General features: G+C 40.4%; 1 protein-coding gene across 2 annotated transcripts; it reads right to left on the reverse strand.

Moving 5' to 3' along the window:
• Positions 1-11008: 11008 nt before the first annotated feature.
• On the reverse strand, positions 11009-83038 carry LOC133414894 (protein shisa-8). 2 transcript variants are annotated; one of them, XM_061700599.1, is made up of 5 exons: positions 81302-83038; positions 79536-80165; positions 51109-51224; positions 16554-16670; positions 11009-13799 (listed from the first exon to the last, which is right to left on the reverse strand). In XM_061700599.1, the coding sequence occupies exons 2-5, from the start codon at positions 80099-80101 to the stop codon at positions 13297-13299; spliced, it is 1302 nt and encodes a 433-aa protein (XP_061556583.1). In that variant the 5' UTR covers positions 80102-80165; positions 81302-83038; the 3' UTR covers positions 11009-13296. The 2 variants fall into 2 exon arrangements, with proteins under 2 accessions (XP_061556583.1, XP_061556584.1); XM_061700600.1 differs by lacking the exon at positions 16554-16670.
• Between the last annotated feature and the right edge of the window lie 39129 nt (positions 83039-122167).

A 122167-nucleotide genomic window follows, 5' to 3' on the forward strand; every position in this document is an offset into this window, starting at 1 on the left:
TGTTATTGGTGCATTTGACATTGGTGGTATTTGACTCAGTTTCCTTATGTATTCTTATGAATGAGGTTATTTTATTACATTATTTTCCGCCTGAAAAATTGAGAAGGTCGTGCTACTGATGAGAAGGCGGGATGGTGATTTTTTTTGGTTTTTTTTTCCCGTAAGAGGGGGCGGATGCAGACTGAGGTTTAGATAGATTGGGACGTGCTCCTCTTCAGGAGAATTGCACTTTAATTGAGTTTATGAAGCGATGAATGGTGCAGATTGACAGGAGGCATCCATCCATCAGTACCATAAGCTCTCACCTCATCATCTTCTCACCCTTTCTCCTCTAACTCACTTACTGTCCAACCTTTTCCACTACATTTCTACCACTTCTTCTCAAACAATTTAATATCTTGATGTTCCCGCTTCCCCAGCATTGTCCCCAATCTGTTTTTGTCTGTGTCTCTTGCTCCCCTCTGATATCTTTGGGAGAATGTAGGGTTGCCTTTTACCCATACTCGCATGGCTTGAAAGAAGCACGACAGGATACTGCCTCTCAACTGTCGCTAGCAGAACCTGCAGAGCTGCGCATTTGCATGTGTGTGCTTTGTCAGTATGCTCGTGTCCTTGTGTGTTCTCTGAGGCGTGAGAGAGAGTATAGATTGAAGCCCAAAAGGAAAAATTAAAGATGGCTTTTCGTTTCTTATGTGGAAAATACTAATGAGTGCACGTGAGAATAAAACCGCAGAATGTGATTATGTGTGCAAATACTGTAAAAGGAAGCAGTTAGTGACATCTCTTTTCATGTTGCCACAAATTGACCGACTCCTCCTGTGCTAGTTGTCGCACAGTTGTCACGGTGATTAAAATTCCCAGCCCCCAAGACAGTGCCTCATTAGTTGTTTATGTTTTTATTTGTTGCTCCAAGTCCCACCCTACAGTTATGGATTGTAATATTCTTTTCAGTCACTGTGATGAAAACAAATTCACCTAACAAGACGTGGTCACATGAGATCATGTCATATACATGATTATAACATCTACTAAACCTTGAATGATAATTTGAGTGTGCATCAAAGTGCGGCATACATGAAGGACCTTTAACTATACCCATAGGTGTTTCTATCAGATTTTTTTGGGGGGTGCTGGAGCACCACTAAAATTTGAGAGATACAAACTTTTTTTTTTAACCGTATGTTGTTTTTAAACAACCTAGAAAAGCGGAAAACCATAGAGTACTTGGTTGAAACATAACCATCCATCCATCCATCCATTTTCTGAGCCGCTTCTCCTCACTAGGGTCGCGGGCGTGCTGGAGCCTATCCCAGCTGTCATCGGGCAGGAGGCGGGGTACACCCTGAACTGGTTGCCAGCCAATCGCAGGGCACATAGAAACAAACAACCATTCGCACTCACAGTCATGCCTACGGGCAATTTAGAGTCTCCAATTAATGCATGTTTTTGGGATGTGGGAGGAAACCAGAGTGCCCGGAGAAAACTCACGCAGGCACGGGGAGAACATGCAAACTCCACACAGGTGGGGCCGGGGATTGAACCCGGGTCCTCAGAACTGTGAGGCTGACGCTCTAACCAGTCGTCCACCGTGCCGCTGAAACATAACCTTTTAACAAAAAAAATAAAAAAATACAGCACCTCCCCTATTGCCTCAAAAATGATTGGCTCCGCCCAGTCCCTCCCACCTCTCCTCGACTGGGCTCTGAGCGCTCTTCCTGCACAAAGCATAACTTTCCAGTGATATACAGTCGTGGTTTAAGTACCTGGCTTAAACCAGAACATGTGGAGCATTATATAACACAATATATTAAATAATCAATTATTTAACTCTGTAAATGAATTAAAATCATTAGAAAAAAATATTTATTTTAATTGACCAATTTTAGACCAGCTCTAAATTAATGCAAGAGCAGAGTGGGCCATGCTTTTGCCACCCTTGTTATAGAGAACAGAATTATTATTATTATTATTATTTTTTAATTGGAGGGTAAACTCGAGCTATGGTATAACTTTTACGAACTATACAGGTTAGCATTTAATGTCATTCAAGTGCAAAAAAAAAAAAAAAATATCTGCTTCCAGTACAAGCTGGACTGCTACTTTTCGTTCCGTTTTCTTTCGAAACAATTATTAATATTGCTGAATTGTATCCATATTGTAGTGAACCCAGAACAGAGAAGTGTAGACTGCGTTCCCACTCTGTATAAGTTAGGTTGATGTACAGATGTCTGTATTCTAGATTTGTATTCAAATTCCAATTGGTTTGACCAGAAAAACCATTCAGTTGTGCCAGAAGTATATGGAGAGCTAATTATGGTCTGGTGGTAGCTTGACATTGGACAGTTGAGTGGGCAGTGGCCATGTTTGCTGCTGTCAACTCTTCATCAACAAGACAAACTGGATTAACCTTCACACCGGTTGTGTCTCACTGAGCAACACACTTGCGGATGCCCTTTGCTTCTTCCTGCCTCCTTGGCTTTTGGTGCCTTATGTTCGTGGTGCACGTCTCTCGTCTCCCCCCCTTCGTCCCTATGCAGCTGGAAATGTCATCTCCCTTTTCTCTCACGTCTTTTGTCTTGCCTTTATTCTTTCTGTATTATCTGGGACACTCTCATTCATGCCATCATTCTCCTTTTGACAATGTTTCTTCAGAGGATTGATGCACCCCCTTAACTTCCTCTCTTTCCTCTCCTCCTCCTTACTTTGTGTGTGTATTTTTTTCCTTTCTGTCTGTAGTGAATGGCTTTTTGTGGTAGCTCCTGTCTTATCTGGCTCTGTCAGGTGCCAGTTAAAATCCATTCATTAGAAGGATGCATAAAGGTGAGCTGGTAAAATGCCATTCCTCCCTTTTTGTTGCATTGGGAGGAATATGTTTTGGCAGGACACACTGGCCTACTTGGCAAGAATTTGCTTGTTTATCTAACTTTCTGTCAGCGTAGAGTGGGAATTAGGTATCTGGTGACAATGGAGTCAGAGCATCAATTTTCTATATACACCGGGGCCTTTTCCAGCTGATTTTTACAAGAGATGGGCTGCACTCCGGACTGGTTACTAGCCAATCGCATACTGTATGAACAAACTTGAACCAGTCAAACTCACTCACAATGTTTTTGGAATGTGGGAGGAAGCTAGAGTACCTGGAGAAAACCCAAGCAAGCATAAGGAGGCAAACTCCAAGACGCTGAGATTCAAGCCCCGAAACTAAGATCTTTGTGGCAGCACATTCAATTAATTGGAATTTTACGAAAGACAATAGTCTTTTCTCGCTATTTTCAGGTCAGGTGTGCATCTTTGTTCCCTTTTTTTTTTTTTAATTCACACTCACAAGTAGATAGTGAGAAAGTGAACTAGGAAAAGACCAATGGTTTTAATTTATTTCCATTAGGTATTTTACAGGTAAATGGCATGCAGAGCTGTGAATTTAAAGTGTTGTTGTTTTTGAATAATTTTCTTTGTCAGTTTCTGGTCATTGTTGTGTCGATTGAAACAGCCGAGCAACAACTGAAACAACAAAAACAAGAACAACAAAAAGGATGTGAGCAATTCTGTTTCACGAGCCGTCACCTGCTAACTAGCTAAAACATTATTTTGCACATCGCAAATCAAACGTATGCTGTCAAACCCTATAGAGAATCATATTGTGTTTTGAATAATGAATTAATACATGCAGCAAGGATATTAATGGATTTTTTTTCTTTTTCAACTGCAGTTTTGCTGAGAGGAATTTCTTAGCTGATATGCTGCATTCCTCTAACTAAGAGGAAAGTTGAATAAGTAATGCCAATGTTATATTGCAGAATCCTCTGACCTAAATAAGAGCATTTTTACACTTGCTATTGGCCCGCAGGAGACTCACTATGGCCATGAGATACTTGAACTTAGGACAACTGCGAAGTATGGCACCCTTGCTATTTTTTTCAACTGTATACACACATGAACACAAACTGGGTCAAGGGGCGCAATAGTGATGACAGATGACTTTGGGCAAAAGGTGGACTGGTCCCCAGTCAATCACAGGCCATTCTAGAACACTGAAAAACAAATTGACATTCAGAGTGATAAACAATGTTTATTACCATGGTTGTAGTTTGCAGTGGCAGAGAACTGCATTGCGTCATTTGGCGTATTTAGTCATTTGGGGGGCCAAGGCAAACCCAGTCATGGATTTTAAATATGAATGTTTATCATCAACTAAAAAGTGGGAATTTGAGAAATGCTCCCATTTTCTGAGATAAAGGATTTTCTAGAGGATTATTATCTAACAAGTGAAGCATCCCAACACTTTTGGTGTAATTGATAAGAACACTAATCAATATTTAATATGGACTGCCCCTTTCAACCACTTTAATACTCACATCGTCGTGATGAAAAACTTCACTTGTGTCACTCTCCACTTCATATCTACCGCATAGTCCTCGGCTGACACTGACAGTAGTGCTACTGCAAGTGGAAAGAACATCCGGTTCTTGCATTTGCAAGGAGTTGCGGTCCTGGGGGGAGGGCAGTGGGCTTGGCCCCTCTGTGCCCCCACCCAAAAATTGACATTCATGAAATGAAATGAAATTGACTCAACATTTTGTTTTGATGGGTTTTTATATTATAATAATTGCTTAGAATCGAAGAAAACGTTATTCATTTGTTTTTTTGAGAGGTTCGGTGGGGCCCCTTGAAATCTTGGGCCCCCAGGAAATTGCCTGTGTTTCCCTAATAGTATGTCCTGCTCACTGGTGCACATGTCACAAGCACAAAGGTCAAACACTCCTCACCAAATAGTTTTCACAAGCTATGCCGTCAACACTATCGAGTATTTTGGAGATGAGACATGAGAGGGGTACCCATTACATTAACAGCGCTATTAAAAAATGAGCATTATCTGTGTTAATACAGCTCTGATTCTGATTCTGAAATCTCATTAGATTGTTGATCCTGTTGTACCAGTTGAATGGAGATGTACTGTGTGTGCTCACCCGGCTCATATTGCTAAATAACTGCTTATAACTGACTGCTTTGCTCTACTTCTCATAGCCATCTATTTAAATACCCAAATTAGTGATTATAATGTCTGTGTACAATATAGAGGAAACATAATAGAGGCTTAATGCGCTCTTTCCTAATGTATTCCTGTATTCCTCTCAATGAGGAATCTTTTTTAAATGATTATTGTGCTCCTCTCATGGAGCCAAATAAGTTAACCTAGATAATGGAAACAACTCAGCATAATGCAGTGCAGTTCTACGCCAATGCAAACTACTTACCACAGTAATAAACATATTGTTAAGCTAGCACATACCTCTGATATATCCAAACAATCATTATTTGAGTCAGTACCCAATTTTACACCTTCATAACATACTGCGGATGTCTGAGTTTTTTTTAAATTAGCATTGATGTGAATACATATTCAGATAATATGAAAAAAAAAATGCTAGCCATCTTTTGTAATCCTACACTATTAACAAAACTGTTGTCTCTGCACCTTTTATGATGTTTTCGATGTTGAAAACACACATTGCCAGCTCATATGCCACAGGAAACACATCCGGTTGAATCCCACAAGATGTCAGAACAAATCAAGAGGCAACATGCCTCTTTTGAAGCGCAATACCTAAGGCCACACATGACAAAGAGAGAGAGAACGACAAGGATGCAAAACAAACATGCGGAAGTGCGATGCTTCTTTGTGTTTTTATGGTTTTATTTGAGGACCGTTATCCACGAATTACATCACCTTGTCCATCTTTTCCTGTGCAGTACAATAGTGGTCCGCAATGTAAAATTAGCGTCAATGCCCACCGGTTGTCATCATGACGTTAGCTGAGATTTGCAAAGCGATTATCATATACATAAGATTTACTGTGCTGTACTGATGTTGGATACCACCAATTTCGTTTCCAGTCCAGTACAAGGTAAAATTCGAGCAGGGTATTGGTGATACCGATCCCATACCAACACTTCGTGCAAAATAAACCTCTGGTAAATCCAAAATAAGATAAAATAGTAGTGTATTTTAAATCACAGCTTCATAAATAATACAAGACAGTAGAGTAATCGATATATGTATTTATTTTAAACTCAAAAGTATATAGCTCATAGCTGTTAGGCACGTGCTGTTTTATAATACTGGGTGACCCTAATTGAAATTGCCAGTAAATATTTAATTAAATAAATACATTCACAATAATTGCACAAGTTAGTCAATACGGTACATGCATTTTAAAATAAGTATTTAACAGTGAAAGCAAATTAGATTGACTATAAATAATAATAGATATATTCTATAGATAATACGTTATTTTTAATCCACATTTTCTGGTATATGTTTTTCTAAGTTCACAATGGCGAGATAAATTCCTTGGGAAAACCTTACCTGAATGAATCTATCCTGTTCCACCTATATGATATTATCTCAATGATACAAATATTTTCATCCCACGATGAACTCATGCAGCTATTTGTTGAAGCATGCATGCATTTTTCTACTTCTTTCATAACCGTATTTATTAATTTGCACAACACCAACAGCACCTGTACTTAGCGCTGCTTTAAACTCCACAGTTTCTTCTTCCTCTGTAGCCTGTTCCTTTCTAAAAGTGGAAGAAAAAGTAGTTCCCAACAACCGTGTATCATTTTGCAACTTTTCTCTTAATGGTAGGTTAATTGATGTGTTTGTCATGGCAACTAGTCATCTGTTTTTACCATCTCAATTTGAGGTTTCTATTAAATGTATATACAAACAACAACAAGCGTGTTGTTTGTTGTTACATGAAAATGCAAACTTGTAGAACAGCATCATGAGAGCTGTTTCTAATACTTTGGGTAGCTCCATGACAGTGGGAGGCTCTCGTGTGAGCAGTACATTTCTACATCACTATGAACAAGCAGGCATTGCAATAAATCACAATAGAATTAAAGGGCAACACAAGATGACGGCTGTATTACACAAAGATTTATTCAAACAGGACACATACAGTAGGCCAATGCCATTTTTATATGTTTTAGTAGTTTTTATGCATGAAAATCTGTTTATTATCCCTTCTTCCCTAAAAAAAAACCTAAAAACTTCCAAATAAATTTGACTTCAGTTACAATGTGTGACATCAGATTACCCAGTCTGCTTTAATATCTATAAAAAGCCCTTATATACTGTAAGCTGAGTACCCAACACATTTCACAGCAGACAAGTGGAACAGCATACATACTGTATATACACAGTTAATACATAGCAATCAAAGGCAACCGACCTACTGCTGCCTGGTACAATTTATCATGAAATTATGCATGATTTTTATTTTTATTATTATTATTTTTTTGCAGATACAAATCTGAATCCTCCTCCCACATTGAGCTAATGTGTTGGCAAAGCACTTTGATACAATGTAATATGTTATCACATTAATTACATGAGGGCGTGTGTACCATACAATGTCGAAAGATCACAAGCTTCAAAAATATGACATCCTCCGGTAAGAAGGGAATGCGAGCCAGGTGTGGGAGAGGGGGGGGTGGGGTGGTGGTGGTTGGGGGGGGTGGGGGGGGGGGGGTAAAGGTCGTGCAGCCATGAGTCTAAAATCTGGAAGCACGTCTAACTTTCATTGGTCAGATGAACATATCTATATATCTATTTATCTTTATATATATATATATATATATATATATATATATATATATATATATATATATAGTAGTTGTTTCAATTCTTGTAAAAGCACAATACAAAACCAATAAAAACGACTAACAAAAAACAGACAGCAAACAAAAACCCATACACCGTAATCTATATATTGCTAGGGATCTTGGAGCCCAAGTATGTCTACCAGGTCGCATTCATGAAAACCTGTGGTAGAATACTTGCATTTGTTTCTTTTGGAGAGATTTACAAACAACAGTCAGTTAGCGCCGAGTTTAGCCAGCGTAGCCATAGTTTGTCATTTATGAGGAGAAATTACACACTAAACTGATGATCCAAAAACGTCTCGGCATTTACACACTTTTGGATGTCAAAGTATCAGTTTGGTGTACTCACGTTTCTCCCTTTCAAGGCTTTTGGTCCTGTTTTTGAGCCGCAAGGCTGTGGACAGTATATGGAAGATATCATTAGTATTGCACCTCTCTTGTGCAAGTATTTACATTGTCTTGTACATTACAGGCCTGTGTAGCGCTTTTCCAGCAGTGTTTTTCCAAAGTCCATCCAACACTGAAGAAGAAAAAAACATGCTGCATTGCTTCCTGGATCCAGGTTGGAAATAGAAAACCTTGTGTTCTCTTGTTCACCGGTTAATGCATCTCTGATGACGAGTTTCTCCAAAAGAGCGCAAAGATAAAAAGGTCTTAATCCACCATTCACGGTGTCTCCTTAAAATCTCACACCCAAAAATGTCCCGTAGCACTTGCTGCAGGTTCAAATCCATACCAGTAACCTGAGAGCCGTAGGTACTGATTCCAAGTTCCACTCTTTTAGCTCCGTTGTCATAACCTCAGAGGTCAGTGCTGCTTGAAATACATTGCTTACAAAAATTTATAGAAATGCAATAATGCTGAAACTGTGCAGCTTCAGCCAGAGAGTGTGTCCTTGGTGGGTGTTTGCGTAGCGAGAAAGAATCAAATCTGAATGTAAAATCACCAATTAATCCATGCAATGCCTTTTCTCTTTTCTGTCTCATCATTAACCAACTAAACTCTTACGACTCAATTTTTTCAGTTGGGCACTTATTGCTTCCCTGACACATAACTGTATTGCTTGTTTACTCACTGTCATTCCGTGTTTGTTCTAAACCTCTCATGCATTACGAGCGGTTCAGGACAGACCCCCACGGAATATTTTGGCGGAGGCTTTTTCCTATGAAGTGACCCACTAAAAGTGTGGCGCCCTGCGAGAATAAGTCAGTGAGAAGGGGAGGCCCCTGACAAAGGAACCTGCAGCATGGTGCATTACATAGTGTGCGTCGCTGGCAAGAGCATAAGCGCGAATGTGTTTGATGCACATCCCATTGATGCTTTTGTATTCATGATCCCCGTTCTCAGCTGATCCCTTATTACAAAAGCATGCCAGTAGCACTGAGCACCGCTCCAACAGCTTGCCTAACAGGTTTTTCACATCTTGAAGTGGTACAGTGGAGAAGCCATCGCTGCTGCACAAGTGGGGCATTATATTGCTAATTTATTCTCTCGCATTAAAGTTTAACTATGCTGCTTGCCTCACCCCCACTTGTGTACATTTGTGGCTCCTTAATACTGAGATGTAAATTGGAGAATCTGGATGACTGACTATGGCAATAAAGTATGTACACCAGAAATGCATTGTCTTTGATGACCACAAAGTATAACTGTGGGTATCAGAAAAATTGTTCCACAAAACAATCAGGTTCCAATAATTAGTTAATTCAAATTGAAATTATCAAGTGTCTTTATAATGACGTTGAATTTATTAGACAATGTAATAATTACAATTGAAGAAAGCTTTTTTTGCCCCATGCAGACGTCTCAAGTACTGTTACATACAAAATTCCACATGATGGCCATGATATGCTGAAAATGCTATATTTTACTGTCAAAATGCCATATTTTATAATTGTAGCATTATTTTCACTGAATGAATTGTATTGGAGGGGAAACATTGGATTCATAGTAGTTAGACTTGAGTTGGCTAAGATAATTATTATAATTTTTTTTTCCTACGTAGAACATAGGTCACAGTTTTATTTGGACGATGTTCATATGTGTGCATTAGTACCAGTATGGACCATCTCAAAATTTAAGAAGAAAAAATATATTTTTGAAGAAACTGGCATTTTATTGCTCATATATCCTAGTCACTAAACAGTTTAATTTGAACTGACTAATTATTGGTAACAGATTTTACATACCGTATTTTCACGACCATAAGGCGCACTTAAAAGTCTTACATTTTCTCCAAAATGGACGGGGCGCCTTATAATGCGGCGAGCCTTATGTGTGCACCGAGTTCCAAAATCTATAAATGTTGTTTTGTGATGAGCGCTCCGCTTGACTGACTGGGAGCATTTCCTGCCGACACGCTGCTTATATAGAGGAAAGGTGGACGTGACTGAGGACAGCATGCGGACATAAAGGGGGAATGGGTCCGCGTGACAGAGGACGCTAAAGACACGCCCCCAGTAGGTATATAGTTCCGGTATGTGCATCGGTTTGGCTAAGGACCCCCGAAAATGACTGCGGTCAACCCAGCCGCCACTCGTAAAGTAGCAGTCAAGCCAGCCGCCCCTAATTTTGTTCATAGTAGGCATTACTGTAATAAGTCGCCAACTCGCTGCGAAAGCCACCTTCGAAATAAAAGCCTCCCAATAATACGGACGTAACTCATAGATTTTTTTGAAACAGATGTTTTCAGTCAGGGGAAATGACAGCAAAAAATGCAGTTTTCAGAGACTTTTATTTTGAAATACAATATCAGATCTTCATCAAACCTCTTTTAGTGGAGTCCTTGGTGGTCTGTCGCACAGATTTGGACTTGTCTTGCGATACCAATGGGATTACGTTGGGGTGGCTTTGGCTCAGTAGGTAGAACAGGTTCGAATCCCTGCTACGACTGGCCTGCATGTTGAAGTGTCCTTGGGCAAGACACTGAACCCTAATTTGCTCCCAGTGGGCCTGGCAGCGTCTCGCATTGTAGCAGTCGCCCATTGGTTTATGAATGTGTGTGTCAATGCGAGGCTTTGTAAAGTGCTTTGGGCACTGTGATGGTGTAGATAAAGCGTAAGAAAGTGCAAGTAAGAAACGTAAGAAACTATATAAGTGCAGTTCATTTACCATTTATTTTCCCTAAGATATCAAATAAACTACATTTTTTAATGTATCTCAAGATTCAAATTAACTTTGCTGGTTGCATTCCTTAACCGAAGAGCACTGACGTCCGTATTATTGGGAAGCTTTTATTTTGAAGATGGCTTTCGCCTCAAGTTGGCGGCCTATTACCGCAATGCCTAGTATGAACAAAATTAGGGGCGGCTGCCTTGACTGCTACTTTACGAGTGGAGGCTGGCTTGACCGCAGTCGAGGCTGGCTTGACCGCAGTCGAAAATGGCACCTACAAAGAGACACGCTTACGAAGCACAGTTTAAACTGCAAGCTATCAGTTACGCGGAGGAACATGGGAATCGAGCAGCCACGAGAGAATTCAAGATCAACGAATTCATGGTTCGCAAGTGGAGGAAGCAGGAATACAAGCTTCGCCAAGTCAAGAAGACAAAGCTGAGTTTCCGCGGAAACAAGGCGAGGTGGCTCGAGTTGGAAGACCAACTCTTCATTTCAGGATACAGAAGATGAGGACTTTGATGGATTTGTGGATGAGGATTGATCAAACATAACGTGAGTACATTGTAAAATACTTCAATAAAGTACAACCGAACTCAGGTTTGCTCCCGCTGCCTTTTTAAAAACATTGTTTTAGCGTGCATGCATGCTACCGTATGTTTTACCATGCCTGCGCCCAATAATACGGTGCGCCTTATGTATGTGTTAAATACAGAAATAGACCCCGTAACTGAGACTGCACCTTTTAATACGGTGCGCATTATGGTCGTGAAAATACGGTACACATGCTTTATCACAAACATATGGAGGATACTTTAGTGGGACACATTGCGGTCTACTTTATTCATGCACTTCTGAAATGAAAGACTTTCCGAGTAATGCAGCAAACTGTATTAGTTTACTACTGATTGCAGTGATTCACTTCCCTTCATAACTCTTATGAGAGACTTACTCTGGAGGGAGATTAGCAAGGTTCAGGCAAATACTGCAAGAGGGTCAGGATGGTCTTCTAGAAGGCTGCAGAGTGAGACCAGGTGCTAAATTGTGTGTGACCCTGCTGGATGATCCTGTTCGATTAGGTTCCAAATGTGATAGGTTCCAATGTGATGTACTAGCATGTGCCAAGCACAGATGCTCTGCGGCATGTCCTGATGAAAACAAATGAAGGTTAATTCAATGAATAAATCAGACTGCTTGTTGGTCTGTTGTGTGCAGTTCAGACGGACTGTGTCACAAGGAGGCTTGGGACAACTTTGCTTAAAATAGTTGTACAGCACTAAAGTACTCTGCTGCATTTAGGAACTTCCATACTAGGAAAGTATGCATCACTGGACTCTGACACGGACTCGCTCATGATTTTATCATTAGTGTTGATGAAGAGACTTCTGCAAACGTGTGGCTGTTGCCCTCCAAACACTATTATGTTGCTCTTGAAAGATGCGCATGATTTGAAACTATGAAACTATCCTGTAGTATAGCTAGCATGGTTAAAGGTCTACCTTTGTAATTAAAAATCATTTTCATTTTGCATGCAGTGTAAGTGTAAATGTTTCAATTCAAGCTTGCTGGTTTTGCAGCAACCACGAAGGTCATCATGCTGATACATTAGAATTTTAAATTCTGTTGATGGGAAGGGGGAAATGACTTTAAAAAGACCTTGACAGTTGCAATCTTTTGCGCTTTTCAGCTATTGTGGTTCATTCTGAAGTATGTGTAGCCTTTGCGGGATCACAAGAGAGTCTGACTGGAATTACCTACAACAGAGCTTTCTTATTCATGTGCACAGTTTCTGAGGCTGTTGTGTGATGAGAGAGGAATATTATGTATTTTATTCCTGCTTTGGGGGTGGATGCGACTGTGGTTTCTGACGCTCCTGGGTACCCTCTGTAATCTTTGACAAGTGTGTACTCTGTACCACTCTTGTAGTTCACGTTCCTCTCATGCTCTTATTTGCCCCTGGAATAAGGCAAATAACCCTCACCCTTCTCTGGTATGAATTGCCAGGCTGATCTCTCACCCCTCTGCCGGCTGGAGGGCGGTGGGAACTGACAACATGATGGCATTGTCTCTGGTGATGGGAAGCTACAGTCTCGGGGGGGAAACACTGCCCTCGCAGACTCTGATAGGAAAAAAATGGGTAGATTGAGCTGGTGCATGCAGGGTAAATAGGGCCTTCATGTGGGATTTCTTGCCACACAGCAATGCCGAGTCGCTAGGGTGGGAACGTTTGGGATGGAACGGAGTTGAGCGCTATGCCAACACACTGAGAAGCCAATCAATTATTTACATCACAGCCACCACCTTCTCAGCTTGTCTGCTGTTTTGATCCAGTAATCTTCCAACGCACACCCATGTTATTACTGTCAAATATGATAAGGAAAAGGCAGTTAAAAAAAAGTCTTATCATACACGATATTTGCTCGCCACTCCTGCAGTTAGGCCGTGGATATAAAAGATATCAGAGCACATCTTTCAAAGTGTATTCTTTTGTTTCAGATCTATTCGCGTTCAAACAGTGACCTCTGTCTTGCTGTTGGTAGGCAGTCCCTTGTGCTTGGGATGTGTGTGCGGCGAGTGGCCGTAGCCCAGCGGTTGGGAGAAGAGCTCGGGCAGCGTTTCAATGCTGAACTGCCGTTTGTTGGAGTAGGCTTGGCGCCGGCTGTTGGGTTGATGGTGCAGTGGTTGGTGATGCTGCTGCTGGATGGTGTGGTGATGCTGCGGGCCCTGAAGGACCATGTGTGATGCAGCCGGGCGCTGGACGTGGCTCTTGCTGGGGTCCCAGGCTTTGAAGGCTGATCCCGACGTGAGCGGTTGCGTGTTGGTTTTGGATATTTTGGGTTTGGGGATCTGGGAGGCGTTGATGGTAATGGCCAGCGGTGCGTGGATGTCGGGTGGCGGGAGGAAGGACTTTTCCTTCGGGTGGAATTTGATTGGCTGGAAAGTAGGAGGAGACTGGCGATGGGTGTAATCTACCATTGGGTAGCTCTTGTAGTAGTCTCTGGGAGTTGTGTCTGGATTGATAAGAGAGAGAAAAAGTCACTCTGACTTACAAGATGATTTCTTCCATGACCAAGCTCATAACTTAATTTACTTGAATGTCAAATCAGTTTTCCCCATTGAAATGCCATTAATCCATTCTTGTACCCTGCAAACACCACTATTTTTTGTTACGCTTTTAATTAATAAAAATAGAGCTATATTGTCTTAAAACACAATAAAACATAATAACAGACAATGTAAAGAAATAAACAGGTTTTAAACGTGTAATTACTGTCCATACGGTAGTGTTTGTGTTTTGGATGTTTGCCTTTAATTGCTGTGGTCTAGTGTGTGACGTCAAGCACTAGAGTTGGTAGTTCAGCGGGAGCGTCTGGGTGTAAATTGTGGTATACAGCAGCTCCTTGTTCTCATTTTGTATGTGTGTTGGACCGTTTGTCAAATGAATGACTGAAAGTGCTCTCCTCTGCTTTTCTTTCACGTCACTCGTGCGGCAGCGTATCTGAAGCTTGCTCAACGCCACCTCAAATTTTGGCTCAAGACAAAAAACAAAAAAATCCACCAAGCAACGGCTAATATTAAAAGAAAACTTGTAACTCGGGGCACTCGTAAGTCAAGGTAACACTGTTCAATAGCTTCAACTTGTTACATGTACATAAACTGTCCAAAAGTATCAATTCCACAGGTCTTCTTTTAGCAATCCTACAATGACTATATTGTTACTAGAATACAGTAGATCGCAAACCTCCACCAAGGCCCCACTCTTCTCTTTATTTTCGGCCACGTCGTCTCTCTGTAGCAGCCCGCTTCTTCTCTAACTAACGCTCTATATTTTTATGGTTTAATAAATGTGATAAAGTACCAAGTACAATAGCCATAAAAGCCTATACAAGCTAGCCATTCAGGGCGTCTATATATGGAATCATTCACTGTACGGGTGTGAGCCTCCCACTGTCATTCTTTTGCAGGCCTTAGACAGAAAATGTATTAAGACTAAGTCAACAGCACCTCTGCTGGTTGCAGCCAAGTAATGCATCTCCATTTTGCCTCAAAATGCTTCAAAAATGAAACCTGCAGGCTGTTTGCATCACAGAGGATACGAGTGCTGCATATCATTCATTTACCCAAACATTGAATTGTCTGCATGCTATTATGAAAAATAAGGACAACAACTTCACAGAAAAACAGACAACAACAAAAAAAGAGGGAAAAGCAAGATGATGAGGGTGTGTTGCATAAAACCGTACAGAAAGAAAGTAGAAACGGGTTCAGCAAGTCATGACGGATTAAGCGCTAACTCCCTGAGAAGAACACAACTGTGCGGTCGTCGCCTTTGCAGTCCCCTCACTCCGCAACACACACAAGCACCCACACATGCACACACAGACACACACTGGCCTTAAGACACCATCAACCTTGTTTTCCTTTTTTATGAATAATTTCCTTCCTCAAGAAAAAACAGCTGTTTAGAAAAAAAGGTGGACTCTTTCAGTGTCCTGCATATGTACAATACATATGCAGTTTGTGTTTGCGTGGCCATCTGTTCTGTCACTAAGTGAGAAAAATATGTGATGTATATTTAGAGCTGTGTAGAAAAGTAAGTTTACATTTGTACATCTTACAAGGTGTAGCCGTGTCTAAGGTCTTCTGTGGTGTAAAATGTGTTCATAAAGACTGCAGAATGGCTCACACACATGCTGCATCACCTGGCAAGCCACCAGTGACTTGTATGTGTGTGTTATTATTATTTAGTTGAACCTATTCTTCCTATTCGAAGTATATCTTTTTTTAAAATATACTTTTTGCAGGAAATAATTCAAACTTGAGTACAAGACTGTTCAGGTATCTTGCCTGCACATTTTTAGTGAGTAGCATTTTCCTCGTTGCTCAATCTGTTCTTCTCATTTGTCAGAATCAAATGATGGTATATATGTGCACGTGTACGTCTATGCAAATGATTTCACGTTTGTGTTATGTGAACCTACTGTATATGAAAATGTTGCATTAGGGCATTAGGGTCTGTCAGAGAACCCATAGGGCGAGTTGCAGGATTGAACATAGTCGCCTCACCCTGCCTCTGTCCAGACTGTTGTTACTCACCATTAACACCTCGCTTGGGCATGCATGTGTACTTGTGTTGCATTGACACAAACAATATGTCATCTTTTTTTGTGATTTTATTATTGGAGTCGTACTGTACATCATGCAACTTTATCCCATCTCGATCCTTTTTCCTTTTTCGTAACAGCAAGTCTAGTTTGTCATTGCTGTTTACTTTCTTTCACAGGCTCACATTTCTATTTAGAGAAAGGTCAGCTGTCAATAAATGTCAGCATTCTAGTGGCTGAGCTTGAGACAGATGAGTAACACATCCATAAATATGTGCTGATCCCTGTTATAATCAATACTGGACTTCCCCGGTTTCATAATGCTAATGGACTATTAATGTGGTTCAATGTTATGCATAACTGAGTTCCAAATTCCAAAAAGGAAGACAACTACAGTGGATATAAAAAGTCTACACACCCTGTTAAAATCCCATGTTTTTGTGATATTAAAAAAAAAAAAAAAATGAAAACAATATCATTTCAAAACCTTTTACACCATTAACGTGACCTACAGCATAACCCATACTACGTGTAGCGAAGTGGTAGTGCTGGGGATTTAGATGGTGTTTGTAACTCTTTTGCTACTTATCTCATGTACAGTATACCATATGTCTATATTTATTATCTCAGCATATCTTAGCGAGTGAGTGATATACTTACCTACACCCTTCAGTGAGGAGTACTTATTGAAACCGATTCCCAGGTTGTTATGAGGGTGAGACAAGGTCATGGCTGGACCCAGAGGAGACAGGGCTGCATTATTCAAATGGTTATGATCTAAAAGTAAAAGAGAGCAAGAGAGGGAGAAAGTCTGCATTAAAATTTAGCCCCAAATGAAAAAATAATTACAAGAAGTTAATGTACCATTAGTTTTTAGTTATGATTCTGCAAACCATGGCCACTGTATTCTGATGCTACAAGAATCGGAGCACATGTAATGATTATCAGAGGCTCAATGGCCATTTGTGCTTTTGCGTCAGCCCCTTTACGTAATATTTCAGTTTGAAATGTAAAAAATCTCTTCATATCGCCTTTAGAGGTGCAAATTACCAAGGATGTAACAAGGACGCAACTCAACACACACTATGACAACAAAATGACAATTTGACCACAAACCTGAGAGCTCACACACACATTATCTCTCACACACATTTCATCAAATGCTACTATGTATAATACGTAGTATCACATCATTTAAAAATGCTGCCCCACATGTGCTGCCCGAAAAAGCAAAACAGACATACCTGTAGAGTTTTAATCCATTCGTTAAATTTGTTCCTCAGTTCTCACACAATATTCTGATCATGCATCCTTCATGGTGGCAGTTTTTGTAAAAACGTTAGAGTTACATTCTCCCTGAGCATTTTACTGGCAGTCAGAATTGTAGAACCTCAGGGTCAAACAACCTTGAAGCTCCCACTATATTCTCTGCCTTTACAGACTCATAAACCTAACACCTGTGTCCGCCATCCCTCCAATGCCTGAGAGTCCCATCAGTGGGAATCCAGAGGAGAGGAAATGGGACAGGGGGCGATGTAGGGTGACTACCATAGAGTGAGAGATGTGCCACAAACACTGACTGATTGAATTTGAAACACATCTTCAATTCCCCGTGTAATTGATATGCAGCGATGACACGCTGTGTGTGCCGCGCTGAGCTGAGAGACACAACTGTGTGATGTCATTTTATCTGTGCGTAGCTGCATGCGACCACCGCTTGTTGCCTGGCTGGGGCCACCTGCACTTCCAAAATAGACATCATTTATGACCTATAAATTAACTATGCCAAACAAACAAAAATGTGATGTGTGCCTGCAATTACAGATCTTTGAGTGTTTTTTAATAACAGTGATAAGGGGGAGAGCTTTTGCTCTTTAAGTATCCTACATTCTCAAGCATTCTTCGAGCAAACGCTAGTGGAAATAACGGGACAGACAGGGAGAGAGAAAGATGAACAGAATCAGCAAGGGAGTCAGCCAGCGATAGACTGCCGGAGGGGGGAAAAAAAAATCAACTAATTGATGGAAAGATCCTTGGCCAGTCTCCAGTTTGACCACAGGGCTGTTCCCAGTCACCAGAGAGCTCCCAGAGAGTGTAGCACAACCACGTACGGGTCCTTTTTGCTTTTCTGGCTTTAGTTCCTGCTCCTTTCTCTTTTATTTTTGATACATCTGTTGAATTATTTCACTACAACTAGTTTTACAGCAGTGCACTTTAGTAAAGTCAAACTAAAAGTCAGAAAAGACGAGCTAATTATTTGACTCCTCGACAAGCATCCAGAGTGAAGTCATTTGAAATATACTGTACATGTTGTGACATGATATGTTTCAAGTATATATTTTAAGGGGGAGATTTTAAGCATGAACCTGACACTAACCTAATCAAAATCCACCAAAATTTCACTTGGCATTTGCACAATGATTTATATGGAATTCATAATGAAGTGCTTTTATATTTAAGCGAAAATACAATTCAAATATAAGGTAAGTGACACTATTTTAAGCGGCACACCAGATTATCAGGAAGTATAACAATGTGATTTATCCAAGCCAACCATAAAAGAAAGGTTATGATGATAAAAAAAAAGTATATCATTACTTTTCTAACAACTATATTGATTGAAAAAGTAACTATAATCCTGTAATGTATGAGCAAAATTTAAGTTGGTTTCAAACAGTTTGCCACTTGACATCACTACATCTTTTAGGCTCAATTTTATATACAATTATGAGTTACTACTAAAGCTGGAAAGAAGAGGTTACCTCATCAATCAATATGGTATAGACAATGCATTTAGATAATGCATATATGATAACATAATACATATTTCTGCCCTTTGTTTATTTTATAATTTGAGACTGTGTAACTTTCATTCCTTGGAACATCAGCAGTGAGCAAAAGGGAATTTCAATATACAATCATTTACATTTTCATCAGCAACGTAATACACATCGATCTATTTTCAATTTAAAACAGCGTGTTTTTCTCAGTGTCACATCTTCAACCTATTTTACATTTTGTGTGCTTTCATGTGTCGTTCCGGATGCTTCCCGTCTGCTTTGTCAGTGTGGTACCATTGTAGAAATAATGTAGAAGTGAGCGTGAGAGAGAGGAAGAGCAGATCGAAAGGAAAATGTTTCCTGTGTTTTGTATTCTTGCATACATTTCCCCCAATGCCCCATTTTTACTGTGTGTGTTTGTGAGTGTGCACCGCGTTTTTGATGCGCTATATGGTACGGGGAGTGGGGGGGGCCCTCCGAGGAGAAACACTCATACGTATTCAAATTTATGTTCATTACTAAGAGGCAGAGAAGCAAATGAGGACTTAATCAGTATATGAGTGTGCTTCACAAAGTATGCAGGGACACAGAAATAGGGAGAAGAGACCATTTTGGGGAATGTTTGAGTGGAGAAGGAATTTATTTACATAAAGCACCGTGAAGGTCCACATGGCCTCCGAACTACTTCAGTTGGAGTTGAAGCATGTTGCAAGTGCATGCGCTTCAATCAGCATGTGTGCACATGTGTGTGTAGGCCAGCAGGGCTCAGCATGAACGTAGAGGATTGCTGGAAGGGCTTCTGCCAGCCTCACTCTGACATGAGAACCAACACACACACACACACACACACACACACATACACATACACACAGAGGGGTGAATGGCATGGGTGGCATCGAGATGGAAGGAGCGACCTGCGCTGTTTAATGCATTAGGAATGAAGAGATCAGCCTTGCTCCCCTCACACACAAGGCCGCTAATGATAAAAAGCCAAGCGACTTTTATCGTATACAGTTGAACCTCCGGGGTTGAACACAATCCTTTCCAGATTAGATTTTGGTGATTTTGTGATAATATTTTCCCCCATAGAAACAAAGGAAACAGTTTGCATTACTAAACCTCACTATAAAGTCAATGTTTCAAGTCAGTGATTCCAACCAGTGTGCTGTAAGAGATCCTCAAGTGTGCCACAGGAGGTTATCCAATTTCACTTGATTGGTCCCAAAATGATTATCTATTACAAATAATATATAATCTCTCTGTGTAATAACCGTTATAAAAATCAAATGCTCTTCCAATAGATTTGTCATGAACGGAACAGAGGATAGGACCCAAAAATGCACGACTCCACTACAAATGGACAGTTTCAAAAAAAGAGAGGTTTAATATACGAGCAGAGGTCGGTACACAGGCAGGCAATCCGAAAGGCAACAGTTTCCAAAAACGTGAGGCAAAAAGGCAAGGTCGATAATCGGAACAGGGTCTAGTCTTACTGTGAGTCAGTGACGTGGAAACAAGGAATGCTGGAACGCGACGACAAGGTACAACGAACTGGCGACTAGAAAGAATGAGACACGAGGTTAAATGCAAGGTGTAATTAGGGTGAATGAGGCACAGGTGGTGAAGATGCTCTCAAGAGCAGCTGTGTACGAGACGGGGAAGATAACAAGCAGAACACACACCCATGTCGGTACCCCCCCTCGCCCCCTTTAATGGACGGCCCCAGACGGCCCCGGAGCCCCAGGATGCCCAATGTGGAAGTCCCGAATGAGTGAGTCATTCACAATAAACACAGACAGCACCCATTAACGTTCCTCAGGCCCGTAGCCCTCCCAGTCCACCAGATATTGAACCCCACCCCCCCTCCGACGAGACGACAACAGCCGCCTCACAGTGAAGACAGGGCCCCGATCCACGAACCGGGGGGGAGGCGGTGGCCTGGAAGCAGGACCAGAGGGGACTCCCGGGCGGGCTTGAGCAGGGTGGACCCGCATTGACCTTGGGAGCCTAAGCTTCATGGTGACCAGGTTGATGATCTTTGTGATGGAGAAGGGCTCCACGAACCTGGGAGCGAGCTTCCTGGACTCCACGCGGAGTGGAATATGTTTGGTAGAGAGCCAAATTCGCTGACCCACTTTGTAGTTCGGGGCCAGTGTCCTCCTACACAAAGTCTACGGAGATGTCGGACCAAGGACGTTGTAGTATTGGCAGGGGTCGCAATGCCCCAGAAGGACGTTTATGAGAGGGCTTGTTAGCAGCACATACCTGGCAAGCATTGACATAGTTGATAACATCCCTTCTAACATTGGGCCACCAAAAGCGCTGTTCGACAACAGATTGAGTTTTGGCAATGCCTGGACGACATACAGCCGGTTAGTGTGAGCCAAGTGGATGACTCTTCCCCTTAAGGTTGGAACCACATAAAGCCTGTTTTCAGGGCAACTTTCAGGGCTAAGAGTGTTCTTCAGAGCCTCTTTTACTGCAGTCTCAATGTCCCAAATAAAAGCAGAAATGAAACATGACTCGGGCAAAATGGTTTTAGGGTCGGATAAAGAATTCTCTACGCTGAAAATACGCGATAAAGCATCTGGCTTACCATTTTTAGAACCAGGTTGGTAGGATAACGTGAAATTGAATCTTGTGAAGAACAGAGCCCATCTAGCCTGCCTCGCATTTGATCTCATAGCAGACTTAAGATATTCCAGGTTCTTGTGATCTGTCCATACTAAAAACAGGAGTATGTGCCCCCTCTAGCCAGTGCCTCCACTCCACCAAAGCCACCTTGACTGCCGGCAGTTCACGGTCACCTATATCATAATTTCTCTTGGTTGGAGTCAGTTTTTTAGAGAGATAAGCACAAGGATGTAATTTACCATCCTTGAGGCATTTCTGGGAGAGCACTGCTCCTATACCGGCATCAGACGCATCAACTTCTACCACAAACTGCTGTTTGAGATCTGGCAAAGTGAGGATGGGACCGGAGGTAAAGCTCGATTTTAGTTTCTGAAAAGCTGACTGACAAAGCGGGTTCCATATGAAAGGTCTGTGTGGCGAGGTAAGATCATGCAAAGGCGAGGCTATAGAACTTAAATTTCTAATGAACTTTCTGTAGAAATTAGCGAACACTAAGAACCTTTGTATGTCCTTGCGTGACATGGCAGTGGGCCAATTAGTCACGGCATCAACTTTGCAAGGGTTCATTTTGATTTCACCTGGAGCCAGCACGGACCCCAGAAAAGAAACGGACCCCTTGTGGAACTCACATTTCTTACATAAAGTTGACATATTGACATAAATTTAATTCTGCAGTAACTGCTGCAACACAGAGCAGACATGAATGATGTGAGTCTCCTTATCCGGGGAGAATATCAACCAGAACACATACCCATGACAAGATTGGCAATTGTATATGTATACACATTTTTTGTTTAGTGGTGTGCAGTGAGATTTTTTTTTCTTATGTAAAATATATTAACCTTGTCTCAGTATAGGTTGGGAAATACTGTTTTAACAAGTTTGACATCTTTAATGGAATACCAGTACAAAAATGAGTGAAACACTAGTGAGAGTAATATGATATAACAATAAAATAGCAAGTCTTGAGTTTAACAATGAATGACAAACATGCGTCTCAATTTTATTCTATGTGCCACACAGTTTTTATGATGCTGGTGAACTGAGGTGAACTGCGTGATATGCCGACATCATGCATGACAATGATTTGAATTAACCTTATGTGAGACACAGGCGTATACAGGAAGTCCTCGAGTTACGACGCACTCCACCTACGACGCCCGTGCCTCGTTCGCCATTTTGTCCCCAGCAACATAGTGTTTCTGCTCAGCTAGTGCATAGTGCTTGTCTGTGTTTGTGCGGTGGGAGTATCTTTGCCTTTTTCGCCCTCCTTTTTTTCCCACACTCTCAGCAGTAATGGCAAGTATAGCATCTTATTTTAAAAAAAAATGTATTTTAGTTTCTTTATACGAAGTGTTAACCTTTCCTGCTACGGTCACCTGAGGTGTTAACTCCCTTCTCTCTTGTTGCACAGCTGAGCTGTGTGGCGGCAACAATAAAGGCACGCAGCACCGATTTGCTGCTTTAATGGCTTTATTAGCTCCTCTGTACATTCAACGTCAACGGGTCCTCCACTAATCGCTACTCTTCCCCGGTCGCCGTCACTACACTTGCCACTGTACACGCACCGGCGCGCAATCCTTCCTCCTTCGCAGTCCCGTCTCACTCACACATCGACGCACACGCCCACACACACTGAGCTTGCTGTCACAATCACCTGGGACAATACCCGTAACAGAAGTATTTCCCCGTAAATTTCGACTTTAACGGTGAAATCCAACTTACGCGGAAAATCGTGTTACGTCGCCAGCGTAGGAACGGAACTCGTTCGTAAATCGAAGACTTCCTGTACTGTATTCTTCTACCTCAAAGTCGAGAGGTTCTGGTCTCCAATGTCAGCTCAGGCTTCTCGCGTGCAGTTTGTGCTTGCTTGGGTTTTTTTCCATTACAACCTTCTCCCACATTTCAAAAATCCATCAATTTTCTGTACCACTTTTCCTCATTAAAGACTAAAATACACATACTGTAGGTGTGAATGTGAGTGTGAATGATCATTTGCCTATATGTGCCCTGGGATTGTTTGGACCCTGCCACCATTCCAAAATCAGGGGCAGGCTCCAGTTCACCTGCGACCTTAGCGAGGATAAGTGGTATAAAAAATGAATGGCTGGATGGATGTTCCTCTCAAATCCTTGTGGAAGAACTAATTGTACTTTCTGCAGAGTGTATGACCTTTGAGGTTCAACTGCAGTTTATACCGTCAGATCTGTTTAAATGAGAGTGAAAGAGAGGGCAGACGAATATACTACATTACACATACATGCTGGGAATGTACCAAAAACTAAAAGGGCTTAAAGTAAAACAAAATGTTTGTGAGTCAGGCTTCCCTTCTGGCAAATGTGCTCATTTAAATTAATAAAGCATAAACTTGAGTCCATTTTACCCCCAAAACTGAGTTTGCAAGGGCTGTAATTGTGCATAATTTGGTCAATTTATTTAACCCCCTTGGAGCAAAGACATTCCTACGGGAAGTTAGCAAACCCTTGTCCTTGCCTTCATCCTCCTTTCCTCTCTCCATATTTTTGCTAATGCATCACCTTGTATCACCTTCTTATTTTCTGTCAGTGTTCATGTCGCTGTGTGATGAGGCTTTTAGCCTCTTCTTCCTTTCTTCCTTTACTATAACTCTATGTACGAGGCAGGCCATCTGTTGTCCTTTATGAATGAAGCTGGGTGTAAGGACAGTCCTCATGCACTATTAAATCACTTTATCCTTGACCATCCGTCCCAGGACTATTTATACTATACTATTATATACTATTCCATATTTTAATGATATATTGGGTGTATATACCTTTCAGTTCAGATGCACAGTTTTAGGCATTTTTATGAGGTTTTATTAAGTCCATGCAGAAAAAAATGGTCATCAACCACCATCCTGGAATGGATTGTCATCTATCTTCAATATTGATTGGCAATGTACACGCATGTTTTAAGACATTGTTTCTCAAACTGGGGTACTAGCTGTAGCTTGGGGGTGCACAAAATAATTTGCAATAAAGTATAATGTAGTATTATTTTAAAAAGTGCATACCTGTATATGGGGAATGGCTTACTGATGAAACAACAAACAAACAACAAGCACACAACAACAAAAACAACAACAATTACTCCCTACCTTAGCTTTGGCCTCTGATGTGATTGTTATGTATCATTACATAAAGCTGGCATCCCTGTATTATTTAAATTGTTGTTCTTGTTGTAAAATAAAGGGTATTATTACAGGAATAAAGTCACTTTTTTTCGAGAACAAAAAAGACATATTTTGAGACAATAAAGGGCATCTTTCCTAAAATAAAATGTGTAGGACCATTACAAGAATGAAGTTGTGTTTTTCAAATGAACAAATTAAAACAAATCTATCCTCATCAAACTTTGACTTTAATATCATAATATTCAGATTTTCTCTTTGGAAACAAAAATATTTTATTCTTGTAAGATTACAACTTTCTATCCGGACAAAATATTTTATATTTTTATATTTTACTGATTTTTTGTCTTGAAAATATATGACTTTATTCTCATAACATTGACTCTCCCCCCCCCCCCCCTCAAAAATAGGCACATTTTAAATTCCTATGGCATTTAGGGTTTTTATGTTATATATAGGGTAGTTGGCATTAGGATTATAAGTAGTTGTTGGAAAAAATTCTCCCCTGTAAAGGGTGCCTGGACGCAAAACGTTGGAGAACCCTGGTATAAGATGTGTACTGATGTGACTGAGTTCATGAGTTGAACTCTTCGCTGTGTTGTGTGTTGTTTAGAAGGGTCACCTTGGAACAACAAGGCTCCGTGTTTGAACCTCCTGGCCAGTTTTTCATGTTCCGAGAACCCCACGCTTTTCTTGCGGGGTTCCCCACGAATGCTCTGGCTTCCTCCCACAGACATGCACGTTGGGTTAATTGGACATTGTTGCTTGCAGATGCTATTGAATGTGTGTGTGTGTGTGTGTGAGTGGTTGAATGAAATCACGTCTGTGATCGATGAACCTCGCCCCATCTTTGCTTGTCAATGACAATGTGCAATTCAGGGAAGCTTCTTTTATACCCAATCATGGCACCCACCTGTTCCCAATTAGCCTGTTCACCTGTAGGATGTTCCAAACAGGTGTTTGATGAGCATTCCTCAACTTTCTCAGTCTTTTTTGCCACCTGTCCCAGCTTTCTTGGAACGTGTTGCGGCCATAAAATTCTAAATGAATGATTACTTGCTAAAAACTATAAAGTTTATCAGTTTGACACATTTCTTCATTATTTTCTTCACCTTCTGGTTAAGACCATACTTGCATTATTCTTAATACCACTCCTATTCCCACATTGTGTTTATTTCTGTCATGTTGTGTACTGTTTGAATGTGTCAAATAGAGTTAATAGAGTCATTTTAGTCTCCCAATACCAACAGTCTTGCCTGATTCGCTCCATTCCTTCTCTACTCGCACACAATTTGCAGGGTAACTGAGGGTTTATAACCCCATTACAGACTGCAATAAATTTGGCTACTTGTCCAGTCAGCAATCTAAACAATCCAAAGGCCCACTATGAATCTACATACAGTGAAAATAGGGGAAATAAACACAAGGCACAGGTGGAACTTCATATAGACAAGACCTTTTAAAACTCTCTCTCTGTTTTAAACGTATTGTTTGGGACAGTGTGGATAACTTTGGCTGGGAGACAAACATGAAAGAGGGAACAGAATTAGGGTAACCAACTTGAAAAATCAAAAACACATGTTTCCCTGGTATTGTTTTGCTACCTATTACAATTGATATGTTCATTTTTTCAATTTAACATAATTGTTCAAAAATGGACTACATTGACCTTCAGTGAGCTACTCCATAAAATTTTGAATACTTCAGCCTCATACTATACTACAAACCCTGTGCTGATAATAATACTATCGTTGATATAATCTCAAAGTGGATAAGTGGCTGAAACATTTTCTAATAACTTCCATTATATTAGTCTTCGCATCATTTGTTAAAGTTGTATTCAGAAAGTAAGAACTGAGGTTATCATTTGCTTTAGAGGTTTTTTGCACTTAAGAAAAAGCAACAAATAAGACAATGAGGAGTCAATATACTTTGTGTTCATTACTCTTAAGATGCATTTCAATTAAATATAACCTTACATGTCCTACATTCTTGAGTGATGACTTCACATTCATTGAACTAGAAATGTGTTTATCCAAACATAAATAGTCGAGTCAGGCAACAGACAAGTGTGTGTTATTTTGGTCTATACACCGAAACAGGGTTGATGTGTTGTGGTCCAACTTCTGTACAGTATGCGTTTGCATGCTCTGTGTGTGAATTAATTTTTGACTCTTGTTATTTCCTTTTCATGACATACATTCAAAGAAGTACTTTGAGTTTGACAGGCATCGAAAGTCCCTCTTGACTCCTTCAAAGGCACTCGTCATAATTTCTCCCTCCTACTCTCCTTTATGCTCTAATTGTCCATAACGGAACAACAAAGTGATACTCTATTGCCCGATGTCTCTCTTCTCAAAATGCAAGTATTCCCAAGATGTAATTGTCCGGCAGCATCATTCGCAACCTGACAATACTTTTAAGCATGCACCTATTCCTGTAATCGTCTGTGAGCGTCAGATGTAATATGCGTCTTTGGCAGTGTTGTATAATCATCTCCAGCTCCCCATAACAGCTGCAGAAATTTGGAAGGAGGGGAAAGAAAAAAAACATGTTATGCAAGAGGACTCAATTTGGGTCCAAAATTCATAAGCCTCATTTGCCCCAATTAATTTGCCAGGAAGTACAATGGCTTCAGATTTCTGATTAGCAAGGCGTCACAGCTATCTGCAAAAAGATTATATAATCTAGCTGTCTAAAATTACATTTGCTTATAGCCTCAGCATAAGCATTTTCCACCTGAAAGTAAATACTTGCTGTACAAAATACTCCCAAATAAACGCTTCTTTATCCGACTGTCCCTCTACCTGTGGAACTAATGAATTGATAATAACCAATGGTGATGCGTCTGTGCATGTAAGTCACACTATAGCCGCGATTCCCTCAGCGCTGCAGAAGCGATGAATTATTGAGCTAATCTGAGTTTTGAACGTGTCCTTTCATCACAAGGGCCAAGCAGACCCTGGAGCTTTTATACTTTACGCTCACATATATCTTTCCAACTCAAAGGCTGCATCCCTTAAGATAGAAGTTCCCTCAAGTCCGGCTTGTCGAGCGTCTGCCCTCCTACTACAGACGCAGCATATTTTTACTGTGAAGAATTTTGGTGCAGATCCAAATACTGTATTTATAGCATATCATGATCTATTACATTTTACACTACACTGAACAGGTCGGAATGTTTGCCGTTGAGATGCATTATAAATGTGCTGACTCTGTGGGTCCGTGTAGATTTAAAATGTCTTTTTACAGGGAACTGATGGGCCTTGGAAGACGTATATACGCTTTCCTGTGTGTCATTCTACTCTTTATGTATTCAGGCAAAGACCGAAAAGGAATTCAATATTTACATGTTCTGTGCTCTTAACCGTTGAGTGTTTTTTTTTTTTTTAATTTCTAAATCACAATTTGAATAATGACCATTGTCAGACCTTCTGGCACAAGGGATTAAAAGCCTGTTTCTTTTTGTTCATAAACCCATCAAAGCTGTAACCAGAGACTTATGTTTTACCCATAAAAGATGTGAGCATAATCAAATAATTGATACATACGATATTATCTTTTTCTTGATTAGGGCCATAAATTATTTCGCAGTTCGCATCATTCCTCAACCGTCCTTATGAACACAGTTCTTAAAATTGTGTTAATGCTATCTTAGTATTGCTAGTGCTGCTGTTTTGTTGAAGCTGGATATGCATTCTCTATGAATTTGAGCATTACGCTTGTGCACGTTAGTGGGGGGCGTGGGTTTGGTCAGAGACTTGGGGGGGATTATTGAATGGAGGCTACATTAAAATCCTGATAGCAGTTTTAACACTGCAAACTGACACTTTGATTAATGATTTTAAAAAAATATTTCTTTTTAGTAAAGCAGATAACCGCTGCAGAAGTTAAGATGTTGTTTTGAGCAGAAGCTGATGGAACATACAAGTAAAATAAAATATTTGATGAGCCATTGAACTACGAATTATGCCGGTTTTAAAATATTGATGACATCATGAGCTTTGTGTCAGAAGGTTTTACCTTACTACTCATTGAGTTGACAGGATGTAGCTGTTTGTCATAGAAAGTCAATAATACATTTATGCATATGTCCTCATTCTGACACAGACATTCTGGACAATTGCGCTTAAACGTGTACAAACTATACGTAAAGGCTTGAGTTTAGTTTAGTTTAATCAGTTTATTTGAAAGGGGACAATGCAATTTCATAAAACACATGAAATGCACATGGTTAAAAAAGCCAGAATTAGCCAGAAGGCTACTTTTCATCTGTAGTCCCCTGGCCATGATGTAAAAAAGCCGTAAAATACATCTACAAGACAATATAATACAGGATACATAATCAAAGACTTACTATACTATTAAGAGAGAATAAAACCACAAATCATTTGATCATAACAAATAAAATAAAAAAACCATCATAACATACTTGTCTTTTAGTGTTGGCAGCTATAGGTGTTAACTAACCACATTTTCAGTTTTTTTGTGAAGGCCTTGTATGTTCTAAGCAGTTTAACCTCCTCAGGTACTGAGTTCCACTCACCAGCGCTCCTCACTGACCAGGCTGACTTACTGAAAGTGCTCCTGCGCAGAGGAATGAGACAGTCACCTCTGACAGAGCCTCGAGTGACACGCTCAGAGCTGTTTCTTTGGCTGATGAACTCAGCCAGAGGAGCTGGAGCCAAATCATGCAGTACCTTATAAATCAAATTTAAATCTGCAAATATGTGAAGACTGTCCCAGTTTAAAAGACTGTATTTTTTTTAAATTGCACAGTGATGATAGTGCCTTGGTTTTTTTATCCATCACTTTAATTACTTGTTTGTACAAAACGTCCAATGGTTTTTTTCGCATTCTGACCAGCCTGGGACCAACTGGTTATGCAATAGTTAAAGTGACTAAGAATCATTGAAAGCAAGTAAATTTTTGCGGCTTCCGTTGACATTTCATTTCGAATTGCACGAACATTTGCGAGGTTTAATTTGAGATTTCTACACAATTTGTCAATATGGGCTTTAAAGGAAAGCTGTGAATCTATTATTAACCCAAGATATTTGTATTGGCTGACAATTTGCATTTTTTCTCCATTAAGAAGTATGTCGGGGTCAGGTGATACTCTATTTGTTTTAGTGAAATACATGCCTACAGTTTTAGAAACGTTTAGCTGTAGACAGCACTCCTGCAACCACGTTGTGACACAGGACATTGTATTAGTGAGTTTAGCAGCAACAGTATCTTTGGAGCGACCATGAACAAAGAAAACCGTGTCGTCTGCATACATTACACACTCTGCTTCAGAACAAACAGTGGGCAAATCGTTGATATAAAGACCAAATAAAAGGGGGCCTAATATTGATCCCTGAGGGACTACAGAGGTTAGCCTAAGAGACTCTGATCTGCAGTTGTTAACTGATACAGATTGTGTTCGGTCATGCAGGTATGATTCAATCCAGCTCACAGCTTTGCGAGAGAAGTTAAATTTTGAGAGCTTGGGAAGAAGAACAGAGTGATTTACTGTATCGAAAGCTCTCCTGAGGTCCAAGAACACCGCCCCTACAAGTCCACCCTTGTCGAGAGAAGATTTTATTTTCTCAATGAAGAGGCATGTAGCCATTTCAGTGGAATGCTTGGATCTGAAACCAAACTGCATGGCGTGGAGAGAGGGGGAGCTGCTGATTAAATAATGGACAATCTGCTCTGACACCCATTTTTCTGCAACTTTGGAAATGGCCGGAAGAATGCTTATAGGTCGGTAGTTATTCAGAGAAGTTGAGTTACCAGATTTAAAGACAGGGGTAACAATAGCAGATTTCCAGGCCTTTGGGAAGTGACCAGATGAAATTGAAAGATTAATGATTGAGGCAATAGGAGTAGCAAGAGTTGAACCTAGATCTTTGAGCATGCTCGTGTCCATTCCAAAAACATCCTTTGCCTTAGATGGTTTGAGTGAATGAATTCAATCGATAACTTTGGTCTCAGTAATATTTGTAATAGTAAAAAACTGCGTTGCAGACAATGCAGGGTATTCCTTCCTTTGTTTTACTGCAAACTTTCTGACACTGAGATTTCTGACACAGATTCAATGAAGTATTTGTTAAAAGCATCAGCCATCACTTGCGGTTCCCTCAGGATGTTTCCATTTAATTTAATTTGCATTAGTTTTGTTTTGTTATTTTGTATATCACCCAATAGTTTTTGAATATAATTCCAGGTTATTTTTTAATTTCCCTACGCACTATTCAAAGCAGTAATGAAAAAGTCAGTTTAAGATTTTCTTATTTCTTTCACTACCCTATTTCTCAGTGAAATAAAGTGGTGTCTATTGTATCCTGATTTGACCGACAATCTTCAAGGAATGATCGCGTTCTTTCATCAGTTTCAGAATAAATGTGTTTAACCAAGGAAGACCATTCTTTCTAGCTTTTAGTTTAATTATCCGTGTAAATTGTATAATCATTTATTGTATTTTGTTGGTAAATTTAGAACAATCCTCATCTAAATTTTTACCATATTTTTTTTTTTTTACCAAATTTTTACTTATTTTTAAGTAAAGATTTTCTTACCAAATTTTTACTTATTTTTACCAGCAGTTTTCTTGGATAGAATCTTGGAAATTTTGTTGTTCATGTTTTGGTATCCTATTGGATTCAGTGGTGGCCAAGGGTTTGAAGCGGTTTTTATTTAATTTTCTTGTGACCATTATAAGATTGTGATCAGACAATCCTGTGAGCATATTATATGGCTTCAATATCCTTTCTGGCCTATTCGTAAAAGATAGATCAATCTGAGTTCGGGGGGAGTTTGTAATTCTCGTAGGGCCATTAATTACCTGAGTCATATCCATATCATCCATAACCCTTTTAAATTTTTTCCAAACTTTGTTAACTTCCCAATTAACATTTAGGTCACCCATCATTATCACCTCTTTTGCAAGATTGAGTTGTTTCAGTAAAATGTCCAGCTTTTCATAAAAAGCGGCATTTGATGAGGGAGGCCTATAAGGTCGGTTTCTCCTGTTTAGCGAAAGTTAGCGGCAAGTGGGGACTTAATGTATTCTTGCACACAAAAAAAAGGTCATGGGGCTATGCATATTATGTTTCCCATGAAAAGTTACAGAAAAGACCTTTGAGCCAGCCAATGGATTGCAATAAAGAAGCAAAAGAAAGGGCCATCAGGAGAAAAATAGAGCAATGCCTAAGGAGGAGCACAGAAAGACAAAATAGGATGTAAATCGATGTTGTACATGTTATAAGCTTTTAGTTACACAATTGCCTTCCTTCAGTGTCACTTTAATAGTTTTGAAGTGGAGGCAATCTGGTGTAATGTAATTTGACGTGCAATGCTCGATGACAGTGAAACAATATTGTGTGCGTGTGTGTGTGTTTATGTGTGTGTGTGAGAGAGAGAGCGAGCGAGTGAGAGAGATGTGGAATGGTCTACTATTAATGGAATAGGCCTGATACACTGGATGGCGATGAAGCAAGTAAGCTACCACACACATAAAGATACAAACTCACAGCTAGGCAGTCATTGTGTCATGCTTGAAATGTCCGCGATTGTAGAGACGAGGCACTCGCAAGTTCGCAACTTTCTCGAGCACCCATACTTCCTGAGTGTGTGTGTGCGTGTGTGTGAGTGTGTGTGCCCGCATGAGTAGGAATGATCTCATCCATATTCTTGGGATGAACCGCAGTGGCTCAGCTCGCTGACTTTACGTAGGCCCATAAACCCCTCCTGTGGCCATCCACCACGGTCTCCCATAACAACACTAGGCACCACTGATCGCGAATATTAAATGCATGCATCATAGGTGAAATACTCATTCACCCTCTAAAAATTTAACTTAAAAAGATATTGAATAACAAAGAATGTTTTTGTTTTGTTTTGTTTTTATTTTTGACAAAACTGTTACAGCTTTTTAAATACCAACATGTGCAGTGGAACCTCTGCGCTCAAACACAATCTGTTCCGGGATGGTGGTTGACCTTCAGTTTTCCCATAGAAATGGAATGTTAACATTCCATTCCAGAGTCTGACTCTAACCATCATAAACCATTTATTTTCCACACTGTTAATCTTTTAGTTAAAGTGGAATTTGACAATTTAGAGCTTCAATGCATGTTTTTAGAATACAGGAGGAAACCGGAGAAAACTCACGCAAGCACGGGAAGAAGATGCAAACTGCACATAGGAACGCCCGGACTCGAACGCCCGACCGACCTCAGAATTGCCACAAAATAATCAGTCATTCACAAAAAACACCCACTCATCAACAGCCAGCCTTTCCCTCTGCCCACCTTTTTGGATCAAGAGCTCTGCTATGTGTTTTAGAGCATAAATCTCCTGCCAGTGTGCCCACCCACCATGTCTAACAGAGATCTATGCCTCACACACACACAAACACACACACTGTGTGGGCGAGATACGTGTGTGTGCTAACACACGCCGGTGTTTGACCTTCAAATCATCTCCCAGCCCTTGCTACCACCTTCCAGCCCCCGTATTTGTGCTTTCATCTTGAGACTGATACCTGATGAACACGGTGGTCTGGGTTAGTGATGCAAAGGCCATCTGAGAATTGGACTGTAGCGTTTGGATGTGTTACTGTGATTTTTACGTGTAGCTTGAGGGAGCGGGGACAAAAGGGAGCGAGCTAAAGAAAAGAAACGATGGGACATTTTTAACAGTAATGGGACTGAAATAAAGACCACGTGAAAGGCAGCAGATGGCTTCGATAGAAGAATAATTGACAGGAGGGTGAGAGAAGTTGACAAAACATTGTGAACGTTTCAGCTGCCGTCTTGTCTCAGAACCACCTGCTCTCTTTGTCATGTTTGGTCCCATTACTTTTTCCTTCAACTCTTGTTAAAACAAATATCACATCATGTTTTTTAATCCTCTCCTTATAAATACATGTCCACATGCACATATAGCTATACGGTGTACATCAGTTTCTCAGCCCACTTCCTCCTCTCCTCATTTCTGTCGTTCTCTCTTTTTCCCTCCCACGAGGAAGTGATTTGTGAATTCTGTCATATGCTGTGCCCCTTAAAGCCAGGCAAAACATCGAGAGAAGTATAAAAATGAGATGACGTCTGGCAAGATAATTACATGTTCCCTGTCTCCCAAAATAATCCTGCTATCTAAAATATGTATTACTCTCATTTTGAAGAAGTCAGAAATCATGTTTCATATGCCTCACCTTGATAATAAAGGGCTTTACTTTATATTGACCTATTGCATTGAGGTTTGGGATCCAACACAAGGCCTTCTGTGTGTTAAGGATTGTGTTAAAGTGTGAAGTCTGCTGGAATGCATGTGCAGCTCTCTTTGCAAGTGTGTGAAAATGGGCATTTTGACTAATTTTCCTTCATCTAGCACAAGGACATTTAACAGTTCATCAATTGATGCGTTAAAAAAAAATATGCCATGGTGTGTCCTGCCTCTCTCCCAAAGTCAGCTGGGATAGGCTTAAACTCACCCGTGACACTAATGAGGATAAGCGTGATACAAAATGGATGGATGGATGATTATACACTATTTATATGAATTTGATATGGTGGGGAAACAAAATAAAGACTTCCCTAGCCAGCAGCCTAGTGGAGATTGAACAGCTGGTTATAATTAACAAAATACTTACAGCAATGATTTTTTATATCCATCCCTACAACTGAAGTCTAAAGACAAATAACTCAGTGAAACCATTCCATAAAATGAAGTGTTACCTCGGGAGTACAAATTGTGTGACAAGTAAGACGTAATCATCATAAAGATTACCCTCTTGTAATTATTCATATTTATGATGGCAGCTCTCTCTCTCGTGACTTTGTATATTAGGCACAATAAGGATTAGCACAGTTGCTAATAAATCACTGAATGACACTTGCAGCTTTGGGGGACACTTAAAGAGAGAGGAGAGCTATTGTTGAAGGGATCAGCTGCACCTGTGCCTTTCCTTATTTAACTTGTCAAAATATCCTGTAAAACACCAGGGTGACTTAGACATAGAAATGAAGGCGATATTGGAGGCCTGTAATTTGTCATCCTTTCAGCTTTGTGGCAAAATGTCTTTCTCCCAAGCAATTTGTAATTATTTTCCACCACATATCTTTTAGAAACTATTATTTGAGTCACACCTCAATTACAAAGTCGTGAACAGAATGTTCATGTAGCTGCAGACCCATGACCAATACGTACATATATTTTGCTGTATACAATCAAATGTTTAATAGCAAAGCAGATTCTTTTTGGATTGGTATGACACCCAAAGAACGCAAAAAGCCATTGAGTAACAGTCGTGATTTTATAGAGCAAGGTCACAACTTTGACGTTTGACTCGATTTGTTATTGATGGAGACGGAGTGGGTGAAGTGTACCACCTCAGGGTGCGGTTTAAACAAACTCATAGTGAGCCACATGACTTCACTATCCTCGACACACATGTTTGGATTTCATACTCAAATTGCACAACACCTAAGTCTTATTCATACTGAAATAAACATCACTGTTTTTGTTGCCATTGGTGTTTATATTGTAAAGCACTGTGGCTCACTGCTGTTTTTCCATTTGCACTCAGAGGTAACCTGAGTTGCTTGCGTCAGCTAGAGGAGAAGGTTTAGTGCAGCTTTTGATTGCAATTTTCAGTTCATAGACAACAAGGTTAGAAATGATTGTCTTGACAGTTTTGTAGGTGATCACAAGAGGTGAAAGCAATGAAAATGACTTGGGGACAAAAACAAATTCCAAAGGAGTGTGCTCTCGTTATTTTTCATCCAATGCATTCCGTCCACCACGGTTGGTAATGTGTTGAAAAATCCCGTGACCGCAAATTTTCTCTCTCAAGGACTTTGAATGCATTCTTGAAGCGCAACCCGTGCCTGTGAGTGCACGGCAAATGATTCTTAAAAATCTAATTAGATGTACAAGATGTTACCAGAGAGGGATACATTTGTTCACAGATCATTTTACTAATGTATTACTGGTAGGCTTATACTGATAATTTTAACAAATATGAAAAAAAGTGATTTGTTTTTAACCGCAAACTCCCCTTTAATGTCAAATGCATATTTACAATGTAAAACAGTACAATATTTCACTGAAACATGATGTAAGATTGGATTTCATACATATGCAGTACTACTGTATTTGTTATATTTGCGCATGCCTCGAGATTCAAAAGAAAATGACCCAGTGACATGCGCGCGAGCAACATATGCACCCACACACGGACGCACGCCTGCATGCTGTGTCAAAGACGTCAGCAGTTTCTCCATGCTTGACATTTGTGTTGCTCTGCAGCCAGCACATGGAAGCTGTCCAGTGACATTTCTCTCTCTCTCTCTCTCTCTCTCTCTCTCTCTCTGTCTCTCTCTCTCTTTCTCTTTTTCTCTTTCTCTGTCCGCCCATATTATCCTTCTCACTTCCTATTTCGACTTTCACTCCCTGATTCCCACAATGTTTCTCACCTCATTGTCACCCTGTTGCCGCCATCTGTCTCACAGATGCACATACATGCGCAAGCATATGCCTGTGCGTGGATACTCAGGCACACACACCTCTAGTCTCCATATTTTTAGCATCCTAATTCTCACCCATTGTCTTACTCCTGCCTTGACTTAATTTCTGTTCCTGTTTTCTCCCTTCACACATCCACCTGTATCTTCCCAGAGCTACGCTGCGAGATGGAGACTCCACAGCGAGTGACGGGCTGTGATTGAAAATGCTGTTAGCGCCTCTGTTAGTCCTTGTCCCATTATCTCTTCCCTTCATTCTTTCTCTATTCCCGCGGGCATCAAGTAACTGCGTGGTGGCCAATGCCGGCCTCTCTTTGATCCCCCATAATGCATTGTGATGGCCGTGTCAGCACTCGCCCTGATCTCACAGAAACGGGCTAAGATCAACAGAGCAGTGTTGCCAGGGAAAAGGGATCCCCTCTCTGCTCTGTCTATGGGATTATCTCTTTCTTTTAGTTTATCCTTTTCTTTTGTCATAATAAAAAAAATTTTACAGTTCACCCCCCTTTTCCCAACCTATTTCAACCCACTCCGTGCCTCATATCGCTTTCCTGTCGGTTTTCTTTCTGCAATTTATCCCGTCTCTACTGTATGCATCTACCAGTTGCTTCTCCAGAAGTCCCTGATGCACATGATACATGGTCTTGTTATTTAAAAGGAACACATTACAGAAAATTGACTTTTTAAATGTTTGTATACAAATAGTTGGGTGTCTGTTCTTGCCGTACCGTAAATATTTAGTGAGCTGCCTATTTCCAAAAATGTCTGATTGTCTTGGGCATAGAAAATGCAACTGGTAAGAAGACCAGTTGCATGCACAATTGCATGCAGTTGTTGAATTCAGCACAGAACACTAGCTTCATTCATTTGAGACAATCACAAACACTAGTCACGTCATGATTCTTGTCCTTGTAAGCGACAAAACGCAATGCTGTGTGGGATGTTGGCGACTGGGGTCTTCACACAAAAGGCAGTCATGTGTTTCAGAGCATCAATATGGGAGCAGAAGAAGCAGTGACAAACAACGTCCTTGTGTTCGCGACCCCACCTTAAAATATCCCAGTGCTAAGAATACTCTGAATATGAGGGTACTTCCAAGGTCATTTTTTTCCCCCCTAGAAGAAACCAGTCCAATGAGGACAGGTTGCAAAAGTGCTTGGATGACGATGAAGACTGTAAAAAGCAACATTATGTAGTTAGAAGGGCATTTAAATAACAACTAAGCCGGTTTAAGCAAAAATATATAACAATGTTCCTCTAAAATAAATGCAGTACTTAACAAATAATTTGGATTTAACACTGGCTTGTAATAATAACCCACCCAGGAACCCACACAAGCACAGGGAGAACATGCAAATTCCACACAGCTGATTTGCCAAAAAAATAAATAAAAAAATTGCAGTGGCCTGCAATTGGCTGGCTGCAGGGATAGGCTCCAGCTCTGTGACCCGAATTTGGATAAGCGGAATGCCAGATTCGATTTTCAACATTTAGATTCATCCATCGTCTCAAGCTCACGCGACACTCCTTTGTTAACTGTTTTCGCTTGCAATTTAACTGAACACAAAACATTCCCACAAGAGCTTTCAAAGCACACATTGCTGGGATCCAGGGGGCCTGCATCCCACAGTGCGTCTGCTTACGATTTACCGCTATGGAAATGAAACACACAATTAGTCACTCTGTCGGCCTCAAACTCTTTGCTTCCTGCTCCGACCCACATCCCTGTCTCCGTGGTCGTCGTGCTGCACAGGTCTTGTGTTTTGCTACAGTTCAACGCATGTGTATTAAAAAGCAGGCTGTCGGTGGGTGCTCTCGAAAGCCCGTGGCTGTCACACAGCACATCGGCTGTCATAACAGACCTGAGTCCCCCATCTGAGGTTCACGCATGGCTGAGTGTGATTAGGTTAAACACGCTTGCTGAGATGATTTGATGTGATGTCGCGTTGTGCGTGTGCCTGACAGATAGGGGAACGAGAGGGAGTGCGGGATGTGGGTTTGCGTCACATGCGTCCGTGGGGTGATCACGTGTGGGCAGTTTGTGGTTTCTTGTACGCTCCCCTGCCACAATATTAGGTACACCTGCATCAAAGGAAAGTTTCTGTCTGTCAAAAAAAAAAAAAAAAAAAAAGCTAATTGAATGACTATATAGGTATTACCAATAGCATTTCTCTTTGTAGGTCACTGATGTCGTAGTGGTTCATTTGCCTGACCTGGGATCAGTTCCCACTCAGTGAGTGTGAATGTTTGTCTATCTCTGTGCCCTGTGATTGATTGGAGAGTCCAAGGTGTCGTCACCTGGGAGAGGCTCTAGCTGCATGCGCCCCCGAAGAGGATGAGCGGTGATAGAAAATGATAGATGCATATCTGTTATGTTATTTTTATGTGTCACCCTCTTTGTAGCATGTTAAATTACACTTCAACCCTATTGATTTCTGCTGACAAAAAAGGATTTCAAAAACAATTTGGGGTTCCATTACCGCATGTTGGCATGTATTCTTCCAATTTCCTGTGGCTTGTGTTTGTTTATAAGTCCCGCCTCCCTGCACGTTCTGAATGTCCAGTCATTGGTTGGCTATTCAGTCACTGTTCAAGCAATCATTGTGTTGTCTCCATGTCAGTCATTATGTAACACCTTGATTGTCCATGATGTCACTTATCTGCACACTTTATGCGTTAATGGTAATTTAGTTGATGTTTCTCTTTAAGGCCAAACAATAAACTAGACTTAAGATCATTTTAATAATTGAAAAAAATCAAAAGCTCAATTTTAAGTAGGCTGGTTTGGATTTTTCATTTACTACATAAAATGTTCAGTTCTCTGTTTTGTTTTATTATTTTAAAAACTCTTTTTAAGTCATTTTTATTACAGCGTTTTTATTGGACAGCATTAGATGATGATGTAACAAAAAAAAAAGACAAAAAAAGAATGGCACAACTGGAATGTTATGTCTGCATCATTACGTTTGTAGTGACAAACCCAGAGCTGTCTTCCAAGAACACTGGCTTTCTATTGAGATTGGTTCCCGTCAGACACAGTATGTTTAAAGCATCAATTAGCTAGCAACAACATAGACGCTCACATGCGTTGGTGTCTCATTGAGGTCGCCTTTTTTAGCGATAACCATACCCTTTCAGATCGCCCTTCCGAAACACAAGACGACAAGGTTATTTAAGACATGTCCTCCCTTATTATCGCTTATTGGCATTACTAGTGAGCTCATTTAACCATGAGGCGTGAAAAGTTGACACTTTTATTATTCTTAATACCATTTATTCAACAGTAATTGGCAAATGCTTCACGGCAGCACAGCTAAGCCAAGCAATATATTATTGGAATCAAATTGAAATGTCACCTTACTGAAAAGAGGATCAAATTCAAGCGATTCGTTGTTCTAGTATTATCTTAAAACTCTTTTTTTTTTTTTTTTAACTTTTATTGGACACTAATTAAAGTGGACATGGTATCACACGTCTCTCTGTACTTCACGTCACATGGTACTGAAGAATCACTGATAGATAGATCGCTGATAGATTGTTGACCAAAGAAAAAAAATAAAAATAAAATAAGAAATACCCATCTCTAATTTCCATCAGATTATCATGATCAAAATGCTCATAAAGCGCACCAATATGGTTTTCACAGGTCAGAGACGATAGTGGTACTGGTGTATCAGTACTATACAGTAAGAAATAAAGATACAATATTTTGTCCCATCCCTGTAACAGACAGTAGTTAAACTCAAGGCCTGGGGGCCAAAACCGGCCCGCCACATCATTTTATGTGGCCCACGAAAACCAAATCAGGTGTGTCAATTTACATGATTCTTGGTAAAATCTGTGCCAAAATTTCTAATCATATGCAATGAATAATAATGTTTTTTAAAGTTTTTTTTTTGTTTCCAAACTCCTTTTTGCAGTAACTTGAACAATAGTCGAAAAACAATTATAATCCTTCTGATTTCAAAACTAGTTATCTGTCAATTTGCTGTGTTTATTTATGAATATGATGAGGCAATTAAACATTGTTATGGTTATAACAGCCCTCTGAGGGAAACTGTATTTACAATATGGCCTATGACAAAAATTAGTTTGACACCCCTCCACATACATATATTTTTGGAGTGTGGAAGGAAAAAAGTTAAATAGTGTAAATCACTTCCAGACAAATCCATAATTACATACAAGCTGGCTTTACCATTAGAGGTTTGTGTATTCATTTTAACCTTCATTTTAGCAGGTAGACTATGGGATTGTCGACATAAAGGTTTTTTATTCCTTATAAAAGCACTTTATTTGTTGGAATTCCCCTTAATGTGCTTGCGTTTCCCTCCTACTCTTCATCATCCCGCTTTCCTGCAAGTCAGCACTTGGGCCACCCTTGGCCTGATACATTAAGCAGGAAGACGTTGAGTCCTCAATGAGTGGGGTTATGGCTCATTATGGCCTGATAGCGATGCTGAAATGGAGTGCTATCCCGCCCTTTCCCTCCATAACATTAACACTATCAGTAGGCCTGCAGCAGTGGAGGATAATCCTGGCAGTTTAATGTATCGGCACATGCTGCACCGCTCAGCTGCTCATATCGGTGTCCACGGACGCACAGCCCTCTATACGCTGCCCCCCGACACGTCGCACGTCCAGCACGGCAGGAATATTTCAGGATTACCTCTAACATACACAACTGAAACGCTCATACACACTACAGATTTTTTTTTCTCACCCACACAGCCGAAACGCTCTCGCACACACTACTAAAACACTCTCACACAACAAACTGAAATGCTCCCTGAGTCACTGTTGAAATGCAGACACACATACAACTGAAATCCTTTCAGACATCACACTGAAATATATTCATATAATATACTGAAATGCGGTCATGTAATATACTGAAATGCACATTACAGTACTGTGTATGAGAGCCTTTCAGTAGGGAGTATGAGAGCTTTTTAGCAGTGTGTATGAGTGTTTCTGTAGTTTGCATGAGAGCATTTCAGTATTGTGCATGACAGCGTTTCGGCAGTGTGTATGACAGCGTTTCTGTACTGTGTATGAGTGTTACAGTAGTATATGTGAGTTTTATTAGTGTATGTGAGCGGGAAAAAAAAGTCAGCAGTATGTGTGAGAGCATTTCAAGAGAAATGTGAGTGCATTTCTGGGGCATGTAGGAGAGTGTTTCAGTAGTGCGTATGAAAGCATTTCAATGGCGTGTATGACAACGTTGCAGCAGGGTGTACAAAGCTTTTCAGTCGTGTGTATGAGAGCACATCAGTAGTGTCAATAAAAGTGTTTTCGTCGTGTGCGTGACAGCGTTTTAGTAGTGTACTTAAGCAAAAAAAAAAAAATCGGTAGTGTGCATGAGTGTGGGAAAGAAAAATCAGGAGTGTGTGTGTAAAAGCGTTTCAGAGGTGTGTGTGTGAGGTAATCTTAAATTATGTCCCTGATGGCCCCTCACACTGTAGCTAAGTGCCACTGCATGCATGCGCATTAGAACAACACTCACGCACGCATGCATGCACGCACACGCCATTCATCATTGTCAAATGTGGAGAAACCTGTCAATGTATGGTGGGGGACCCTCAGGATTGATGTTGGTGTAGAAGGTGAGATCAACGAAGCCCCTCACATATACACACGTGCGGTATAAGAACAGGCACACACACACCTGGTGTGGTAAGACAGCCGATTGGCCAAATGTATCCTCTATACTCTCAGTTGTCTCTATAGAGCAGTGGTCCCCAAACTACGGCGCGCCTCCACATTTGGCCCAGCCCCCTGAACAATACCAGAGACGCATTATGATTTTTTTTTTTCAGTCTGGCCACGCAATCGAGACTAATACATGAATAGAACGTGACATTCTATTCCACCCTTCTGCAGTCTGTGCCCCTATTTGAACCCCCCCACCAGAAAAAAAATCCTAGACTCGCCCCTATCAAATAGAACAGAATAATGGTGAAAAGGTTAGGAAAGACAAAATTTGATTCAGAATGTAGGGTATTTAACCTGCAGTGGACAAACAATTATTATTATTTGTTCAATGCAAAGAAAAGGCTGTTTGTCTCATCTGTCGCGAGGCGGTGGCGGTATTCCAAGAATACAATCTGCGCCGACACTATGAATCCAGTCACAAAGACAAGTATGATAGCTTGCAAGGCCAAATGCGAGCAGACAAACTCTCAAAGCTAAAAGGTGAACTGTTTGCTAAGCAGAATACATTTGTACGTATTTCCTGACTTTTTTTCTGTGAAGATCCCAGAAAGGGTTATTAATATTTGGTTATGTGTTGTTATCTGGAAAACAATAAATGTTTATGTTTATGTGCACCCCTGCGATCGTCACTCTTTTTCGGTTACAAACCCGGCCCCCCATCAGAGAAGGGAAAGGTTATGTGCCCCTCACAGGAAAAAGTTTGTTTGCGAACCCCTGCTATAGAGCTTCAATTGTCCAATTTCTATCATGGCTGTCACTGGGTGTGTGCAGGAGGCAGCCCTGTCTATATTGCTTTGATGCGTGTGGCCGTAGTGTCCTTGAGTGAGGAAAATTTATTGCTCTCATGTCAGACACACTAAGTCATGTATTTTCACTCCACATCTAACGTGTCAAAGGCTGTAGATCTTTAAACTGCAACGCTGCAGGTAAAATCCATTTTACTCCCATGTTTTTCTTTTCTTTATCATATTTCACATATTTACGTTAAACTTTGCTGTTGCCCATTTTGCTAAAATTTCTGATAACTGCTGCGCTGTGTTTAGCTTCAAACAGTCCGACTTCCAAGTGTGAGTCTTGAGTTTTGTGGATATATGTGCAATTTAAAATCCACAGATACTGACAGAACAAGAATGAATGAGCCATAACATGCAGACAAACTATTACTACAGTACTATTCTGGTTTGTTATCTTGTACATAGCAATATTGTTACAAGTTTCAGATGATCTACGGTTGATTGAATCAACGCAGGGCACACACAATGCAAATTAAGACATCCATTTATCCCTTTTCTATACCACTAATCTCCGGCTAACTTTAGGTGAGAGGCGGGGTACACCCTTGACTGGTTGCTCGCCAATCACTGGGCACAACAAAAAACATTCATAATCATATTCACACCTATGGACAGTTCAGAGTGTTTAATTAAGTTAACTTGCATGTTTTTGGAATGTGGGAGGAAGCTGAAAAAACAAACAAACAAAAACCCGACACAAGAAGGCCAGAGCCGAGATTCAAACTCTGAACCTCAGAACTGTAAGCCAGGCGTGCTAACCACTATATCACTCTGCTGCACTAAAGCATTTCCAAATACACAACTTAACTCAATGTCTTTTGGCTTTACTCCTGTACGCCACGAAGTCATGGCTTGGAGGTGCTGTCCCAAAAATTGTGTTTGAAGTCCCTTTTACAAGAAGAGAGTCATCATCAGATCTATTCATTGTAGCTCTGTGATCATTTCTGGGCGACCTTAGTGTTCGGTCAGAGTGAGAGATCAGACAGTTCGGTCTCTGTCAGACAATGAATGAAAGAAGAGAGGAGAGTTGGTAGCGGCGGGGACAGAGCGATGGCAGAAAAAGCGAAAAGGAGCGCAGCGAATGCCTGCGAGGGAGAGGAAGAGGCAGAGGAGGAGTGACGAAGGCCTGCCTGCTAATGAGCGGGAAGTGGAGAGAGCAAAATGAAACATGAAAGAGTAAGAGAATAGAGCCCAGAGAGGCAGTGGAGGATTGCGGATCCTGATTTACACCTTATTTAACCACACATCAGCATGGACCTTATATCCCTAGGGGACTACTGTATGTGCTGTATAGCTATAGCAAGTAGTGATCCCACATTCATATAGAGCAAGAAAAAGTCCAGAGAGGCCATTAAGTGAGCTGGGCTGTTGGTTTGTGAGCTTCTAAACAAGTGTTATGGCTCCAATTCTTGCTAAGTCATCTTTAATGCAGACAAATATGTAAATGAATGTGCATTTACACAGTGCAGTCTTCCAGTATGCCAAATAAAACTTCTTTGTAACCATGATCAGTGAAATTGGGCATAAATATGCGTCTTTATAACTCAAGTAAATTATTGCAACTTGTTGTTAAAAGAAAAGGTGATGTAACACAGTGATAAACATGACCCTGTCCCAGCTTTTTTGGAACGTGTTGCAGCCATAAAATTCTAAGTTCATGATTATTTGCTAAAAACAATAAGGTTTATCAGTTTGAACATTAAATAGCTTGTCTTTGTCGTGTATTCAATTAAACATAGGTCGAACATGATTTGCAAATCATTGTATTCTGATTTTATTTATGTTTAACACAATGTCCCAACTTCACCGGAATTGGGGTTGTACGTCTGTCGTTGTCTTCATATTACATCATCCATCTTCTGTAAACTTCGATTGGCTGACAGATGGTGTTAGGTTCTCCTGAAAAAGGGCTTGATAACTCGGGAATGAATTTTTCTGTCAATATTAGCAATGGGTTCAGGCTCTGAGGGAGAAAAGCAGTCTTAAAACTATGATGCTCCCTCCACCATACTACACAGTCATGCGAGGAGGTTTTGATAGTTGGGTGCTGTGCTGTTTTTCTTTGTGTTCCTTCCAAACAATTCAGAATCCTCTTTATCTTCTTTAATACCAAGTATGTCAAAAACACACATTCAATGTTGGTTGCACCTGTCAGTAGTTTGCCAGTAGTGATGTGGAGCATCCAGGCGCTCTTTTGTAAATTGCAAACCTGTAGCAACGTTTCTTTATTTTTTTCAGTGTTTTTTTCTGTGGTGTCCTCCAATGACATCCATTCTTGTTCAATGTTTCACTTCTCATAGATTTGTCAGCAGAGATGTTGCCTGTGTCAGAGAATTTTGCAAGTCCTGAGCACACACTTTTCTTCACTTCATTGAGCATTTCACACTGTGCTTTTGCAATCATATTCCCAGTGAGAGTGAGAAGCAACAGTGCTCCACTTTCCCTGTTTATAGACGATCTAGCTCACTATTGACTGATGAAAACCAAGACTTTGAAAGATACCTTTGAGACCTTTCCAGCTTCGTGAACGTTAACAATTCGGTATTCCGAGAGCTGAGGCATTGTTCACATCGTGCAATGTTGCTTGAGAATAGCAAACTTAAAACTGGTGTGTGTGTGTTTATTATTATTATTTTGTAATACCAACACTTCTAAGCTTGTCACATTGACTGGACTCTAAGTTGGCTGACTCCAGACTCTGATTAGCCCTTGGAGAAGTTATTAGAGGAGTCACATAGGAGTTTTTATTCCCTGCACTGTGAATGTTTACATGGTGTGTCCCATAAAAACATGGAAACATATAATTATTTGTGTGGGATTAGTCTCAGCAGACTGTGTTTGCCTATTTTGGGAACTTAGATATTTTGCCAAACAAATTAAATGAAAACTGAGCTTGTCAGGCAGAAAGAAGCCCCTATCTGGAACTTTCTCCATCAGTTTAATAGCTCTGCGTTGCAACTGTTTATCCACAGGATCCGCAGTGAGCTGCTTAAAAATGTATGCAAACTCATCGAAGTTGCAGATTTCTACATTTCTTTGTGCCATTAACATTTAAGAACCCTAAAGCTGTCAGCGTCAGCCTGAACGCACATCCATGGGGGCTTCTAGTTGTTTATATAAACAGCCCCTTATTTTCAGTTTCTATATAACAGTAGTGTAAGTAGCCGTCAGCGCACAAGAGTAAAAGATAAATTGGTGACCCAGTGTAGGCTCACGCATTGTTGTATGTGTTCATGCTTGAATGAACTTCACACTCATACACGTATAGAAATAATTCCCAAAATAATAATGCTCTGTTTGGCTGTCACCCCTCTGTGTCTCAAGCTTGTCTCTGCAGTGGGGTGTCATTGACAAGCTGACAGAGGATATAATTGGCACCGGCCCCATGTGGCCATCTGATGACACTCCATGGTATTCAAGGGCGCACAGATGTAAACAAACACACTAAAGCTTTACACACAACACCCCCCTACGTCTTTTCACTTAACAGCCGCTCTGCAGGATCCCGTGATACTCATTTCCTTAAAACTGCTGATTCCTAGCTCAGTCTTCCACCTTGTCCATTGACAGAAGCACATACTTATCCTCTTCTTTTGCTTTTTCAATTCCTGCTTCCAACCTTACCTCCCCTCCTCCCCTTCTAACTGGGATTGTATGCAAATTATGCCCCACACATGCAAATCTGTTTTAAAGGAGGCGTTCCAGTGGTGAACTGGAGCGCATCTTTTTGTGCCGTGAAATAGGTGGAATTTTTTTGTTTTGAAGGTTACCTGAGAGAAGTGCTGAATAGAGGATAAAATGTAATGACGGTTGAAACAACAACAACAATGGTACTGATTCAACTTCCCATAATATGATTATTCATTTCTGATCTTCTTATTTTATATCAAGTCAAACACAAATATTTGTACCCCTTGCCATACCTGCCTGATAACTGTTTCACATTTTGCAAAGAACCAACATACTTCACTCTCACTCATATGGGATGTTAAATCCCATGTAAAATGTAACAGCGCTTGTACCAACACAAACTCTTGTCTGATTTAAAAAGTATTTTAGTTGTTTTGCACTCGACTTTGCGTGCAATTGCTGTGCTCACACCTGTCCAAAAGCAGGACACCCAGGAGGTAAATCACCCAAATGTAAATCAGCTAAACTTCCCAGCAATGAGTAATCCTGTAACCTCAGCATTCTGCACAAATCACCACAGGAGTGTTCTATTCTGAGAAATAAATTAGGCAAAATTATGTTTATTCTGATTTTCGTTTTACATGGGTAGAAAGTTTTAAAAAATAATAATTACTTAAATTATGCATCATTGATTTTGACATAATCTAGCAGTGTTCATTCCATTTTACAGTGCAATCATCTGCCGCAGGTCTTGTAGACACTGTAGCTATAGAATACTGCATTTCATCGAATAGCGGGGGTTGTGCTATCCATGGAGCTGAAATCATTACAGCAGTAAGTTTAAGTTTGAATGCCCCAAAAGTTCAACCAAAAATTTCCTGAAAAATATTTATATGGTTTGGACCATCATCATACATAATGCCAGCTTGTTTATAAGGCAGTGAGATACCCCCTAGCTACTTCACCCCCTTCCACTTTCCCTCCCCCTCACCTGCTCACTTACTTACTTTTCTCTTTTCCCAGTACTTGCAATTTTTCCACATCTGCTCTGTTATAACACCCATTTCATTTCATTGTATGAGGTCAAAGCTACTTTTCGACCACACACAATCGTTGCTCTCCACTAGTCAAAAGAAGTGCGTGCACTTGTGTACCCCTGTGTGTGATATGTTCAGGTGACGCAAGCTTAGGTGCAGTTTGTTTGTTAGTATACATGCAACCATCTGCGAATGGATTGCGAGTATGAGGGTATGTGGAAATGTGAGAGCAGGTGTGTGTGTAGAAAAGGGTGGCTGTCCTCAGGGCAGCTCTCCCCACTAGAAGAGAGTGGGGCAGCAGCTGACCAGCTGTCCCCCTCGCAGCTAGCAGCATGTTGACTCTTCTATCTGCTCTCTCTTTGCTTGTCTCTCTTCACCTCTCCTGCTTGACCCCACTCTTCAAAACTCTTTATTAATTTGTATTTTTTTTGCTAGCTTCATCGTTTCTGTCCTGTTTCGCCAACTGTAACTTCACATGACCTATTTCTTTCACCAGCTTTCCTTTAGTAGTATTCCTCAAATTTTACATCCTGCAGGTTTCATCCCTCCCTTCATCTCTTAAGCAGTATCAAAAACATCTCAGCCTAAAAATGAGCTCAGGAGAGCAGGGGAGGGAGGGGCAGTGGATGCTTAGAGGATTTGGCTCCGGTCTTAAAAACTTGCGAAAAAAACATGCTCAGTCTGTGTTCATCAGATTCTTCCCGTGACTTGTGGCGCCCGTCCCTACCTGCTGCAGGCCGTGTCAGGATCAGAGCATTTCTAATCATCTAACAGTGCAGGTCATTACTTTGCACGACGTGGCTCAAAAGAACTATTCCGTTTTATCGCTAGCGATAGGGTCTCCATTCATTTTTACCTAAAATATGACAAATTCAGCTGACAATCAGATATTCTGGTGACATTCATGTCAAGTCGGCAACAAAACAACAAAAGCAGAATAAAAAAAATAAAACAGAGTTTGTTTGCAGGTTTATGCTGGACTAGCTACAACAGTTTATGGTATGCTGTTACGTGCGGTGGTTCCTCAGAGTGATCCGACGAGTTTTCGAAGATTTTTTTGCTTTGACTTGCGGGCGAACATTTGAGATACAAGCACTGTTTGGTGGCAGTCAACTCAACTCAGCTCACTTGACAACAAGCAGCACTTTGGCTTCAAGCTGTTTTTTGCTAGTCCCAATTGAAGTTCACCATCAAAGTAAATATAAAACAAAGATAACAACACTGTGCATTTAAAACAACCACACAGCTTCAGCTTTGGCTAACCAGTCTGTTTAGCCTAATGCTAGCAAACAATGCAACACAGCATAGACAGGCTAATGAATAGCATCGGTGTGGTGTTACAACTATTTAAGCAACAGCAATTTGAACACAAATGGTGAAGCAACACATACAGACAGATAATGTGCATTGAACTGATTTAAAAAACAAAACAAAAAAAAACGTTTTAATTATTTACATTTAACTTAATTGTTTTACTTCTGTATGCTTTTAGTAAGTAAAATAGTATAGAGTGCTATTTTGCCTCAAACAGACTGCAATAGATTAATGGCATTTTCATTCATTTCAATGGGAGGAAAGATGAAGTTACTCTTTTTCAGTATCCTAGTCCACGGCCATATCTGACCACAAGTCTATCATTTTGTGGATAATTTAAGTGTATGTCCGGATCAAAGATGTGTAAATAATGCAGCAAATGCAACGATGGGATCATTACTGTCAGTGAGCTTTAATCTAATTTATCTCGATTTATCTCAAACTCTGGCCTCCAACATCACATCACAATAGTGGACTGTGTGGGTCTCTCTCTCACCCCCTATCTCTTTGGCCTGAAGAAATTTAAATGAGTTTAATTAAGTGGTAATTATACAAAGACAGCTGACACGGCATGATAAACGAAAACCTCATCCTCCCGCCCTCAATGTCATCACTGTGTACCTGTACTACTGCTGCCAACAAGCTTCCATTCTTCCTCCTCGTTATAGTTGTATGACATGAGGAGTATAAAAAAAAAATATCATAGAGCTCTGAGCTAACCTACTTTGAAGGTAGTGGGGAAAATAGAACGAACGCTTACAATTTGGGAGAGGGAAGATGTTCATAAATCCTAAAATGATAAAAACAAATTGCGCAGTGTGAATGTTCCTTGTGGTATTATTATCCACATACTTCTTCTTGACCCATTAAAAGAACAAACAAAACAATATACAGGCTGTGTTGCCTTAATGGGAAAATGCACAGCGCTGAACATTTTTTTTCCTTCCAGATAATGATGTTATGGAAGTAAAGTACTACGACAAATTGGTGCGAGAAGGCAGGGGAAGTAAAGAGAGTAGGATTTAATAGCAGGGGAAGAAAGAAAAGAGGCGTAAGATAGAAGAGTGCTAATAAGCACAGTATGAGGTGAAAATGAGGCCAAAATGTGTTTACAGCCATGGTGGGAAGATAAAAGTAAAGTTCGGCTTTTTTCTATTGTCTGCATGCGCGAATAAACATTGCATGGGTGTTTTTGATCATGTGAAGGGGGAAAATAAGACTACAATAAATTATAGATGAATCAGCTTATACATGATCTGTATGAATCATGTTCAGTGCATTAATATTTGGTTACGTAACTACCTTTTGTGAGTGTTGTGACGCACTATAATTATAATTAATCAATAAATAACACCAATACATGCATGCCGGCCCAGCAACAAATAGTTCATATCATGACGTGTTTGATAATGAGGGCAGATGTAACGCAGCAGGGAACTTTTGTCCCCAGTCATCACAAATGAGTCGTCAGGAATGATATTTCATTTCTGTGTGTGGTGTCAAAAGAGTCGAAAGAAAGAGAAAAACAGATGGGTCACTCAGCATTCACTCTGAGGGTTGGGAGCTAGTGTAACGGGGCTAATTACCTCTTGATTAAATACAACCTGTCTCGTGGCTTTGTGTGTGTAATGACGGATCAGACAGAAACAATTCACGAGTGACACCTGTGGCTTCCTCTTTGTCCAAATACAGTGGAAAGTGTCTAACAATCAGCGGCTTGTTCATCGGACGTGTAGAAACAATCCACCTCAGTGTCATAAAATACGCGTTAACTGTAATTGTATGTACTATTTTAACATAATCAATCATCATACAAGTGTAAGTGTCATATATCAAAACCTAAAAGCAATAAATACACTCTTAACTTTAACAACAAGTGACCAAGGCGTAATGTTGGGGTTAGACGTGCTGCAGATTGACCTCACACATGAAATTTCTTAACATGAAATCACAGTAGCCGGGATGAACCGGTTTACAACTTGATGAGAAACTGTCAGAACATTTGAGATGGTGAGACCATAGGTTTGCTAAACAAAATCTGATTGATTGTTTGATATTGCTGTTTAATTTTAATATTTTAAAAAAACTTTTAAAATTCATTATCGTCACATCCTTTTTCAGTGGTGGGAAGTAATGAAGTATGAATACTATATTAGTGAGATTAAGTCGATTTATTGGGCATCTGTAGTTTTTATTAGTACAACCCCAATTTAGTCAATTAAATATAGGTCGAACATGATTTGCCAATCATTGTATTCTGTTTTTATTTATGTTTAACACAAAGTCCCAACTTCATTGGAATTGGAGTTGTATTTATTAGTATGTACTCGCTTTACAAATGTACTTTTAATCCCTACATTTGAACACAGATATCTGTAATTTCTACTCATTTTGTTTTCATAATCTGCGGATGACGACACAATGCACGAACTCATATGTCAGCAAATCTTGGTTAAATCCCACTTTGTAAGATTTTAGCAGTTTTCATCTTGTGTTTCAGACTACTATTGTGTGTGTGTGTCTGTGTGTTGTTGCACTGCTCTGTCCCTTTCTCCTCATATCTTACACCAAACTAATAGTCATGAACTAAAATGCCCAAGTCTGTCTTGTCAGTTTGCGGGTAAGCGTTTGTGTGAGGGCTGACCGTTGTTGGAGCGTAACGCCCTGGCCGAGATCCCATTGGTCCCTATAGGGTGGTGTATTCCGGTTCCATCCACAACTCCTGCCTCGCCTGGCTGCTTCAGCAGCTCTGTCAAAGTCCTGAGGAGAAGAAAAAGAACATTACATAAAGCAAAAAAAAAAGTGACCATGCATGCATTTCATTGTAAACTCCCAGCACAGAGAACCTGAGGCTAGAATTGTAAGGAACACACGTACAATGTAGACATTTGGAATATCCTCTACATAGCCAAACAGCCTTTATATAAGCGGCCCGGTGTTCATCTCCACAAACCTACAGACTTTAAAGAGAGCTTTTTTTGAGTTATCGTCAAAAAAGTGAAATCAAAGATAAAAAGGAATACTGCATGTCTGTGGATGTTCGCCAACGGCAATATGGAACAATGAGTTACCCCCTTTTGCCATTTTTTATTGTGTGATGCCCTTTGAACAAGTTCAGCTGCCTCAAAAGTAAAACATTCGGCGAGAAAAATCTCAAACCTGCACCAGCAGATAAAAGCTGTCTTGTAACAGACTGAGACCAGACGGCTTTATTTTAATAAACGTAAACGTTTCATTTGTTTAGTGTGACCTAACCTGGAGTAAAATTTTTAGAAATAAGCAGAACTTAATTTAGCAATGTGCTTACTGCTGAGAATTGTCTATTTAGTTGAGTGAATTAACTCCAGAGGATAGCTTCGTTCTGGCGGCACGGTGGACGACAGGTTAGAGCGTCAGTCTCACAGTTCTGAGGACCCGGTTTCAATCCCCGGTCCCGCCAGTGTGGAGTTTGCATGTTCTCCCCGTGCCTGCGTGGGTTTTCCCCGGGCACTCCGGTTTCCTCCCACATCCCAAAAACATGCATTAATTGGATACTCTAAATTGCCCGTAGGTGTGACTGTGAGTGCGAATGGTTGTTTGTTTCTATGTGCCCTCCGATTGGCTGGCAACCAGTTCAGGGTGTACCCCGCCTCCTGCCCGATGACAGCTGGGATAGGCTCCAGCACGCCCGCGACCCTAGTAAGGAGAAGCGGCTCAGAAAATGGATGGATGGATTGAAGCTACTGCACTTCGTATTTACAAAGTGTTAGCAGGAAACACAATGTGATGTAACACATGGGGACTGTTTTTCTAACAACAGCAAATCTCTAGAAAACCATTGCCAAATGTGCACCCTATTTCAATATTTTGTCATTACTTGGTAGTGGTAAGGGTTTGTAGATTGTGGTCAGTTCATATTATTTATTAGATTTATTATCCGACAAAAGGCTTTTTTAAGGAACCTTTCTCTCATCCTCCCAAAATGATTTATTTTATTTTATTTTTTATTTTTGTACTAATTACAGTGTATTGTTTGCCATCCATCCATCCTTGTCCCAGACAACTTCAGGCGAACCCGTGACTCAATTCTGATTTGATTTGCAAAACGTTACAGTATTTACATACATTGCAAAGCTAAACGTCTCAACCGGGGCGTGCAATCTTCAAAATCCCCTAACCTGACAATAAAAGGTTTAGCACAACCCGGTCAAAACCCAACTTGAAAATCAGCAACTGAAATGATGCCTGTGGTTACGAGAGCCCTAAACATCAAACGTGAGCAACAGCGGAAGCTAAATGCTGTCACAACAGTGCGACCTCGAATACTGTAGGTAGCCTTGCTCTCACGCCAGGACGCCATATCTGCACGCTTTGCCACACACGCACACCTGCGGCGTGTGATACCGCCATGCACGGAGTGCACAGTGCTGTGCAATCTAGGACAGTAGACAAGACTTTCACCTCTACAACATGCGGACATTTGGAGACCCACACCCTCATAAGTAACCCTAATCTTATATTCCTTAACACACACGAATCAAGTGCCGTCGCACCTACAGGCCAACATACACTAGTTATCATCCCTCATATCCAGTTCAGTTTTATATTAAATTGATTTATTTAATTGAAGTGCATCACTAATACACTTTTAATATGTCCCTAATTCTACTGAAACACATGAAGGCCTACAAAGATGTGTCATATATATATATTTTTTGTCAGTATGAATGTGTACAATTGAGCGTGAATGAAACACAAAGGCCATGCTTAAAAATACCTGAGCCAAAAAGTGTTTTGGGGAAGGAGTGGTGCTACAGTCCAACCTACGCACATCATCTGAGTTGAAAAGTGTTGCCAAAAATATTAAGGAATCAAAAATATATATAAAAAAGAAAAACTTATTTTGGTAATGCACATTTAAAAACATGTATTTTCTTCCACAATTTCCCTTTTGAAAAACATCTGTCCAGCATCACACAATCTGTAATATAATCAATATTTTTTTCACTTATTTTTTTGTTTCTGGTTGTATATTTAAGTTGCTGAAAATTGTGCAGTTGAACTATTACAATGCTTAAGTTTTTGTATGATACTAATTTCAGATAACAAAGTAATCCCGAAGAATGACAACTGTAGAGAATGGTTTGATTTACATATCTAAAAGGTAGAAGGCAAGAAGTACAAACCTATTTATTTCCCACACCTTCCCCAAAAACCAATATTTGTAAAATACTTTGCTATAAAAAATAAGTGTTATTCTAGTATTCTTTATTAATCACTGGTAATTGGTTTTATGATGCATTACAATGCACACGTATTGCAAAATATTGTTAGCCTAATAGCATAGTTGCCTAGGTCATAATTGAATGTTTTCGGAAAACAAGAAAAAAAACAAATTCAACAAACAAAGAGTCCAGTTGCCTTAATTCAACCTATGCGGATTACCATGACCTACAGTGGTTTACTAAGAATCGTCGTGTACACAAAGAAACAACAAAACCTTTGCCAGCACATTCGTATTTTGTACTCATATTGTAACAGTCGGTTAAAAATGACTCAGGCAATTACCATATGCTATTCGGCTTACAATATGTATCATAATTAAAATAAAAACAGCCCACAGCTACGCCGGGGTCAGTACAAAGAAACCAGCTGTCCTTTGTGACCCTCCTGACAGATTTAGGTTTGACATTTGTCAGTAAATAAGAGCAAACTACCATGTTTGTTATAGTTTTTTTCTTAGTTGTAAACGAGGACAGCAAGCGGCATCTCGTACAAGGACAAATGGCTAGATTGACGAGCGCAGCCATGAAGAACATCATGTGGCCATGCTCTCACTGTGATCTCACTTGCCCTTGCATTGGCTCGTCGCTCGCCAATTCCCTTTCATCTCGTTAATATCTGTCCATTTCCATTCCATTTCTTCATCTGTTTTCCACCCCCCATGCTCTCATTCTCCATGGTAATAAAGGGAGCTATATGCCACTTTCTCTCTCGCTCTCTTCAGGATGCTGAAAGGCGCTTGTTGTTCTCTATCTATGTCCCAGGAAAGATCTTCCCTTTCCTCCTCTGATCTTGTCTGTCTTATTGTCTGAGCATTCCACTTCCGACGACACCAAAACAGCACCCCCACCCCTTTCCTGTTGTGGTGGTGCTTCATTTCCATGCCTCCTGTATCACTCCCACAGCTGTCTGACTTTTTTTTCCCATCTTGTCATCTGATTCGGTCCATTCTGAACTGTCCCAGCAGTGTTTAGTTTGCCACTCAACTTTAGGCACAGATTTTAAGTCATGTTCCTTCTCTCTCTTCAGTACATTCTAACCTAATTCCGTTTGGTAATCCTAACTTACAAAGATAAATAACTGCAAAAGTCTTAGCCCATCACTGGCCATTGCAGTCATTTTGACTCCAAGTAAAACAATAAAACATAATGTACAGGCGTGCAGGAATTCGGGGAATGAGGGTTCCATTCCATTTGGTTGGAGGCAACTTCCTGCAACTTTACATTTTGTTTTTAAATTTAGTGTATTACTGTATTTTAACATTGCCATCCACATATTTTAGGAGTAGTGTAAATGATGTGTGATACATTTAACTGTAAGCTATACAACTATAACTCTCAAGACATCATCATTTATTCATTGAATAAAGGTGCAATATCTATGTTTTACTTTTCTTGTCATCGTGGCTGTTGTCATTTGTTTACAATAGGCCATTTACTCAATATTAATGACAATTGATAATTGTCTATAATGTGTATTTTTTCTTTTATGCTATTCTATGCAACCAGCTGCTATCCATGTATTCTTTTTTGTGACAACTCGGTAAAAATGTTATTTCAAGCATCTTTTAGTATATATTTTTTTGCGATATAGTCTGGACTGACATATATTTCTTTCACTTCAAACTTGCATGCAAATTTTCACCCATTGAATATAATGGCAGTTCAGAGGTCATTGTGACCTTGTCACATTGTGTATGTGATGGATGGATATCAGCACTTCAAATGACACGTCGTATTTTAAACACAAATGTTTTTTGACAATATGTCACAATTCATTTGATTGACTTTCTCCTGCTGCGACTATTGCGACTCAGTCTTTCTGTTGCTATGGCGCTTCATTAAACACTCCTCCGCGGCTGCTTTGATGGGTTTCTTTTTCCACAGCAGTTAAAAAGATGAAATTGTATCCATCTGCAGTAGTTCTCTAAACTTGAATTACCTCTTTTTCTGCAACAAATAAGTGTTATTCTAGTATTCTTTATTAATCCCTGGTAATTGGTTTTAGAATGCATTACAATGCACACTTATTGCAAAATATTGTTAGCCTTATAGCATAGTTGCCTAGGTCATAATTTAATGTTTTCGGAAAGCAAGAAAAAAAACAAAGTAGGAAAGCCCTTTAAACAAAGTGCCAAATTGATCCACAGGCACGGCGACACTTTTATTATTATTATTATCGTAATAAACCACTGAAACTTGGCATCATCATTAATTTTCCCCATGATCTACCAGTTTAGTCAATCCCATCAATCCCAGTGCCCATCACTTATGGAAACACACAGAGTCCCCCATTTTATTCATTAAAGCATCGTACATAAAGATAAAAAAAGCAATGGCCTTTCCATTGAGCTTTTTAACAGTGCAAGATAATGAGTAATGTCATCAGCACGTCATTCAAACAGCTGTGATTATTTCAACAGACGTATATTGGAAATAAAATGGCACCAGACTGACAAGTGCACCGATATTACAGTTGATTGCAAAATAGTAAGTGGCACTTGATTACCAAATGAAATACTAAAATGAAGACATTTTCAGCAGAAGAGGAAGATGAACACCAAAGGAACTTTACAATCACATTTGAATGTGTGTGACGTTTGAGGTAAATTTCATTATATCTGCTACCGAGGTACCAGTTGGTAACTGAAGCCGTTTGGTGAAGGTTTACAGTTAACAAGGTCTGATGGAGCTGAATGTTGGCAGCAGCAGTTTTGGGATAATTGCGTGCAAGGAACTATGCATCTATTCTGCCTTCTTATTAGAATAATTAGCTGTTCAGCCGACCATTTTTCACAGTGGAAGAAAGCGGACGTGTGGAGTCCAATTTAGATCATGGATACCTCGAAATAGATACTGTGCAGACCAAAGGTTAACTTAGCATCGTAAAAAGCTACTGCTGTCTTTCAGGCCTGAAGATGATTTCAAGCTTCATCTTCTGAATAGAAGTTAGACTTCCTGTTCCGTGATATATAATTTATATAGTTATACTATGAGCGCAGTACAAGAGTAGTGTAACAGTATCAAACTGTAGTTCTTCTCTGTGATTGACTATTTACTGTACAGTATGTAATCTTTTTTTCATTAGATCGGTTTTCATGAAACTGTCAGAGGAACTAATACAAAATATACACTAGCTAAGATTTAAATTGAGATAACTTGTACAATGTTAAGAGGAATTTGGGTGAATTAGTTCAAGTATGACAGCGCGGTGGAGGAGAGTTTCACACGTCTGCCTGACATGTCTCCAGTATGGAGTTGGTTTCAATCTTGGCTGCGGCCTTCTCGTGTGGTGTTTGCATTTATTCGGCTTCCTTCCACATTCCCAAAATATGTTTCTTGAGTTAATTGAACATGCTAATTTGTCCATAGGTGTAGATGTTTTTTTTAATATATATATACATATCTATATCTACTGTATATCTGCCCTGCGATAGGCTGCAGACCAGTCCAGGATGTATCCTGTTTCTCACCCAAACACAGCCGTGACAGGCTCCAGCTAACCTGCGACCCTGATCAAGACAAGCTCCGTAGAAAATCACTCGATAGTGTAGGAAGCGTAACGTGTCTAACGTTGAATATTTCCTGAATCTCTGAGCGGTGAAAAGTACTTTTGTTCCCCTCCCATAAATTCCAGGCATCGTCCATTACTTTGCAACTCTGCTCGAGTCTACTACACAATGACAGGAGCACTTCCAGTTTAAGTTGAATTAGCTCTCAGACTGTTAGAGCTGCAAACACAAACAATAGTTTTATAGTGCCCAACAATATTTGTGTGCCGGAGTTCCCAGGGGCAGTGTAGTGGCTCAACTAAACACACTTAACTTGCTTGTTGTTGTTATGACGTGACCAAAAGTTGCATGATTAATTCATTCACCCACATTGCCCCTTCTCTTTTGAGAGTGGAGGAGAGAAGGCAAAGACACTTTAGTTTGTAAATAGCATATCAGAGAGGGTGAAGGAGTCAAGCACTGTGAAAACAAACAGCTGCAGCAGTGCAAGTTGCGGATGATCACAAGATTGTGGCGGCTCGCTGCTTCTTGTGTAACTAAATACGCTCGCCAGTTCTGAATTGCCAAAGATGCTAAAAATAAAGTGAGAAAACCACCCTCTGGTCATTGAATAAGACATTGACTGTTGTACACACACACACACACACACACACACACACATCAGTTCCTGGGGGCGTATAATATAACACAGCATTTTGGAGCTGAATCACTCCTCACTGTCAAAGCAGGTTAGTGTGGAGTAAACACCACCCACAGATCATTCCAAGGGCCACTAACCTAACGTGGATGGAAACTTGGAGGCAGATAAAACAGTGCTTCTGGTTTTAGACACAACAATGGACTCTCTAAGATGCAGGACAATCTGTTGCGGAACACTCGATCGTCACCTCCGAGTTGTTCTGATTTCAAAACTAATATTCCTAGAGGAAATAATGGAAATGATCCATTCCAGGGTCAAAGTGTCAAACCTTTGCACAAACATTTTTAAAAGAAAAATCTCAACATTCGTAACACTCATTAAAAAAAAAAAAAAAAAAAAAAGAAGAGAAAAGAAAAATAAAGGCAAAAGGAAGACAACATCCAGGAATGGTCACCAGCCAATCATGGAGGACATCACACTCGGCTTCACATCATCAATGAATGAATTGAACACGAACTTCCTGCACCGAAGTCAGGCGAGCAAACAACAATAACATCAGTGACTCAACAATCACACAGTGTAAAAATAAATTAAGCCACTCTTAACTTTAATCATGAATTTCAAAGGCAATTTGCAAATGTGACCCCCATCGCAGATGTGCCCATTTTCTATGTTTAGCACAAACATTCATCAACTTCATTTCTTGAGATTCTGATCATGTATTTGTTGCTAGCATTGATTTAAAGTTATTATTGAATGAATCATAAACCCTCCGTGGAATTACAGGGCATCTCTTTAAACATTTGTGATTAGGTTTTATTAGAATACTTTGACAATGATTGTAATTATACCACAATGCGGTGATTATGTGAGTGAAATATTTTATTTGGGGCGGGGGGAACAGAGTAGGAAAAACGTCTAGAAATATGCTCCTGTTTTATGCACTTATTTTTTTTGTGAAGCAAAAAAGATGACTTGCTGTATTTTATGAAAGCCACAGCATCAGCTGTGTATTTTCGCAAGGCATGTAACTCACTATTGCAAGGTTTATAATATTGGGCAGCAACAGTGACCTTACATCAACAGCGGGTATCGATGTTGTGATAATGTGATGTATCTTGGTATTGATATTTTAATAACAAATGCCTGTGCAAAATATCTACCTATATTCTATATTGGATATATTATATTAACAGAAGCCCCGCTATTGCTTTAAGTGTTCTAATTGTTAAGTCAATAGAATATTCCATGTATGTTTATCTGATATTTGAGTGACTGTTTTCTAGGTTTCCCAAAGCTGCTTGTATAATCTACAATTCAATCAAATTACCTTGGATTTCTGTCTGTTAAGCTTTCCTTTTCAAGTATTCCACTGTCAAGCAATTGAAGCTGGTGTTCATATCTGTAAACAGTATGCAACTTTTATAATAACGTCACAAGGCAATGGTCTATTCATCACTAGCTTTGTGTGTCTTTTCATCACGATACTCATGCAAACTAGCCCACCAATGCCATCAGAAGGAAGCCCACAAACACATCTGCATTTAGATACACAAGAAAATGCACACACAAGGTCAATTCACCAAAAGTAGGCTAAATGAGCACTCATCATCTCAGACATAGTTGTGTTATGGCTGCCATATAGTGCTCCCTTGTAGGCTTGGTACTGAGCCTGGATATGTCTCCCACCCTGCTGTATTCGTATTAGAGCTGACAGCTGCCAAATAATGTCCCTTGGCGTGGCCTGTTTGTGTTCATACATTCCAAAGCAACAGAATCAAGCGTTGACCTACTATTCATAAACACACACTTTCTCCTGCTAACAGTTTGAACACACATGAATTAACGTAAAAGCATAGTAAATTCAGAATATCACATCGAAAAATAAGTTAACCAAAAAGCACTGTATCTTTGAGAAGAAGTAAAAATTCATACAGTGATACTTGAGTGTTACAATACTTTGAGTCTGTATACTAGGTGTGAATTGCGATGTATATCCTTCTTCTGTTTTTGTTCTTCTCTTTGGTTCAGGATGTTCCTTTTTTTGCAAAGGGATGCAAGAAATCCACAAAAAGCCAAAGAAAAAGCAAAATGGACATTTGACCAATTGAGAATCTTGAGAAGGGCATGTTTCCTAAAAATTTAGAATCATATAACCTTAGTGGATATTTGTAGGCTTATGTAGCTACTTATATAATATTAAAAGTTCATATTAAAATGATTTATTGCAATTGGACACCATTGTTAACATATTGCACATATTGATAATTTAATACTTCTCTTAAAGGGCCAATCAAGAGCGAGCATTATTATCTTTGTAAAGGAAGTATTCAGCTCTTGTATTGAATGTCATTACACTGTGTATGTACTGTATCCTGTTGTGGACAATGATTTACAGGAGTATGATTTTTCAGATCAATATCACGGCCCTGACTTTTCTGGAGAGTTTAATCCATGTTTTTCTTATTTATTTTTTTATTTTTTTTATTTTTTATTTTTTAATCTCCTTCTTTTCTCCACAGCGGTTGCATCTTGGTCACTGATGGTGTAGTGGTACACTCGGCTGACTTTGGCGCGGGCAGCGTGGGTTCAGTTCCCACTCAGTGACGGTTTGAATGTGAGTGCGAATGGCTGTCCGTGTCTATATGTGGCCTGCGACTGACTGGCGACCAGTTCAGGGTGTAGTCCGCCTTTCGTCCGAAGTAAGCTAGGAAAGGCCCCAGCGCCCCGTGACCCTAACCAGGATAAGTGGTGTTGAACATGGATGGATGGATGGTTGCATCTTGTTGTGACAAAATGACAAAAAGAAGCCAGCATGCTGCAGGCCCAGTGAACCCGTTGCTGGCAGGCTTTCAGTGCTGAGAAGGCGTTGTTGGTAAAGATGACGTCACAGAAAATACCATATGTCACATTGTGAGTCACTGCCCCCACTCATTATTTTTAGGGTTTGGGACTATTTTAGTAACAACAAAAAGCACTCACAAAGAATCATTTAGCTTCAAGGGATTTGTTCTCAAACATTCAGCAGTGTGACGCACATGCAGCCCACGCATGAATATGCCTACACGTAACACACAAACGCAACCCTAGACACGCACAACACACACACACGTACACATTTGTCAGCAGGAAATCAATCATATTGCCAGGCCTTTGGCATTATTAATGATAATCAATAATGCTGTGATGATGATGATGCTGTGATACAGCATCATCCATCGTTACACAGTATTATATTGATCTTTTTTATCAGCTCTATATTATTATTATTATTATTATTATAAAAAGTGGTCGAGTGGATACAATGTTTATTTGAAGCAGTCTTTTATTTGAGAAGGGGCCATTTTTGTACAAATGTTTGTGTATGGTATAAACTATGTGCCGTTTTCCATTGATTTGTTGACAGAAATGGGTTATCGGTAATTCTGTGTTGCAACGGGAATATAATAGAACGTTAACTGTACCTGCTTAACCTTAGATGTTCATATGCATGAGTACTTTTATTTTCCATTCCTAGCTTGAGACATGACAAAACTGTGTATTAGTGTGGGGGCCACTATATATGGATAGGTTCAGTACTAGCACTTGGCAGTAAGTAATTGAACATATATATTTAAAAAAAGAAAACAAAGAATTAACAAATTTTGTTCAAAAGAAGAACCAATCACAGAAGCAAATGCTATGAATTAATTATTAAAAATGGAACAATACCATCCTTGGGTTTTTACTGCTGCCGAATGCAGATTTTATTCTGTGGTATACACACTACTGCAAAAGTTAAAAAACAAAAACACTAAACAAAAACAACCACTTCAACTAATCTAATCTAATTAGCTTCAATACAAGAGCAAAAAAAAAATGTGTTTGCATAGATAATAATGCATCGGTATTAGTTTAACAGTGTTTATTATTGTGATTGTACTTTGCACTGCATCATTTTAAATGTGGTCTCAATTTTTGAAATTCCCAAAACAAAGTTTGTGACCTTAGCTGATTTTAAGATTCCAATTTAAACAGCCATTTCGGAGTCTCATGCGCTTTTTAGCCTTACATGTGCTAGCTTGCACACCTACAGTACTTACTGTTCCTTTAAATGTCAAGATGGGTTTGCGTGCACAGGTTAATCAGAGAGGGCAAGTTTCCATGTAAATGGGTCCATACTCTACATTTTCCTGTCAGGATATTTAATAAGTCACTATAATGCCTAGAAACAGAAGAAAAATATGACCCCTTAATCTCACCCGTGAGGGTCAACATCTCAACCAACCATCGTTTTGACATGACCTTTGAAAAGTTCAATTCTTCTTTCATTCCATTTATGAATGTACATGCTTGGCCCTCATACACAGGCTGTACATGTCATGTAAAATGTGTCAAAGTCAGGGCCACTGTGAAAAATTAGTAGCCCCACATCACTGTCATCGGTGCACTGTAGGAGACAGTGGATCATGAAATGCAGAGTTAAGTGACATTGGATTTCAACCTCAGGCACGGATGCATGGTACCTGCACTGGCCAGGCACTATGAGGATTATTCACCCAAGGCACACTCTTTAAATGGAGGTGAGACACAGGCTCATTCCGAAAGTGAAAGGATGCACGTGCGATCAGAGGATTATCATTCTTTTGATTTTTGGACGCTTGAATGAAAGGGATATATGGCAATCTACCAGACTGCTTCTATTTGTGGTTGAGGGAATGCAGCTGGTTGGAAGGCAATGTGAACTAAAAATGAACTTACAAGCGGCTTAGTCAGTATTGCCATAGTGTTCGATTCATGCTTTAAAACAATGTGTGTCACTTTTTGTCATAATCGTCTTCGGCAAATCCCAAGTACTGCTCGTACTGTTGTGGAGTTGATGCAATAAGAAACTTTAGATGCTACACAATGTGGTGAAACTGAGAGCAAGCACACAAAACAGAGTAGTCAAAGTGACTCAGCAGCCAACCTGTGTTGAAGCCATTGCACGCATTCACACATATTGCCTTCACACTGCATTTACCTCAAAGTTCTGCAAAGGCGTGAGAGCTATAACAAATATAAGTACACACAAAGACACACGCACTGCAAGGAGCGACAAGTGCAATGCAATATAGTAATGGATCAACAGGCCTTGCCAAAGTCTTGAAAATAAATGGACACATCACTCACTTGTGCTCCCACATGTACTGTAAATCTTGTCTCCCACCCCTCGCACGACTAAGTGAATAGTTGTCATCTATCAACCTGTCCATTCCATTGCACCCAACCGTGTGTATCCCATGTCTTTGCTTCGCTCTTTATGTCTGCTTTCCTTCCATCCGTTCACTTGGACCTACAGCTGCGCTTAAGAGACTGAGAGATTTAGCTTTTGACCGAGATAATCCAGATACATTTACACTGTTTAGACGATCTTCAATAGCATTGAGATCAGGGCTTAAATAAGGCCACTTTACAATTGTCCCATGTTTTGTTCTGCGACATTCTTGGGTGTTTTTAGCTGTGCGTTTTGAGAAATTATCCTGTTGGTGGACCCATGACCTGTGGCTGAGTTTAAGACACTGTGATGCCCAGACACTGGGCATCACATTTCTCTTCAGAATGCCGCGATAGTCTTGAGATTCAATTGTATCCTGCACGAGACACAATTGTCGCTACTCTTCCGGTATTGTACAACAGCATAAAGACCCAAAGCACACAGTTAAAAATACCAAGTATGGCTAATTAATTAAATTAAGCATTGAAAATTCAGAAGTGGCATTCTATGAGTTCTGATCTAAATCTAATTGAACATCTGTTGAAGGAGGTGAAACATGCAGGAGCACAGGAGTTTTCTCAAAGGAGTGGCCAAAATACCTGTCAACAGGTGCACAAGTCTCACTGAGAATTATGAAAATTGTTTGATTGCAGGACCAGTCTAGGCCTGTTTCATAATTTAAAAAATAATAATAATTTTGATGGAGCACAAAAAAAGCAAGACCTGATTTTCACTAAATTTGTGTTTATTGATAGCTTTTTCTTTATATATTGGAAGGGTATCAGCCATTTAGCCTGCATGTTTTTTCATCAAAGTATTGCATTTACATTTTACTTTGAAATCAGCGTAATTTATAGTTTAGGCAAATGTAGCCACGCCATTTTGATCTCCATCAATCAGACTTGGTTGAGTGAAAATATGCTGAAACTTTATTGTCAGTTATCTGCTCAAAAATATGATGTTCATTTTCATAGGTTGTGGACACTGTGAAAACATATGCTGGTGAATGAGTGAAGGGTGGTCTAAAAAGGACGTAAGACAGTTCTGGTGGTCAGTGGAGATGACATTTCATTGGTTGTTTAGCTACACTGCTTGAACAGGACAGAATCTGTGTACTCCAAATACTCATTATGTTTTAAAAGTCAATTACAGTATAACCACTCCATCTTGCCTGTCAAATAAAGACCATTCATTTGTAAATGAAATTGAATATCGTGAAATCTGCTTTTTTTTTTTTTTTTTTTTGCCTTGCATTGTAACTGACTTTAGTTTAAAGTCTCTTTTATTAATGTGTTTAATATTCAGCAGTTCCCGTGTTGCGCCGGGCACATATCAGAGAAACTGCTAATGGAGTAGGAGTGCAGAAAGTGGCGAGAGGTGGTGGTAGATTAATGACGTGAAAGAATAAAAAATGTACCCGCTGAGTTAGCTTCTTTGATTAAATGCCAATTTTAACCAATCTTTTCTTCTGTCTGTTAGTCTCAATTCCTCTATTTCTTCAGATTTCTGCATCTTTCTTCCTTCCCTCTCTGCACGGCATCTGCCTTGTTCTCTTCTTAATTGCGCTCTAACTCTGATCTTGCCATTGCTGGTTTTCTCACATTGACTTTGTCCCTCTTTCCTTGTGTCCCACACTCTCCGATAGTCTCACTTCTCTGTCTCGCTTTCTCCTCTTCTCTTCTCTCTCTGTGTCTCTCCATCTCCCTCTCCTCCGTTACGTGTGCTGTTTAGCTGCGCTTAGCTTCACCTGTCAGCTCGGATCAGAGCTGTGGAGCAGCAACATGACAAACTGCCCTCTGATTCACTCACACACTCACCGACAACACACAAACACTAAAGTGCACACACACTTGTAGCATCTTCAGCCCTTCCTGGCTTTCTATCCCTGGTTTATTGCTTTGCATGGAATGTATATTTATCATGATCTTCTGTTGTACACAGCCCTGAACAATTTCAACTAATGTGTTTTTTTTTTGTCCCAAAAATATCTGTCCATCCATTTTCTATAGCGCTTGTCCTCATTAGGGTTGTCGGTGAGCTGGTGTCGCCGGTGAGTCCATCTCAGTGGATGCATGGCGCATACAGACAAACAATCATTCCCTCATTTGAAAGCAATATGCTTCACGATAGCCAATGGCGGGACAGACAAATTGCGCAGGAAGGCGGGACTTAAACAGAAACGTGAGCCCCACCAGAGGAATAATACACGCCCACTGATAATATGAAAATCCTGGGTGGACACTTTTTACTAGTCTCAAAAAAGCAAGAAAGAAAAAAGCTGTTCCCCTCAATGTAATTATAACGTGTGTTACTGAGACTGCAAAGAGTATAATGCATCCATTTTCGACAGCACTTATCAACATCATCATTAGATCACATGCCCCGGGTGAACTGGAGCCTATCCCAGCTGACTTTGGGTGATAGACGGGTTACACCATGGACTGCCACCAGCCAATCGCAAGGCACGTATAGACAAACAACAAACACAAATCACATTCACATGCAAGGACAATGTAGAGTCTTCAAGTGGTTTATATAAAGGTGAGGAGAGTTGACTTTCCGAAGAGGCCCCATCTCCTCAGTCTACATCTATGCTAACTTATCAATATGGTTTACAGATGGTCAATTCCACGCACAGTGTCGCATCATCGCCGACTTGCATAGTACTAAAATACTCCTCACTCAAACTGGAGCACGCTGGCGTCTTCATGCTTCGATTGGGAGTCTTCTTATTTCACTATACTTCTTTTGTATGCAAGTAAACCTACTTTTCTCATGTTCTTCATCTCTTAACACCCCATATTGAGACAGGTTCTTATTGTAGAATAAATGTTGCAACAAAGCCCCAAAAAGCTTCCCACCGTCGGGGGGGGGGGGGGGGAAGCAAAACACATGCAAATATTTTACTGACTAACATCAAGGTCTTGCTTGCTCCAAATGATCACCGTTTGACCTGCAAGTTGTGTGACCTCTGCGGTATTTGAATTTGGAGGTACCACTGTTTGTTTCTTCAGAAGTTTTTCCCAGCAGATTTTGCGCGTAACACTCCAACGTACTGTTACACAAATTGGTATTAACACTTTATTAACTAAGGACGCTGTGTTTTAATTAGCTGTTTTCTCTTGTGCCTCCCTCATTATCTTCTATTGTCCCTCCTGTACAGTAGCTGCCATTGTGGTGTAGGTATGCTTCTTGTCTTCACCCCTGCCATTCTCTTAGCGCTTTATGTTATGAAACTGCTGTACCAGCTTTCAAGAAACTTAGATTCCCAGTGCTAGTTTGTAATTGTATAGCTAATCCTATGAGTAACCTTTGATTTTCTTTCTTTCTCTTTTGCAAAGTTCATGTATCTTAATGGCAAAGTGACAATTTAGTGCTCATTGAAATTATAAGTCGACTTTTGTGGAGGTCTGCGGTTTAAACATCTTTCAACATGTTCTCTTTACGTGCTGCTGTCTCAAATAAAGTATTCCCATATCTCACTGAAAAAAAGAGACAGGCATGCATCAATAGAATAAAATGGGATCTTAGCAATGCCACTATAGCTGTCACTGAGAGGAAAACCCCATAAATCCACTTAATGGCTGCAGCTCAACTGGTTGGAAGCACATCATGTAAAGGGACACGGGGAGCTGGGGGTAAATAGTGAGAGACAGATGGCACCACAAAGAGATTTAGAGGAAAAGTGAACAGTAAACAACAGCTTATGATACACTGAGTGCTTATGTGAATGTATAAATAATGCCGTGACACATATTGTATATGAGTGAAGATGTAACACACAGGCACGCGCGCGCGCACACACACACACACACACACACACACACACACACGCACATGCGCACACACACAAGATGGACATGTATTTGATTAATTGTTTCATTCATTGAGTGCTACTGGAGACAATAATTGCATTGGTGAAACTTTATGGCACTGAATTGTGTCATGATCTGTTTTTGGCGTTTAGTTCGGTTTCATGTTATGTCTTGTTTTCTTGGGACCCATGTTCTTGTTTTGCTCGTTGGGTTTTCGTTTCCACCTGTTCTCGTCAGACCTGTCCTTTGTCTTTAACCAACCAGCTCCCTCCAGCCACTCGTGTCTTGTCCAGGTGTGCCTCGTTGTCTCGTCAGTTTGCTTGTATTTAGTGTCCTGGTTTCGTTCAGTCTGTCTGTTCTTGACTTGACTAATTGAGCTAGTATCTTCATCCTCAAGCATAAAAAAAATAGACGTAAACACAATTACAATTCAGATTTTGACTGAAACGAGTGGTTCTCAATATTCTTTATAAAAAGTACCACCTAAAAAAAATACTTAGCTTTCCAAGTACCACCATCATGGCCAACACTAAAATACAGCAGCTGATCTGATCTTTTGAAAAAGCATCCCTCTCTGGCCTCATGACCTCTAATTTTCATCCATCTATTTTCCGTACTGCTTATCCTCACTAGGATCGCGGCCATGCTGCAGCCTATCCCAGCTGACTTTAGGCGAGAGGTGGGGTACACCCTGAACTGGTCGCCAGCCAATCGCCAGATTCTTCAATTAACCTACCATGCATGGTTTGCCCCCAACTTACAATGAAAATGGTACAGTAGAGTGAACCCTTTCGTCACCACCACCATCTTCTAGCTCACATTACCTGTGACTTACATAACTTTGTGCAAAGGAACGAAAAGGGCAATATTTCTACGAAGAAGCCTGATACTGATCCATCCACAATCAAAAACAACTATCTGTCCGTTTGCAACATCTTAGGTCATCATCCAGCCTGATAACCGACAAACAACTGAGCATATGTTGCTTGTGGGTTCAGAAGGTGGCATTCTAAGACTATGCTGGGCCCTCCTCCCCCTCCTAAATGAAAGCAGTTAACATCTGTTAGAACATCCACTGGCTTTGAGCCACAATGTGTGTTCAGCATATTGAGAGGGCTGCATCCTTCTTAAGATTTATCACGCTCATTTGTGCAAAGAGAGGCAGGAGCACTTGTATGTGGCCAGAATGTAAATGCAAAAGATGAACAAAAAGGTGAACGGACAATTGAGAGATGTGAGAGAAAAATGACACTCAACGGAGTGCAGACCTCCATCAAGGTTGAACTGTTAACAAAAGTGTGTGTTGAGGGGAAGTGTGTAGCATCTGAGTGTAGGCCAAAATCTGATTGATGGCATACAAGGTAAAAAAAGGATTTAGGACTTTACTATTTTGTTATGCTGGGGCAGTGGGAACAGTTTGGACTTTTTAGTTATTATTCTAAAAATTTCACCATTGTTTGCCCGTATGTATGCGGGCTCCTTTCTGGTTCGTGGACAATTATGTAAGAATTAGTCAGACTTACAATCATTTACATTCCGGGACATAGTGAAGATGGAGTCAATCATTGCTGTCGCCAGCTATGACTTATTTGAGGTCAAGACCAATGTTCAAGGTGGAAGGTAGAGGCAATTACAAAACGCAATCCATACTAACAATGTTGGAATTACTTACTTATATTACTCCCGAGTAGTGCAACTCCCCCAGCACACTCTCAAGAGTGCTGCATGTGTAGCATGCCCATACGTTGTAGTGAGTATACACACATACTGTAGCTGTTGTCTTGAAGGAATTCCCAAAGGTTGGATCTGCCATTAAGTTGTTTGAAACTAACTGAGTAATAACATTTTCAACTGAAATGCTTCATTCATCCTGATCTGATCCTGTTCATCCTGTCTGGATTTTTGTTAGCAGTGTACTTGACTCACCCTTGCTATGCCACTGCTTTGCTTTATCATAATTACAGATTGTCAAAAAGCTCGAACTTACGTACACAACTAGTTAACTTTATAATCACTATGTAGAAAAAAAAAAGACACTTTTAACATTGAGGATGTTAACAAGACACAATGCCCCACTTTCTGTGGTATTCTGCATTTTCCTAGTCACCATATGCTGTCCTTATTCCTTTGTCTTTCATGGCGCCTTTCTATGAGCTTATTTGTCTTCTGCAGTTTCTCAAGCCAGCTGTCTCCGTCTGGTTTATTTCTTCCCATCTATCTTTTAACAGCCGAGTCGCATAGACAAGGCTAGATTTATTGGCTATAGCGGGAACAGGTAGTTTCTAAAGCTTGTTTTTGGAGGCAAAATTGAATAATAAGTCGAAGTGGCTTGCGCTACCTTTAAAATGAATCAATAATGGAATAATTCTTTTGCACTTCACATGACATGTTTGGGTATAGACAAGCGGGAGCTGATGTGTGAGTGAAGAATGAGGGAGTGAAAATGGGAAGCAAGGTGATGGATTACAAAAGAGATGTGTGTCGAGACAGAGGAGTGGATGGATAAGATAAGTTGAATTTTGACCATCATGGCTGACTTGTGAAAATAAGATATCTCGCTTATCCTGTCCTTTTCTATCGTCACCATGTTTTTTCCACTCTTATTTCATGGCAGCCCATTAGGGAAAAGCGATTGTTCCCATTCTATCTCGAGACCGAGCCATCAGCAATCTCTTTCCCGTTCTCATTCTTCAATTTGTCTCCTTCTTGCTTTGCTTCTTTCTTCCTTCTGCCACTGTGATACTTGACATTGAGATATTGACTTAATTAGAATGCAAAGAAAGACTGTTCGTGCAGATTTATAGTTTCCTCTTGGTAAAAAGGCTGTATTGCAGTCCAAAATAGTCTTTTGGACTTGACCCTTATAAAAAAATAAAAAAAAAAATAAAGCCTGTGTCATTTGGAAGTAATGACACACTCGGCTTCTTCTGCTGTATTGGAGTTCGCAGTGGTCTTGAGTTGCACCGAAATTGACGAACACTGCGTATTTCCTCAGCTGCTCATGCCAACATATTTGGAATTGGCAGCAAATGTGCTGTAGCTGCCACTGTCAACCCCAAAAACTAACTAGGGAGAGGAAAATGGGACAAAGTGGCAAAGAAAGTGCAGAAACGATCAAAAAACAACAATGGTGGTATGAGAACAATGGATGAAGATCAAGCACAGGAAGGGGGATGAAAGATGAGAGCAAAGTAAAGATGTGAATTTCCTCTATTCTCTTTTCTTTCTACTCTGTTATGGCACAACATTTTGAGCTGGCATGTATATTTATTTTCGGATTAGAACGAAAAGCAAAGGTACAAATACGCAGATCACAAGAATGAATGCTGAAAAAAGGGAAAGGAGAAAGACAAATTGTTTAATTTAGTTTTGTCAGTCGAAATGAGAAGGCAGAGGAAAACATTTTTTGAGGTTTGGCCAAGGAAAGACAAAAGCACTCAGATCAAAGCAAATGTGTAATTACAAGTGGACCAGAGCCAATCAGGAGTAGAGCTAATATTACTCCTAATATGCAATTTTAAAATCAAAATAGATCCAAAATAATCATGAATAAGAAACTTCACATTTATCAAAACATGTGCTTATGTTTCTGATTCTGAGAGGCTGTTCACGTAGGGTATGTGTGCCATCATCCAGTTTTCTTTCTGCAGATTTTGCACATCTTGGCTCAAAATCCCTCCTGATTTGCTGAAATAAGCCAGTCATGTCCAGGTTTTCAGCAGAACCCATTTTTCGAGTCGGAACTCACAACGCAAGGCTGGGTAACAACAATGCATGGGGTGTATACTGGTCCAGGAAATCATTATAGTGTGGAGAGACATATTAGATGTTATTTTTTGCAACCATTTAAGCTTGAAAACAGCCTTCAGAGGTAGGTTATTGTGATTTTTTTTTCTTCCATCCAATGCAAACAAAATGTTTTTAACCTTAACTTTTCTACATGACTGCACGAGATAGAATATCAGACAATGTTTTTTTTTTAATATTCCGTGCCTTTACAATGGTAGAATATATTAAAGACTCCATTCCCCACTTGTCAGGGTTCTATTAAATGTAGTGTTTGGTTTAGAATTTGATGGGTGGATCCATAGATACACTTGAACCTATATGGCACATAGACGATCATAATGCTTGCCACTGTGCATGCTCCAACAAGCAGCTCCATGTAAGCCGTTGATTTTCTGTCAGCGCGACTTGTAGCAAGTGTCAATCTCCTCTGGAACGAGACCATTATCAGGATCGCTGGAGTGCAAATGGAACCCACGTTGGACGCCATGTTCCTAAAGTTGACGCCCCACACATATAGTATATACAAGTCGACCCAAGACTCACACCGACATAACCACACAATCTAACAACTCAAGTTGGAAGGTGTTGACAAAGCGGTGTCAACTCACAAACCTCTCACTCTTAAATATCAGTGTTTATGGAAGTTGAAAAACAAAAGCAATATAATAAATACGATATGTGAATAGCTGGTAGATTTCTCAAGGAATATAAATACCTTTACTTATATTTAGATAGAAAGATCACATATAAATTCAGATTTAATTTCAGTATTCATACACATGCTACTTTGCATTTGTATTTAACATAAAGTAAGGAAACTGATTAATGGACAGTGAACGCGATCATGTTGGATGTCATTGCTGCAGTCCATAAAAGCAACACAACACACTTACGTTTTCTCATTTATTTTTTATATTAGCACATGTGTAATTTGACCACCTGGATGATATAAATACTGTACTGTCCTTTCTCCATGACGATGTGACCATCTGTCATGCACACGTGTGGCCAGAGATTAGAAACATGCAATGCTTTCCACTGAAGCCTTAAAGGAAGTCGATGAACGCTGAATAAAGAAAATGGGACCGAGACTTTAAGTGACTGACATAATGAGGAAGAGAAGCATAAACACAGCTGACCGGAATCAGATGAGACAAAGAGGCAACATTTTTTTAAAAAAAGGTGTTTTGATCTGCATGTGCGGCGAGGAGCCTCTGCAGCAACAGTTGAGCTCAGAGGAGGAGGTTCTGCAGCAAACTCGCCCGCCCTTAGGGACAGTTTGCACGGTCACTTCTACTTGACACTCACTTTAAGTGGATGGATCGAAGGTTGCCTACCTACAGTATTTTACAAACCCCAATTCCAATCAAGTTGGAATGTTGTCCATCCATCCATCCATTTTCTGAGCCGCTTCTCCTCACTAGGGTCGCGGGCGTGCTGGAGCCTAACCCAGCTATCTTCGGGCAGGAGGCGGGGGTACACCCTGAACTGGTTGCCAGCCAATCGCAGGGCACATACAAACAAACAACCATTCGCACTCACAGTCACACCTACGGGCAATTTAGAGTCTCCAATTAATGCATGTTTTTGGGATGTGGGAGGAAACCGGAGTGCCCGGAGAAAACCCACGCAGGCACGGGGAGAACATGCAAACTCCACATAGGCGGGGCCGGGGATTGAACCCGGGTCCTCAGAACTGTGAGGCAGACGCTCTAACCAGTTGTCCACTGTGCCGCCGTTGGAATGTTGTGTAAAACAAAAATAAAAAACAATACAATTATTTGCAAATCCTTTTCAACCCATATTCAATTACACTTACACTATGTTCAAACCGATGAACGTTATTGTATTGCAAATATTCTCTCATTTTGAATTTGATGACTGAAACACGTTCCAAGAAAGCTGGGACGGGGGCAAATAAAGAATGGGTAAGTTGAGGAATGCTCAAAAAACACCTGTTTGGAAGATTCCACAGGCGACCAGGTTAATTGGAATCAGGTGAGGGTCATGCTTGGGTATAAAAGGAGCATCCCCGAAGGACTCGGTTGTTCACGAGCAAGGATGCGGCAAGGGTCACCACTTTGTGAACAACTGCGTGAGCAAATAGGCCAGCAGTTTAAGAACGTTTCTCAACGTATAAAGGCAAGAAATTTAGAGATTTCATCATCTCCTGCCGGCGGCACGGTGGCCGACTGGTTAGAGCGTCTGCCTCACAGTTCTGAGGAGCAGGGTTCAATCCCCGGCCCCGCCTGTGTGGAGTTTGCATGTTCTCCCCGTACCTACGTGGGTTTTCTCCAGGCGCTCCGGTTTCCTCCCACGTCCCAAAAACATGCGTGGTAGGTTAATTGAAGACTCTAAATTGCCCCATAGGTGTGAACGTGAGTGCGAATGCTTGTTTGTTTGTATGTGCCCTGTGATTGGCTGGCAAGCAGTTCAGGGTGTACCCCGCCTCCTGCCCGATGATAACTGGGATAGGCTCCAGTGCTCCCGCGACCCTTGTAAGGATAAGCAGCTCAGATAATGGATGGATGGATGAATCATCTCCTGTCAATAATATTATCAAAATATTTAGAGAATCTGGAGAAATCTCTGCACGTAAGCTGCAAGACCGAAAACCAACACTTCGATCCCTCAGGCGGAACTGCATTAAAAAACGGCAACATTGTGTAAAGGATATTCCCATGTGGGCTCAGGGACACTTCGGAAAACATTGTCAGTTAACGCAGTTCGTCGCAAGTGTGCCATTTCCATTTGATGAGGGAGACGTTACAAAATATTTTTATGTTCTGCATTACACAGTCAAACAATTTTTGAAGAAAATGCAATGGGAATATTGAACTGATTTCAGTTATTCTAATGAGTACACTTTGATCAATTTGGAGATATTTGTAAGAACAATGAATACCGTTTTAATCCCAAAATAATTACGAGCTAATTCAACGAAAGCGGTGTCTTAATTTCTATGACTATGATTTAGTTTCCTGACAATAGTTTGTCCCTCGTGTGGATGTGTTTTGAAGATACTGAGGAAGTATGAAGGATAAATAACATCACAGGATGGAAATAATCATTGTTATCATCCGCTCCCAAATCCTTGCAGGGGGATGAAGAAATTATTATCAGATCATTATTATTAAGAGTGTGGAAATGTTTTTTTTTTTTTTGCACCATCAAACAATGTTTTCGTACTGAGACTTGTGCATACTGGGAAATTTATTGAACAAGAGTTGCTTTTCTGAAATAACAGCAACTTGGTTTTGATCTGTTAATTGATCTTAATCTTAATCTTTATTTTTCTTTTTTTTTCTGATTGTTTCACTGTCTTCTTAGACATGTGTGATCCAAAATCGTTGTTGTACATTAAAGGCTGATCAGAATCCGATCTAATCACCCATGTTACTTAGAAAAACAAAGACGCTTTAAGCAGTACTGCTCACCACAAGCACTGAGACTCGAGCTGCGGCTGTAACTGTTTGAGAAAAGCCGAGCTGCTGTAAACACCTGTCACAGGCGATGATGAAAAGTGCCACTGCGGCTGAACAATAAAGGAAATAGAAAGCAGTGAGGATGAAATACAATATAGTAAAGCAATAGAATGGCCCATGGAAATGGCTGTTTCGATCCCGTGTGACTCATTCAATCGGTTGTGCCCTTGAACGCAAAGCTCTTCTTGGGAATAACTTATGATGAGTTGGGCAGCGCTATTAAAAGGAAAGGGAGGGACATTGCACTACTGGATGTGTTTGTGTGTGTGACACTTTAAATACCAATGGATTCAACAGCAAAGTTGATCTCCAAACAAACAAAAAAAGACCAAAGGTGTGGCTGTTTCATAAAAGTGATATACACATTCGTACAATTCCTACATGAACATAACTGCTTTCTTTATAGCAGGGAGGGGCAACCGGCAGCCCTCGGGCTACCACCCTTGGAGTGGCCCCTCGATTAATGTTTTAACATAAAAAATGCTTCCTCCTCCATACATGATCAATTTTAAGTTGTTGTCTCACCGTTCACCCCCAGATGGCAGACATTGCTTAATAGCGCTTCCACTGGTTGTTTCCCGTTAGAGAAGAAAAACCTTGAGACGCTTTCAGCCATGGTTGATTTTATAGTGCTGGTGAATCACGTAAGAAAGTGGCCAGTCGAACAACACAGAGTAGAAGAGACAATAGTCGCATCATTAACTAATAGAAAAAGCATACAAGCATATCCTGGTGAGACACCAAATAATACTATCCTATGCTTAAATTTTGCTGGAACTCACCAGGATGTTACTGTATCGCACACAAGTCACAGTCGGGGTTTTATGTTAACAACGTGGACAAGCAGCTGTGACCACAGTTAAGAAGAGAAGACAAGATACGCCAGCGCGCTATAACGGCCCGGCCGACACACATGCCTGTGACGTTCCCATCAAATGCAAAGTCGTAATGTTCTCATTGTCACAAGGTTTACTTTTTTGTCAATGTCACAGCATGTTCTATAGTTACAAAACATTTGGAGATTTTGAACGACATGCAGCAACATAGTATAATACAAAACCTTTGAGTGAGTTGATTATGGTGGGGGGGGAAAATGCACAAAATTAGTTCTTGCGCTTCATGTCGGTTTGCTGTTCAAGAAGTTTTGTGCCATATTTGAATGGTAATTTTTATGCATGAGTGGAGTTTTATGCCTTTGCAGTGGAAAAAAACAATCACAGTGTGTGGTTATTTTGTTGTTTGCTTCAAAACCTTTGTTGTTGAAGAGTGGATCTTTTATACATGCATTTAAGCATGACATATATAAAGATGCTGTGATGTACATTAGTTCAGGAGAAAAACAGATATATGCACATATTTTGTCCATATTTATAAGGGAATATTTGTCATACATCTGCTGATGAAAATCTGTGGCCCCCGCCATCATTTAAATCGTCCATCCCTGCTCTACAGAAAGCTGACCCATATTCATCTCTTTCTTAAGAACAGACAAGGAACAAATACGTCTGCCAAATCACATTATATCGCTCATAGTGAAGATGGTGTTGATGTGAGAAAACACTGAATATGTTATTGTTTGTTAAACTTAAAAAAAGATCCCTAACAGCAGACATGCTTACAACTTTATACCTCATATTCATCTTTAGTCTCGTGGAACTTGAAGCTCAAAATATTTTTACTTTACTTAATTACCTTGTTGTCACAATTCTATGACATTGTTTGCATTTCACTACTATTTCTTTATTTTGTAAAAATTCTACCTGATGGCTTTAACATTTAGTTGTGATACATATTCTTGGACTTTGTCTCCTCTTTACATTCAGCGATGTTGAAGTTTAAACTATAAACCCTTCATTTGCACAGAAAAATATGTTTTATAATTTTTATACTGCTTGTCCATTTGGGTTCCAGGTGAGCTGGAGCACAAGTATTCAGTCAAATAATTAATTTTTTTCCCAGATAAAATGCTGTACTTCCAAGTATTTCAAGAAGTGTTTCAAGCGTTGGTAGTTAACTAGTTAGAAAAATATTTGGTGAATTACTTCCCTTAAATGATTCATGTATCAAAGGATACCATTTATTTTTAATCTTACTCTGCAGCAGTATCAGACTCGGCAACTGACAGACGACGAGCAAAACAAAAACACAAACGGCCTCTTGGAAGATGAGGAGCAGTGCATTGGAGGGGACACACAGGGAGCAAAGCACACCTATAATGAGAGGTGTGCGCGTGTATGCGTGCGTGTGTGTGTTTTGTGCTGTCCATCATTGCACTACTGACTGTGGTGATTGCCTGACCCAAGCTTTCAGCGCATTACCACCTTAACAGCTTTGTGGCGAGATTTATTTTGTCTAGTGCATGTACGTGATACAATCAAACACACACACAGAGTAGCAGATCCTTTCTTGATCGCAGCTGGGTGAAAGTGCTTCACGATAAAGGGTTGAGAAGTAATTTGAAAATGTGATTGGCGTGCAAAAATGTGCTCATCTATTTTGAATAAAGACATATTTCTGTCTAAACAAGGCAGCATCTGATGTCAAGCCCATCATGCTGTAAAAGCTCGTGAGTGTAAACTTGGACCTTTTTTGTAGTGTTTTCTTCCTGAGCTTGTGTGTGATTTTTCTGGGAACTCCACCTTCTTCCCACTATCCAAGAACAAAGACTCTAAGACGCCTTTTGGAAAAACAAACAGAATTTTTTTTCACAATTTAAAACAATTCCCGGGTGTCCTAATAGCACATGTGACAGGCTTCCAAAAAAGGCCCCAAGGATCAAGAATTACATCACTCTTAACATCTACTTTTAAGGGAGCAGTACTGTCTCATGCAAATTCACCCCTCCCCCTATATTGCAGCGCCAATGCTGAATATGGCTTTCTTTATCATGATGCCTACAGGAATCGAGCTAGAGGTGGGTACTTGTGGATCCTCAAATCTAAAAAAGCAAATGGAAACTGCAAAGCACACAGAAGACCCCTCCAAGAGAGAATTGGTTGCATTTTTATTTGTGGGGACAATGCTATATTATCAAGCCACTGAATTACACTTGAATTTAATAGTATAGTGGATCTGTGCATGTGGCGCATGCAGTGGTCACATCGCCAAACACAAATACACCCCATCCCCAAGTCGACAACTTCGCCGAGCATTCAAGTATCTGCCGCTTATCAGAAACAGATGCTGATATTGTTTGCTAGCGAGAAGATGTGCATCTAATGCCTGGATCGGACTACAAGACAAATTTGATCTTTCACGATTGCACTATGTCAGACTATTGCCATAAAATCTTGTATTCCGAAACCACCGCATGCCGTCTTTTACGATCACTGGGATTTATCCTGTCAAATCAAACACTGTCGGAGAGGCGTGACCAGAAAACGTGTCACCCACAACCGTTACCATGGTGACAACAATGGATCGGTGCGGCAATGTTGGGGAAAAAAGAACAAAAACAGAGAGAGAAAAAAAGCATGCAGTGTCACCGGTTGCTCGGGAGATGAAGTTTTGTGTTGTCCATTCAAGGATTGCTTGAGTTATCCTCACAAAGCTTTTAATACAATATGGCTTGCAAGCAAGCCTAGCAAGCGAGTGCTACCACTAATGTTTGTACATAAACATGCTCACGTTCTGTTGAATCATGCTCCAAAACTTCAGTAAACATTGGTTTGTGTGCGTGAATAAATGTTGACAATGGTGTTGACACAACCAACAATTTGGCCCGACAATAACCCCATGATGCCAAAAAGAAAAGTTGACGATTTGGAAATCTCCCGTGCAGTGTGATATATATGGCGGTCTGGGATAGACCCATACACATAAACATGAGTGAGTTTCACATCGCTGGGAAATCCTCAGGAGCTTATAACACCATTGAATTTTGATTACGTTGTGCACATCGCAACACAACAATGTTCATGGTATTCTTTGTGTTGCTGTCAGGGGGAGGGAAACACTTTTTTATGGTTCAGACTCAGCTGTTTACTTGAGACTACGAATACTGTCACATTGGGCAAAACTGTAAAAGGGTCAACTGTATTATTCGCGTCAGATATGATGTCACGGCATTGTGTGCAAAGAGCCCATTGGTAACAGTAAACTGCTTTGTACAATGCTGCATAGATAGCATATGTGCTGCTGATGAGGACTATTGTGATACCTAAGGAGGTGGGGTTTATTACAAGTGACTGAAATTCAGAATAATCATTCAAGTAATTGCATCATTTAAGAAGATCACATTTCAGAGGATAGCATGTGCCAAGAGCTGACAGTTTTCATCATGTTATGGGGGTCACAAAGCCGAATTAATGAATGCTGGTGTCCAGTATTCCTCTCTCTCCGTTAAACCCCACACCATCGTCTTACTCATCTGCCGAGCAGGCTGAGAGATCTGGTCATGACGGCATTTTAAAGGAGCCCCAGTGGTGCAATTCTTAACACCCAATAGGCTGGCTGGTCACACCCAACACACTGACACACACTCTGTCTGTCTCTCCCTTGTCCTCACTGTTCTGTGTACTAGAATTAACCATTGGCTCCTCTCCAGTCACATCCAGTCAATATTCCAGCCATCCAAAAACCACCCGCTCTATTCGGATCGTTCACTGGAGGCCAAACATTGGCAGAGTCACAGTTGTGTCACAGCAATCAATCCAGCATCAATGTGAAATAGCTATACCACCAGTATGCAAGCAAAAGACAACACGACTCCACATGCACGTTTTGTCAAATTCCCACCAGAGAAAAAGAACTAAAAGGACAATAATGCAAATGGAAAACAATGACGTATATAGACAGTGTAAGATGGAGGAAGGAGCTTTGACTTTTATATTGCATCTTCAGAAGAAAGTCATATTTGACTTTCATAAATCTGAAATTAAATTGTTTTTTTGTTTTTTTTTTACCAAATCAAGTTTTTATTTCTAAACCTAACTAGAGCTAGAAAAAAATGCTTCCATGACATATACTGTAGCAACTACTTGTTCAGTGGTATTTGTGGTTTAACAATTGGATGCTTTAATTCTTGGACAGTAATAATGAATCAAGTCATTAATAAGGTATAAAAGTATGTATGAAACTTTGTGGAACATTGCGATAAATTGAAACCTGTACTGCCACCATACGTGGGAAAAATGGCTAAGAACAGCACATTCGACTTCTGTTGACCCAAAGCACTTTGGCTTGGCTTGGTTATTCTCGATAATATTCTCCGTGTGTCGTCTGAAGCCAATGTCTTTCTAAAAGTCAGTTACTAAACATTTCAAAATCTGAAAATTGATTTGATTATGATCTACTGATAATGGAGCAGAGCATCTTCTTTTTTAAGGTCTTACCTGGAATTGGTCATGTCCGTTTGTCCACCCCGACTCTTCTCCAGCCCCAACTTTGTGAAAATTCCGATGAGCACCATGATGGCCACCACACCACAGATAATATACACGATCATGTGGGTTCGATCGCGGTCGGGTTCCTGCTGGAGCTCTGTCACGGGTGCCGCCGGTCGCCCGGTGTTTGCCCAGACGGGTGTGTCATAGTTTGAACAAGAAGTCTGGTCCAAACTGTGGATTTTGAATTGGCAGCAGAAGCGGTAGAAACAAGAGCCACAACAAAAGCTATAGATCCCCGCGTTACAATTGAAGGGTGGGTCCCACTGGCCCATGACATCGTAGTAGCCCCAGCAACGATTAGCACCGCCTGGTGCCGTTTTATCCTCTGTGTCCGCAGTCGGTGTTGCCAGGGCAGCCTCTGGAAGCACTGAGGGTTCAGTTGTGAGATTATTTGGAAGACCCTGGGCTGAAACCTGGCCCAAAGGCCGTGGGTTTAGTCCCCCCAGAGAGGTCAAACCTAGAAGAATGGCCACTGAGAAACTGACCAACATTGGTTGCATGTAGCTAGACATCTTGGATCCTTGGTCTTGATGCCTCAGTGCTGATGTGTAATTGATTGACCCAACATTGAAGAACCTAGGTTTGGAAAAACAACAAATAAAGTGTTAAATATCGTTCTCACACAAAACCTCCATTTATTACCAATGAAGGAGTCTGTGTGATCATACAACAAGATACAGTCACCATGGTATGTCTTGAAAAGTATGTATTTCAGATGGCCTGTAATAGTTTAAGCTTTTATTTTAAAGTTGGCCACGGAGCGCGGTTCGCCACCTGGTGGCTGGCTGACTAGGTTGTGGGGCACTGCTACAAATGACGCATTTTTCTTATGCAGCAGTGCCCGCCTTTTAAATGTAATAAATGGCCGACGATCAGGCTCATTTAAACGTGGCAGCCAAAATCCCTATCACGAGTAAAGTTTTATTAATTGTGCAGCCCTAAGTAAAACCTCTCGGTCTTACACTTTGGAATTTAACAATATTGTTTGAGAAAAACATGCTTATAAAGTGTGCCAATTTTTGATAGTTTGAATCGCGGTCATGCATGACATCACGTGAGACCTTGGCATACCTCACAAAACCTCAATTTCCAAAGCGTTAAATAAGTAACTCTTGGTGTGTGTTTTTGTGATTTTTTTTATCTTTTTTGCATCAATTATTATAACAGAAGGACCAGACTCAACAAGGGGTGCTAAGAGAAGAAGAACACTGGTTCAGAATTTGCATAAACATGAAATTCGGAAGACTCCAATCTGACCATATGCTATTACTAAAAGTTAGTTATTTTACTTTTACTGCTTTTACGTCTTACTATTAAAAAAGGGTCTTTACAGGTTATAACAATTACAAATGTTTAAGTGAAATGCATGAGGCACATCTGTGACATTAAGTTAATCTGATTATACGTTAAATATTAAAGAGTTGTCATATATTTTTTTACACTTGTATGTCAGTGAACAATGTTTAAATGTTAAATACAACGTTGCCTGTAATATTAATAAATGTTTGATGATGGTGTTAGTTTGAACCTAGGATGAAATATTGCTTTTTCCATTATTTCCTATGAGAAAATGATAATGGTACAGTAAGTGTACCTGTGTCCCAGAATATATTGTCTTCAACCCCAAAGGGTCTACTGTGGCAAGCTCATTTACATGCATGTGTGTAGAAGTGTGTTTGTGGGTGAGTGGTCCAAAATAGTCAAAATGTCACCTTTCACAGAGCCATATGGCATCCAGGAGTTGGAAACAAATCCAAATCCGCTGGCTTGCAGTGGGTCCAGTTTAGGAGCGCTTGTTTCCCACAAATAAACGTGCTTGTAGCATTTCCTGCAATCAGTTTCCCACTTTGCTCAATGAAAGAACAATCTGTGAAAGTATCTGTTGTCAAAAGAAGAGAGAGGGATTCTTCTAAGACTCACAGTCCCAAGCTCCCATCTTGGTGGTTTTCTCAATCCTGAGACATGCTCGTATTCCTGAGTGGGTAACACATCTGATGCGCAGCGCCAAATTACTTCTGACGTCCCAAGGAAAACTCACCGGAGTGTGTTGTTTCCCACAGGAGTTGTCTGCCTCTTCCACTCCACTCGCTTAACTTGCATCTTTCATCCTCCCGCTAACAATGTCACTGCACAATGGACTCGCTTTATTTTTAGTGGTGGGCATCTTTTTGCAGGTATTCTTTTTTCAATTGTCTCCCTATTCTCAGTCAATGAGCCAACAGGTGAACACCGCTTTAAAAGAAGACTCTGGCACTCATCCAGCTGTAATCCTCAGATGAGGACTGTCCAGAATCCTTTTGCACCTGTAGTATCTTTTCCTATCACGCATGCACAAACAACTTAAATTCGCCTGCTACTCTTTCTTTGTCAGCCACTTCCAGTCACCACACAGGGAGTCCAGTGACTTTTTTCACCCAGTCCACTGTTGCTTGACCCCTCTCACATCCACCCTCTCCTGTGACCCCTCCTATCCCTGGATCCCACGATTTGTAACAGAGCCTGGACACCAGCTGCGTATTGTCTATTTAGCCTTGTCCTACTTGAGGAGGGAAGGATGCGGGAAAGACAGGAGGGATGGTGTTGTGATGTTGATTTCTCAACGTCTTAGTGATGCCGCACAACGGAAGATGTTAAAAAAGATGCTGGAAATACTTCAGAAGAATCTCACATCATGGATCATTGTTGGCTTTTGGTTAAGTTCTCTCTTAAAAGGGGTAAACAACTTCCTACCCTTTTGAAATGTCCAACTCTTGTCCTCTCCCGCAAAAATACCTGACCTCTTTCCAAGCCAGATGGTTGGACTTTTGTCGAAGCTAACTAAATACCAGCATGAGATCAAGATAAAGCTGGTCTCTCAGCAATTGGAGATGTGCACTGGTGCAAATTTTTCTAGGATAAATCTCCCCGGCTTGTTGTGGAGTACGGAGGCAAATTGGAGATGCGACAGCAGTAACTGTTTTCAAAGGAAGCCCTCTCAGACTGCAGCAGGTGCTCTTTAGTTGTTATTGGGGCTGGTTCAGGTGCAAGTTTGCCAAATTTTCCATTCACATTATGAGGACCTGAGCAAAAATTGACCCCAAAGCATCTCAAACCAATAATATGCAACAGTTTTTGGGAAATTGTTGTATATTATCTATCACAAATCACACAAAAGGTTGTTGTCAATTCTCTCCTTGTCCAGCTTCAGCTTCTTTGAAAACAGGCATAATTTGATATATATGTATAGGAATTTTATATATATATCATATGTATGTGTTTTCACTGTGAGATGCTCCAAACAGAAGTGGGAAGAGACAGGAAAGCCCGGAAGCAACAAACTGCTTTCTCTTTTTATGTCATTCCATCCTTTCTCTTTGCAGATCTTCGTCCATGTGTGTTCCTTTATTTCCGCATTCTTCCCGTCTCATCGCTGCGTCTTTATCCCGTCACTTGGCGATGCTTCCACTGCCGTTCTCTTCTGTTCTCTGACAGAACTGGATGGCAATATCTCAAACACGCCTCCCTCTTCTGCTCACTCCTCCCTCTTGCACTCCTCTCTCTCTCACCCTCTCGCGCTCTCTCTCTCCCTCTCGCTCTCTCTCTTTCGCTCTCTCTCTCTCTCTCTCTCTCTCTCTCTCTCTCTCTCTCTCTCTCTCACACACACACACACACACAGACTTGTTGGTAAATGAGCGCACGGTCTTTCTTGCTGACTCTCCTCCTTTGCACCCTACTATGTATCACTACCACGCTTGTCTCAACAATGTCCCACATATTGCTTTGCTTTTTTGCCATCAGAATTCCTTGTTTCCTTTTCCTCTCATTCCTTCCTTCCTGTCCTTATATTTTTCTTTTCCAACCATCTCCATCTGCTGTTTTCCTTGGCTCCTTCTCCTCCCTCGTCATTGCGTAACCAACTATGAAGGCTTTGTTATCCTTTATATCCAATTGTTCCACTTTTCCAAAATTACTTGACAGTCCAACCAAGGAAAACAGTGGCGCTGACTAAGGAGCAGTTGGTAATGTGCAGGCGGACATGCGTGTGTGATTCATGGGTTGTGTGCGTGTGTGCGTGTGTGCGTGAGTGCTTAATTACTGCGCTATAATACATCTGCACACCCTTGCCTCCATATGGGCATGTGTGGTGCACGTGTACTGCTGCAGTCTATCGGGAATGATTTAGCGAGCGAGATCACAGGGATGGATGGCAGAGGAGAGGGAGAAGAGAAATTGGGGAAGAGTGAGATAAACATAGTGTACTGGGAAAAAACTGCCGGAATAGAGGCAGGGTGAGGAGGATGGTGGTGTACCAGCCAAAGAGAGAGAGAGAGAGAGGGGGGGAGGGGGGGAGATAAAGAAGTGAAGAATTATCATCAGGGAGGGGGGATTAGAAACATGGGAATAGATAGTGACAGAGGGAGAGGGGAAGGATATGGGGAGAGATATATGGGGAGGGCGTGAGGGCAGATAGTAGAAAAAAAGAGTACGGCTTCCCCAAGGGAAAGTGACATATTTTGCCAATAGAGAAAGGGAGACAAATAGAAAGAGTCAGCGTACAATGTATTTCCTTGGACATTCACTCAGGATGTAAGATAGGAAAGGATAGAAAAGCAGATGACTTTTAAATAATATAGAGTGCACAGAATTTTCTCAAAAGGAGGATGTTGCTTCGACCTTGACTTTGAGGAAATATACCCGTAATAATAAAATACAATTTAAAAAAAAATCCAAAAATCATGGTGAATCTCCCATGAATGCTTAAGAGATTCTTGTGCAAGCTGTTCCGTGATCCTCGTCAACCTGTTATAACTATGAAACCATCTCTGAGAACATTTAACAGCAATAAACAGTTTGAGTCCATGTCAATTGTGCCTCTCCCTCAAAACAAAAATCTCTGTTAGTTACCAATAAAATGTCTTCTTTTCTACTTTGAGCTTCAAAAGTCTCTCCATTTAAATAAAAAATACTGCCAGTGAAGAAAGTCTTCCTTGAGCAGTCCGATTCCACATTATTGTTTTGAGGGTTTGTAAAAGTGAGAATGATCTTTTTTAAAAAAAAAAAAATTTAAATACAAGTGAGCGCAAGCTGGAGTAACTTTGTTGACTCCGGTACAGTTTACCTGAAATCCTTCATAGCCAAAATGCTTAAGACGCTTGGCTAGCCATAGACATCTGTAGACAGCATGTTTATGAGGCGAGCTAGCTTTGTGTATGCCTGGTTTAAAAGAAGAATGGCACCAATGTAAACCTGCGTGCTCTCATACGCTCTCTTCAGTCACACTGAAGGAGGCTGCCTGCCACAATGTGGAGGCAAGAATATTGTCTGCCTCACCTCACACTTTTTGTGAAGTTTTTCTGAAGTTTAATCTGATCAGCAAAACCAAATCTGTAAAAACAACTATTAAATGCATTAGCCTGACTACTCAAAATCAGACTGCATATTAGGATTGTCATTATGTAGGAGTTGTGAAGAGAGAGCACAGGCAGTTGCCAATACCCTCGATGTAGTAGTACAATAATCTTACCACAAGATGATGCCATTACTCTGCGCTATTTCTGCTTTTAGTGAGGGATTGCGCAATCCGAGGTGAGGCTGGCAATGACGTGTATACCATTCTTACGTTCTGTTCATAGTTTTATGACCATCATTATATTTTTTGACTTTTACATTCCTGGTACTCTTCCGTGGTGGCATCAGATAGTTAATACTAGATGCTGCAGTCAGATAGAGCATCACAGGATATACTCAAGTCTTCGAAGACAATCCAACCTTCACATTTCTGTGTGAATTTGTGTTGAATTTGGAGTTTTTACAGTGTTAATTGTTTTGTCCCTCTCACATGAATACATTTGTTTGTGCTGCTTTACTTTTATCACCCAAGTAATCCCAGTTTGTTAGTGCTCATTGGGTGTGCTTATATTCCAGCTGCAGTGTCTTCAAATAAGCACACAGGCACATTACAAATGTGTCGCTTCACACAAATGCAAATGGGAACACTCATGACACCACACTATGTGATACGCCACAAATCAGCTAATCCGTTTCCGCCATGCAGCCAATTTGAGCCTGACATTAAAGTGCCCTCTGTTCAATTTGAGGCATGTCATTCTTTAAGTATAAAAATTGCTGATAGAGGATTGGCCCACGATCAAATACGCCATCATTTCTACAGGACGATGCGTGTGAGTTCTATAACAGGAAATGTCGAGGGTGAAAGGTGCTGAAGGGGAGCATAATGGGGAAGAAGGAGGGATGAGGTGGGTGGAGAGGCAGAGGGATGGAAAGAGAGTCCTAGGGGACGGATGAAGACTAGCGAGTACAGACTGACTAGAATATATCTGCGTGGCTGTGGTGCAAAATACATTCCAAATCCCTCTTCCTCTCTGTCCTCTACTTCCCATTCACTCACCCCTGCAAGGTAATTTACTGCTCAAATTGATTTCCACATATACGCACACCAAGCACTTCATTACGTATACCGCACAAGCCAATGAGAGCGATACAAGAGCTGTATCGAAATTTCTGCTGTTACAAATATATATTTTTATATTTCTTATTTAACCTTTATTTAACCATGGTCTCATTGCAATCCGAGATCTCTTTTGCAAGAGAGACCTGGCTCATATACCAGCATGAAATTTCAGACATTAACAACATTAAAGGAACATAAAAACATAATACGCACTTTTGATTAGCAAAGTCAGAGACTTATTGTTTAACAATGACAGCTTGGGAACTTACCTGTGCCTTTTTCATTCTGCAAAATGTACAGTCACACTGGAGTCCAATAACTCACCTAGAAGGATATAAATGGGGAGATAATGTGCCTTAAGGGAGGAAAACGGCCTCTGTTTGTGCAGTACACCTAATTCTGACATGCAATGTGTAGAAAACTGTTCAAACCAGTGTCTTAGAAAGGTGCACATATGAAATCAGATCTGAAAATGGAAATAAAAAAAAAATGAAAACTCTGTGTTAACGGAGGACATACAAGTTCAGTGTAGAATTTTGCTTATCATGTTTCTGCAGCAAAATGTATATTTACTCGACCGCTATCACAATAATTTCATTATGCCACTTTACGCTTTTACAGTATTCCTTTGAAGGGTCACCAGAATAGACTTTTGGATGGAAATAAGAAGACTAATTTATTAAGATCCCAAAAAGCGGGAAATAAATTGTTTGGTCACTCAGCACACAGTACAAACAAAAATTAATATGAGAATTGAAGAGGGATTAAATGATATTTGAATTGAATCTGTGACTGACAGGGGCTCTAGAAAATAATATTTACAATTTGCCCACATTGAGGTGGTGGAGCCCAAATGGATTTTGTTTTCCCTCTGGGCCTGGCGACGCATCTGCACATATACAAAGAAAAAAAGCGTTTAGGTATTTATTACCTCATCGTCGCGTAAACATTCACAAAGTTGCCTCTCGGCCTTTTTTGAGACTTAAGTGGTATTGGGATGGATGTAGGTAATGTATAGTTAACACCTTATATTGATTGCATTGACTGACCTCCACTGCTCAAAGTTATAATTTTTAGGCTGCAGTATTGCACGTGTACTCCAGGAACTCTCAACGTCACCATAGGTGCTTCCAGGTGCACATCAGTCACACCACATCAGTAACTCAAATAGCTGCCTCGAAGCCAACCTTTCTCATCATCCCTGCATCTTCTTCAAAGCCCTTCACCTCTTTATACCTTGGCTTCATTCTTTGGCCAGTCCCCCTATTTCTCAACTCATTTCCCCATCCGCTCATATAAATGTCTGCTAAATTTCAGTGTATGTCACACCACACCACGACACGCCTGTCACTCCTACTCTGTTTTCACTCGAGGGAGCGGAGGCTTTTCCTTGCTCCATGTCACTCCCTTTCGCTCGCTTAGTTGCTCATCATTCCTGTACTCTCTGACTGTCACTCACAGTAGATTAGTTCAGGGGGGAGATGAGCATGGGGAGGAGAGGATGGAGTCATGGAACTCAAATAAGGCCACAGGAGGACATTTGGTACAAGGGAAAAGTCTCATCATGGGGATGCGATGGAGCCGATGCACACCAAAAGGGCAAAATGCAGTCGAGAAAGTAACGGGATTAAGTTGAAGTGGGATAAAGGTTGGATGACATCTGCAGGTTTGTTTGTCTGAGATTGTCTTTTTTTTTTTTTTTTTAACTCTTTTAGAATACTCTTGACTTTGTCCTTGTCCACACAAACGTGAAGTCTAATTGGGGGACAGTGAAAAATACAAAATTTTTCAGTCCTGCCAGGCACTTTTACAAAAGTGATAGATTTTAAGTTTAAATAGATAGATACAATAGACAGTTGTAATTGCAATATTACACTTGCACAATCTTGCTCAACGCCCCCAAGCTCTTTTTTCCCCTTTTGTTTCATAAAATTAGAATATTCTCTGAGATTTTGGTGTAATTCAAATAACTAATTGAAAGCTAATTGAACAAACACACTACTACTACTACTATACACTTAAAAATATAACAACAGATGTTTACACATTACATTTAAATTATTATATTCTTGCACAAAAAACATGTTTTGACACATTTTCTAAGCAAAAAAATAAAAATAAAGAAAGTTGTAACTTCCTTGTACCATTTCCTATATTATTCTTGTGAGAACAAACCACCGTGTTTGTGTATACTTAATTGACGATATAGTTTCATAATTATTTGGGGGCGTACACATTCATTTGCTTGTCCTTGCCACTGGATGTAGCCTCATATTAAAATTGTAGACATTACCCAAAATGCCTTCTCGCATGATTTTCATTTATGAATTTGTACTTTTTTTTCCACTTAAGTGGCACCTATTTAGAAGGTGAAAAGGTTACAAAACAAGAGCAAATGTGTTATAAAACCAGTGATAAGAAGTCATTTAATTGTTTAATTAGTAAAAGTTTTATTTTTATTTTTTTTACAACAAGCACAAGACAAATGAATGAAATAAGAGGTATAAATTAATGAATCAGGATGAAATAATCACATGCTTCCCTCCACCTTAGCATCTTGAAAAATGATAAAAGATAAGGTAAGCTGCATGTAGTCCTAGTTTGTGCAGCTTTCAGCTCACATGGTCTCAAAGGTTGGGTGTTAAAAAAAGAAAATAAAAATCAGTCTTGACAGACTTAATGAAGCAAGACAGCTTTCAACAAGGACAAGTGGTGGAATCTAATTGCCCACTGTGGCACTGCGTGTACTCTGAAGTTCTCAGTTTTCCTTCCTCTTCCTCACAAGAAAAGTACAGAGCGACCGTGCTGTTTCCACCCTGCCGCCGCAAAAAAATAAGATAAAAGACAGAGCATGTTGTGAAAGAAGAACCCTTCGTTGACCTCTCTGCAGAGTGAGTGATTTTTTTTTTTTTATTAGGTGTATATCAAACTAATGGACTAGTTATATTTGCTGTATTTTCCATATAGGGCCTGACCTTTTCTGACCATGACATCCAAATGTTCTGGAGTTAATTTAAAACTAAAACTAGTGTTGCATGCTATGCACAAAGACACAGGAATATTGGGATGTTTGTTGGAACTTAATAGTGTTGTTTTTCTAAATTATCTCTCCTACACCTGCATGATTAGTGGAAAAAAATGTTCTAAAGCTATTGTTTTCATTAGGGTTGACACTTATCCCAACTGACTTTGGGCAAGAGGTGGGGTAATCCCCGAACTGGTCTCCAGGCAGTCACAGGGAACATATATTTAAACTCACATTCACACCTATAGACAATTTAGAGTCTTCAATTATCTAACATGCATGATTTTGAAATGTGGGAGGAAGTCGGAGTACCCAGAGAACACCGGATAAATAAACAATTTTAAGGACCAAGTCCGACAATCCAAAAGCATGTACCTCTTTTAAGGTTCACATTTTTTTTTCACCTGCAAAATCAATGAGTAAAGCTAAGAAAAAAGTTCCCAGAAAAAACTACTATTACTGCTCAAGCCCATTTCGGGAGGAGAAAACGATAATTGTTGATTTGTTAAACAAAACCATCCACAATAGTGTTAATTTAATATAAAAATCTCTCTGATATTTGGATAGTAATTTAAATAAAAGTGAACATTTTAGACACAAGAAAAACAGATTCTCCCTGAAATACATCATAACCATAGGAACGGCTGCGAACACGGCGTCCATTATTTTGCTTTTATCTGTGACAGCCAATTTAACTAATTTGACCTCTGGTTTTGGTCCTGCATGTATCAGTAAAACTCAGTTAAACCTAATTAAACTTTTATTATCAATTATAAGATCCACAAATTACCCTCATTAACCAAGGTTATCTGCATTTGTTTTATTAAAACAAAGTAATTATGATTGGATACATTTTTGGTATTTGTGTATTTGTTGTTATTCACATCAGATTAAACACTCCATTTTACAAGAGTGCAACTGTCTGACTGCACCAGTAATCATACCGGATGTTGATAAAGTACTGTGAGTACAATTGAACACAGTGATGAATAGAATATTTACTCATCCATATCGAGATGTAATGGATTTTTCCTTAGCTAGCATGCCAGCCATCCATACATTTGCTTGGAAATGATCATTATTATAATTTTTATTTTGCATAATCCTTTGCGCAGTCAAAAAGAAAACTATATCACTCACTTGAATAAATAAAGGCACACTACTGGAAGCATTACATCTTCCTCAATCTTTTTTTTAAGCCACAAAGTAAAAAAAACATCAACGGTTTGCCCAGCAAGTGCTATAAAATATAATATGTAAATACATACACAATTTTGGATGGGCAACATTTTGGATGGGCAACATATATCTCGATTGATGGATGAATGCAAATGATTTTAACCCAGCAAGCATGTTACCAAGTCTAACTAGTCATGCTTTCCATTAGACGTCAATAGAGGATAATCCTACCGCTTCTCGGTGGGAGCTGTGTGTCATTATTAGCTGTCTAGCTGGCTCTGTTTCATCCTAATGCAGTACCAGCCCCCACCCCTCCTCCGACCCCCCCTCCCCGCTAAGCCTTCATGGTGTGTATGCTGTGTGCCTCTGTGTGTTTGTGCGTGTGTGTGTGACAGCGGGCACAACCGCAGTAACTCAATCAGCCGGTCCGAGATGGCTTCTGTCCTCACTTGAGCCAAAGAAAAGAGGCCGAGTGCACAGCGATGCTGCCCGAACAGATAGAGACAAGAAGGTCATCTGAAGGTGAAGAAAGAAAAGGTGCTTTGAGTCAAATGGTGGAACAACACAAAAGATTGAGGAGCCAAGAGAAATGACTGTCTCCTTCACACAATGTTTGGAGAAAAACCTTGTTGATGCAGAAACCCTCCCCAACTTGCTCTCGATGCTTCTTGCTCTCCTTTGCTCAACTTTTTGACACAAAGCCGCTTTGTAAAATCCTGTAGAAAGGAATGGCAGCATACCCAATTCACACGTGTGTGCAATGTGGCATGTTATACTTCAGGGTTACGGTTCTCATTTGCTTTAGGTGATCAGTACGTTCACAAGCTTGTGACAATACATCGTTTGAACTAATGCATTTCAATGGATTAGCCTAGTTTCCGGCTGATATTTTTATCAGCGAAGTTCCGAAACTGGTGGGTGAGTCATTATTCGCCGGTGACGTCACATTGCATTTCACAGCGCTTCTCCCTGCAGCTATTTATCCAGTTCTATATTTATCAACTTCTTGCACTTAGAGAAACACGTTTGAACTTGAGCAGGAGATTACCTGCGAGCTGAGGATAATCTGTTGATTCTGTAAAGGTCCAAAACCGCAATAAATCCAATATATTTTTTGAGATATAAATATGGAGCATGTGAAGCTATTTTTACTGATATGATCTAAAATGCTCACAGTGAGATACATGTATCAAAGTCGGAGCTTCCTCTGATTTGGTCCTGAAACCTTTTCAAAAGAGAAGTCAAGTCAAGGAATCTTATAGTAATGCCCGAATTACTGATTCCTCTATTTGGCTTGAGAGGAGTGTAACTGTGAGAACTTGTGAACATTCAAATGAAACACAATCCGTTCCGGGATGCCGGTTGACCCGCCGATTTCACCATAGGAAATAATGGAAACTTGAAATAATTTACCCTGTGAGCCTGAACAGGATAAGGGGTGTTGAAAATGGATTCATGGATAAAAGGATGAAAGAATTTAAATTGTTGCCAACGGAAAACATTTATTTGCAATAAAAACACAGTTTTAATTAACAAAAGACATTAACTGCTGTTTATAGTAAGTGCTAAAAACAATAAATGTAATCATTGTTAAATTTGATGCAACTGAGTGACGGATACGGTGGCGAACATGCAGAGGGAGGCTTCTGCTTGTGCCTGGGAGGTGAGTCTCTTTATGGCACCGCTAAATAAATGCTAATTTTTAAAATGTAAAATCTGTTTGTCTTGTTATTTTTGTCAACTTATTGTTAACTGTCAAACTTAAACTTATTAAAACACACTTTCTATAGTATTTCTTAGCACCTATTCTGACTTTCAACCACACAGTTCTCGAAAGAGGCAAACCATGCTTGGCTCAAGCTGTTTATTTGTCACTCCCAGGGGAAACTGACACACAAAACAAAACAGAATTAAACATTAGATCACTGACGTCGGGCTGAAACTTCATCATTTGGTCAATTTCATATTTTTCCACAAATCAACGGTGATAATGTTCAGTCCGCAGTGGGTCTGATATTTTTTGAAATTATTGACAAATCTAAAGTACAGTATTTAAAATGGCTTGCTCTCTTTGACGATGCAATCTTAATGGCTCAACTAACATGATGTTTTTTTGTTTGTTTGTTCTGTTTCCTGAAAAGTGATGGAGATGTGAGGTCTCCGCCCGATGCCATTGACATATTTAAACACCAAACTGTTCAACCTATTTTCGTCTGACAAATATCTGCTAGCTTAACATACAATGCAAAATGCTATGGTCGGGCTAACAGATATTAGCATAGGTGTTACGGGAATAAATTTTTAAACCTTCAAACAACTTCTAATTTAACACACATGGAACAGCAACACATATAAACACAGAACACAACAAAATTTGCAGTACCCTCTCTGCTCTGTGGGAACCACAACTGTTACAAAAGTTAAGTTGGGGACCAGCTTTGCCTCCTATTATTTTTTATATTTTTTAACTAACACAGAGGTGTTCGTATGTCCATAATGTTTGTAAGGTGAATGTTTATAAGTAGTATTAAAAATATGCGATATGGCAAGCGTGTGGGCAATGAACCGATATAGTGGGGGAATACTGTATACTACATGTTCAGATGCTCACTGAGCTGAAGTCTCACAAAATATACTGAGGTCTTTGCAATGTCACGACAGTGACTCAAATTCTGTTGTTTTAAAATGTATGTTATGCATTTTTCTAAGAAATAGTTAGTTTGAACTGAGCGTCTTTTAGAGGTTCCACTGAACAAACAGTTTATTAAGTCCATGAGTTACTCACCATATTTGTGTAATTACTCATATGCGGGCAAGGTCGGGGGGCTCATACATTGCATGCTTATGTCAAGTGTCACTCAAGCATTCATAAATGACTGCATCAACAATTAACTAGTGAGCTGTGGCTGCTGGAGCACGTCTGGTTTAATACTGTGCTCAAATGATACTAGCCGCCTCGTGCCATCAGCGCTTAAGAAAGTGCCGCGAGCGTTACGCAATTCTACTTCCAGACGAACAAATTCAGTGAGGCCTTAAAGGGCCATTCGCCCCGGATACTCTCAAAGATAAACCCTGGGTGGCGGCCAGTTGTGTGCATTAGAGATTTACTGGCACCACAAGTGATTTTGTGGTCCCTCTGAAAATCCCTGATGTTGACAACAAGCTGCAGCACTTTTCTCTCTTTTCTTCCCGCAGCTCTAAACTTCAAAGAAGAGCTTTTTTTTCCCCAAGTAGTGCAGGTCAAAGAAAACTCCAGTTTAATATTCTAAACTTGTAAGTAGTCCTACTGACTTTAAAAAGGTATTTTTTTTCCTCCATCACCAATGTCCATTGCGGTGACCTTATTGGTCCTTTTATAACAAAACAAAGCTTACTTTTTATTTTCCAACGGCAGATTTGCGGATGTCTTATACCATGTTTAAGGTTTCTCAAAATTGAAGCTTGAAGTAACTTTATGTGCCTCGAAAGCTGAATTGCAAGTGATGTTGATTCATAGCTGCAAAACAGCAATTATTGTATTGTACAAAAAGCTTTTCTTTTATGAATGATCTAAAACACTCATACAGTGCAAACATATTGCCTTTTGTTGGTTGAGCCAAAGCAATTATTAACTTTCATTAGCATTAGTTTGATCATTGAGAAAAAATAGAAACTTTTATGTCAATCTTTTCCAATTAAAAAAATAAGAATGATTGCTCCAGTATGTTAATGTGCAACCTTTTTAGGTCAAGTTTCATTTTCATATACAGTCAAAGTAATTCACCACCTGAAGTCTTGACATTTACACATATTACTGTAATTGAAGGTCCCTTAGTGCTGTTCATTTGGTTGTTTTACGTTTGATGATTTTTATCACTGTGTATCACAGATACTGTATAAATGCCATGCTCAAACGCACACAAACAAACACTCTTGGTTAGCACAAGCCTCCAGTTAACCATTGATAACTTCTGCAAAACCTTGGTATTAATTGTAACCACCCTTAACAGTGACTGAGTCACCTGCATGCACACATACTTCTTCCTCTTCTATGAGGGGCCGACGTTTTACATAACCACCAAAGGTTTATCGCAGATGTAATCAATACCTTATGACTTTCATTAGCTTTGCAGATTGTATTACGATCATATTATAGCCACAGAGAAGTGTAGCTCTATCTTTTAATGTCATCATCTCTCGTCTAACTGGGATTATTAATGGTAACGGAATGGATATTGTGCAGAAGAGCAAGTGCAGGAAGTACAGTGAAGCATAACCACTTAATCTGTTATGAGACATGGTATTTAATAAAAGTTAAGCATTATATTACACTGCTGGAATGTTTTCAACCAATGTGAGTCACTGTGCCCTGCGCTTGACTGGTGACCAGTCCAGGGTGAACCCTGCCTCTCGCCCAAAGTCAGCTGGGATAGGCTCGCACTCAACCGTGACCCTAATGAGTACATGCGCTATAGAAAATGGGTGACTGGATGGATGAGAGTCCCTGAATGGTGCACATAATAAGTACAAATAAAGCTGTCATTATATGTGGATAAAGTTGCAATATTTCATGCATAAACCCTTAAAGGCAGAGAGCTGTGTGCAGTTTTAAAACTGCTAGCTAGATTTAGCTTTATATTATTATATTTATATTATGAAAAGTGAAAAGTGCATACGTTTTTGTTTAAACAATATGACTTCATTCTCATACATCCAGCTAATCGCAGGGCACATAATAATAATAATAATAATTATTATTATTATTATTAGTCGTAGTAGTAGTAGTATTGTTTTCATTGTGAGCCTAAAAGTTATTTGTTCTGAAATCTATCTGCTGAAATCTAACTGCTGACACCTCACCTGAAGTGTTGCAAAATTAAAGGTTTGCGGTCTAAATGAAGATTGTTGTCTGGCTCATGTAACAAACTCATCTCCAAAGCATCGCGTTTAAGACACCTTAAGTAAAAAATTTAAATAAAAAATAACACTGTGTGAATGAACCTTAGATGAAAGTGATGGACTAATGATTACATGTGGAAAAACCCTCAAGCAGTACATGAAATAGCTGTTTAAATAGCAGACACAAGTGTCAATAGGTAGACTAAATTGCTTGTATAATGAGGGAGGATGTGTTATAATGATAATAATAATAATAATAATAATAATGACTAGTATTGTATGTTATCCTGGTTGACTTGTTTTGAAGAAAAATTGTAGCATGCTCATTCCTGTGTGAGTTTACATGAGTTCATTTCAGACTGAGCAGTCGCACATGCATAAAAGCAATGTGGGCGATGGTTTAGTTAAATAAACATTCTACCCATTTACATGATAGTAGCCACAGTTCAATTGCAGTGCAGTTCTTCCGGTGAATTTTAGATCAAGGCATGAACGTAAAGCACATTATGATTTGCATTGAAATTCCTGAGTCATTCCTCTGGAGATATTTTCTTTTAACACTTACATACTGGACCTTTTCCATGCACACGTAATATGTTTCGAGTAATTTTGATCTGGGCTAAGACTATCATAATTGTCTATATCATATTATGACTTACAGAGCTTTTGTAAGTCAAAACATATTAATAGCCTGTCTGACATTCCAAAATGGATAATTAATCCTTCTTGTGAAAAATAACAAAAGGAAAAGTGTATTTTTATAGGTACTTGTTTTTGCAATTTCAAATCTCGTGCCTGTGTCCAGGCACCCTCTGGCCTCATTTTGACTTTTGTTCTTTATGCTTGGTATGTATAAACATTCTTATGCTGTTTTACTCTTTCAGTGTTTCGAGATTCCACCGTAACCCTTCAAAGATCAATGGGTGGTGGAACTGTTTCAAACTCCGCTGTGAACAACATCCCTGTGTATTTGCTGCCCTGCTCTGTTTTTGCTTTCTTTTTTTGCAGTCTCCTCGGAGAGTGAGGTGGTAAGGTCATTTCAAAAACCACACGGAGTAACCACCCACCCCAAGGGAACACACCCTAACGAGGCATAAAGAGAGGGACACCATACTGGAAATGTCGAAATTTTTTGAGCCTCTGTCCTGAAGAATGGCGGCATGGTGGCCGACTGGTTAGAGCGTCAGCCTCACAGTTCTGAGGTGCGGGGTTCAATCCCCGGCCCCGCCCATGTTCTCCCCGTGCCTGTGTGGGTTTTCCCCGGGCACTCCGGTTTCCTCCCACATCCCAAAAACATGCATGCATTGGAGACTCTAAATTGCCCGTAGGTGTGAATGTGAGTCCGAATGGTTGTTTGTTTGTATGTGCCCTGTGATTGGCTGGCAACCAGTTCAGGGTGTACCCCGCCTCCTGCCCGATGACAGCTGGGATAGGCTCCAGCCTGCCCGCGACCCTAGTGAGGAGAAGCGGCTCAGAAAATGGATGGATGGATGGATGTACTGAAGAATGACATTTTTAAATATTTTAATTTTTGTTTATTTTTCGTTACTTTAGGAAAGGTTTAATTTCATGCTTATTTGGCGGTATTCCCCACTTATTCAAAAAGTTTTGGGAGTTAAAAAAAAAAAAGGAAAGAACGTCATTTTTTAATTCCAATTTCAATTTTTCACAGATTTTTGCTATTCTTGGTCAGGCCCAGTCCCTATCCTCTGTGAATAGCAGATATCCACTGTATTTGTATTGCTGTAAATGTCAAAAGGTGTCAAATTTGACCCCAACAATATATATTGAGGTTGAAACACCTGTTTTCTTCATTGAGCCCTTCATTGATTGAAACTATATGGACAAACAATTCTTTTAGTGTGGGAGTGTTCAGGTTGAAATGTATCAGCTATGTAGGCTTCTTGACTGTGATTGTATCTGACATCCTGTTAACAATCCTCCATTTAAAAGGTACAAACAGCAAGATGCTCATCATTTAGCTCGGGGCGTATCACACAAGAACACAATAATAGCATCAGCAGTGAGCTGTGAAATCACTGTTGGGGAAGCAAGTGTTGAGCTGTTGAATCAAGGGAGGCCTAAACCTAAAGATAAAAAAAACAAAGAAAAACAGGCGGCGAGGGACGAAGGTGCATTTAAGTTTAATTAGTGAAAGCAAACTAATCAGGAGCAGGATGAGAATGAATTAATGTTCTAAGGGCACTGCCATAAGGTCCCATAAGGTTTTACACTTTGTTGCAGCCCATATGCTATAGGCTATTAATTGGCAACCAAACCCTTCTTGAATCCATTATCAAGTTTGTCTTCCCATATTGATCCAATTGCTTGCCCCTTGTTGGTCACTTATAATACCCTCATGAGACAGAAGTGTAGCTCCCTTCTGACATTTTTCTTTTCTGCATTAGTATTGATGCAGTATCTCACTCCCAGCATTTCTTTTTCTCCACTTGTGGAGCGCAACAGTCTTGAGCATTGTTGTCAAATTCAGTGTGATATTCCTATCTCACAACCCGACTGTGGTATGGATATACATTTCTACGCATTGTTCTTCTCTTGTGTGGCTGGTGATTGTCCAAGATCTTCCATAGCATCGCTTATTGACGTCTTGAAGAGTTCCATCTGTTTCAAATTTATGTCTGATGCGAGCAATAATGTGCTGTGTTGGTGAATCTCTGTGGAAGTCTTCTTGCTTGATGACAAATGTTCTTTATTCAAACCTTAATCATACGCTTGCCATTATTTAGGATTTATTTGAAACAAAAACCTGATACAAAAACAGAAACAAAAATACAAGTAATGGGCAGTCAAAGCCTGAGTTTTTTTTTTTTTTTTTTAAACACCCTTTAAGATGAGATGGTTTGAGATAACAGTTCTCATGACTCTTACACTTTCTCTTGTTTAATGGTGTCTTGTTTGACAAAGGCCTCATTGAACGGAGGACTATGACAATGACATCCTGAAGATGGCAAGACTTGACGTTGACACTTGTTCTCAAGTCCATAGATTTGTCGTTCAGCTGTTGAGGACAAGCTTGCTTCCCAGCCTTTACAAACGGCTCTCTCGGAACTGCCAAATTAATTTGTCTCTTTGAGTCTCCTGATTATCTCTGTAAAAGAACATGTCTGCATCCCAGAATTTCCTTTTGATGTCAAAGCTTGTTATTCGGGTTTTGTAGCCCTCCAGCAAACCTGACCAAACACTTCAGAAGTCTGAGTTTAAGGTCAAATTTTAGTTTCTTGTCTGAGTATTCATCTTTTTAAAGATGTCTTTAGGGATAGAAATGTGAAAATGAGGTGATCTTGTACAATAACAATTCACTGTCATGAGTACATTTCTGAACCAAAACAACAGAGATTTTAGTGACAGAAAGGCCATCTAAACTTATGCCTTCTCATACCACATCTATGTTTCGCCACAGGGGCTCTAACGCCATTTTGGCGAATTTGATCGGGGCACGTGCAGGCAGACAGCCACACAAGCTCTTCGGACACGTGTAGTGGATGACAAGATTTATTTCAACAGTGGGCATCCAACCCTTTTAATCATTGTAGAAATAAATTAATTGAATTAATTAATTGAAGGTATTATTATTGTTATCATAATTGTCATATTTTTAAATCATACCATGCACTGGCCGGCACACCGCGATAGGGATGGGATTGAAGTCGGCTGTGGTGATCCCCAGACCAGCGCAGACATCCCATTTTAAATACGCTGGGTGTACGCCGGTCCACAAAATTACCACAACGGGTCTTGACCACATTTAAGTCCGCCATTGGTGAATTTGATGGAGGTGCAGGCAGAAAGATACACGAGCTCCGCGGACATATGGGGTGGATCCGATGTATTTCATAAATATGTGTACAGCAGACATGGAACCTTCTGAATCATTGTTATCATAATCAAATGTCATCATCATTAATAGCATCATGATCAAGTTTTTTTTTTAATGCTTTACATCAGGCGGCACGGTGGACGACTGGTTAGAGCGTCAGCCTCACAGTTCTGAGGACCCGGGTTCAATCCCCAGCCCCGCCTGTGTGGAGTTTGCATGTTCTCCCCGTGCCTGCGTGGGTTTTCTCCGGGCACTCCGGTTTCCTCCCACATCCCATAAACATGAATTAATTGGAGTCTCTAAATTGCCCGTAGGTGTGAGTGCGAATGATTGTTTGTTTGTATATGCCCTGCGATTGGCTGGCAACCAGTTTAGGGTGTACCCCACCTCCTGCCCGATGATAGCTGGGATAGGCTTCAGCGACCCTAGTGAGGAGAAGTGGCTCAGAAAATGGATGGATGGATGTTTTACATCACCCCACTGGCCGGCACACTGCTGTGGGGGAGGCGATCGTGCATGGGTGTGGACAGATTCCCGAGGTCCTTGGACATATTAGTTATCCCAGCTCATACTGCATTTAATCACATTGTCTTTTGCCACACAGGCCAAGTGTGCATGGATCTTGCGAGATGGTTATTGAGCCTCAATAATAGGTAATGAATGAAAGAAGATGCTTTGATTGGCTGCGGATAAAGTCGGCTGTGTTCACACCCACAAGGCGTAAGACAGCCCCTTTTTTAAATACGCCGGTATCTACTCCGGTAAAGAACCACGCTTCGTACTGATGTCCACAATCTTTTATTGCTCATTCGTCATGGAACACCATGAAAACACACAAGGGTTTTGAAGTTTATTTCTTTTTCTTAAACAATGTACATAACCCACAGCATGGTGAGCTACTGGTTAGAGCATCTGCCTCACAGTTCTGAGGTCCAGGGTTCAATCCCCAATCCTGCCTGTGTGGAGTTTGCATGTTCTCCCCATGCCTGCGTGGATTTTCTCCGGGCACTCCGATTTCCTCCCACATCCCAAAAACATGCATGGTAGGCTAATTGACAACTCTAAATTGCCCGTAGGTGTGAACGTGGGTGCGAATGGTTGTTTGTTTGTATGTGCCCTGCGATTGGCTGGCAACCAGTTCAAGGTATACCGCGCCTCCTGCCCGATGATAGCTGGGATTGGCTCCAGCACTCCCACGACCCTTGTGAGGATAAGCGGCTCAGAAAAGGGATAGATGGATGTACATAACCCACCACTAACCACCCGTGCACAGACACAGGTGGTTCCTGAGACATAGTGGGTTTTTTTCTCTTCAAAATGAAGTTGGGGTCGTATTTAGCACAGCTGCCTCAAATGTCAGAGGTGCGGGTTTCCAATTTTCGCTCTGGCCTTCCTGTGTGGAGTTTGCATGGATTTTATTTGGGTACTCCAGCTTCTGCTCAGTGCTCATGTTCCATAAAAATGCATCCATCCATCCATCCATTTCCTGAGCCGCTTCTCCTTACTAGGGTCGCGGGCGTGCTGGAGCCTATCCCAGCTATCCCGCTGGTAAATGAAATCAGCGACCCATGAAGCTTGTCAGCAGAAGGAAGTGTTAGTTGTATAGTTATGGAATGTGTTGTACACTTCTGCAGTGTTTGGCAAGGGAAAATGGCTGATAAAAGATGGATAAAAACATTCAATGTTATTGAATCTGTGCATCTATGATGGTGTCGGATTACATACACAAACATGCTTTTAAAATATGTGTCACGTACGTGGTTAGGGCGAGGGCGAGTAACACAAGGTAAGAACATGATGGACCCAATTGCAGGGAAGCAGGGAGGCAAGGCAGGAGTGCGGGAGTCTCAAAATAATATTTAATCTTAGAAAAGGGAAAACTGAACAAAGTCCCACAACAGATACCAATCAAATCAAAGTAACAAAGAAACACTCGAATATCTAAAACTGGAAACAAACTATGACCTGTGAGTAAGACGTGGAATAGAAAGGGAAAATGACACCTGACAATAACATACCACAATGATAAAGACAACTGACGACTATGACATGGCAGAGACATGTGACAACGACAATGAACCGACAAGAACTGAAAGAAACCAGGGAACTAAATACAAACAGATAGACGAGACAACGAGGAACACCTGGACAAGACATGAGTGGCTGGAGAGAGCTGATTGGTCGACACAAAGCAGACGAGAACAGGTGGACACAACAACTTAATGAGCACACGACAAACATGGAACACAGGAAAACATGGAACAAAACTAAACACAACCCAAACCAAAACACAGACCATGACAATATGCACGAAACCATCTATGTATATGTGCGTCTTAAGAGTCCATCCATCCATTTTCCAAGCCGCTTATCCTCACAAGGGTCGCGGGCGTGCTGGAGTCTATCCCAGCTATCATCGGGCAGGAGGTGGGGTACACCATGAACTGGTTGCCAGCCAATCACAGGGCACATACAAACAAACAACCATTCGCACTCACATTCACACCTGTGGGCAATTTTGAGTTTTCAATTAACCTACCATGCATGTTTTGGGGATTTGGGAGAAAACCGGAGTACCTGGAGAAAACCCACGCAGGCATGGGGAGAACATGCAAACTGGTATTTGAACCCCGGTCCTCAGAACTATGGGGCAGATGTGCTAACCAGTCGTCCACCATTCCGCCGTCTTAAGAGTCATCACGTAAAAAGGTCTGCAATGATATGGAAGAGTAAAATGAGATTATATGCGATATAATGAGGCTGCTGTAGAGCAGGCGACAAATCAAACTCTGATAAGGTCAATGTCTGAATAATGATCATAATGTGATCATAATAGTGACAGACTAAGCCAATGAGACATTTTTCCTGGGAACTAATGATGTGAAGGGTTAGTGCAGTGCACATATGTTTTTGTGCTGTTTGCGATTATTCATTTGAAAGTGATTGTGCACTTTGGGTAGACTGAACATTTGCATTTCCTCTACTTTCAGGTAAAATCGTAATGATTGGTTTATTTATGCCTCTGCATTTTACTCAATCAGTCTTTTCTTCAAATGAAGTTTAAAAACAGAACTTTAGTGGCTTGATTAGTCATCAAGCAACAAACCCCAACAAAATAAATTTTCAGTACCCAAATGAATATAGTAGGCCTATAAATTTAGAGAAGAGATACACTACAATTGTGAAGCAATAAACTCTTAGCAAAGCCATTAATATACAGCCCACAATTGGATATGTTTAAACTACTCTTAACTTTTTAGTCTATAAATTGTAATGAATGCCCTGAAATTGGCTGCTGACCAGTTTAGGAAGTATCCCTGGAGCAATCATTAAATACTGTAGCTAATTGCACTGGAAACGCCACTTTTTCATTGCCAAAATTTTTGATTTTTTTCACAAATCGATACTATTGGTCTTTCCCCATGTTGTCTGTTATTTTTACACATCGATAACCAATTTAAAGTGTTGAAAATAGCTTGTGAACAAATTCCCAACAAATCTCAGACACGTCAACTTTTTGAGATCTGTCGTTCAACTCCACCACTTCCTCTTTCTACGGGAGCCTTGCGGTATTATTTGGACTCAAGATTGAAAGTCTGGATGTTAGGCCACTTCCTGACCAAACAAGCAAGATGGCGTTTTTGTGAGTTCCTGAAAAGTTATGATTTTGGAGATGAAAAGGATTCCGCCCAACATGATAATATATGCAGACTTGTAAAGTGTTAACCAAAATGACTTTTCACATCGAAATATTTTTCTCTTTATTATCACTAATATTGAGTGTTGGTGAAAGACCAGAAATTAAATCTCATCATCTATCATATTACTATGTTGATATTGTGTTGCGGGGCCAAACTGAACAGTAATTCATGCAAAAGATAAGAAGATGTAGTCAGACTTTTGTGTCAAATATGTGTGGTGCAGCAAATCAATCTAATTATTCTGTAAAGATTAATTGTTTCCTTCTCTATTGTATTTTATTACATTCATTTGGCGTACCCACTCTGTCCTTATTAGTGGGTAACCCTCAAACAGCTGCACTGTGTATGTTATGGTTGAGCATCTCTCCCATTTGTGATTGCAAGTCTGAGAAGTGGAGGTGAGTAAAGATTAAGGTTCAATGGAGTTAATCTGTGCATTGATCAATTTGTGTGCCCCAATTAACCTCTGTCTGTTCCAGTTTAAATCAAAGCTACATTATAGCACAAAAAAAATATTTCATGACTGCAACGTGCTCCTGGAGTGGACTATTACGTCGGAGGAAGTCATGGTTTGAAGCAGGAGAAAGGCACAACAACATGAACATTTTAATACATACAAACAGTACTGGATTACATATTTATGAGAATATATTAATTTTAGTAGGGTTCTATAAATCTGTGTCTAAAGCAGACAAAAAAAATCTGAAGAAATTATTACTCCAACATATTGTTCTTGTATTGTTCTTATTTGTCCCTGTTAATATTTCAACAGATATTGCTGGGACAGGCTAAAACTTGCAAATGACTGTGGAAACAGTGCTCCCATCCTTTGCTTTGCTGACAGATTTGTTTTATTCTTCTCGCTATTTCTTCGCTAGTAGGCACAAACCTCCCCAACTAATTTAGAACATGACAGCAGCAGTTTTCCAGGCAGTTTCTGCGATATTCTGAGGCTGTGGTGGTAATCAAGATAACAAGCAGGGAGACAAGAGTGTGCACAGGGAGAGAAAGGAAAAGTGATTTAAGGCAAAACTCTTGGTTACTTAACACAGCAGTTCACCCTGAAGCAAAGCATGACATCTGTGGTGATGAAGTTATCATTCTTAATTTTGTTTCTGTCCAAATTCATATTTCAGTGCCCATTTTTGGAAGTGATATAATTTCCTAAACCCCAGGCATGTTACCCTCCTCATTTGTTATTAACATACTACTACTTCAGATTTCTTGATCATAAAAAAGCACACACACATATCAGTATGCATGCAAGTGAAAATGTAACACTAAGGAAACTTGGCACAGACATAATCATCCATCCATCCATCCATTTTCTGAGCCGCTTCCCCTCACTAGGGTCGCGGGCGTGCTGGAGCCTATCCCAGCTGTCATCGGGCAGGAGGCGGGGTACACCCTGAACTGGTTGCCAGCCAATCGCAGGGCACATACAAACAAACAAACAACCATCCGCACTCACATTCACACCTACGGGCAATTTAGAGTCTCCAATTAATGCATGTTTTTGGATGTTTCCGGAGTGCCCGGAGAAAACCCACGCAGGCACGGGAAGAACATGCAAACTCCACACAGGCGGGGTCGGGGATTGAACCCGGGTCCTCAGAACTGTGCGGCTGACGCTCTAACCAGTCGTCCACCGTGCCGCCCAGACATAATCATCTTTTCTTAATTTCATACAGCCAGACCCCTTCTTGAGCCGTCACCTTATCGTGTGGAGGGGTTTGTGTGTCCCAATGATCCTAGGAGCTAAGTTGTCTGGGGCTTTATGCCCCTGGCAGGGTCACCCATGGCAAACAGGTCCGAGGTGAGGGACCAGACAAAGCACGGCTCAAAGACCCCTTATGATGACGACAAACGATGGACTCAGTTTTCCCTTGCCAGGACGCATGTCACCGGGGCCACCCTCTGGAGCCATTCCTGGAGGTGGGGCTCGAAGGCGAGTGCCTGGTGGCCGGGCCTACACCCATGCGTGCCCTCTTCAGGTCGGGGATGAGATCCTGCCCCAAGTGGAGGAGTTCAAGTATCTTGGGGTCTTGTTCACGAATGAGAGAAGAATGGAATGGGAGACTGACAGGTGGATCGGCACAGCGTCTGCAGTGATTTGGACTTTGTATCGGTCCCTTGTGGTAAAGAAGGAGCTAAGACGAAAGGCGACGCTCTCAATTTACTGGTCGATCTATGTTCCTACCCTCACCTATGGTCACGAGCTGTGGACCGAAAGAACAAGATTCCGGATACAAGCGGCCGAAATGAGTTTCCTCCGCAGGGTGTCCGGGCTCTCCCTTAGAGATAGGGTGAGAAGCTCGGTCATCCGGGAGGATCTCAGAGTAGAGCCGCTGCTTCTCCACATCGAGAGGAGCCAGATGAGGTGGCTGGGGCATCTGATTCGGATGCCTCCCGGACGCCTCCCTGGTGAGGTGTTCGGGCACGTCCCACCTGGAGGAGACCCCGGGGACGACCCAGGACACGCTGGAGAGACTACGTCTTTCGGCTGGTTGGAAACGCTTTGGGATCCCCCCGGAAGAGCTGGATGAAGTGGCTGGGGATAGGGAGGTCTGGGCGTCCCTGCTAAAGCTACTGCCCCCGCGACCCGACCTTGGATAAGCGTTAGAAAATGGATGGATGGATGCATACAGCCAGAGTTATTGAAGCAAATAGAAATTGTACAAAGTCATCAGTTCAATAATGATATTAAGAATAACGTCCCTGTGAAATAGAAACAGAGCACATTTTTTTCACAGAAATGTAGTTGCATGCAAATGTGTGCGTCTTTGCCCGCTTTGAATTTATATGCTTTGGCATGTAGGTATGTTGAAGACCTGACAGCATCTCTGTGGTCTAGCAGGATGCTGGTCATTCTGCTGACGCATATAATGAAAATCAATTGTCCATTATGCTTATTGTGCTAATGACTTAAGCTGTGCATGAGTCAAATTGTCTGGCCGAATGATTGTCTATTTTCAATGTTGTGCACAAAAGCTGCTGTTCTATTACTTTACTCCTGTAAACTTGATGGGCCTTTTTTTGGGGGGGGGGGGGTGTTATTACTAATTTCCTAGTTAGAGCTTAACATTTTTCAGCGAAATTTAGGTACACACAGGAGATGGTCATCTATAAATCTGATACATTTGCATATCTTGGGTAGAAACCTCACATCTCCAAAACCACCACTTCTGGAAACCAAAAAAAGCAGCATGTTTGTTGAGCCATTAAGACTACATCGCGAGAAAGAGAGAAAGACATTTTCAACACTCTTTATTGGTAAATAATTTGAACAAATAACATACACGTGGGGACTGATTCCTCGATTGAATTTTGACATAGGAGGTTTCAGCCCGACTCAGTGATATGGGGGAAAATAATCAAAATAATCAATAAAAATAGATATCAGAAATTTAAAAAATTTAAAAATCAGCTACATATCTGGTATTTAATTCCCCCCCCCCCCAACATATTTTCTCCTCCAATGTTATAATAGTCACACAGACAACCATTATACAACGTAGCTGAAACACAATTGTACTCTGTGCTCAGTGCTTAGTGGTACTCACTGGAGTTATTTACTACCTCACATGATTAGTTTCCACATTTCAACTTGAACTCTGGTAACTCCATTTGTATGTGACAGTTTTAGATCTGATACAGATTAATACGGGTACGTATCCAGTGCCTTTGGAATTTTTAAACAGTGAATTTGATAACTATCTTCTTGTGTAAATCAGTAATGGTTTGATTGATGTGATTATTTATATTCTCAAGATGTGTTTAATAATTGTTTTTTCTGTTTATAGCTCCTTACCCGCTTCATGATCATTTGCACCTTCGCATTTTCCACCTGCCATCAGCATCCTATCATTAATGAAAGCACATCCTTCACGCACTGAAATCAAAGCAGGATATGGATACAAGTGACATAGTTGTTCAGGAAGTTGGAGAAGAAATCTTGTGAGAGTTGAGAAAAAGACTAATTTAGTAACATTGTCTCGCACACTGCGTCTAATCTTTGCAGCATCTGTGGGAACTGTGTGAAAACATGGGTGTGAAGTAAATGTTTTTGGAAAATGAAATAATGAGAGACAATGAAAAAAAGATGCAATGTGAAAATTTAGCAAGGATGTGGGTAAAAAAAATCTTTTAGCACTGAATAGGATAACACGCATACCTGAAAGTTGTCCTTGAGCAGGAGTCTTACAGTTTTACATCTCGCAAGGATTGCAACTGAGCTAAATAATCAGATTTTTAGCCATCATGGGAAATACCTTTTGTGAACAGGAGCCTATTAAACTCCCTGGCTTGATCTGCATTCTTTATGATTATCTTCCATCCATCCATCCATTTTCTACCGCTTATCCGAGGTCGGGTCGCGAGGGCAGTAGCTTTAGCAGGGATGCCCAGACTTCGCTTATGATTATCACTATTGTCTTATTTTATGCCTGACTGAAAGTAAAGAGAAATAAAGTGTGTATTGATGACACCAGAGGGTTTGCGGCTACACTTATTGGTTCAGCGTGAACAAAAACACTGAATGCATGTGGGCCAGCTCTGCCCCAGCCTGAATGTGCAGCAGCTTGCCCCAAACATTTTACAAATGGCCTGAAGCTCAGTAACAGGCCAAAGGAGGGCACTCTCATGTCTTGATGTGTGAGGACATATTTCCTTTGTGCAAGTTAATGGGCATGTGAGGAATTAATTGATGGACATAAAAACAGGCAGATGGGCAGACAGACTCATGAGATCAAAAATATAAAGGTGACGGATACCCTGACAAGAAAAGCTGCACACCATTATAAACAGATGGGAACCTTGCAGAGTACAGACAATGTGTGTGTAAATGTGTACGTTAAGCCTCTCACACATGCAAGAGTTCAGCACTTTAGTCGAGCATAAGGAGGATGTGTGTCTAGATTGTCAAAGACCATATGATGATGCCTCTGCGGATTAAACACAAAGAAATGGAAAACTCAGACACCCACATAGACTGTTAAAAGAGAGCACAACACTCCATAGTAAGTGAAGGTGGTACCTGGAAATGTGTATATACAATAACTTAACCAACATATTAGGTACGCATAGATAAAACAAGTACAGCATGCAGTAAAAGCCATGCAGAAAACCCTCCATTCGCAATATTCATTCTTGCAGTTGTTATCAAGATAAAGTCACTAACCACAATATTAAGTAACTACGACAACACATTATCAGTAGGGTAAAACTAACCTGCCTGACGGTCTAAACTCAACTCACGTTCCTTATAAGTGGGCGAACAATCCAGTGCTTGGTGAATTCTGCTTCACAATGATAGGAAGCTATTGCAGTATCAAAAAGCGACGTCGCTGTGAACGCTTGGAAAATCCTGTCGTCTCATCTGCCAGGTGTTTTGAACCAACTAGAATAGCTTTAAAAAGGGAAACCATATTATCTTGCAAACATGATAAAAGAGATTTTTTTTTAAATGTATTAAATAGGAGTGTCATGGGACCTTTAAGAGATTCAATACAAGAGCTGAATCAAAAAGTCCTTACCTCTTCAGTGATAATAGTAATACTCCAATTTCACTGACACTGTCAGAGATTTATGTAACTATAAAATGTCTTCCCTCACTGTCTTGTGTTTATGTTCAGTATCTAAAAAGTATTGTATTGTAAAACAATGTATTGTATTGGTTTTCACTGGATTGTGAAATTGATTGAAATGTGAGGCTATGGCATTTATGTATCCCAGTATGAAACACCAGACAAATTAGACATGACTGAATTAGAATAAATTCACTCTCCCACTCTCTCATTTTTTGTGTATAGTTTAGGAGGAAGATTAACCCCATTATTGTTCTCCAAACCCTTACAACAAACATAAAGCCAATTATAGTCACATTTGAAGGAAATACACTGGAATATCTCACTTCCCGTTCTTGGTATAGCTTAATCTTGAGTTGCAGTTGTCACTTCTGAGTAGAAAGACCAATGTGATTTCTCCCAGTCAATCAGCAAAGACGAAAATGACACGAATCTATCTATTATATAACAGAAACAAACATTACAGCAGTAATATAGTTCCATTTATAATTAATATTCATAGTTAAATGTATACTTCACACTTTACAGTTCCCTAAATTCATAATTAGATATGATAATGTATATCAAAGTCAAACAGTTAAATCATAATTGTTTGTCATTATCTTGAATATGTTCGAGATTGTTTTTTTTTTGTGTTTTTTTTTCAAACTTAATGACGTAAGTCTTAACACTTCCTTTATGATTCCTTTCATTTCCATGTATTATTAGTCAGGTAATGCACAGAAAAAGTCTTTGCTGACACCATTACACTAATAACTTGAGATTTAAACATCCCGTTGTTTGATTCTCCATGTTGTGACATACACAATAATGAAGGCTCGCTGTGGATGGCCTGCTGCTTTTGGTGTATAATCTCCTGGTTGCCTTCGGTTTCAGCATTAAATCTAATAACAGCGACTTAGTTTGCAGAATACGCCTGACCTACATCAGCTGCTCACATTGTGTTTAAATCACACTTGCCGTATCCTTCTGCAAAATGTCTGCTTTCAAGGGCACGGGGGCTTATGCGTCTCTGGCACACTCACGCACGCACTCAAACACGCACACACACAGAGCAAGGCTCAACAGTTTAGTGAGGATGCCGCTGTCACATTAAGGCACGGATTGGTTTTTCCTAAAGCTTTCCACACTTGGATGCTCACTGCAGGTGGTTAACAGGAGAACCATAATCTGCACATACTGCACCATCACAAACGTACACATGTAGGCAGGGACAAAAACACAGAGGCTCAAGAGTCACATGGACCAAAATGGGTACTACTCTACAGTAAAGGAACCATTGTTAGATGGTTCATACACTGGCTATTAACTTGGTTAAGACTTAAACTACCATAGGTCATTTGAAACCTTCTTGTCACATAGCGATCCCAAATCGAGCTCTTTAGCGCCTTAGCCGTCTTTGTTAATTATAAATGTGTATTTTTCTTTTTGTTTTATGGAAATGTGGTCACATTGTTCAAGTGGGACCTTGAAACATGTACCTGTTGGTCTTCAAAGTATCATCAGGAGCAATCTTGAAAAAGTCAAAGATAAAAACAGCATAAGAAAGATAAGAGACAATAACTGTAAGGAACAGAAGTCATACAGGGGTCAGAGAGTAATGAAGCTTTACAACTTCAGCAAAACGCCAAAGCTCACATCTCTCCCAAAATAGTTCACCCAAGTGTCAAAACTAAAATTCCCTTCTTTTCTATATAGACAGCTATATAGACTCCAAAATGCATCATCCCTTTGCCATTATATAAGCACTGCAAGTCAAAATGTTTAGATGTTTTGTCACTATGGCAGAGGACCATTGAAACAGCCCTCATGTCCACCTCTCAGTCTTAGCCCAATGCTTTATTGACAATGGTTCTTGTACTAGTTTTTGGTCTAGCTAACAGAATACAATAGTGGATAAAACTAAAACAAACAAAAAATAGGATTTTACACAGAGTTACCTCCAAGTTTTGACAAAAGAGCAAGCCATTTTCAACGCTTTTGATTGGTCAATAATTTGTATATAAATAAATAAATAAATAACCGACCCACTTGGGGACTGATCAATACTATCAATATGTAAAAAACAAAGCATAAAATTGACCAAATGTGGAGATGGGGGGTTTCTGCTGATGGCAGTCATATACTGTTTATGTGTAAACATGTATATGGGATGGTGATTATCTGGCACGAAATGCCCAAGGTTGCAAATGCAAAGTAGACTTGCGGAGTTAGTGCTTTAGAGATACTCACACGTTTTCGGCATTGTGTCCTATTTGAAGCTATATGGCAGTAGCAATTAGAGGTGAGACAGCTAGACAGGTACCAGTAAAGAAAATGGATTAGTTCAGCTCTGCGCTCTTTGGCTGGAAACCTCTCTTTCTTGTCCCCACATATTTTCTTGCAGTCAAATATCTGACTCTGGTCCACGTTGGGTTTTAGTGAAAGTGTGCCTCGTCAGCTTCTCCTCCTGAATTGCCTTACCGCATCTCTGACTTCTTTGTCTCTAAGACCCATGCGTGTTCAATTGGACTGATGTGGCATATAATCAGAATTAGTTTGGTCTTATTAAACAAGTCAAACCTAATCTGTGCCAAATGTGCATTTGCATTCTCGATTTGTCACTGAAGTCATTCTGTATTATTAAATGAAGTTGTGATTGTCTTTTTTTTTTTTTTTTAATCATACAGGTGTTGGACTACATCCTTATTTTTCCTTGAACCTGAATTCTTTATGTTCTCAACACATTTTGGACAATTCTATGCTCCCAAACTATGTGGGCTCTCTACCCCAGTCAATGGACTGGAAGCGAGATGGTGAGCCAGGCTCTGTTCCAGGCCTAACATTATTGACCTCATAAATGTTCTTCCAAATGAATGAAAACATCTTACTTGGAAGTTGTTATACTGTATCTGCAAAAGTAACTTTGTATTCCATTTTCACTTCCTGTCTAGGTGTAATGGCCAGGTTAATTATATGTTCCTATTTGAAATATTATTCTGTTTTATTGTATTTCGTATTGTGTATAAATGATATGTAGATGATATTGCATTCCCATCTCTATAATGTGTTCACATACATGGAGTGCAATTATGAGTCAGTGTGAGGAAAGCCTATTCAACGTAATAATTGATTCATGATAAATGACTAATGTATTGCTGCTGCCCTTCATTGTGGCCTGTAGTATGCGGTGAACCCACTTGACATGCTGCACACCAATCTCAATGTAAAGTGCATGTATGTACTTGTGTTTCTCAATCTATGCATGTGTGCGTGGCTACGTGCATGTGGGGGTGCATGTGTGTGTGAGTGCTGTAACAGCTGGTTTCATGGGTTTAAGATCACATACAAATTGTCATGTGGAGCCAGACCGCTAGCTTATTAAGAATACATGTTGGAGTACATTATACACTGCTCTTCCTACTCCCTCCATCCTTCTATGTCACACCGTGTCACACAACATATGCTTTGGTCCAATGGGACAAAGAAATATTTTGTCATCTGTGACTTTCAATAATATTGAAAAAAAACGTTTTTTTCTTTCTTTTATTTTTGTATGTGGAAATAAAATAAGGGCGGCACGGTGGACGACTGGTTAGACCGTCAGCCTCACAGTTCTGAGGACCCGGGTTCAATCCCCGGCCCCGACTGTGTGGAGTTTGCATGTTCTCCCCGTGGCTGCGTGGGTTTTCTCCGGGCACTCCGGTTTCCTCCCACATCCCAAAAACATGCATTAATTGGAGACTCTAAATTGCCCGTAGGTGTGAATGTGAATGGTTGTTTGTTTGTATGTGCCCTGCGATTGGCTGGCAACCAGTTCAGGGTGTACCCCGCCTCCTGCCCGATGACAGCTGGGATAGGCTCCAACACGCCCGCGACCCTAGTGAGGAGAAGCGGCTCAGAAAATGGATGGATGAAATAAAATAAGCCCCCCCCCTCCCTCTCCCACACACACACACACACACAAGAACGCACTAGGGATTAAGCTATTTAAATTTCCTGAAACGCATACTCACATACTCACTCTCTCTCTCCTCAGACTTATCTGATTTAATTTCATTATCAGCTTATCGGAGTACCGGTAAGTAGTCGTAATGTTCTTTGCATCAACTTCGTTCGTCAGGTCTGCCCGTAAGTGAAAGTGATTGGTTTGTTATTTTTGCGTCTACCCTTTTCTGAACAGTTTCTACTGACTCTTTCTTGCTCAGATTTCAAATCAGTGGTTCCTAATTCTAAAAAGAATCCTATTCTGCTATAAATATGTGAATAATCACAATCATGATAATGCTCTGTCAAAAACTTATAGTCATTTTACAGACCTAGTATGAACATAAAACCCAAGACGTGCACTCCGTTTTGTCTCAATTGCTTCAAGAAACCATAAATCAACAATTTTCCACTATGAACAGAATACTCAATTAAACACAATTATAACGTACATTTCTACTGTAAGCAATATTTCACGTGAATTAAGTATTACCACACACTTTTTGAGTGGATGTAGTTTCCAATAATGAAGTGATTCATTTTGACCAGCTGTTGATATTAATGTAAGAAATGCTCCCGTTCTGTGAGAGGCATAAATACCAGGACAGACTCAAGCAGTCACTCAAATCAGACTGACAGACTCATATATGATTTAAAGTTCAGCTTGATCATGCACCGGCCTCCTTTTACACTTGACACTTCAAGTTGGAGCCTAGAGCATAATGCATAGTGGAAGATTTTATTTTGCAGCAGAGAGAAGACCATTTATCTTTATCTTAGTTAAACTTGAGACAAAGATAACTAATGATAAAAGGCTAGATATCAGCTAGAAGGCTGCTGCAACATGATTGGCTCATGCGTCAAGGGAAGGGCAATCTATGTGGATGTAACAAGATGACCATTCCAAAGATGTATTGTCCAGCCATTGATTTTCCATACGGCTTGTCCTCATTTGGGTTGCGGGTGTACTGGCGCCTATCCCAGCTGACTCTGGGCAAGAGGCTGGATACGCACTCAACTGGTCACCAGCCAATCGCAGGGCACATATGAACAAACAACCATTCGCACTCACATTCACTCCTACGGGCAATTTAGAGTTTTCAATAAACTTACCATAGTTTTTGGGATGTGGGAGCAAACCCACACAGGCACGGGCAGAACAAGAGAACTCCACACAGGCAAGGCCAGATTTTGACCCCGGGTCCTCAGAACTGTGAGCTAGGTGTGCTAAGCAGTCCTATACCGTGCCAGCCAACATATATCATATTTCTATAAAAATAAAATCAAAGAAGTTTGTTATGGTTAGGGCTTGGGTTTGGTCTTAAGGCAGTTTGGATGGGTTAAGGTTAGGCTTAGGTTCAATTAGGGTTAGTGGGAAACATTAACGCTGCCACACTTATGTCACATACTTCTTTACTGGTCTGGAAGCAGTAGGGCGTGTTATACCGAGATACAGCAGCTAATCATCGCAACGGCGCGTGTCCTAGAGCCTGTAATATTGGAGCAGGGCGTGTCCTGCCTGGAAACTATGTGGTGGAAATACTAATAACGCAGAGGGTGTTGGGAGAGAGAGAGACAGAGAGAGAGAGAGGAGTTATGACAACTACTGAATGTAATCAAGGTAAATATCATCTCATCCCTCATGAATGAAAATTAAATACTAACAAAGATCAAATATAGGCTCATTAACGTTGTTTTAAATATGATCATAAAAGTGCAAACAGCCCTCTGCTCCATGTTTAAGGTACAAGTATATATATATATATATATATATATATATATAATGTACTGTATTTTTGTAGGAAAAAAAAAGTGCCATAAAGTTGGTAGCCTCGGAGCCAGTGTTAATGACGTGGCATCACAGGGCATCTCGTCTGAATAACTGTCAGTGATGGGCTGCTCTTTCTGTATATTGAAGTAGTAATTATCAGTTAACTTTACTGGACAGGGCTGCTAAGAAGCAGCTTACATCCTAATTAGACAATGGTCAAGTAAATCCATATTCCCTCTCGTCTCAGCATTGTGTCTATGACAAGCAAGAAAATAAGCAATTATTGTAACCACTACTTGCTGTTGTCTTCTCAACCCAAATCCAAAGTGACTCTAATGTGTTTGACACCAGCTTCTTAAGATATAATGAGTGTCAGTTTGCACCAAGAAGACCTGTATTGCAGGTATTCACGGTAGATGAAGGATGACCAGAATTAGTGGGGATGGATATTGGGCCAAAAGACCAGTCGGCCCTGACCATAGGGCACACTTTCTAGAGTAGAACTCGATAAACCTCCAGAGAGCCACTGCTAAGTGATTGAATTGTTGCTTCTTTCTCTGTGTACCTCAAAACCTTTGACAACAAATATATTGTATCATTTTCTCAAAAACATCCATAAATATACATTTTATCATATAGCATAATGTACAATATAACTATGCAATACAATAATAGTCATTACTGTAATATTTTAGTACAAGCTTACGAAGTATTATTCTTGTTTCTGGATTTATGCACAAAGCAGAAGTGTTTAACATACGGGACTGTATTGCTGCCATACCGGAAAAAAAAGTATCACATTTTAAAGTGATAAACTTTACAATTTAACGTGATAAATTTCATGTTTCAATGTGATAATCAAGTTAGAACAAGATAAGCTTCACTTTCACATTCAGCAAAACAAAACAAAGCAATTTCTTCTGGTTCAGGTCACTGGTGGAGTCCTAATAAGGTACATGTGTCTTCTTTTTGTGTCTTATAAATCAAAATTACTTGCTAAATAACTACACTGCTCTTCTATAATACTGTAAAACAATGGGGCCAAGTGTTTTAAAATGTTTAAGACTTAAAAACAAGACACACATAACTTCAAAGGGCTTCGCCAGTGACCTGAACCGGAAGAAATTGTTTCGTTTTTTTTAGCTGAAGGCCAAAGTCAAGCTTATCACGTGGTGACTTTTCATGTTAAATTGTGAAATTTATCACATTAAAATGTGAATTTTATCACGTTAAAACATTACAATTTTCATGTTATAATGTGACATTTAATTTTTAGTTTTCTAGTGTGGGAGCAATACGCTTCCATAATAACAAGGTGGCAGCAGAAAAGTTAATGACTGACATATTTTGGGCAAAAAAAGTACTGTGTTTTTTCAAATGATTGAATTATACGAAGCAATATATCTTGACTGATTTGAAATGAGAGTTTATGTTGAAATGTCAAGCATTTTTATTACAGTATTGCATGTCTACAAAATGAAAAAGTCAGCCATGTTTGTTCAGTGGCCTCTATCCGAGTGACGAGGTACATTACATCCTGTACTAGTCGCCAGTCAATTGAACATCATCCCAGAACCTCTCTACTGTGAGGCAGACGTGCTGACCAGATTTTCTGCCATGTACTCTATGTTGTCAAAATGTTCCTTTTTTAATTATGTAACTCAACACTGTCCATGCCATCTAAGTAAAGGTTTACACTCTGAGAAGAAGCCAGTTGACCTTGGAACCTCAGGCTACAGGGTGGCTGTCAAAGACAGAGCAACTCCCCTGCTGGGGTTGATCGACAGTTACCTGAACTCCTCCATTGTGTCCCTTTAATTCATTAGACAGAGCGAGGAAAGCATATCATGAATAATAAATCATTCTGGATCATTACTCCTCGTAGGCATCTCATTGCATCGACACTGACAAAAGAGTGCTCATTTGCTGTTTCCACCAAATGAATTCCTGCTGTCTAATTTCTACGCCGTACACTGTGGCCAAGTAGTGTCATATGAGGAGAGGCCATTACATCTTGCAGTGCCCGACCAATTCTAACTTGTACAAGCTTCGCGCCAGCACACTAGAATGTCATAACAGGCATGCAAAGCAGTATTAATAATCTGTTTACAACATACACTCACCTGCTGCTTGATCACTATCATTTGGTCCAAGGTGTAGTCCGCCTTTCGGCCAGTCAGCTAGGATAGGCTCCAGCTCCCCTTGAGGATAAGCAGTTTTAAAAACGAATGGAGGGATGTTAAACGGAGTTACTGACGGTGTAGTGGTACATTCGCCTGACTTTGGTGCAGGCAGCGTGGGTTCATGTCCCACTCAGTGATGGTGTGAATGTGAGTGTGAATGGTTGTCTGTGTCTATTCAGTATGTTCCCTGTGACTCACTGGCAACCAGTTCAGGTTGTAGTCTGCCTTTTGGCTGAATTCACCTGGGATAGGCTCCAGGACCCCGTGACCCTGAACAGGATGGTATTGTGAATGGATGGAGGGATGTATTTTTTGTATGTATTTTTAAACAATATTAATGTATTCATATTTTGACAATTGTCCTAACAATTACAATGTTACATTAAAGCAAAACTATGGAAAATAATTATGTTCACAGAAAAAGTGCTGCGGGCAACTAGCATGCAGATTGGTATATTCTTGAACATAAAATATCCAGCCATCCATCCATTCTCAATAACGCTTATACTGTTCAGGGTTGTGGGGCGCTGGAGTCTATCCCATCTGATCTTGGGCGAAAAGCAGACTACACCCTGAACTGGTCGCCAGTCAGTCGCAGAGCAAACATAAAACTTTCTATACCAATACAGTGTATTTAGTTCAAGAACTGATTAAGTTGTGTTTGGTTTTAAACACAAGAATAACTGAGGCAGCAGTCTATAGATGACACACATGGGTTAAAATCTTTGGCTGGCATGAATTGCAGAAGCATGACTACAGCTCCTCTACCTTCAACGTCAGCTCTCAGGGATTAAGGGGGATAATTGGGTCAGACAGTTCAAGTTCATACATTATCTATATTGTTGCCTTTTTTTTCCCACTTTCTCTTGAGGCTAACCAATCAAGGGATGGTGGTGATGGCACTTAGTGTATAGTGGTGCTGCTTTGATGCTGTCCTGCTCCTCCGGCCCCAGCTCACTGATACCCTCTGCTGTTGTCTCAGCTTCTAACACCTACAGTCCTTCAGCTCTACTATTTGACAGAGACCTGTATTCTACCATGTATTACACTATTACGTCCGACTGTATTAAAGCATTTTGGAATTTCTTTGGGCACGGTGGCCGACTGGTTAGAGCGTCAGCCTCACAGTTCTGAGGACCGGGGTTAAATCCCTGGCCCCGCCTGTGTGGAGTTTGCATGTTCTCCCCGTGCCTGCGTGGGTTTTCTCCGGGCACTCCGGTTTCCTCCCACATCCCAAAAACATGCATGGTAGGTTAATTGAAGACTCTAAATTGCCCGTAGGTGTGAATGTGAGTGTGGATGGTTGTTTGTTTGTATGTGCCCTGCGATTGGCTGGCAACCAGTTCAGGGTGTACCCCGCCTCCTGCCCGATGATGGCTGGGATAGGCGCCAGCACGCCCGCGACCCTAGTGAGGAGAAGCGGCTCAGAAAATGGATGGATGGATGGATAGAATTTCTTGGACTCTAAGGAGTATTTCTGTTGGTAAGCAGCTTGAATTTTGTGGTTGCTTTGTCAGTCAGTATGCAATGTTTTTAGGAACATTTTAGGAACAACCAAATTGTTTAGGGTGGTTAAGACCAATTATGAGGGGCCCTCTAAAATAGGACTCGCGATGCCACTGCTGGTACACTTTTGTGGTGGTGTCACAAAAATGCAAAAAGACAAAGAACAAGCAAAAACACACTTGTAGAGTTGCTCTTTTCGATGCTCACTGAAATAAAGTCTGTGGTGTCAGATTTACTTACACCAAAAATGTATTTTGATGATGAGAGTTTGTTTGACATCCAAAGTATATGAAAATTTTGGTTGAACTCAAAATTGATTTGTCTTTTTGGTCCATGGTAATCAGTCATGCAAAGCGTAACCATCTCTGCATTATAGCCTCAGCACCAGCTAGTGTATCAAACTTCAGTTAATTTCCCCTCAAGGACATCACACCATTTCATTATCATGCACATGTTGGAGCTGTAAAGGGATGTGGAGAATGAAAGTATCTGCTGCACTGAGGATAGCATTTGCTGATAATTTCATTACACAATCCATGTGATCTACTGTATATGGACTGATGGCTACACTGCTGGGCGATAAGTGGGCCATGATGAAAAGACAACATGGAGCTGATTGGATACTGTGTGATTCAATCATAATGGGATGACTTTTTTCCTGCTCGTGTGTGTCTGTGCGTTGTCCTTTGTGTGTCGCTTCCCTGTAACTTTGCACTGTATTCCCAGTGGCAGTAATGCAATACAGTCGTCTTTTATTATGTCCTGATGACAGACATGGATAATTATCTCATATCGTAGCTTATTGAATCTCACAATTTTCACCTTAACGCATCAATCAAGCAACTGGTCTGACACTGTCAGGCCTCATCTCATAATATCAGACAGCATTGACATGCAACTGAGGCTAAAAGATCACTGCTCTCTATATCAATCCATTTACTACCCCTTCCCTAAGATGATGACATGGGAAAAAAGGTTTTTTTTTTTTACCATAGAGCCCTAAATATAATTATTGATAACAGTTAAATAAAAAGGTAATGGAAAGGGATTACAAATTATACTCCAGATAAAAACATGGATGGAATTTATTTTCTCTTTTCACTGTTTTAGTCATAATGTAACCCGTTACCCCAGAATGCTAAAGTTGAGTCCTGTCCGCCGAATACTAACACATCGTCATTTTCATGAACATATAGACAGACAAACAAACACAAATACACCGCTCCTCATGCTTTACTTTTTATAGAGGTACTTATTTTCAAGTTTTGCCATTCCAGTCACATTGGTAGTGGCCAAATCTAGACGGAAAATGATACAGCCTCGTCATCTAATATCATCCTACATTTTTTTGTTACACCAGGAGTTAACTGGCTGTTCGCAGGGCAGAGATGTTGTTTGTGTGTGACTTCACAATAATCACTGCTGACGACTGCTGCCTCATCCCTGTCAGTTGCACACCGCTGATTCCACAAATATCAACCACATATTTTCTATGAAGTTTATACTGTCCAGGGTCGCGGGGAGCTTGGGCCAATCCCAGATGACCTCAGGCGAAAGGCGGACTACACCCTGGACTGGTTGCTAGTCAGTTGCAGGGCACATATAGAGACAGAAAGCCATTCACGCTAACATTAACACTGCCGGTGAGTGCTGAAAGTGTCGAAGTCTGGGGTATCTACCACTACACCATAAATGACATATTGCACAAACAGAAAGTTTCGTATTTTTAAGGTCAGCTTTATATCATATGTAAACATCCTTTTGAGAGTGGACATTTGGGGCTAGTTCTATTGTGAAATAATACAAAATAAATAAAGAGTGCAGTCGGCCCCAAATGGTAACTAAACGTGTTTTTTGAAATGTATACATAGATACAAATTTCTTCTGCGCTCTTCAATGTGCACTATGCTTGCAGAATATTGTGCTAAGTGCTCAAATAAAGGTGGAGAAAGGTGAAATGGTCACTTAATCACATACAAGATTGTATATGGTAAGGTAATAATTGGCTTCACCGATGAGACTTACCGGTAATTAACATGACAGAATTCAATTTTACAGGGCAAAAATCAGAGCAGTCCACTGAAAAGAAGGCATTCTCTTGCATTATCACTGCCTTACCTTTAAAGGATTCTATCCTTAGCATTGGACAAAGAAAGTCTTGCATATTCGTCTCCATTTAACAGGATGGACAATATCAAATTTAGAAATGTAATATGTTCTCTTCCGTTTTACATATTTCATCCATATAGTTTTTATGTTCTGTGTTCCTAGATGACACCATTGTACCAAATGTGATAGTGAGTGCGTGTACCTTCGAGCGCCAATGTTTTACAAAGGACAAGTTTTGACCCTCAAAGCTTAGTCCCAGCTGACTTTGGTACTTTAGTACAGTAGTACAGTGTGCGTGCGTGTGTGCGTATGTGTGTGCGTGTTAATGGAGTGCAGCTGCACTGTTCACAGCTACGGATAAAAAGCGCAAGAGAGTGCAGCACACATGAAAGGGATGTGTGGGGGATCGTGGCGTGGGTGTCAATATAGCAGTGTGTGGATTTGTGCTTAAGAGAAAAAATTGACTTGAATTCTCCTTCTGTGACATCTGAATGGGCCTGTTACTGATTGTTTGATTCAAATAATTTTCTTTTTTATAGTTTGTTTAGTCTGGGTTCAAATGCTTACCTTAATAGCCAAGAAAGTGATCCCATTGGTACTCTCTCTGAAAGAGAAAATTTAGGTATTCCTGATTACAATTATTCACAAGTTTGGAGATGAAACCCTGGAGCCCAATAATTATGTTAAAACAGAACAGGGTCAGCGACACGGTGCAGACTGGTTAGCACATCTGCCTCACAGTTCTGAGGACCGGGGTTCAAATCCCGGCCCCGCCTGTGTGGAGTTTGCATGTTCTCCCCGTGCTGCCGTGGATTTTCTCCGGGCCCAGATCCGAAAAATATGGAGGGTAGGTTAATTGAAGACTCTAAATTGCCCGTAGGTGTGAATGTGAGTGCGAATGGTTGTTTGTTTATATGTGCCCTGCGATTGGCTGGCGGCCAGTTCAGGGTGTACCCGCCTCTCGCTCGAAGATAGCTGGGATAGCACGCCCGCGACCCTAGTGAGGATAAGTGGAATGGAAGATGAATGACAAAATGAACAGATAAGAGAGGCAAATGTTTCATTGAAATGATACTTATTGACACAAACCTCCCTTAAAGCTTTTATAATGTACGCCGGCTTAGATACCCACATCCTCCATACATGTGTGTGATGAATTGAGATGAGGAGTTTCATTTAGACATACAATAAGTAGGGCCATCTTACGACATGCAAAAAAAGGCAATTACAAACCTTTTTAGGGGGGCGTCAATTACCATTCACGGCAGGGCTCGCCCCCTATCTTCAGGTATAGCAGAGTGTTCACTGTACAACATTGAAAGACGTACCTTTCATTGTTGATTGGAAATGTGAAATCACATTTCTACTGACTTAAAGTGATGTGTGGGGTGTTCATTTACACTCAAGTCACCTAATTTGGTTCCTTGCTTATCAAAGGCAATAGAACGATTTAGATTTTTTATTATTTTGGAGTATGATGTCAGAAAAGTCAAGTGTCCTCCAATCAAAAATGTGCCACCGTCCTAATACTTTGTGACTGAATAGTAGACATCCATGTCACTAGTGTGAGTGGATTAGCAGCCCTAGAGCAATACTGATGGTACCTGCTCACGCCTCAGTTCACGTCACTGAGCACTGTCAGACCGCCGGTACACTCACTCCTGCACCCCCGGGGGATGTCAACCCTCTTAGACTCGTTACACACCCACAGAAGAGGGTCGTGTGACCCTTTGGGGTTTGTGTACCTCAGCATACTGTACATAGGACTGCGATGGATGGGTGGATAGATATACTGTAGATGGATGGATGAATGAGTGAACGTGGCTACAAACAGAGAGTGATAACTATGGAAATCAATAGGAAGAAGATGAAGAGTCGAAAAAATGAAGGGAAGATTACAGGGGTAGATGAATGAGGAGTGGCAGCTGGAAGAAAAATGGAACAACAAACCAAGGTGATGGAGGACATGAGAAAGGAAACATTTAAGGGGAGAAAAAGCACTATGTGCACGATCTGCCACTGAGAAAAGATGACTTGGCCATGAGGTGAACTTGAACATTGTTGTTTTCCTCTGCTGGCCAAAGCGTTGAAAGACTTACTGTAACATTTTAATTCAACAAGTCGTCTCTGAAATCCAAATATGAAATTGTGCATGAACTTATGTGGATCAGCCCTTCTATCTGGGTCATCATATCAGCATTATACATCGAGCCTCATAATTTCTAAAATTGAGCTCAAACCTTAGAAGTGGTGCTAAGGCGTGAGACAACTAGCAGCTTTAAGATTGTATATACTGTTCATTACATACTAGTAGGTTATATTTAATTACTTTGTTTATGTCCTAAACAGCCTGTACAGAATTGTCTCATAAATGGATGTATAATAG

The sequence above is a fragment of the Phycodurus eques genome, chromosome 16 (genome assembly GCF_024500275.1).
Source record: "Phycodurus eques isolate BA_2022a chromosome 16, UOR_Pequ_1.1, whole genome shotgun sequence".
NCBI classification, from domain to species: Eukaryota; Metazoa; Chordata; class Actinopteri; order Syngnathiformes; family Syngnathidae; genus Phycodurus; species Phycodurus eques.

What these genes read in the sequence shown, in the direction of transcription:
- LOC133414894 (XM_061700599.1), bottom strand. Translation starts at nt 80,101, where the DNA reads ATGTCTAGCTACATGCAACCAATGTTGGTCAGTTTCTCAGTGGCCATT. An exon ending in ACGGACATGACCAATTCCAG is followed by an intron (nt 51,225 to 79,535) that starts GTAAGACCTTAA and finishes TCTTCTCCTCAG; the next exon opens with GACTTTGACAGAGCTGCTGA. An exon ending in GGCGTTACGCTCCAACAACG is followed by an intron (nt 16,671 to 51,108) that starts GTCAGCCCTCAC and finishes TTTTACTTTTAG; the next exon opens with ATCATAACCATTTGAATAAT.